Here is a 144,179-nt window from a genome sequence, read left to right as displayed (position 1 = left end):
ACACGACCCAGGTTTCAACTTACAAAGTTATCATCAGGTAAAGTACAGAGGACACAGCTTCATTTAGTATACAGAGAAGGGGAGGGGAGAGGTGTTTGTGAAGTGGGAGGAAGGGAAAAAGAAGGGAAACTGGTGTGTGTGTGTATGAGGGGAGGGGGAGAATGTGGTTGGGTATGGCGTCAGGGTGGGAGAAGGCGAATGGGTAGGGGGTCAGGAAGGAGAGGGAGACCTGGCAGAAAATAGGACATGTCTCAGACTGCTCAAGTGCGAGTGGGGAATGAAGAGTCTGGATGGGCAGTGCTAGGAAGAGGTGTCAGGCGGGGTTGCCCATTGTCATCATTGCTGCTCAACGTATACTTGTGGAGGAAATAATTAAAGGCATGGGAAGAACTGGAGGTAGGAATGAAAGTCAGAGGGGAATTCGTAAAATCAGGTTTGCCAAAGACCAAGCTCTAAGATGTCAGTAAGCCAAGGGGTTACAAGCATTGCTGAGTGCATTGGAAATTCAGTGCAATTGATAAGGGATGAGAATAAATATTAATAAAACAAAGGTAATGCGATTTTCTAGAAAGAAAAGGGCTAAGATAAACATTAAAATAGGAGGGCAAAAACTAGAGCACGTAGAACAGTTTACGTATCTCGGAAGTTTTTTGGACCAACATGGTCAAAGTAGTAGGGATGTAAGGAGAAGAATTGCGCTAGGCAAAGAGGCTTTCACAAGGAGGTGGGAGTTGATGACAGAGAGGTTGAGTAAGGATGTTAGGAAAAGAATGGTGAAAACTTTGATATGGAGCATAGCTAAGTACAACACGGAAACGTGGTCATTGAAGCAGGAGGATAGACGTAAACTGGAGGCTTTTGAAATGTGGGTGTGGAGAATAATGGAGAGGGTGAAATGGACAGAGAAGAAAACAAACGAGGAAGTACTTGGTATGGTGGGTGAAGATAGGGGTTAGTTGGGAGAAATCCTATGGAGGCAGGAAAAGTGGACGAAGGGGGTGTTGACCGGCAGTGGGATGTTGAAGACTGTGATAGAGGGGAGGATGCCAGGCAAATGAGGAAAGGGCAGGAACAGGATAGGGATGTTGGCGGAATGAAGTGGAAGTACATAGAGATGAAGAGGGACTTGATGTAGAGTGATTTTGCTGGATTGTGTTTTGTGAGGACTCACAAAATATTTATGTGGTAGTTGTGTCCATCCAAAACCTACCTATATATATATATGCATAAAAGACCTGCCTATCTCAGTGTAAATTTCATTTCCTTGATAGTTTAAGTGGTTAGAGCAGCAGCCCAGCAAGTTGAAAGATCCAGTGTTCAAGTCCTGGTCATGGAAATATTTTTGCTCTTGTACTCTGCTTGATCTTCTGCCTTCCCCACCTCTCAGGTGTTCGTCCTTTATGCGTGTTCCTATCAATTTTCCTTATCTCAATTTTAATTTGAATTAATATCTGTTCGCCATATGGCAGGATTTTGTTTGGATGTGTATTTGGCCAATTTGGCTTGTCTCTTTCTTCTGGCTATGCATGCCATGAAATGCACTGTTCCTCTGCTTTATGATGTTGCATGATTGCTTACCTCCTGTCCTTCCCTCTGGTGTGTTGTCTATTTCTCCTTCAGTTGCTAAAACACCCCCCTGATGCCATCTCTAGGTTAGAGAATCGTGACACCTAGTGGCATAAAAGACCCGCAGATTTCAGTGTACATTACATTTCCTCAATAGCTTAAGTGGTTAAAGCATCAGCCTCGCAAGTCGAAAGATCCAGTGGTCAAGTCCCAGTCAAGGAAATATGTCTGCGCTTGTGATCTGCTCACTTCAGCCTTCTCCACCTTTCCTGTGTTATCTCTTTTCCTTATATCTACGAGAGTGCTCCCAGAAGTACATGACCCAACAAAAAAAACAAAAATTTTGGAAAAAAATGTATTTATTATTCAATATAATCTCCTTTCAGTTCCATACCCTTTTCCCAGCAATGTTCAATAAGTTCAATACCCTTTTATAATAAGAACTGTCTTGCTCTTCAAAATAGCCATTAACTGCCGACAGCACTTCTTCATGGTTGGAAAATCTTTGACCACCGAGCCATTTTTTCAAGTTTACGAATAGAAAATAATCCAAGAGGGCTAAATCTGGCAAATGAGGTAGCAATTCAAACTTCAATTCATTAATTGTGACCATTGCAATAACGGATTTGTTGTAGTGTGGGTTTCTTGGAAATCCCCACTATTGGTTAACTCTCCCAAGGAGTACACCCCAGCATACCAGACAATGTATGGTGATGTAGTGCCGGTTTCTCGGAAACCAAGACAAGACAATGTCCGCTACCAAATTCCCTTGTTGCTACAATGTAGAAACTTTGAAGTCCCTCCCCCCGAAGGCACGATGCTATATAAAGCAAGACGCTCCTGGAGCAGGACCCCATTCCTTACCCATTCCTCACCTGATACCCTGCCTCTGAGTCCGTCGGTCGAGCCTACGACCACACCAGAGATGCCCAGCCTTGCCCCGCTTGCTTGTCCCTACTCCCCGGTGCCTGAACCCCATTGCTTGATAAGGGTTAAGTAAAACTCATAAACTGAATACGACTCACTCATTCTGTGCTACGCTCCAACTAATGATGTCGCGGCACCCAACCACGTGACATTGTGAGCTGGTGCAGTCTTGATGAAACAATACTTTCTTCTTAGCCAAATGCGGCCGCTTTTGCTTGATTTCTTCGCTTAAACATTTCAATAAGTTTGCATAATACTTGCAGTTGATAGCTTTTCCTTTTTCAAGCTCGTCAATGAAAATTATCCCATGTGCATCCCAAAAAACTAATGCCATGACCTTGCCTGAAGATGAAACAGTCTTCGCCTTCTTTGGAGTCAGTCCTCCCTTTCAGATCCATTGTTTTGATTGTTCTTTGTCTTGGGTGTGAAGTAATGGACCCATATTTCATCCATGGCTAGGAAACTGCACGAAAATTCTGCTTTGTTGCTGTGAAACTTTGCTAAACATTCAATTGAAACGTCTTCACGACACTGGTTTTGCTCGAGTGTGAGCAAACACGGCATCCATCTTGCACTCGGCTTTCTCATGTCCTAATTTTCAGTTAATATGAGATTTACAGCACTTTTTGAATTGCCTACTGTGTCTGCTCATTCGCCAACTTTCAGTCGACAATCATCCAGTATCACTTTGTGGATTTTCTCCAATGTCTCTGGAGTCATCACCTCATTTGGTCGACCAAAGCGATGCTCGTCTTGACAGCTCATACGGCCTTGTTTGAACTCTGCTACCCAATATTTCACTGTTGTAAACAATTGAGCAGACTCACCCAGAGTAGAATCCAGTTCAGCTTTTATATTGGTTGGCCTGAGGCCTTTCAAATAAAATTATTGTATCACATAACAATGACCAAATTTTTCAATTTTCCCAATTCAATGAAAACGTTCATCTGGGACCATCCTCGTATTTCCATGTAAATGAATAAATATAATATATATATATTTACATACACACACACATATATATGTATATATTAAATGCATAAAACAACCCAAATATTATAGATAGTTCGTCACTAGATCTGATGCTGTCTTCTTGCTATAACTGTAAAGATATCCACCAAAATTAATGACAACACGTTGATAAATTAACAATTAAATGTTATAAAGAAAAAATGCAACAACGTGCTCATTTTAAGCGCTAATTTATGCCACTGCAGCAATTAGAAGCTGAAATTTCCATGCCTACAGCAGTTACTACATTCAGGAATGTCCACATTTCTTTGGTTGGGACTGCAATCCAGACTAAACATTTCCATCATACACTAACTATAAAAAATAAATGAATGCAGGCAAATAATAATGCTATTTTCAACATGGGTTACATAAAAAAAAGTAAAAGCACTATTGAGCAATGAATGCAGACAAAAATTTTATTTACATAATTTATTTTCTATATAATACACAATTTAAGAAATAAAAATAATAAAGATCAATCTGCAAATAATGGGTCATTTGGATGTATTACATACAAGGGTGGAATAAATGCTATGTAACAACAGTAAAATCAAATCAAGAAGAAATAAATGAATATGTAGTTACCGGTGATGAGGCTTACCATCTATGATATACACATAGCCATTCCAAAATATTGCATTTCAAAACAACTAAACATCCACAGTAAAAAACAACCGGATCCAAATGAAAAACGTTAAAGCAATAAGAACCTCCAGAGTAGTAAGAAAATATTTGACCACAACATATTACAGGTGTTACTGGACAGGACATAATCTTCATGCAAGACAAATGCAATCATCACCTTACCCTTGACACAATAATAGGTTGATGAGTGATTAAATCTGCCGCTCCTTGCTCTTAGCCAGGAGTCTGCTCAGATTCAATTAGTTTATGACCTACACTCAGCAAGAGAGCCAAGGACTGTGGAGACCATCAAGACAATTTCAATCCACTCCTGCCATATCCTATTCCAACAGTACTTGTGTGGGTCTGGCTCCCCTCTCCCACCTCTACACACTTGCTGAGATGCTGCTTATATGAGTTGGAGAAACCAGAAGCCAGGGCTGCATCTGGATTCCCAACCAGGGCTCCTGCATCGGCCATTAGTTATAGCAAATGATGTCTTCGATGTGTTTCAATGGAAACATCACTCAAGGAAGGCGCTACACCCATTGAAACCTGAGTTTGAAAAAATGAGGGTTAAACAATTAGCTAACCTCAGTTCTTAGGCACAAAAATATAGTGATCTATTAGTATTAAATAATTCAGACATAGTTAGAGTATTTAGATACTGACTGCCCTAAACTGCAAACTAACTGGTTTTAAGCCGAGAAAATATATGAACAAGGAAAATCACCAAATTGAATAATGCTTCTGTCAATTTGGTCAAATTAAATACTAGATCAGGTTTCATAAAGTTATTTGGAAGGAATAATGGGATGTTATTCTAATATTTGTTGTCTATACCATATCACTACTTAATTCATTCATGCTGAATCATTAGTCAAATTAATTACATCAATGCAAAGATCAACAAAGCGTTTTACTTCAGAATTTATACTACCTGGTCAATTGTTTACGAAAATTATAAAACGTTATGGCCCAAGAACATTGCTCTGTGGAACACCTGCTACAGTTTGCCACCTTGGAAAAGGCCTCTTCTATTTTACTTGACAGATTCATGGCAGAATAGATGTTATACAAAGAACAACAAATGAGTACAAGAGTTAGCAATGGAGAGGAGATAATGGTCTTTCCCCAAGATACTGAAAATAATTGGTTTTACATACTGTTTACAGAAGGGGAAAGCAATTAGGATGGGAGAAGGCAAGTTCAAGATATCTGGCCTCTGCTACCAGAGAGGGGGCAGGAAAGGATTAGCTGGACAGTGGTGAGGGAAGGAGGGAAACCCACTCGAACCAAGAGACCATTGGAGCAAGAATGAAAAATCAAGGGTTTAAAGCCATAGCATAAACTAAAGGGGCACCTGGGGTACAATATTCTACAGCCCAACGGATTTCTTCCACCACCCTACAATACCCAGCCTTCCCTCCCAGGGGCTTAGCATGCATACAAGATGATGACTTTAATAATTACCTCAATTAAATTATCAACATCATCAATGTCACCTGCAATGTCTGAAAAAACTTTGAAGATTTGAGCATAATTTTCTAAATTTTTCAGGGCTGGTTCTGAAATGTACAGAAAGAACATTAAACATAGCACTGGATCTTATTTCTAAAATTAAAAAAAACAGCAGGATAAGCGCAAAAATTTAAATTTAAGGATGTATATAAGAAAGAAATTACACAATAGGCTCTGTTATTCTTCCAGTAACTAGTAACAGTTACCAATAGATCAAAATTACTTTCAATAAACATTTTAACTTGGGCCTGGTTCATGATTTCAATGCAAAAAAATTTGGTCACTCTTGTTTTGATACATAAAATTACTATTATGAGGTGTTTGCAATAATGAGTTTTTCCAAAATAGTTTAATTTGATTCTATTCATAGCTTGATGTGTCATGTATAAGGGCAACAAATTCCATTGACTTGACTCCAGTAAGGCATCAGCAGCAGCCATTGCAATTTGAAACATGTTCAGTTCACCTACACCTGCTTCTGATCATGAATAATATTTTCCATGAAGGGGTATCCTCCAATTGAGGAACAGGAAATAGCCACATGTGGTTGGGTCCGGAATACAGGGAGAATGAGAAATACACTTCACATTGAATTTTTGCTAATAATCACTAGCATGCCTTGCATGCAATTTTTTAGTTGCCATAACGCAGTTGTCACCCTATGATATATTTATTATTTCTGATTATGCTCAATGTTTTTCTACAATCTCTCACAATAGCAGCAGTAATATTACCATTCACTGAAGTAAAATTTCAGAGACTCAGGTCCACCTTACATGTCGCCCCCAGTCAAATATTTTAGACCATCTTCTAGCTATTCTAGAGGTAAGATCAGATTATCCATGAACTACCTATAGCATTACTTGGTCAACCATTTCTTCAGGAAGAGGAAAATTTCAATGTAGCATCGCATGTTAGTGGTGACGTCCACAGTAAAATCCACACTGAGGGATCCAATGGGAAGCCATCTCAATTACTTAACTAATGGACGTATGATGGAAACAAATATGAATCTCTGTAACAATGAGACCCAACTCCTCAGGTAGTGCATCATGTCCAGCGGCAAGAGAGGAAAGGCTTCCTCAAGTGTCCTCACACAAAATCCTTGTAAAGTGGAACTCAAGGCAACAGAGATTAAGGATTAAAAGAAGACCAAACCATTTAGAATAAGGACTTGGAATGACCATAACCATGTTGAGGACAGAGAAATTAGAAAATACCAAATGTGTGATGGAAAGAGGAAACATGGCAATTTATGATTGTATGAGTTGGGATGGGATAGTATGGAATATGGGAGTGATAATTTTAGACAATATACAGGGGAGGAGAAGAAAGCCAGCAAGGAAAGGCCTTAATAATGAATAAATGCTACAAAAAGCATAGTAAACATAAGAGTAAGTGAGTGATGGCACATTATTAGTAGAAGTAAAACCTATTTCAGCAAACTTAGTCATTATTCAGGTCAACATGCCAACAAGTAACCATAGGAAAAAGAAATACATAGGGTTCATGATCAATTGATGGAAATAACTGAATATGCTCCAAAGAGAAACATTTAATAATAATGGGGGATTGATATGATGGTGGTTAGCAAAGGGAGAGATGGCAGTGAAGTAGGGAACTACGGTATTGGAATAACATATGACCGTGGAGAGAAAGTAATTGAGTTATCCAGGAGAGAGAGGGTTTAATCATGATGAACACCTAGCTTAAGCACCACTTGGTTTACAAAGGAGATGATTAGAGAAACAGATGAGAGAAGGTAATGAAAGAATGAAACAACATACGGCAGAAAAAGTACAAGAAATAAATAATAAATGGAGGTAGAAAACTAATAGGGGAAAAAGAAGTTGCACATGGAAGGATAGAGCGTAGGTGCATGGTAAGTTTACAAAGGAAGGGAGAAAGATTTAACGGAAGTATATCGGAAATTGGAGCCAAGCATTAAAGATATGGCAAGGGGAGACATCCGCAACCTGCATATGGTACAGACTGCTCGAGTACGAGGGGCAGGTGGAGAGCCCGGATGGGCAGTCTTATGAATAGGAGTTAGACAGGGATGTCCATTGTCACCTGTGCTTTTCAACATATGTGTGCCTGTGTGTAACTGTCAGCCAATATATTGCAATCATTGCTGAGCATAATTGAAAATCAGTGTGACAAGTATGGTATGAGAATTAATGCACAATGCAAAACAAAGTGTCTACGAACATGATGGTCACAGTAATTGGAATATAAGAATAATAATCACCTTAGGCGAAGAAACTTTCACAAGGGGGAGGTAATTGATGACTGTGATTTTGAGTAAGTATCTTAAGAAACAGTATTGAAAATTAGTTCATGCAGTGTGGTTTTGTACGGTGATGAAACTTGGTCATTGTAGGAAGATGATTGGGGTGGCTTTTGATTAGGTAAGAATGGAAAACTTAATATGAATCGAAAGGAAATCAAACATACTAGGTCAGGAGGGGGAGGAGAGAGTATTGTTGGGAGAAATCTGAAGACAGGAGAAGAGATCCACACTGATCATTTTGACGGGCGATGAGATGTTGAAGAGTGTTGATACTGGACATAATGTGAGCAAGGTAGGGGTAGGAAAAGGTTAAGAATGTCGCACAAAAGGAAGGAAGAAGGCATGTATGCAGAATTGAAGAACAGTTTATTGCAGGCCAGCCAGGCAAGGCAGGGAAATGTAGGAGTGCAGTCTGTTGCAACCCATAATCTTTTCTAAATGGTGGTCTACGATACATATGTTGTCAGTTGCCTCCATCATTTCCGTAGGTGAACTGAACATGTTTCAACTTTCTGCGACCGACACTCATATAATGCTGAAGTCAAATCAATGAAACTTTTACCACATATGCATTACACAATAGGCTAATAAAAAATTGAATTTTTGCACAATAAGTTACGAGTTCCTCTTGTTCTGATCACGTCATTGTGCAGCCCTTGCATAAGGTTAACCCATTTAGATACAGATGATTATAAGACATTTGGATGACTGACAATTAAGCTACATTGAGGGAATCAAAAGTAAAAGTATTATATGTTGGAGTACTTCAAGGTTTTGGGGAGAGATATTTCAGAAACTAGAGGCTTCGCTTACAAAGGTGCTTGAATTCCAAATGCAGAAATAATAATTGGCAATATTAATTTTGAATGCATTACGTGGGGTTAATTTGAAAAGTATGATTATTCTCTGAAAAATCTTAAATAGAAATACGAAAGTTACATTTTTTGAAATGTAAATCTTACAGGACAAATAACGAAAACACATTAAAATGAATGTAACACAAATTTAACATAGAGAGAGCACCATATTTACCTTTAATCTTCAAAATTCCTAAGGCCACTTTGAATAGAATAATAGATCCATCAAGAAATAACAAATCCCAAATTCGTAGAAGAACTTTCATGTGAACAACTGATGCAAAAAAAGTTAAAAACCAATTTAAGGTAATTAGGGATAAATCCAAGTCATGTTTGCTAAGGGCTGCATCAACATCTGGAAGGTAATTGGCTATAAAAGACCGCAGGACATGCTGATCAGCTTGAATACCTGAAAATGATAATAAAATATCTCACTAAAATAAAATAATATGAAAGATCTATGGAAGTGTTGCAAGAGAAACATTATCATAAATAAATAAAATCCATATTAAACACCAATCAAGGTTGAGTGGTGATAAGATGCTGGCAGTAAGTTTTCAATGATGGCACACATCATCCAAAATGTGTCCTCCTCCCCCATTACTAAGAGGAGTACTGCAGCCATCATACCAGTGCCTTGGCAATACCTGCAAGAGTGGCAAACAGTTGATAAAAGATTGCTTTAATGATTTTAAACATTCATAACTGCAAAAAGTATTACTTACCCTACATGTGGATAAACCAATGCCAGGGACCTTAAAACACGTCTCAAGCGAGGGATACCCTTACTGTCACGATGACTAAAACATGCATTGCCAGGTAGAGTGCGCAATAGGTCTTTTTCAATTTGCTTTGAAGTCATCAAGGCATCATTACTAGATGCTTTGACTACTTCTTTGTAGTTCATTCCACATGACAATTTCTTTTTCAGGGCACCTTAATGGCATTAAATTTTCAATATTATTTTACTCAAGCCCTGTAATATAACCAATTGTCCTAATTCATCATTTGCAAAACGCTCACCAGATAACCTCATCCACATTGGCGGTCGTAGAGTATGTGGAATGCCCGCACGAACCATCGCCTTCAGCTTTTCAGTCCTGGGTAAAGTCACTTCCACTTTGTCCCATGTGAGATCACAGACCTCCTGGTTTTGATTAAATTCTAAATATGCTACCCATTGCAACCTAAAAGAAAACGACCTACTAAATACTCATTCTTAATAATGGTATTCATACATGACAGATGATGGAACAGCAGCCGGATGGTGGTACAAATGATATTAATAATTTCATGAAAAATAACGAAGTACCTGTGTTGAGGATCTTCTACAAATGGTATCCCCAGGAGTTTGTTCGAGTTTTGTTCGGGTCCATCCTCTTCTTCAACACGAAAGCCAAATTCATCGAACCTAGCGCGATCAAACACAGCCTTAATCATAAAGGTGAAATTCTTATTCACACATTTCAACGGTTGTACAAATATGCTAAATAAATGAAGTTGACCATAACATTTCACCTGTAATCTGGCTGAGAATTTGGATCCCCAGGCTGCCCCAGCTTAGTTAATGTCTCCTGAGGTCGCATTAACGGTGTAAGTGCGGAAAACGGACCGCCTGGTGTAGGAGATAATCCGTCGGCAAGAACGCCTACTCCCTCGTGAACATCTTCTATGAACGAGTCTCCTACATATTCATGAATTCCACGGTCTGTTTTTTCCTACATGCAACAACAACGAATGGAGAATTTCAATAACCCGACCATTGTCAATATGAAATACCTCAACGCTTTTTACTTGTATCGAGACACTAAATTCACAAAGAACTTGCATAAAAACCATCTTCGCCAGCGTAACCCTCAAGAGCCTCGAATCCCAAGTGGGATGTAAAAATACCCATCTCTTTATCCTAGAATGATGATCTAAAATACCACTTTCTTTCTCCTGATTTAAAAGAAAATACACTGAAGATATTCCGAAACAAGAAAAACTTATAAGACATTCAAATCACTTATCACTTCAGCCAAATTTACTTGACTGAACTTAGCCCACCCCGACTAGCCAACGACTATCTACCGGCCGTTCGGTCTCTGGATTTTTCAGTCATACCAACGTACATATTTTTTTACGAAGTAACTAAGTAAATCCTCTTAACCAATCCAGTAATCTCGCTTAATTGGACAAATAATACACAGTAATACTCCCTGTAATCACTAAAAATTGTAATACCGGGATTAATTATGTACTATATGATTCACGGCCCTAGAAAGATAACCAAACTGAAGCTAGTAGCCCAAGCGGCAAGGCTTAGGATCAAAGCGAAAATTATGAGTTCATGAGTAAATTATGTTCATTTTCGACAATATCTGCTAAACTAAAACATTACTTATCCTGAAAAACACTCAGCACTCCCTCCTCTATCACGACGCATACAGACACCCCATACTCATAACCTAGTTTAGGATCCAGGGCCCACTATAGTTACCAGAGTTATCCTTCCACACCAAAAATCACAAAGTACTACACAATATCTCGTAAACAAGAACAGTTTTCTTAATTTGGCTTGTACATTAATCACGACTTACTCTATCTGCTAGCTTTCACTTACTCCATGCTCATGCCCTAGTTTAGGATCAAGGACATATTATCGTCACCAGAGTAGTCCTTTAATTAAACAAAATGAGAAAATACTCAAAAATATCTCCTAAACTGGAACATTTTTTCCTGCAATTTGGCATAAATATTAACCACCACATACTCGGCCTGCAGGCTTGCGCTTACCTCATGCTCATGCCCTAATTTAGGATCATGGGCCCGCCAAATGTGACTACGATACGACACTGAACTTGGCCCATGGTTATAGTTCCTTTTCACGTTCGTTCTTCTATGCACCCGATATTATATCGAATACGACCCCTTTTTATCTTTGTAATTGTCGCATAGTAGACCATTTTTTCATAAAAAATACCCCCCGACAGCAATCTATTTCTAAATTCATTACTTACAGTTAGTTTGTTTTTCATATTTGCACCATTTCCTGCCCACGGTTTCCTCTTTTTCACAGTTTCTGATGCTCCTTCTCTGCTGTCCGTTTTCTTTTTCTGATGGCTTGAGCTGCGAAGATGGGATCTGATGAAAGGTTTTTGGAAAGTATGTATGGATAACTGTTTTTGTATTATTAGTAGTGTTCATTAATACATCACGGTTTTAGTATATCTGCAAGTTATTCCACATCATCCGAAGAGGTTACCTGCTAGATGCGTTTCTCTTTGTGCTTGGAGAAGAAACGAGCGAAAAACAGATCCCCGGGAGGACTTATGAGAAACCGCTCGCTCTTTCCCTTAATTAGAAATGGAGCATCTCCTGCTCTGATTCAAGAGATCAACTCCTGTGTAATGTTTTGTAATTGTAGGTTCATACCTATGTCGTTCAATTGAATTCTGTCTACCCTTCTTATTTTTGGGTGCCCTATCCACCTGAAGAAAAAAAATTGAGTTTTTAACCTCTCATTGAAATATTACAGAAGAATGTTTAAGAATGACGATTACCTCTGGAAACAGTGTTTTTAGCGTTCCATTGGCTTTGACGAATAAGCTGGCTGCGTCAATCACCCGGATCCCCCCTGATAATGAAAGTAGTGCAAGATATATTTTTCATCTGTGTGAAAAAGAAATAAAAAAAGCCATAAACACAGTAATTAACCCGAGGGTCGGTTTGGTAGTTGATGGTGGAGTTTACCCAGTACTAAACCCGAGGGCGTGTGTAATTCACACATCAGGGTAAGGGGGTCAGTGCCTTTCCCTGTGCCTGTTATGGTTTCCCAGGAAGATCTGGCACCCGAAAATCACATTGTTTGGGTTGAGCTACAGGTGCTCAGCGACCTTCTCGGGAATCGAACCCGGGCCCTTCGGTCAGTAGTAAAACTCTTTACCCCCTGGACTACCGCGACTCACGAAAAAGAAAAATGTAAGGAGAACTGTGAAACTTCCTTTTCCGCCAATTAAAAATTGCTCTGCTAAATGCCTTCAGAAGCGCCCGATATTTGGAACAATGCCAAAACTTTGGTGCTGGTGTCACGGTTGACGATGTTATTCTGCATTCCCTGTTCCACAAAATTCTCACTAAGGAGCAGTAGCTACCCCTAAATGGGTGAAACTTAATTCCCTGTAATGAAATCAGTCAGCAAAGGTGGGCGTATTAATTCATGTTATCGTCCTTCAAGTTTCAATGGCTGAACATTGTACCTTATTGAAGCCATTGCAACCAATCAATACAATGACTTCTTCGCTTATCGCGTTAACAATTTGGGTCCTCCTCTTCAACTCCTCGGTTGTCTGTCCTGAGGCACATATTCCGATACGGGCAGGATTAACTGTAAAACCACGAGGTAAATTATATTAGAAATATTCAAAACTACGGTATGAAAGAATAATCCTGATAAAATCCAGCGCCATCTTGTAACTTATACCCAATCTTTGAGGTGACCCTTACAAAGAAGGAGTCACCCAACATCTCCGCCCCGAACACTTTTGGTCTCATTCTGAAACGAAGGGAACAACATAGGAGGTACCTTAAATTTAGAAAGTTAAAAATTTGATGACGCAAAACAATGTAATTCGTATAACCGGGACACATTTTTACGAATGGATAAAGTACGTGAGAAGATAAAATGTGCAGGTCACAGTCACTTACCACGGAAATCATTATTGCAACTGAAGGAAAATGTTAACATCTTTGAAAATTGACGAATGCGCCCAGAAAAAAAGCGTAACGTGATTCTTTATTCGTGGAGAGGATTCATGGGTGGGCAATCCCCATTGGCTGGAACAACGGACGAAAACGAATTGGGAGGCGAAGGGTGTTGGGTGACCATCGGATAAGGGTAAATCCTGGTTAAACCCGAGTAGGAGAGGTCCCACTGCGTCAAAAATCATGTGAAAGAGGAAATGCTACCAAGGATATCAACAATAGGCATCGCTCTGGAGGCGAACCCCTTCGCAGCGCGAAGCATCCCTTCAAGGTTCAAGGTTGGTGCGTACTCGGGGACGAATTCTTCCTTCGCGTATCGGTTTTCCAGGAGGTGATTCCAGTGCCATTCTTCAATTAATTGGAATAGACAAAGCTTTTACAGCAGTGGTCATGCCAACATTGTTCCTTTGATACATTAATGACACCAATCCTCCGATTTCCTGAAAACTTCGTTTTCATCTGAACAAAAGTGTACGCATGCAAAGAATTCCCCCCTAGCCGCCACGAGGACGTACGGCGGCGGGCGTAACGTCATCAGCCGCACAAGAACATTCCCGATGGTGACACCTGAACACAAAGATTTGTTTTATCGTGCACTGGAACAAGTTCATCACGCGAAAGAAGGGACTTACATGGATAAATATTCAATAACAGGATAAGTATAATAAAATCATGCGGGAGAAGAGTAATGAAGATGGGTCCATTAAATACAAAAATATTCAGGAAGTCAGCGAAATATATGCACAGCCAACGGTAGTTTTCTACGCGCCTGCGATCATTACTATTTTTATCTTCATTGGTCCAAGGAAAAAACGACACTCTAAATCCATCCTATCTACAATCGTTTTCCCTGATTTGATGTGAGTTTTATGATCTACCATAGTAAATCGGGGCCTGTAATTCAACCAACGGTGAAGTAGTGGCTCCCATCCTAATTATTCTAATAGTGTGTCGACATTGCTACCTTGTTCTTTGCGAGTTTTCACTAACCTAGCTGCACTATGTTACACTGAAGCTTGTTCAAAAATTAAGGTGAAAAAGCAAAGCTACCTAATCCTGTCATTATAATTCCCAAGTACCCTTTATATGAATCCTAACTTTTAATTTGCCATTCTGAAAATCTAACGATTGTCTTTTACCCAGGACATATCCTTAGTTTTGGTTACACTCAAGTTTTTACCGTTTCTTAGGTTGTTATTCTGGTTTTCTGTTTAGTGAGTTTTCGGGTGAAATTCTTTCGCCCCAAGAATTTATCAAAACATTTATTCAAATGCTATTCTGGCTGCCATGTGTCGCACCACTTTTAAATTGAATACCGTTCGTTAGCTAATGATTCCCTATCTTCATTACTGGATATTTCCCTACACGTATATTACTGCATCGTCAGCAAATGTGGGTCTCAAGTTTACTGTAAACTTCGTTCGTAAAAATCGCAGCAACGTGAGGTATTATTGTCAGGCATTAAAACGTCTAGGACAAAAAGAGCTAGTTGTGTCTCACCTCTTCGTAATCCTTGATGAATTTTAATCAATTTAAAAAAAACGTTTTACAAATGTAACTCCTCTACGCTGCACGCGATCTATTTTGGCAATCAATCCAATTTCGTCAGGATTCCATGTACTAGCAGCATATTCTAAACGAGGCCTAAACAGCGAAAGATAACATTTCTCTTTAACCTTTTCATCACATTTACTCAGTACTCTTCTGATAAATTCTAATTTTTCGCTAGCTTGTCCACAAATTTCGCGTATGTGCTTCACCCAGGAGAGGTCGTGAGTGAGGGTAACGCCTAAGCATTTAATTCAGCCTACGCATTCCAAGTCGGTGTTTCCAATGCAGTAGGCATTCGGTGGGAATTGCAATTTTTCCAATAAAATATCATTAAGCATATTTTGAGGTTTAATTCTAATTGCGAAGGGTCGCAATAGCAATGTATAGCATTAAGGTCATCTGAAAATGCTGCTGTGTCCTAAACCACTGCATAAATCTAAACGGTAAACCACTGCATCGTCGGCAAATAAACTATTTACCAAGTAACCAAGTCAATGTCGTTAACGTTGAGAAGGAATAAAAGAGGTCCCATAACATTTCCCCGGAGGATGAGCTGAAGTGAATTCGACTACATCAGAGGCAACAGCATCTATGACTACACTTTGTACGCCGAGAATCAGGAAAGGTAATGTTAATGATTACTTCCATTCAATGTGTATATTTCAGAAAATACATTTTTTATTTATTCATATATACCCTGCAAGCCACCGCCAAGGTGCGTGGAAGGGGGTGAAAAGACACCAGGCTAATTTTGACACGGATATTTTAACCCCTACCTCCTTCGGACGACGTTTTTGGGATCCCTTTCCTTCGTGGGAAATTTACACCTTAGATCTATCTGTTCTACGTTTAATCTCTCTAATTTAATTTACATGATCTCCTCTACCGTAGTACGATGGCAGTACTAAAACATTTGCGACATATTCCTTGAACAGACGTCCTTTCAATTCCTGCGAGAGATTTAATCTGTAATGTAACCCTCACTTCGTGAGTGATTCCGAGCCTAGCAGCTGTAATAATTTTGATGCGCTACTCGGTTTGTCATAACAATGTCTTAGAAATCTAACTCCTATCCACGCTGCACGCGATCCAAGTCGACAATCAATCCAACCTGAGGATCCCATACTTGCAGCATTTTTTAAATGAGACCTAACCAGCGAAAGATCACATTTCTCTTTCACCTTTTCATCGCATTAACCGAGGACTCTTCTATTAAATTCATATTTTTTGCTAGTTTTCCGCATATATATCCTTCTGATGATGTTTTGGTTCACAGAGATATCCGTAACCCTGAGGATAAAGCAGCTTAACGCCCACGGAAGCGTTTGCATTCGTAGAAAATCCATTTAAAGTAAGCTAGCAGCTTACAAACATCTAACAAAAATAACCATTACATGGGTATAATACTTATCGTATTTTTAATGTCATTTTTCCCACGGACGATAAACGATCAGAATAACGTGGGTAGTCACCCCCTGTCCCACACCCCAGCGGTACCTTGCAGGGTATAATGTAACCTATAATAATTATAAATAAGTAATAGCATTGTCAATAAAAATACGCAGTTAGGTTTCCCAACGTCTGCTCTTCTATCTAAAATGATATTATATCTCACTTTGCCTCTAGTTTCCGAAAGGAATTCTTGCGCTATGAAGCCGTGGCATTATCCTCTAAACGTAAACAACTATGTGCCAGCACAAAAACCCTGGCAAATGACAAAGACATATCTAACTTAAGCCAGAAAGGGTTATAAGGTAATCCCTGAGGGAGGAGCCTGCAAAATGTGATAGCCATAACGAAAACTCTGCCAGGAATATTGTGAAATAGAGCTACTAAATATCATGACAATAACCTGTTGCGCGTTAATATTCAATTAGTAGTAATTTGCAATGGAAAATGGCTATCCTCAGGTTACTTATTTTTATTTGTCTTCATTAACGGTGGCATATTTTATTGGGAAAGTACGTTTTTCCCCATAACGTGGAAATGCATCGGTGTAGAAAACTAAGAATCAACACATTTTATGAACGGAAATTCACTTAATATGATGCGTTCCTTTTGGAACTCTGGCACCCTTGCTAACGTCTTGGGAAATCGATTCGAATTTACTACCCAAGCTTTTGATGAGCGTTAACTATGCTTGAGAAAATACATCGCTTTCACCCTTGCAGGAGAGAAAAAGGTCGAGTGAGGAGGGAACGGTTAGCCGCAGAATAACGGGCCTTAGAGGATTAAAACAAATTGCTTCTGGAAAGTGAGTGGTATGGGTATTCATGGAAAATGGGATTCACAGATTTTTCAGGGTGAGACTTGAATCACATGAAGGGCCCTGTGCGGGCATACTTCATTGCTATTTCGCATGCCGACGAGGAACATCGCTGTTTCTACTAACTCATGCTTCGTCCAAGAGAGAGTGCGCCATCATCTGCTGTATAACTCGTTGGTAAGTTGATTCTATCCCTTTATTTGTGTTTCATAAAGAAATTCATTATTGGTGCAATCGAATAGTTCTGCTTTTATGCAAGGGGAGTCACCGATTGTGATCCTCATAATCACTTTTTCTTGTTCACTTTTTCTTTTCCCTTTCCTATGCATGTTTTTTCGCATTAATCTTGTACCTTGATCCTAATAAGTTCACTTTTCATGGTGGAAATGACGTCTCCGAAGAAGTGTAACCTTAGTCCAAGTGCTGTAAGAGATTTTTTTCTTTCGCGGGGGTTGTATTTCATCACTTTGGGGACTGCTGGTTACATGGAAAGTACAATTTTTGGAGATGCCACCTCCGAATTCCTTGGGGGTAACGACGAGACGAGAAGGCGTACGGTGTCCTACTTTTGGCGAAGGAACAAACAAGTGAGGACTTTATTCAAACAAGGGAGTCCATTGCGCAGTAGCCAGATAGTTAGACGTCCATACTCTCAAGTAGTTGGCTGTAGACAAAAAATCAAGCGATATAAAAGAATGAAAGGGCTTGCCATAAGAAGTGGGTGGAGCATGGAAAAGTTCATCAAACGAGGTTCCACTATGGATAATAATAAGGAAGTGCTTGCAATTCCCTAAGATTCACGTATGCAAATGGAAGACGAAAGTTCAGTTACAGCCCAGAAAATCATGAGAATAGCGAGAAATTGGATCCCGGGAGGGGTATGTGAAGGGCAGTTTCATTCCTCGCGTCAGGAGTGTGAGGAAATATTTGTTCGAGGAAAATTTGTTTAAGGGAAATGGACTAATATGCTAAGTAGAAAGTTCTTTGCGATTAATTCGCGTTGTGTTCTTCTTGTCCGAGACTATCGCGTCCGAGGAGGCAATGGTAGTATTGTGATTAGAGCGTTTTGTAAGCATAATGAGGGCAAGGTCTTTAATATAATGGTAGACGATCCAACTATAAGTGATAGCGGTGAAGTGTCCTTTAAAGTTTTCAGCAAGGGCCAAGAGAAACATGGCACCGAAAAATGTTGCCTTCCTCTTCGCGGATCAGATAGAGAGGCTGCGAAAGTAATTCTGAAGAAAGAAAAGTCATCTGTTTTCCGAAGTAGAGCGCTTTTATCTTCAGAAGAGGGTTCTTTGGAAAGTGGGAATTTGCAAGGCTTGCATTCTCTTAATGTTCCACAACGCGCGCGGATGGAGAGCAAAGCCGAAAAGGATTTCAGCAATAATCCCGTATATGATTTAATTCAAATGTTTATGGCAGAAAAAAAAGATGAGGAGAGGAAAATCCAATTCTTAGGACTCCCTTTAACAGTATATTGTTTCTCAAAGAAGCAAGTTCGTCTCATGGCTTCCATGTCGAAAGAACGCCGACTATATCTCCACTTAGATGCAACGGGGTCTGTCGTGAAACGCCTTCCCGGTTTTCAAAAACGCGGTCCTTATTATGCAGGAGTTGTTAATATAGGAAATGTAATTGTTCCCATTTTGGAGCTAATTAGCGATAGCCACAATGTCAACGCGATTGCCAACTTTCTATTTCAGTTCCGTCATTTTGCTAGCTCCGTCACAAAAGTAAATTCGCCTCTATTTAATGGCATCGTGTGTGATTTCAGTTTTGCCATTATTAATGCTGTCATTTTGGTTTGGTCACGTTGCACCCTCTCCCAGTATTTGTATGATTGTTATGATATGTTGATCGGTAAGACGAATGCCAAAATTGAAGTTCCCGCATTCATCTGCTGCGCTCATTTCATGCATTTGGTGGCGCAACATCTTGCTAAGGCTTATCCCAAAAACAAATCAGGAAATTCTTGGCAGCTGTAATTGGCTTTATGGTTACGTCAAGTTCCATGAGGGTCTTGGAAAATATTTATAAAAATTTCTCCCTTATATTGAAATGCGAGAGGCGTGGCGAAGCGGTGGATGCAGCTGTGTGTGAAATCCAAGAGATGGTTACGCAGACTCCTTCAGTGACTCCGTCAACCGTTATCAGGAAAGATTTTTCCATTCCTCGGGTCCGTAAAAGCAGCCTTTATAAGAGTAGTCCTTTTTATCTCTTTTTCACCGTAATTGCGGAAAATGCAAACGTTGAGTACTGTGGGGATACAAATCCCTTTTTCAGTCCTAAATTTTTATCTACTTTTCTGAAGCATTTCCTACCGTTTGTACCTCTTTGGTCGAACTTTTGAAGGGCAGAGATGTTTAAAATTCATTTGGACCACGAAATAGTAACGCAAGTGTGGAAAGGTGGTTTGGAATCGTGAAAAACACGATTCTGGATTATAATTTACATTTGCCATGCGGTCGATTTTTGAGGGAACCCCATGCCTTCTCTCGAGGAAAGGAAATTTTTTTACTAATCCCCCCCCCGCACAAAGTAAACGCCGCAAGGCCACTAAATTTGAAAGTCTCGATAATTTAAAGGTGGAGGAGCCTCGGGGAAAATTGAAACGGAGAACAGGAAAATTAAGGGTAACTTCTCTTACTGGGGAAGGCATCACTGATTTCAAAGTGGAGACCGTGAAGCAGCCCGAAATCTTTGTAGATCAACCAATGAAGGAGGCAAGTGATTCCAGTTATTGGGCTAAGAAGGGTACACAGGGTAGCCATAAAACACCAGCCTCTTACTTTTCACGATTATGGCATAGTTTCTGATAATAGTTACTTCGATAACTGTTCGGATTTAGGAAGGCCATACGTTTTAGGATACGTTGGAAAAGATACTCGCGTGTACTTGGTAGACTTCCCTTCGCTGTTCCCAAATCAATGGCTTTGTAATTTCATTAATCTTCGCCACCGTAGTTTTTGAAAAAAACAGATGGGGCATTATTTATATCCCTTGCGAAAATTCCAGTTATGCCCTACAAGGGAACTTCACGTCCGAGGGCTTAGTCGCACAGCTTAATTTCAAAGATAAAATTATATTAATGCCGTTCAATGAAGATCAAAATCATTGGTGCCTATTCGTCGTAAACTTCCGGGAGTTTTTATTCAGTTATTTCGATCCATTGGGCAGCACGGATATGGATTATGCCAGGCATTACAATTTATTCACGACTTTCTCCAAGAAGCGGAATACGTTACGTAAGGAAAACATACGTCCAAGTAAACTGGGAACAATAAGGGTGCCATTCGGCAAACAGAGATATAGCTATAGCTGTGGGGTGCATGCGTGTTTTTTCATAAATCAGATAGCGAAAAATATGGGAACTGAACAAAAGTTTGATGCCGACGAGTGCCGAAACAAAATTAAAACAAATATATTAGAGTCCCTCCGTAAAGTTAACGAAATATGCCCTTTGTGCGATCGGGGTAAAATCCGTGGCAGTACAACGTCGGTCGCGTGCAATGTGTGTTCCCAATGGTATCATCTTTCTTGCGTAGATAAAACTGCCACCGCTTCCGATTACGAAAATATGGCTTGGTAGTGTATACTGTGCACTAAATGGATAACATTAGATATTCAATGACAAGATATGGCAGACAGCTGATTAATTGGCCTTGTGGCTATCCCTTGGTTGTACATCGTTTTAGCTTTGAACGCACATTATAAGTTGACAGGCGATTATATTTTGTTGAATTTCCTCCAATACAAAGGTAAACCTACAGTATATACGAGGGTCATCCGGAAAGTAGTACCCGTTCGTGCCGCATGAAGTGCTGACGACGCGAGTAGCCGCTGGACGAGGTCAGATAGCTTCAGTGGCTTGTCTGCCTTCTCTGAGCCAAGTTGCGTGACGCTAGCATTGCCTGTGTTGTTTCTGTGATTGTTTACAATGTTTAAAAAAATTGAGAACGCCGCCAGTTGTGAAGTGAGGGCAGTGATTAAATTCCTCAATGCAAGAAACGTTCGCCCATGTGATATTCATCGCCAATTAAAGGAGGTGTATGGAGACAATGTAATGGACGAGTCGTCTGTTCGGCGGTGGTGTCGCAACTTCAACATGGGGAGGGGGAACACACACGACGATGAGCGTTCGGGGAGACCGTCTGTCATTACAGACCAACTGGTGAGCTCAGTTGACGAATTCGTGAGGAACGATCGGCGCGTCACAATTGATGACATCTGTGAGCATTTTCCCAATGTTTCTCGAACAATTGTTCATGAAATTGTTAAACACCATCTGCATTATGCAAAAATTTGTGCAAGATGGGTCCCTCGCGTATCTCAATGAGCTGGCGGCGAAGGACTATGCAGCAGGAATACAGAAACTTGTCACACGTTATGACAAATGCCTTAATTTGCTTGGAGATTATGTTGAGAAGTAGTTTAAAGTATCCTCTTTCAAATAAAATTTTTTATGTTTGTTAATATTTACTTTTGTCTTTTTATTTCACGAACGGGTACTACTTTCCGGATGACCCTCGTACGTTAACCTACTATCACAGGCACTGAAGTGCTTTCCGTCTATCTGAAGAAGCGGGGGACGGAAAGCCACAGAAAAGATAGCGTAGGAACCAATAAAAATAGGAAAAGAGAGGTGGCAATGATTTTATAGGCACTGAAGTGCATTCCGTCTATCTGAAGAAGCGGGGGACGGAAAGCCACAGAAAAGATAGCGTAGGAACCAATAAAAATAGGAAAAAGGAGGCGGCAATGATGATAATGAAAAGGAACACTGAGTGCATTTACGTGAAGGTCTAAAGTAAAGCTGGCTCTCTTGTATCTGTCACGGCATTGTCCTTTTTATGCTGTTATTTGTTGTAATAATGATATTAAATTCATTTTGAAAAATGTTGCATCCATATTAAATGTATTCTATATAACAAATACTTGATAAGTAAACATAATTTCGTGATTGATATTGTCACAAATTAATTCGTTAAAAGAGTAAAGGTGGTGAACAAATAAACAGGGATATACTCTATCCTTGAAACTCTGGATACAGTCCACTTTCAACTGAGTAGGCAGATGGTTTTACTGTCGTATGTTCACGAACTGTAGCATACCCCTATCCTCTTACTTACCTGCTGAACACTCGCCCCTCTCTTACAGTCTTCAACAATCCGTCGCCCATCAAAAGCTTTGCTTTTACATTTGCTGCCTGCTTTGGATTTATACCAACCCTTCATCCTTCTTCACCCCTACATTTTGAAAGCCTCCAATATGCCAATCCTCCATTACTTTGATGACCACATATAAGATTCATACAAGACGACACTCCATATCAAAGGTTTCACCGATCATTTCACATTAACATTGCTCAATGTCCCTGTCATTAAATTTCCCCTCTGTATGCAAGTTACTTTGCCAGATGCAATTTTAAATTAAAGTAGTGTAATCTCATTGTGTATTTCAACACTCAAAATTTTTGATTCTCATAAAAATATCATTGACGTCAGTTGTTGGGTAACTAATCAGTTTTTCATTTTAACTTAAATATGTATTACCTGATCATTTAATGAAGAACTCAAGGTATTTTTCTACTGTTCTTTATTTTGGTACTACTAGACTACAACGCTTAGACATCATCATCAGGTAAACATTTGCCGTCAAAAAGCATTGAAACTGGTAGCACCAAAAGAGAGAACAGTGGAAAGATACATTATATTATTCATTTAATGAACATGAACTTCCACAAAGTTGAGCCAGAAATAATTGAATACATATGTATTACCTGCTGTTTTCATTGTTTGCAAAATGCAATCCATATTTTGCAACAGAAAATGCAAATTAGGATCAAATAATATTCATAATACTTCTTGGCCTGTACACTGACCACTGCACCCTCCCCCTGCATTGTGTAATTACGTGTGCCATTATCCTTCAGGGTGAGGGGCCAGATGTATTTGCCAACAGCATACTGCAATAGTTATTAATAACTAAATAAATTTTTGCACATTATTCACTTACCACTGCCAAAAATAATTCCTATTATTACATCTTTTGAGTTGAAATAAATATTTGCAGATGGCAGACCAAAATTTTAGTTTTTCAAAACAATGATATTCAATTATATTTTTGTAGGCAGTTTAATTATTTGTGTTGAAGTTTTTGTGTATAACTGCAATTAAAAATTATTGGATATAATTAAGTTCTTCTCCACCGCAATATCATAATACTTGTCCCTAGTTCTGAGAACACAAAGCATGCAGACGTCTTTGGTTATATACCATTAAGTACTAACCTGCACTCTACAAAGACACTTCCATCTCCACTGTGGGAAGCATTGTAGATGTAGTAAGACGTGAGATGACCCTTTACATTATGAATTCATAAAGACCTTAATTTGAATTGTATCTTTACTTTCGGACGTGAGCATTATACTAATTACTATGCTGTTATTTCATTATCCAAAAATCCACCTACTCAATGCACAGGAAGAGCATTAAAATGATTTTGTCACTTCAATGAGGAGTCGTTGAGCATCCTGGGGTCAAATGAATTAAAGTTCTCTGGTTACAATCGATGGAATGAATTTATATTTCATCCATGAGTTGGATTCAGTGGTGAGCAAAATTAAGATCATTCTTGATCCAATCATGGCTTCTGTAAAACTGCTCCTTCAAATGTGCTTTCTAATCATGATTCCCAGTTTTCATCCTCTCTCCATGCAAGTTAATACACTCTTCAAAATGGTGGTGGCCTATTAATGCCATTTTATCATTTGAAATTTGACGTAACAAATGCAATTGTTTCAAACACATTTTATTAATTTGTAACTTCAATTTTCTGTGCCATTGATTAATATACAATAAGGAATCACATGCTCTAGTGAACTTTAAACTATTCTGAAAAAATCTCAAAAATAACTAAAGGACAATAGACATGAAACATATTTAATTAGCAATGAGAGGATTACTTGGGTGCACAGAATATCTTCATATGTTGATTTATTTTTTGGATGACTTGGATTTCAGACTTACTTCATTTTCCAAGTCTCAGGATATTTTTTCAGCCTATTACCACTCAGGAATCATTGCAAAACTTTTAATTTCCACTCCTTTCCCATCACCACTCTGAACCCACTTTTCAGTGCATAATTACCAAATTAACTCCAGTAAAATATATAATAAGAAAAAATAGAGCGCTAGTTACAATTCAGCTAGAAAATATTTTTAGACTATGGACTTTCTTAGGAGAAAAATATGGTTGTATACCATAGGAGAGTGCTTTCAATCGAGTCACAGCAGAATAGATGAGACTTGATGAAATGGTCACAGCTGACAGGTTGACTATGGTAGAGGTAAATGGTGGAGAAAATGCAAAATATCTACAAAAGTTTTTCATGCAATTATTTAAGAAGAGAATTGACCACAGAAATATTTTAATTTGGAGAACTACATTCTGCATCCATAAAATGCTAAATCTAAGGAGCTTGAGAATATTCCTGGCAGATATTTAATTAACATATGAGTGTATGCACTGGAGTGGTGAAAGTTTTGAAGAAATTATGTGCTCACTCTTAAGTAGAAGAAACACGAGCAAAATTTTGACTGAACAGTGCTGGCAGTAGAATGAGACAAAGAATCAAATATATAGTTTCATTCACCGACAAGATACAGTAAAAACTTGGGTAAATCAGTATTGATTGATCCATAACTTGAAGGTAGTATTCCATCCTACATGGAGATTTCACTGCAAAAGTATAATGCTTACTTGACAAGGCTAATAAAATCATCACACACAATGGTCATTGGGTGAAAATGCATTGCAGGATCAGGAATTATCCAGGCACACAACACCATCAGTCTAGGAAACAACTGCAGTGCCTCACTTTTATATGTGCCACGCTGGGGCAGGAAATGCACTTGTGGGTGCTTCAAACTTAAGATTTCCCATTCAATATTATGGCATGAATAAGCATCAGATTCAGAAACTCCCAAGCGGCATTCATTCTATTTGTTTTCCTTGAGTGCTCTGTACACAGTGAAATGTTCAGCAAGAAACAACTGATTTTATGAGCATGACTGTTTTGAAAACAAAGACAATATAGACAGTAACATAATTAACCTGCCAAAAATCGAGACAAACAACATTTTGGAACAAATTTTCCTGCATTTAGAAGCGGTACTGTGATTCTTGCCCCTGATTTTTGGGTCAAATTTCATTGAAACAAAACATTTATTTTATACAACATTTACTATAAACCTGCTGAGAAGCCATAAATGGCCAGAATGAATTTTCATTAGTTTAATGTAAAAACTAACTCGTATTCTAGGCATTCACTGACATTGAAAAATAATAAGGTTCAATTAATTTACATACCATATAATATATACATCTCTACATATAGGCAACTACTCATTTAATTACTATGAAGCATGAATTTGTTCTGTACATTGGAAGCGGCACAATATGTAATCTAACAAAAGGGATTTGGGAAAAGAAATTTCTTTAAATTTCACCCATTCTTCTATTTTTTTAAATTATCTCAACTTCTGAAATGTGTTGGCTAGTTGTATGACAGTTAAAAGGTAATAATTACAGCTCTAAAAAATACTGATGAGTCGTCCGCAAACTTTGTGACATAGGCTTTGGCTGTTATGATCCTCGGTCATAAGAGTTGATCAGCAATGGCATCAGGCCTGGATAGGATTTTCCTTCATGCAAATACCATTTTTGTGATAAAAATACAGTAATCCAGTTATATTTATCTGCTCTGCCTAAGATTAAGAAATTCATTCTGATTTCTGATGCAAAATGTTGCTATAGTTTTACTATGAATTTGGCATTATTCCTCTTCTACTTCTGATGGAATTGCTAATAATTTATGGTAAACCATTGAATACTTTCACTCATGCCAAATAACTTCATAATTACAGGAGTTATTTAAACACTAAATATTGTTGTCACCATCCTCATTTCATATTTTGTCAAACCTCTATGATTGTATGATTCACAGGAAACCTCAAAATAACTTAAAGTAGGGCAAATAAGCCATTAAAAACCACAGCAAGGCCATTATTCATGCTCAATCAGCAATAAATACTCAATTTCAAATAACTTTGTGAAGAAGAAAAATTCGTGTCAATCAGTAATTTTTATGAATTTTTTCGTTGATTTTCACCATCAGTTCATTTGTGACAAGGCCTTACTGACCTATGCATTCCTTGTCATGGACATTGGTGAGGTCATTTTTGAACTAAATGCACCACTGCCTCACTCCGCCTTGACTCATTATTCCATCTCCATACACTTCACAAAGTTGACAAAAGAATTTCAATTGGCTAGTGGTTTTGTGACGGTAAAAACCTAATCACAGATATCGCACTTCACAACTCGTGGGATATTATATTGCAGCCCACCTTATAACAGTTTGAAGTGAGCAACGTAGGAGAACCATAGACTGCACATTGCCACAGCAGGATGCTTGCTGAGTGTAACAACGTTTAGACACCAAGATGGTGGGTCTAGTCCTATCAACTGCCATGCTAGGCCAAAACATAAGTTACTTCCTGGTCAGCCCTTGTATATCTCTCTATCTATGCCAGTTCCCAGACAAGGAGATAACTACAGTGATAATTTTGACAATTAATGCAAAGGATCCATTATTTCAACCCTTCCACCAACAGCCACACCAAACCAGTTAAGGACCCTAGTGTTAGCTTGCATCTGGCTTTCTAAATCCTTCGACCCCCCTTGAACTAAATTAATCCATTAGGTTGAACCTAACTCTCCTGTTCTCTCAACAACTAATCACCCATTACATTTGCTCCTCCTTTTAAACCTCCAAACCCCTCCCCTGTATCCCCATTCTACTTATCTTTCCATTAGTTATATATATATATATATATATATATATATATATATATATATATATATATATATTTCTATACATATACTCACACACTCATAGATATATACATATATAATACATATACATGTACATATATGCATACATTTTTTTATATACAGGTATATATTCATATATATATATACATATATAAATCCATGTATATTATATATATGTATATATATATATATATATATATATATATATATATATATATGTATATATGTATATATACATGTATATATATATATACATATATATATACACATGGATTTAGACAAAATGTAAAGAGGAGAGCAGAGCAGTCACTGCTGCTTTCAATGTCTAAGGTAAGGTTTAATGAATTTTCCAGAAAAATGGTTTACAGACTTAAGTAGATGAATAAAAAACAGACTAATAGGCAAGATATTTATTGATCATGGGTTGGATGGAAGGATGAACATGCAAGAAGGGCAACAAGTAAATGTACAGAGGGTTGGAAAAAATAGCTGAGACCCTCTTTACAATACATGCAACTCTGCCCCAATTCATTCCAACATTGGATCAAACTTGATTCTTCAAAAAATTATCTTTGAAGTATATACTTTGTTTCTCACTTCCATTATAACACAGGACATGTAAACTCCCTTGGCAGTAACTCCATATGATTGATTTGAAGATTATAATATAGGAATAAAAATATCAGTTGAAAATCACATGCACTCTAAACCATTGGTTCGTTGCTACTACTAACAGGGAGGGCATGGGATGAGCAATCCATTCCCTGATGAAAGTACATTTAACCGAAAAGTCTCTCCTACATCTTCCCCTATACATGACCTTACACTACATTACATTAAAATTTATTTTCCAAATTCTTTCTCGACCAAATTTCTCATATTTTCAATAGCAGATTGATAAAAATGATACCATTTGAAAATAATGGCAGTTTTCAAAAGTTGTAATGGTTAGGAGCTCTATCATGCCTATGTATGCATCAAAAGATATATTTGTGATAAAAATTTTCATAAAACAAAGTGATGGGATGTTAAATCACTTGGTTGATGTCTGTATGTTGACACTTGATTGAATGTGTTAAAACATCGTACAATGACTTTGATCCCAATGATGGATTGCTCATTCCAAATCTAATCTGAACACTGAGTGGATTAATTATGACAAATTTCATTTTTTCTCCATTTTTACCACCATGCTCAGGTACCGCAAGAAACTCACATGAACCAGTACGATGAAAGTTTGAAAAAAAATCAGACAGTACAAAAATACAAGTTTTGAAATGCTTTTTTTTCTTCTTCATCTAAACTACAACAACATCTAATTCAGCTATGAATTGGTAGTAAAAATGTGCCTATTGTTTTGCATTGGTCATCAGCTAAATTACATTTCCAAAGCATTTTTTTTTTTTTAAATAATTACACTCAAAAGTAGAATGTGATGACTATTTTCTAGAACACGATGAGAAAAAAATATAGTGAACGTTTAATAATTCTTGCTTCAGTAATCCATCATCACTCACAGATAAAACCCATGCCAACATTTACCAAAAATGTTTTTTCTTCTCTCTGTGATAATAAGTGCAGTAGAAGAGGGAGTTGATACAATATATATCCTGCTGACAAATATTTTCCTGATCAAACTTCAGGCCAAGTCACAAGGTTTTCAGGATAATCAAAACAAAATATATATTTAGGCTGCACGCTAAAACAAACAAAATGAATATGCATTTGACTGACCCGTACTAAAAGTTTTCACATGCAGATTTTCTCACACAGACCTATGAAAGAACATACAACTGCCACCTAAAGCTATGAAATTTGCTCCTTGTATGATTCTTCTTTAATGGAAAAGGGAAGCAAACACTCCATATTTCAGCAGCTAATGTTTAAATCACCACAGCATAAAACAAATGGACACATCCTACCATTGAGCATTTAGTATTACCATGCACAGGGTTTCAGAAGCAATATAGGAATATAGTCCACAATATACAAAAATAACAATATCAGTGTGCTAATAAATTGGAGACAGAAAGTAAAGCTCTAAATTTTAGCCTTTGCAGGGTTCAGTTTAGCTGAAATATACAGATAAGAAGTCAAGAAGCCATTTGAGTAAGGAATTTTAATGCAATCTTCACCATAAGTATGCTGACTAATGGCCACTACAAACTTTCAGAAATCCAATTTTTGCCTGACTGAAAGAAAATTCAAAATCATGATAATGCATTAAAATTCCATACTAAGATCATCAATATTATCATCTTCACTGAATCCTCATTTACATGGCTGACAAATAAAAGTTCAGCTGGAATAAAAAATCTGCCAGATGACTAGTTAAATAAGCTGTCTTTGTTAAATTCCTTGGTACAATCACCATGGGACAGGAGAATATTACACAAATATAATAATTGAGATACAGAGTGCATGAGAATTCATAATACAGCTCAATCAGCTAGCACCTTGTCAAACCTTTCCATCTACTGGACGGGCTTGGCTTGGGTTTTTTATTATTCTTTAAATGTTGGGATCACTTTCCCCCGAACGCTTCAATTAGTGTCACAAAAGGAGCACTTGGGAAGAGGAATGGGGGAGCTAAGAAGAGGTAATTCTTTTTTCCTTAAATGACTTGACAAAGAGTAATACGATGAAATGAATGCAGTCTCGGAAACACCCTAAACATCCTCCCATCCATCTGATCCTCTCTCCGAGTGATCAGGGCCGTTACCTAACTAAATATCTGACTATCCTATTCAACAACACCTCAAAGTGTACATGGTTTAGCTACTGTTTTGTAATTATCTCAATTTTTTTAATGAACACATTTCTTATGGCTTCCTGAAAAAAAATCCTCTTCTCCCTGACTGTCCATCATATCTTTCTTCTTCATTTCAGCTCCTTCTCTCTCCCTATCTCATTCTTGCTTCAAAAATGACGACCATGCTTGAACCATTCAACTCCTATCATCCAAAGGCTATTTTGTCTCTGATTCTGGCACCTTTCCTATCTCCCAAAGTGAACAAAGTGGACCCCATATAGAAAAATTCAGTGATGAACATCGCACCAATCTGGGGGTGTTGGCATAAAGGCTTCAAGAAGGTGCGAGAGGCAGTGCCATATTGGCAGTGACATCTTACTTGGCTCCAGGAACTTTGGAAAGGACCTGAGGAGATAGAAAAGGGAGAAACATTAGCGTGAGCCATGAATCATTAATGACAGGCAAACTGAAATTGAAAAAAATCAGGAGATTCAGAACGATATCAAAGCTAAGCAAAGTGGAATATAAAAGTTTTATTAAAGAGTGCAAACTGAAATAATATTAACATTAGAGGTGGTGACACAATGAAATTTCGAAGATAATGCAGGAGAAAATTTTGGAATCCAACTCTACATCACTGCATTTCATGAAAGTCTGAGAAGCAATCTGAGAATGTTGAAGTCTAGACCAAGAGTGGAGGAAATTAAACAGGTAGTAATCACATTTTCTTGAACGTTATGTGGGTTTAAAAATGCAAGCCTACTTCTCCACTGCACTATACAACAAAAGTTAATATGCAGAGATAATTAAACGTACAAAATCAATCATTGTGCTCTTAAAAAAATCAAAGGCCATTTTTTGTTCTCTTTCGAAAGCTTGACATTTTATACATCACAGCCACACAGAAAATAGAAATCATCAGATACCAAAATGCTTGTACATGCTTATTTCATAATTTAAATGGCCAAGTGCATGGCCTTGAATCAACACCATGCCTGCAGGCACACTGCCACCACCACTCTGAATGTCAACAGACTACTACCACACTACTCCTGCACACACCTACATTGACTCTTGAGGAAGATTACTACTAACCGGAACCCATGCAGAATGATGCCCTTTAAGTACTGTATTTGGGGAGAACAAAATTAACTGAAACCATCGAAATATTCCTGAAATTAAATTACCATATTTGGTAATCTCCCCACATTTTATATTCAAGATGATTCAAAGGTGCATAAATTGAATGGGTAAGGACTGTAATGGGTCAATGAAACCCTTGAACTTCAAATGTACAAACCCATGAATAGAATGGTATATCATTAATTTTTATACTACAGGAACCTATCAGACATATTTCCACCAAAATTTTGAGTTTGAACATTTTTGCCAATTCTATTACGATTTCTCCCATGGAATTATATCTGTAGTCTGGCACCTGTCCTAAGAAGAATAATAAGAAGGGGAAAAGTTATGCAAAAAATATGCTTGGCCTCATCTGGTAAGATTTCTCCTCATACCTTTGACAGGTCCACCCCAGTGAGTGCTTGCACAGCTGGAGGAATTTGGCCAACCAGACGAGTGACTTCAGATGTCGTGCGATCATCCCCACCCAACAGAACTATCTCCTCTGTTTTTGCGAGTGGGGCCGAAACCTCTGCTGCAATCTGCAAATGACATTTAAAAATAAGTCAAAAAAACATCAGCACAAAATTGGAAGCAATTCTGAATAATGACGTTGCTTTTCTGCTGCGTTCACTTCCCCTTCCCCTTCACACTGACCTTTGGTAAGGCTTCAAGCACCAGAGCCATGATGGCAGCTTCCCCATACTGCTTGTACACTTCAGCTTTCATTCGCATGCGCTCTGCATCTGCTTTACCAACCGATTCAATTGCATAAGCTTCCGCTGATCCTATCATTTTAATCTTCTCACCTTCTGCTTTGGCTACCTCGACTGTCTGCGTTCTGAAATGTAATGAGTGATGTTTTGGTTGGTTTACATTCGCAAGTTCATACGATAAGGTCTCTCTGGAAACACAAAAGAACACTCTTGCTGCTGATCTAAGACAGTTTCATACATAATACGCAAAATTTTCTTAGTGTTAGTCAACTGACTAATCCATTTCGAGTACTCCTATTGCCTATAGTTACCATTGAAATATTAAAAGGCAAGTAAATATCCACATTAGGCTGATAAAGATTACTGGGGAGAATTATAGAATTCTTACACGGTTAACTGAAATTCATGATATTATTCAAAATTCAAAAACACATTTGATATTTCAATTAGAAACAAGTACTTAGATCGCAACAACACAACTCCTGAGAAAACAAAGAGCAGCAAAGCACCTAAGCTTCTAAAAAAAATCACCTTTAAAATTATACCTAACAATTCAAAAAGATGAACACCGTAAGGAAAAAATATTTTAACTAAATAGTTCATGTGACTGTTTTTTGCTTGGATGAACTAAAAAAATACATGGCCCCACATATTTACCAATTCCTTTACAAATAAACCTAACCTAACATCGATTAAGTTGACATACTTAATTGTTTCCAATGACTTCTTCTCATAAAATTTGGCTTCTCTGCCAGAAAATTAATTTATACTCATAGTTCAAGCAAAAATATCTGCAATTCATTCAATCAGGACCCATAAAAATGTTAAAACAAACCTTAATTTACCACTAATCCTTAGGCCAGCAATATTGATTACTGAGCAGTATAATAATTATAAAAATAATAATATTTATTGATCTTTGAATGTTGTCACCTATAAACCATAATAAGTCTCATTAAATTGATCAGAACCCAAAGTAATAACGATAAAAACATAACACAAATATATGTTCAAACATAAGTATAAATAGTGAGACCTAAAATGCCTGAGCATTGATAGTGAATAATACAAAGTTAATGCTCACCTCTTTCCTTCAGCAATAGTTTGAACGCGGTAGCTCTCAGCTTCAGCAGGAAGTCGAACTGTACTGTTCAATTCTCTTTCTTTCCTTTGCACTTCTTGTGCCTCAACTTCTATCATCTTCCTTCTCTCCACAACCTCAATTTGTATTTCTTCATTTCGGATCTTTTGACGGATCTTAGCTGCCTGGAGTTCATATGCAAGCTGTGCTTCAGCTTTCTATAATTACAAGACATATCAATTGAATACATTTAGTCCAATTCAATGAATGTAGTAAAAAATGATGAAATATGATCTTTTCATGCAAAGCAAGCTACAGAGTTTCCTTATCCCTTTCGATTCCCCTTCTCACATGATTAAATATTAGATTATGGACTGAAATTATTGCCATCTTAATGTTGAAAATGTACTTCCATAATAGCAACAAGTGCATTCCAAATATCTCTGTGATATTACAGTGGAAATTATGACCAGCAAAAGTAGAGGATATTGTGTTCACCATGATATAAACATACAATTTATGGATGCACAAAATTCAGAATATCCATGAAATGGAAGAGTAAATTATGAAACTAAAGTTGAGAACATTAATGCATATTAACATAACCATAAGAATGTACAATTAATTAATTATACTGATAACCGAAGATAGTGGGGAGGATAGCAGCTTTAACTTACAGCTGTGTTGGTCTCCTTATCAAAATTAGCCTTTTGGAGTTTGTACATTCTTGCATTGTCTTCAATTTTGGTGTCCGTGTTGTACTTAATGTCCATGGCTGATTTCTCACATTCTGCTTCCTAAAAATTAATGAAATGAAAAAACATTACCCTTTGGCCTTCGGCAGTAAGAAAAAGGTACAATTTGAAAAATGCAAAAATATAGAAATGTTTACTTAGTTGCTACACCTCAATAAAATCTTCAAAGTAACTCCAGTTCAATTAGCAGGAATGAACTATAATTAAAACTAGTTAACTAAATACCACTCATATTAAAGATTTTGCTATATGAAATACAAGAAAATGATTCATTCATTAGACGTAACGTCATTTAAAGAAAAAATTACCCCTCCTTCCATAGTATCACACTAAAATTCATAATTTTTGCCAGTGAAATTTTGACTGAACTTAAAAAATGCATCTGTATTCTCCATTGCCCACCTTTGAGTAACCCATTGATTGCATGAGGCTTTCTGGGTTACATCGACGCCATCCAATAGAGGGATTTGATTTTGTCCATGACGCAAGTGCTGGACTAAACATTCAGCATTGAATCAAGCCAAAATACCATGTTTTTCTTCACAGTAATGAATAATTACCCGTATCCCGGCATCCCGGTTCGCTTGTGCCACGCCGATGTCTGCATCTCGCTTGACGGCGGCCGTCTGTGCCTTGCCGAGGGATGCCAAGTACTGCACGTCGTCGTACACGTCTTTGATGGTGAACGAGAGGATCTCAATTCCCATGCGACCCACATCAGGAGCCGCTACCTCGCGCACCAATGCTGCGAATTGATCTCGGTCTTTGTACACTTCTTCGACTGTAAGCGTACCTGAAATTGGAGAGAGGAGAGAAGGGATGAGTCGAGGGAAGGGTACCGATAGGGGGGGGGGGGGAGCAACGGTAGCGTCCCGACACTCGCGGGGACGGCCCCGAGTCCGACCATCGCCCGTCAAACAACGGCGCGTGGGCATTTATTCAATTACGTACATGGGTGCGACAGTATGACATCACACACGTTGTGTCATAATAAAAAATAAAGGTCCAAATCACCTTTTTTCGATTAATAAGCACTTCCGTGAATTTGCTGACCAGAGGGTCCCGGGTTCGATTCCCGAGCAAGCCTCTGGGCACCTACAGCTCCGCCCAAACTAAGTGATTTTTCGGGTCTTCCTGAGAAACCATAACCGGCACAGGGAAAGGAACTGGCCCCCCTTATTACCCTTATGTGTGAATTTCACACGCCGTAAAGGGCTTAGTACTGGGTGAACTCTACCATCACCTTCTTAACCGACCTTCGGGTTGATTACCGTGTTTATGGTTTTTTTTACTAGCATGAATAAAAAGCAAAAAATTCTGCCCACAGATTTGGAAAAATTAAAATTTAAAATAAATGTGAAGAAAACCAAAGCTATGATATCTCCTGTAAACATGACAGAAACCCTTGAGAATTTAATGGTAGGGGAATCAATGATAAGTCAAGTAGAAGCGTTCTGCTACCTTGGGAGCCTCATTACAATGTATAGCATAGGTACGTCTGCAGTGAAAAGAAGCCATATGAAAATAAAAAAAATCCTTTAGGAAACAAACATATGAAATTGGAAATTAGAAATTCTTTTGCAAAAACGTTTATTTGGAGCACATTATTATGTGAATGCGAACTTGGACATTGGGAAAGAGGGAAAAGGCTCGGTTGGAGGCAATTGAAATGTGGATTTGAAGAAGGATAACAAGAACAAGGTGGACGGACAAGAAAAGTAACATAAAAGTATCGAGAGAAATTAAAGAGGCTAGTAATCTAATAAAAGAGATGGAGAAAAGGAAAATTAAATTCGTTGGGCATGTTCTGCGTGATAACGACTTCCTGGCAAATATAATGGATTCCCTTCCATTATTTTTTCCAGTACTAGGAAAAAAGTAACTATGGCAAAGAGTTACATTTGACAAAGGGCATAAAAAAGTACTATGAGAGTCACAACGTATAAGGATTTGAAATGAATAGTAATGGAGAAGGACGTGTGGCTGCGATGACAAACCTCCTCCGCCTTAAGAAGTTGAGGACGATGATTGCACGTGCCGCGCGGTAAAAGAACAAGCTGCGAAAAGAACTTGCGAAACTTGAGCAAACGCGAATCCTTCTTCGAAAAGGGGTTTCATAAAAGTCAACAGAAATTCATCCGTTGGCTTTTGGCGCATATAATTGAAATCGATGCCTTGATCAAATTCCTTGAGCATTAAATGGGGTACGAACTAAATCCATGGATATGGGATGGCACTCCTAGAGGAGGAATCTCCATGTAAATTCATGGGAGGAGAAAAAATGGAAATCCAATTCCATTAACACACTTGGATGTAAGTCTCATACTCCCACGTGGAATGCAAGTAACTGTCTTCCATGTTTTCAGATGCTAAAGCAATGAATAAAATTTTTCGTCGAAACAAGGTATGTGGTAACCATCGTTGCGCTGCGTAGAATTTCCCTACGTTCCTTGGTTCGACTGAGCATTCGAACACTTTGGGACAGTTGGAAGAAACGCTACTTAACCAGCGAACATTTTTATTAAATTTCATCAGTTGCACTTTCACTCTGAGCTGTGCCAGTTCCACACGACCTAATAGAACCCGTTTCCAAACGTCTTGTGTCTTGGCTCATGTCGTCATTAGAGTAGACACACCGACACATTCACCACCCTCCTTTCAGTCGAGCGAAAAATGAATTAAATCGGCGGAACAGGCATCGGCTTTCGGAGCTTCTTTCGCGTCTCAATTCGCCTAGGGACATTTTTGAGGGTCCCTCCGCCATATTTTTGCGGAAGCTTTTCATTTCGAAAGCTTATTTCTGAAACCATTCTTTTGATTTCGAATCACATTTCTGTGAACCTCTCACTTCCATGTGATCCAATCGTATGGCAAATTAAGGATACGTGATAAAATTAAAAAAATAAGTTTCTTCATTAATAACGATCAATTGACAATATTGTTTATGTTTTTTCCACTTGTTAAGAATTAGAAGCCATAAATGTTAGCTGGAGACATAGGAACAGCCTTTAAAGAATACAATTACATACTGGCATCGAATATGTACCTCTTCTAATTAGGCGCAGGAGACTTTCACGTTGCATCAAAAGAAAAGGTTTGAATTCACTCCTTTTCAATTAATAGAACATGTCGTTCATCGTTGTAAGTGAAGTTCCTGACGCTTGGATAAGGCTTTCATAATAAGTTAGGTCAACCGTAATGGGTCAGCCCTTCGTAAACCAGATGGTGCCAATCAGGCAATCACCGTGTCACTGTGCACGCCTTTCGCGGAAGAAAACAAATATCTGTTAATTGTACAGGCCCATTAAAATAAGAATGCCCATAAAATAACATGAAAAGATTTCGTGTCATTAGCGTTTCCATTCCTTTAAGAGAGCAAGAGTTGCCAAGGTTACGCTTTAATAACGGTGGTGTCAAGTAAAAAATTGAAATGATTTGCCAGCCAATGAAAGGGCCGCTAACACTCAAGGACACTAACACTTTACTATTGAATATACTTTTAGAGCGAGCATGCATGGAACTAACTACATAAGAGTTACTTCCCCCGGAAATATTTCTCAGAATTCCCTTTACATTTTTTAAATGAATGCGCGTGAATCACGGGAGCGAAGGCAAGTAGGCCAGGGTCGACTTCTTTCCTGCACGGGGAGCAAGCCAAGACTGATAATACCGACAGAAATTTCACATTCATGATTATCCGACAGCTGGGTTCATAGACATTCGGAAGTGAGGATGACTCTTGAAGACAGAAGAGCGACAACGGCTCGAGATGAAGTCCACCTAGCATTAGCGACCGATTTAGAAGAATTACGCGCAGATGATCTAATTTATTCGTATGAATAGCTCATCTGGTGCGTGCAATGTTTTTGTAATGAGGAGGAATTGACGAAGAAATGATAAATGCAAACGATGGAGATGTTTGAAACCTATTTATCTTCAGAGCTCAAGTGTTGTAGGGATACGATTCTCAAGAGTACGTCAGCCCGGAAGAAAATTCAATCCCTTGCACGCGCACGAAAATTAAAACCAGAATCTACCGACATGTTTGTCTGAAATGCAAGCGCCCGCCGCACAACAGAGAAATAAACGCGACTAGTAACCGAGTGCACCTAAGAAAGCAGAGGCAGTGCCCTTTGCTATTCACAGAAAACGTATCAATTAGGAGCCTTTGGAATGCATTGTACTGGGTGATCGATGTAAAGCATACCGGTTAAACCAAACCCTCTAGAGCAATCAATCCATTACATCCCATTATACATATCCATGTTATATGTCGTTGGTTAGGCCTAATTTATAATATGCTGCAAGTATATATGGGATCCTCACGAAGTTGGATTAATTGACAAATTGGATCGCGTGCAGTGTAGAGGAGGTAGATTTTTAATACGTTGTTATGATAAACTCAGTAGCGTAACCAAAATAAAAGAGGAGTTAGGCTGGGAATCACTCTTGGCGGGAAGGTTAAATTACAGATTGAAGCTCTTGCATGAATTGGAAGGATGTCTCTTTAGCAGTGATGTTGAAAATGTATTATTACCTCCATCGTGTTATGGTAGGCAAGATCATGTGGATAAAATTAGAGAGATTAGGTTTCGAACAGATAGATTTAAGATTTAATTTTTTCCACGAACGATAGGGGATCATAATAACATTGTTCGACCGCGGTAGGGCCATGTTCGGGTAAAATTATTCTCGTGTGTGCTCACCCTCTGCCACACACCCTGGCGGTGGCTTGCAGGGTAAATATAAATAAAATAAGACACTCTTGCACTCTAGAGGGCGTTGGTGAAACGAAGCAGTAGTTCACTCGAAGGGTTTTTTCTCAAATAAATAGCCTGAATTGGTCTCTTTTCATTTGTGCACTGCCTTCTCTACACTTTGAATTTCGAGAAGAGTATGGTATTTAAAAATGCCCAAGAATTTTTCTACTGCCCAGTTTAATATCGAATATTCCTTTCTTAAAGTATCGAAAACATAATTGATGAAAGAGTTGCAGCGGTCTCCATTGCCAACCATTGACTGCATTCGAAACAAAAATCCTTAAGGAGTTAATTTTATATCGCACATATTAGTTTTATTTCTGCGACGCCACTAAGTGAATCTTTTGCAAGAAAATATTTCCGTTTCGCCTTTCTTCTGACCGGTCAACTGAAAAGTGACCAGCTCGGTGGAAGCGACGGACACAAGACGATGGAAGACATTTGGAACAATTTTAAGTGAATACTCATCATCATCATAGGTGGTCGGTCTTACGATTGGAGGTTTTTACATTCATGGATGAACTGAGGCCACCTATCGTAAAAATGCTGTCACTTCGAAAGCCACGATCATGATGGAAGTTTTCACTTTTAGCAACAAAAATATTCACAGGCTGATAAGAACCCACGGATTCCGGCTTTGCTTTCCATTAAGCTGATCCGGCCGATGACGTCAATGGGCAATTACACATTTATGATTTGATGACTTCTACATACAGTTGCACCATTCAACTAAACAAATGATCTTCCTCATATTTTTCCGGCATTTTAGTGAGACATTGGAGAAATTTGAAACCTTTACAGAAAACATTTTAGATCTCAGTTAAGAGAAATTTCGTTCAGTCTCGTATGATTGTTAAAGCGGAGAATAATTTGGAAGATATGAATTAAGTCTGTTCTTTTTTTAAATCATGTAAAAGCACCTCGTACTACCACACATAGACATCTAATTTATTCCTGCAGAGCAGTGGGTGACGACGATGAACGTTCGCGGAAACGTCTGTCGGCTGTCGCCGCGTGTCTCGCCTGCGTTGTGCGAGGGTGAGTAGGGCCGGAGACTAATTGCGCGGGGGAGGGGGGGCATTCTACGCACTTCACGAGGAGATAGATCATCACGTACGAAGGGGAGGGATTAATGAGAAATCACCTGAAAAGAGCCCGAGTGAGGGAAAAGAGAGAGAGCCCCAAGCACGCTCGGTAAATTAATTTAGTGTCATTCCCACACTCTTGACTCATATTTCCGCTGCGGTTGACACGGAGGTGAAAAAAGCCACAACTTCTGTAGGCCGCCTCTAAATAAAGGCGAAGATTGATGGCACCGCATATATCGCACTGCGGTCAAGCATTTGCAAACAAGGAGGTGATAAGGGCACGGACGCACTATTACGGGGTGCCGTTTCCAGGCAACACCGGGCATTATCGCCGCCAAGTGAACCGGTGACCTCAATCTGTACCGCCGCATTAGAGGCTTTTTTTGATGGTGACGACTGTCAGCATTCTATTATGCATCAACCAGCTATTTCATTTCCTTTGGTAAAATATTATGCCCGTCGTAAATAACAGTTTATTCTTGGATGACAGAGCATCTTCAAGTAAGAATGCTCACATGAAATATAGTATTTGAGATCCGAAGTCTCACACATTATGTGCATAAAAATATATTGTGGGAGTGTAAAATAATTTGTCTAGAACTCAGTGCGATTTTATACTCGTAATTTAAAGAGAAAAGACTCGAAGTTAATAATTATTTATGTAAACGGATGTTATCACATATTTTTGAACTCGAAAACAATAATCAACAACTTGCTGGAATGCGAGAAGTAACTACTTCAATTCAACTATCTTGGGAAGCCAAATAAGTTTGAAATTTTTTAAAATAAAACTTTGAAGTCATGATCGGGAGACTTGCAAATGATTCCGGCTTGTCAACCTTCTGTTCAGGCTTTCAACGTGAATGCCAATAATCTTTTGCATCGCGAAGAATCACATCTGTTTCGACGTATTATCTTTTTTAATTGTTATACGAATATTAAACGCGATTTTTCTCTTATTTTACACGCACTTCCTGACAATTTACATCATTAAAATCCCATTATTGAAAATATGTATTAGACAGAGAATGGTCGCGTTCGAAAGACGCGTACATGAGGTTCCTTTCGCATTATTATAAAACAGATTTCGAGAAGGCATTCCACTACGCAGCGGAATTAATAGCTAACGATGAGACTCGTAGAAATTCGCAAATTGTGCTTCGCAAGTCTACGCAGGAATTTACGTTAATATTACTCACTTGGACAGAAAAAAACTCCTCCATCCGCAAAAGGATAAATGGCAATGATAACTCATCCAGAGTAGGAAAAGCATCAAAGGTCACGCAAGGCAATTTGTGAAGGCATAGTAGGTCATCCTCGACCGCATGAGGTCTCTTGATCAAAAAACCCGGCGAACTTCGACATTTCCAGCATTCGAAACGTCCATTCTCCACGAAACTCGAGGGATGCAATATTATTTTTAATTAGCAACCAATGCACCAGAACTATCAAGTGAAACGAATGGTACATCTTATCAAACTCATCCACCCGACATTAATGTATGCCGCGCCTCAACATGGGAGCTTCCGAAACTGCGCCACAAGATTAATGTTATCATGCATAATCAGCCATTTTTCGAGTAATGTCAAATAGAAAAGAAAGATTGAAATATAATGGAGGCAGCGTTTCAAATTAAGTTCTTTCGACCGTTTGGCTTTACAGCGAGGGCGTTTCAATGGTGAGGTCAGACCATGAGTTCTATGCACGGCGGACATTAAAGCCCTTTGCTAATTCACTTCGGACCACACGATGCAGATTGGAATGCTAGCGAAAACGTTGCCCAACGAGGACGCAACCCGAATGCCACGAATTCAATGCCTGGATCGAAACCCATATTTGTACGGAAAACAAAAGGCAGGAGAGGAATAATGGTCATTTACAATGGCATCATACTATTACTGTGAGGCTAAATGCAGCATAAGTCAGCTACTTCCAACTATGAATTCAGCCTTTGGACTCCAAGTCAAATTAGCGAAGATGATTTAAAATTATCGCAAAACAACAAGCCAAGGGAAGGTGTGGTGGATTATTGGGTCGAGCGCTTGGCTAATGAACGAAGGGTATTTGGTTCAAAACTAGGACGATGCCACAGGACAAGAGCATTACAAATCTAAGTGGCTATTAGAACTTCGTTAGAATCCAAATGGTGGTACAGGAAAGAGTACCCATTGCCCCTCCGTCAATATCCTGCAGTCGTGGATTTCAGACGACTTAAAGCTTTCTGAGTTAAGAGTAGTCAGGCTGAACCCCCAAATCTTACTAAACTAACCTTCGGGTTGAATACGTAATGTTAGATGCGGCAATCGGCGTATTGCGCTTAGTTGACGGAACATGAATATCGATTAACAAAGAAGAAGTCTCTGACGGTGGACACGGAAAAATATGAGAACAAATTCAACATGAAAAATCCAACAGCAAAAAAATTAAAGGGTTGTGGAAGGGGGCAAGGCTGATGCGAGACAAGGGCAGCAAAAGTTGGATAAAGTGGAAAAATTGGTTACCTTGGACGCAAGACTGCCAGTGATGGGTGAAGCAAGAGAGATATCGAGATCACATTGCCGAGAGAAAGAAGGAATTTCAAGCAAAGAAAATGCCGCCGACAGCAGAGGGAGAGAGAGCTTCGAAGAACGGAAACAGTTCGTTTATTAAAACAAATGAAGAACATTGCAGTACCTGGGAACGGAGACGAATGACAGGCAATCATAATTATTTGGAAGTCTACCGTATAAGGCAGGCTTTCGATGGACACAGATTAAACACACCTACATAATTCCTTATGCTTCGACTAACAAGAGGCAACCTGACACCCCACACTACATTAAACCATCTGCAATTACTCATGCATTCTTCCTCCATACTTTCCTCCCCCTTCCTAACTTTCTCCCTTATGTCACAATATTCAACAGCAGAGGACGTAATTATAAGAAGCCACAATCGAATAAAGAGGGGAGTGGAAAATATGTAGAACGGAGAGGACAAAGCGACAGAGCAGTTTTCTAATCGGTCCATTCCCACTGAAGAGCGGCATATGGAAATACTGGTGGCATCCGGAATACGCCATTTGACTCAAATAAACATATACCACAATCAATTTCCAAGAGTTGATTGTGTGTTTATTTTGTTTTAACCATATTTTGTGGTTGTAATTTGGGCGATAACGGTGCCCACTCAGGATTTTCCCATGAATTAGTTGTCAAATTCTCTCCTCCATCTCGTGAGCGCCACTAATGGCCCACTAAGCGACATCATAAACGAGGGGCACCAGGATTGATGGCTCGCCAATTTACGGGCGATGAAAATAATCTAGTCGGGCGATAACAGCTTCTGCAGTAGGGGAAGGGGACATAGTCGCACCAATGGGTCTTTATCCATTTTCTTAGGAGTTCAGAGCTTTAATATCTGACGTAAATTCTGGAATCTCGTGGTTTTGGGGTGAGTTGATTTCGCCGCATTTTTGACGATGGTCGCGTGAGGGTCGAAGTGAGGGCCTCACTCGAATGATTTGTGATCAGGAAAGAGGAAGGCGTCGACATGCTTAATTTAGATAATCAAATGCAAAGAGATATCTTTACAATCAGGTTTGATATGAATTATTTAACTGTCAGGTATTCTTCCGTTTACACATTGGCATTCCACGGTCAACAACCACTGAGTTTCTAACATTTTCGACGTTGATAAGTAAATTACGATGAGAAGATGTGATGACGTGGGAATTTAAAGCATGATTTATGGATGGCGTAGCTAGCAATATTTCCAGTTTTCCAAGGTGTTTCACGCCCACAAACAAGTCTATGCTCGGGTAAATATTGGTTTTAGTGTTTTTATGGGAGGCGACCTCAGGTCATTTGCGCCATAGGGAATGGACAGGAAAGGATGAAGGGTGGGTGCAGAGAAAACCGGCGTCGGCGTTAGCCTGCTCTTAACGAAAGGCGCCAAGGAATCCGCAGTGTTACGTCCCATCCGACGGACGGCGTACTCACTCAAAGTGCCCTCCACAAAGCACCTCAAGTAGGGATCGGAACACCCTTTGAAAAATATTCAACACCGCCAGGATTCGAACCCGGGCCCTCTGGGTGGGAAGCGAGTACGTTAGCGACCGCGCCATCCCGATCCCCGTAAATATTGGTCATGTGGTGATTATTATTCACTGCAGGTAAATGACAAGGCACGGTTGGTGGTATCGTTGCGATACGTGCATTGCGCACGTAACAAAATTGTCTACCGAATGCCGGAATGCTGAGTTAGTGAAGACTATTGATAAATAACTAAACTCTCCACTCAAGAAATTCATCTGTTATCACAAGTTTCTCTGCATTGACAGTGTATTGACTGTATGGAGAACGAGAGGCCTTGCTGCCAATACATAAATCGTGCAGACTGAAATTTGGACTCTGAAGGAATAGTGACGAATCGTTTCAATGGAATGCAAGAACATAACAAAAACACCAGCATTGAAGATGGGACGATAATTTCAGTCTCAAATTTACCATTCTTATCGACCAGCAGCAAGCATGAAAATCTCACACGCGCACGAGAAAATCATTTATTAACAATTAGTCCGCCGAGGAAAAAAAATCAAAAGTTTCCACCAAAAATTAGCAACAAAAATCACATTATGCTCTGATATCGCAGGCCAATAATGAACATAAAATAAAAATATATAGAGAGCGAAATGCTTTGTCCTTCATTTTTACGTTGAGCATTAAAAACTGCCTCAATTCAATCTCTAAGCAGGGTTTACTTAGGGAAAGTCGAGTAGGGAAAGAGATGGAAAAAGGGGGGAGAGATCTCTCGAACGCATCACAAATAAGCAGGCGAGGAACTTGCCCAAGTCAAATGTGTCAAATGCCGATAATTTCAGAACATCCGCTGAATTCCCCGTGTTTTACAGGTTTTCCAGGCGGACGCCCTGACTAAGGCATCTGCTGAAAGTAAGTATCAACTTCCATTCGTGGAAAAACTGCTCGCTTAAACGAAGCCGATTAACTCCGCGCCGACGCGACGGGGCGACGAAACCGCGAAGGCCTGCAGTGACTCTGTTCTTGGGAAAACCGCGGAGAGCGGCGTGGTAACCATCCACTTGTTCGGCCATCCCGCCCACAGCTGCTTAATTGCGGGTAAGGACCTCGCGGAAAGGGAAGGTGGGGGACCTTCGGCAGCGGGCCGTGCTATTGCCCTTGGAGGGCGGAGGGAGGGTGCGTGAGCAACCGGTGGGGGGGGGGGCGAAGGTCGGGAGGGGCGGACTCGGAGGGGTAAAGGGACGAGAGTGTGGGACCAAGGCGGTCTGTCGACAACCCTCGCGGGTCTATTTAATTTTAACTAGGAAAAATAGGAAACAAGTTCCCGGAAGGAAATACCATGTCCACCGCCACTCCAGAACGGAAGTGATTTCAACACCACGCCCGCCGATCTCCAGGAAATTCCGGCTCCAAAGTGTTGAACGCGGGGGAAGATGAGCCGGAGTCCGATTTCCATTAAAAGATAGAAAGAGACGACATTTGGGAGGGATACACGGTGCATGTACACTCGCCTACTCCGTGGAAAGGTCGCCCTAAACCTTTACACTTTCAGGGATTAAAAATTTCCATATTTTAATCGTGGTTTGTAAATCAGCATTTGTTATTTTATCAACGCTGAAGTGTCGAATGCGAAGTGAGAAACCGGGTCTACTTGAGGTCACCAATTTATTTCCAGCGCTCGCCGACCACCCTGCCGCTATGTCGGGGCGGGATTGACACCGACTACCACCCCCCTAAGTACCCCAATGCCTAGATGGGCACGAATGTAGCTTAGACGCAAAACTCGATAGTGAATTGCAGGAAAATTTCTCAGAGGATCAAAAACATAGTTTTTATTACAACTACCGCAGCAAAAAATGTGAAGGCCTTCATTCCTCTTGTGATTGTCCAGGTTGGGTTTGCACGTGATGAGGGCGTTCCGCTAAAAAAAAACAATGCCATAGCGTGGAGAGATAAGGGTGTTCAATAAAACTGGCCTATTTCGTTTTCATACCTGAGCAATGCACTACATGATATGTTGCGAACTCAGAGGATAATTAAACGTGTTCGGATGATAAACGAATATGAAATGATATTTTGTTTGAGATAGGGAACAATGACTTTTATGAGGGTCAAAATCTTGGTAGGGGGGAGAGAATATTTTCTCTAAGCCAAACACGCTTCTCGACATAATTAAAATCAGTGGAATCCCCGTCGTCATCCGTTTCTTGTGGCCACTGTCGCATCTGAAGATACCAACATTTCCAAATCCAACGTTTCAATTCACGACTCCTAGGCTTTCAGTGGGTTCATTTTTAAAGGAACGATGCTGAAGACATCTAGCATTCTGAGAAATTCTGAAATTCCACTTGACCCAGAGGAAAGAAATGAGCATCACCAATGTTGGCAGCACGGGCCAGGATGTGTGGGAATCAGGGTGAAAAATGAACTGGGAAGAAGGCGAAACTGCAGCGAGAACGTGCCGGAGAAAAATAAAAGGCGCTGCGAAATCCTATCCTAATTTTAAAAATGTTCGGCGGCATGCAATGAAGCTTTTAAATTGAGGATTAATAAATTCTGCATTTCGGAGACTACCACTGTATGTACGAAAATCAGAGCGTACAACCGCAGGAGAAGGTTTTAACTAACTACATGCAAAATCAAAGTTAACTGCCACTGGAATAAGAAACCAAAAATGTAAAACCTGGGGGAAACAACTCAAATGCGCCGCGAAGGGAAAAAGATTAATCATCATTACTGATGAATTTTGATAACTAGACGCGTTTTCTATGATAAACAATTATCTCTTCAACCATTATAACTTGCTACTAAGAGCAAATTACCTGGTTTATTATCAAAGAAGGTTATTTGTTCACCACAGATTACACTATTACAAACCAAGCACACATAAATTTCAATATAAATGGGAAGGCTCAGAAGTACCCGGCCTGACCTAGAGATGGCGGTAGTTGTTTAAAACATATCACTGTATTAGAAAGTACGCAATCTATAAAGCATTTGTTTCAAGTTTGAAGACGCTACGTTGCTTAGTACTTGTTTGGCAGCCATCAATAGTGAAGGTTTTTTGTGAAAATAGAGAAAATTGGTCATCGTTATGTGATACAATGCTTTTATTTGAAAGGCCTCAGCCCAACCGATATAAAAGATGAACTGATTTTACTCTGGGTGAGTCTGCTCCTTTGTTTACAACAGTAAAATATTGGGTAGCAGAGTTTAAACAAGACCATACGAGCTGTCAATACGAGCATCGAATTGGGCGACAAAATGAGGCGACGACTCCTGAAACTGTGAATAAAATCCACAAAAGAATACTGGATGATCGTCGACTGAAAGTACGCGAGCTGGCAGACATAGTAGGCATTTCAAAAAGTGCGGTACATCGCATATTAACTGAAAATTTGGACATGAGAAAGCTGTACGTCATGGCGTCAGTTTTTTGGGATGCGAGTGGAGTAATTTTCATTGACTATTTTGAAAAAGGAAAAACTATCAACGGCGAGTATTATGCAAGCTTATTGCAACGTTTGAGCGAAGATATCAAGCAAAAGCGGCCGCATTTGGCTAAGAAGAAAGTGTTTCATCAAGACAATGCACCAGCTCATAAATCCGTCATTGAAATGGTCAAAATTCATGAATTTAAGTTTGAATTTCTACCTCATGCACTTTATTCGCCAGATTTAGCCCCCTCGGATTATTTTCTGTTCGCAAACTTGAAAAAATGGTCCGGTGGTCACAGATTTTCCACCCGTGAAGAAGTGATGTTGGCAGTTAATGGTACATATGTAAAAAATGGTAATAAAAAGAGTAATAAATGGCAATAAAAAGGGTATATAACGTTTCGAAAATCGCTGGGAAAAGTGAATAGAGCTGGAAGGAGATTATGTTGAAAAATTAATACATTTTTTTCCAAAATTTTTGTCATTTCTTTGTTGGGTCGGGTACACTTGGGATCACCCTTGTACCTATGTCTACAGGTGAACCTAATGACCTAAATTCCCCGACCGAAAAAATATATTTACATATATTTCACATGTTTCAAATGCGATGAACAAGTTCTCCAGGGAGAAGGGCGAGGACTGGGGTAGGCTCCAAATGCAAAGAGTTATTGGCTTAGCGCGACACAATCAGGTCGCGGGGGATTTGCGAAAGAGCAAACACACACGTGATGACGTAACAACAAATAAAATTAAGGACTAAAAAGGCTTCGAGAAATTGAAGCCGGATCGCGATTCCGAGGGAGGAACTGCCGAGACAAATGAGGGGCGTCCCATGCCAAGCGAAATACTAATCCGCCCAATGCTTATTGACGCGGCGGCGATGGCGGGTGGGAAAATAATCCTTCAGACAGTGAGACATGCGTTAGTGGCCTGTTGACGTCAAATGAGAGGAACTGAATGCATTTCCTACGGGGAGGGAGCGTTGAGACTGTTGGAGCGAGGTACTAATTCCCTCGTCGTACGATTCCACCTACATTAAGAAAATTTCCTGCATCAAAACTGCGACAATCATATGCGCCCTTTCCCATTGCATTAAGTCTTCATCCTAATATAAAACATGAGGTTTTACAAGGCATTGTCTCTTTTGAGTCATAAGACCTGAGGTAATTTTCATCACAATGCAACAATTTTCAAAGAGCAATGCGCATTAGCGGATGACTCCGTTAAAAGTCACCGTCTCGGCATTTCAAGAAGTTTCTTAGAATAATTTTCATTTACCACCGCCCTTATATTTTCAGTAGGATGATTGCTTAGCGATGGAAAGTCTTATTTTCCGAAATATCAATTCATACTTCCCCCTAGCAGAAGTCTCTCTTCCAATCTGGATTATTTTTCTCCCTAGATACATACACCCCTAGTCTATTCGCATCAGGCGTTCTCCAGAAGGTAAGAATTATCTCTAAAAATAAAAAAATCATTCTGGCTAAACACTTTCGGAAAACAGCGAACTGGCAGAAGAATATCGAAGCGACACGCGGCAAGCAATCTATTTCGCCAAAAAGAGTGCATTTTACATGTCCGATTCGCGAACATTCCAATCCAGAAATTTGCAAAATTAATACAGCACAGAAAATAAAAGGGAAAGTGATTCCAGCTGAATGAATGAATGGGTGTGAAATCAATAAGGTTTCACACCCATGGTACTAATTAGTAGTGTCACGGGTGTGAAAGATTGAATAGATTTAACATTTGACATTTAAAACAAGTGAAGCAATTTGGACGTAATTTTACAAAGCACCACGTTTGGTCCCGCTAAGCTCTAACATGACGAAGCACTGAAATGAGAAACAAAAAGTATTTAACCGTAATTGGAATTGATCCTCGCCCGCCAGAAATTTGCTCCGACCTCCTCTCGTGCGTCAGAGCGAACGTTTCATTGCACCAGAGTGATATACCGCGCGCGGGCTGAAGCCTGTGGGTTGGGGAATGCGCGGAGGAATTGGAGGCCAAGGTTGAGAGGGCTCGCAGCGTTGGGCAATGCGCTCCGTCCCGACTCAGGGCATCAATTCCACGCGTCTCTTGCGAAACGGGGAGACGTGCATCGTTTACATAATGTTCGATGCGGATTCCTTTCTGCGACAAACGGATTGACTCCAGTGGTGCGACCGACGGAGAGGTCATTACCAAACGTTTCCCAAGCTCATCCGCACACATCGTTACTGCGCTCACCGACGTCGCAAAAGATAAGCAAGTCGCCTTAGCGTGCAAACGCTCTCGAACTTTAAGCTTAAAAATAAAATCAACCAAAGAATCTACTTCCAAAAATACCGATGATCTGGAAATTTTTCAGAAGGGCTAAATGAAACAACGAATACATTAAAAATGTTCCAAAGGGAGCAACAATATTACTCATGAATCATAGGAAACGACCAGAACTTTGGGCGGGAAGCTACTATAATACTGTTTGAATTACATTTATTAGATTTGATTTCCGAACATATAAACTGATAGAAAAAAATATGAGAAATAAATTGAGCTCGCACATAATTTTATACTGTGCCAGTTGGATGTGGTTAACTCGGAGGGTATGTCAGTAATTAGAAAAAATGTTTACAATTGGCTTGAAACTACTGGGAATTCTTTAATGCAACTTTTCACTAAAAATATCTAATAGAGTATAGGGAATATGAGTAAACCTTTACGGCAGGCTGCGACACTGTCGAGAATGTAAGGCCGATTAAATCCTAGAGTCTATACCGTATTTAGGAGTATTTAATCTATTAAATGATTTCCACTAAGAGAAGAGCCCGGGAGAACTAGCAGGAGAGAGGATGAAAATAAGGGACAAGGAATGAATTGATCGCATTGATTGCGTTTAGCTGGATTCGATGAATCAGAATATCGCCATGCACACCAGAGAGCAAGAGAACTGCGGGATGGGGGAAAAGAGCTATCCAAATCGAAGGGGGAAAATCACCGATGGAAGAACGATTCAACCTCGACGGTTGGGGGGAGAAGGAAAGGACGCTTTCCGTCGAACCAGGGAAAGAGTTTCGGAGAAGGGACTGGGGCCATGAAGTTGACGGGGGGGGAAAAATTGGAGTGGTCAATGTCACGCCGCTCCCGGCGGAATTTCTGTTTCCCTTCGATTTCGCAACTGATAACAAACGCTGCCCACACCGACCTCCGTCCTGGCCAGTCGCCGCTAAATGAGGCGCTAATCTAAGGCGACACAGTTCCTCGTTTTTATTCCGGCGACTCCTCACGCAATATGCACCGTGCAAATAGCAGTTCGCAGCATTATTAAATCACGCGTATGATACACATCCTAGATATGACATTCAATGAAATGACCTCGGTAATCCGTAAGTTATGCAAATCTGTCTGGCAGTTTGAAATCTGCCATTACCTCTATTGTTACTCTGCACGAAAATCCAATATTTGATTTGGTTTTCGTTCGGGATGAACATTTACAGCTCTCGGTATAGCTCCTAGTAACGATATAAATAATTATGCAGCATTCCAGTAGCCGTTATATTCGCAAAAATATTTTTTTGAGATGAAAAAGAAAAGTATCGCCTAACGAGACTTAGGAATTTGTTCATTTCAGGAATTGATTTAGTTTCGACGGTTATTGCTATATTCCTCTTGAGTGTGAAAACGACCAATAATGCTTCGATTGATTGATTCCAATAACCATTCTAGCGTTAGTCAATCGGTCGAGTCGTAATACATTGAAATTTATGACAAGGGAGATAAAGTGTGGCACACGCTTGCGATTACCGAGCAACTTTCGCTTAGTTGACCAAATTAGTGCAAATGTGTTACAGTATGCTACGGTTGAACGGCTGTATATGAAATAAAAAATATAGGAATATAACCTTTTTTCCCCCATGTTAATCACTTCTATTTATACTGAAAAATGTCATATAATGACGTCATGTAGTCACCAAATACAAGTACAGTAAGTAGCCCAAAGTTTGGTTCGGATGAAATCGATGTTCGCCAAAACATACATGACAGTTGGATGCAATTACAATTTGATAAATGTATTCTCATTCTAGTTTAGCCACTATTCATGGAATTCTTGGCTGAGATCCATGAATTGCGGTCTTTGGCATATTGCATTGAAAAATGTATTTATTGGACCGAACTCTAATGCGAGGGTGTAGGTTGTATCCGGTAAATTTGTTTTCTGGCGGTGCAACGGACGCACCAAGGCCACCACACGTGCGGATTACCGTGTTTACCGTGGCACCGACGATGCCACGGTAGAGTTCGGTTGTTTTCGTTGCCAGGACGTCGTGAAACTGACATGGAACATCTACGGCACCTCAGTGAAAAAACATGAAAACATCAGTTCCAGCTTTAATATTTTTTATTTAGTCTTTCAGCTTTTACGACAACAATTATTTTCCATTACCATTAAACATTTTTTTATTTAAAAAAGGATGGAACGATATTTTGATAGCAGTTTTGACTCCCTAGAGGTAACAATTCATCATGACACAGTTTCTAGGGACAAAAATGAATTAATAACACGTGCAAACTTTCTGGGAGAAAAATAGAGAAGGAATGAGTTCAATAAGACAAAAATTCGAAGTCGCTGAATTCAGAACTGACGCTCAAAACCAAATGAAAATCCATTAATGCCAGTCTCCATTATGAATATTGAGCAAAATTGAACTTTAGCTTTAAAAATTAACTAAAATTTTCTATTTATTCACAACAAAACTGCCACGAATCTGGTAATGGTTATGGGAGACTTGAGAACGGAAAGTGGCTCTCTCTCCAGTCAAATCAGACATAATAATAAGCTACGAATGCGAAACAAGCAACAACTTTGCATGAATTTCATCGAGAGAGAAGGAGATTTCCATTAGATTTGGAAACAGGAGAGAGCAAACAAGTAAACATTCTGTGTGCAACCGGAGCTGCATTCTGTTAGCGACTCCCCACTAGTTGGTTGAGGGACAAAAGCGAGCTAGAACGTAGATATCGTTCAGATGTGAGAATGGGAAATGAGGGAATGGGAAGGAGACGAGTTGCTAAACAAGTTTGGAGAGAGGCCATGGAAAATACGTAGTGCCGCGTCCTCTCGGGGGTGGCGCCCTAACAAACGGAGTCCGCGGCTGCAGGTTAGCTGGAGAAGACCTCGCTGCTCCCGAATACTCCTGAGGACGGGCGGAGAAGGTCACCCGCGCCGCTAAGATTCGGCATTCCCAATGGAAAAGGTTGAAATAAGAGAGTGAAAGAGAGCAACGCAAGGGACCGAAAGGATGATTTATTTTGACGGATATCCATTTAGACCCCTCCGAAATAAACCGTACGTAAAAAAATTCAAGCTGACTGACATGAAGGGTTTGGACACTCTTTCATCTCTTAGTGTGTCAATGAAACGAAACCTTGTCGTTTTTGGACGAAAAATTGCATTTATATGTTGCGACACCGGCATGAAGATGAGGATATCTCGTTGCTCGCATGCACATCGAACAATTCGGGACGGAGTTTGGGGTGCAAGCAGGGGGCATTACGAGTCACGGGATATGTGATAAATATACAAGTAGGAGTAATACCGTTTTTACTCGCAATCATTCCTCCCTCCATACGCTTTGAGTTTTCTATTGTATCCTCGGAATTTTCATCCCTTGATTCACCAAGGACTCGCAAAGCGAAATGCGGAAGACATATTCAATCATTCATTCTTCTCCCCCAGTGGACCAAACTGAGTTCCCCTCCTGCATTCAATTGTTTTTCTATAAAATATATTGCGAGCACCAGCGCACTTTCTCGGTTTCCGGGGTGAGTTTTTGGTTGGTTTCCATCCAAACAGCGATCCGAAGGAGAAGAACTACGTATTCCGCGAGCGTGCGATGATGGGTTTGCGTGCTCAGGCTCACAGCTCGGCTCCCGCGCGCCCAGAAGGGAGAGAGAGAGAGAAAGAGGGACGATTCCTCCACGGAGGAGAAATTCAATCGGCTGAAAACATTTTCCATACGGTGGTGCATTAAAAAAATTTAAAAAATGTCGAAAATTCGAATACACATTTAAGAATTTCTGATGTGACTCGATATATGTACACTCTTTCGAAAGACAAGTTCTTCTTATTTTCATTGACGAAAGTTCGGCACTCCGGCTGTGAGCTCATCTGGCCTAAATTAGTTCGTTATTGAGAAGATTATCGAGAGCCAAATCAAACTAATCCTAGAAATCGTGAACAAGGATGGCAATGCATAGGTATTTGATATTTTATAATAACGTGCGTTCCCGATGTAAAAAAGAACCCACATGGGGGACGAGGGGCACTCAACGGAGTCCGACAAGAGATGACAACATTCTCGGGTGTGAGCAAACCAAAGGTAATTACTCACGGTATATTTACAGTATATTAATCCAAGGTTAACCTCTTTTACAGTACGGAAGGTAAGTTATTCGCCATTCGTATATATCTAGAATAGGCACTTGGGTATCGATAAATTATGCCTATGAGAGAGATTAAAAAACCGTGCTTTGCTAAAAATTGCATAATTTTAGAAGAATTCCATCAATAAACAAATATTTCATTTATTTTCACCACTAAGTTCTCCATCATTTAAAATTATGAAGGACATGATGACAGGGAAATAAAAAGGAAAAGCTACTGAAGACGTTATTGTGTTCCCGAACATTAGTTAGAAGAAAGATGATTAGCTTACGATGGAGACATTACAGAGGAAGTCACGTTGATGATTAGCAAAACTAAGCTATGTAGAAAGGCCGACAGAGGAATAAACGCAAGATATGATAAGAAGCAATAAATATGTAGAGAGATGAGGCTTCTGGAATCATAATTACCAACTACTGAGAAGTAGTCGGATGCTTAATGTCGTACGAGGAGTCTGAACGAAAATTAATTTGTGAGGAGATGCTCTGTAAGTCGAAGGTAGGGTATTATTTTCGGGTTTTTATACAAAATCTATCTATCTCGTATATTAAGAAGCCTAACCATAGTGATATATTAACAAAGATGTGCGAAATAGGGAGAAGGCAATGATGCTCATTTGGATAAGGACAAGATTCGTACAGTCGTCCTTGTACATTGATCCAACTTAATCTCATCCATTCATACGGAAAGGTTGGTTCAACAACTAGCGAGAATCCCTTTTATCTTTCGATTTATTATTACAATTTGTCGGGAATAAACAAGTGAGGTGATTGAAGGTACCTGGAAATCGCGAGACCTCATGACCGAATGAAAGAATACGATACGTAGATGCTGCGACGACAAAAAGTTTAAGGCAAGATTACATATGCCATACGTCGAAGGAATGCACTAAAAACACAACATTTATTTGATGTAAAAGTACTCCAAGAATGCTTTTTTCCAGAACAATTTCTGATCGTGGGACTTGGGGTTTTCAATGTGGCCCGCAGAAAAATTAATTTATCTCCGGTCCCACGGAGTTTTAAAGAAATAGTTAGCAGCGAAATACATCATGAGAGACCCGAGTAAATATGCCCCGCCTGTCAATCTATGCGCAGGAATATATGCGCATGCGCTACTGGTGCCAGGAAATTCACTCATCTCCGCATTTCGGTGATAACAGTGAAACGACGACGGAGGTCTCATCGAAGACTCGTTCAGCTCCTGGAAAATCCTTACGGAGCTCTAACTAGTTCAAACTAATTGGTAGAGTCGTGATTAAGACGTGCGACACCTAGACAAACCCGAAAAGGACTTCATTAAGGATGAATGTCCTTTCCCGACGAGTGTTGACCCTCGAACAAGCCTGCCATTGCGAGGCGCCGACGAAATGAAAAGGCGCATCCAAAAACACACTCCAGCACACATCCAAAGACGGCTTTCGCGGGCTCCGGCATGGAATACGTGATAACAGATAATTATTTAAGTAGGACCGTTTTAGACCAAGGATAAATTTACAGCGCCAAGTGGATACACTACTTCTTGCATCCGAAACCGTGATAACCATTCAGGAAATCCAAGGTGAGGTGGCGCACAGTTTAGGCGCCTCAGATTGGAGACCCCAAGGGGGGAGGGGCGTGAACAATGGAAGGGTTATCGGGCGAACACTTGTCCTCAAATTTCATTTGGAGCGCGGTTTGGGAGTGGTCGGGGGAGGGAATGGGAGGGGAGGAGGTTCAGGAAGCTAGGGTGAGGTGGGGAGCTAGTGGAAGAGATCGCGGGGCGCCCTTGACCCAGTAAACGAAGAAAAGGTGCGTGTGAGCGCGCGTGTGTGGTCTGAAAGTCGCCGTTGGGCCGCATCCTTCCGTAGCTCATGTTTCGCCCGCAATTCATAGGGAGGGTGGATTCAAAGAGAGGTTGCGGGATTTCCATTAATGTGTGTATGAATATGTGTGGACATATATGTATGTGTGGAAAAAAAAATATATATATATATATATGCGTATATGTGTGTGTATGTAATACATACATACATATACACACACACACACACACACACACACACACACACACACACACACATATATATATATATATATATATATATATATATATATATATATATATATATATATATATATATATATATATATATCGAATATTGGGACGGCACAATAAAACACAAATAAAATAGTAACACTTAAAAGGACACTCACATTTTAGATCGTTTGAGCCTTCTCTGAGGCCTTCTCCCGGTTAGTCTGATATTCTATTGTCTATTATGATGTCTAAAAGCTAAATGTTATATTGCTCTCGTGAGTGCTTCTACATCATCGATATATCATATGTATACACATAAAAAAATATACACACACACACAAACACACATACATAACGCAAAACCAACACATTTACGTATTCCGTGAGGAGGAGAACGGCGATCGGATCTGACCTCGGAGGGCATTTCATTTCACGGACGACTGACGAACGTGGAACAGGGTGGTCCCCCACCCAATCCCCCAGAGGAGGACGCATCGCCGTGCAACTTAAGCTGATGTGTGACCGCGGCCGGCTGTCATTTCGACATCTTCCTCCGCCACCATGAGGATTATTGCTATCATTATTAACGATCAACCGAGGAGGAGGAGACCGCTACCCAACCCCCTCCCCCACCACGGAAGGGAGCCATCACCTTGCCCGATCGGGTTGTGTACGGGGCGGAAGCGAAGATCGGCGCAGTTGCCCACGTGACTGATTACTTCCGACCGGAAACCAGAGGGCGACTTGAGGCCAGGACTGGGGCTCGTTTTTAGCTCGAGGGTGATCATTATACGTTATGTTTATTATTCTTTTGCTCCGAGTTGATTACTGCGCATTCGAGAATTTCTACTGGACCAAAAGATTTCCTAAGAACACATGAGAAAGGCTTGGGTATCATGAGTCTCCCATGAAACGATGGGGATGGGACAAACATATTTATTTATTAAATATATTGACTGAAAGGCTATAATTTTGTACGAAACTAAGATATTAGGTTTGTGTAAATCCTCCGCTGAGTTTCATGATAATATTAAGCCTGAATATTGTCATCAAAGTATAGTAGTAGTATCTTTAGGGGAGGCGACCAACAGCTGAGGTCATTTGCGCCATTAGAGATGGACAGGAAAGGATGACGGGTGGAGAGAAACCCGGCGTCGGCATTAGCCTACTCTTTACGAAAGGCGCCAAGGGATCCGCAGTTTAACGTCCTATCCGACGGACGGCGTACTCACTCAAAGTGCCCTCCACAAAGCACCTCAAGTAGGGATCGAGATACCACTGAAAAATATTCAACACCACCGGGATTTGAACCCGAGCCCTCTGGGTGGGATCATCAAAGTAGTTCCATGATGGTAGTTACTGCTTCAGCCCTTACAGATACAGTTGCTACAGCTCTTAACCTTCAAATGAACACAAAAATATATGCATGGCGTAGTATCTTTTTTTCTGATTAATGTTAGTAATTAGTTGCAATCAACTGATGTCAAGTATGAGCTAATGTCCCCGCCGTGGATTAGATAACCGCACGAAAAGTGAAGAGTCAGGCGTGATATTGTGGAATCGAGACATAATGAAAACTTCGTTGCAATTTTCCACAGTTAAATAACTGTGGAAAATTGCAACGAAGTTTTCATTAGATAACCGCAGTTTTAATCACATTCGCAAAGTGGTTCGTTGCAGTTTCATGATGATATCTGTGTCACTAAAGGAAAAAAATCGAAAAATATATTGATTCGTCACCCTATCACATGTGCATACTTACGATATCCTGATGGAATAGAATTCAATACACTCCTGAAAACCGAAATAAAATTGGTAGAAAATAGGCTTTTACCATATATTTAACCAGAAGGTTGTTTCGATAGGGCCCAGGACAGGGTAATAATATCTTCAATAAGTACCGAAATCAATGAAAAAGGCAATTGTCAGACTGCATAAACGTATCAATTCCCTTCTGACAAGAAATCCAATTTCTTGAGAGTGTTGAGCGATCAAAAGAAAAGCTTTCCCTATGAAATAATCCACTTGCTTATAAAATCATTGTCATTTTGCGCAATGAATCTCAGCGACAAGAAATCACTAAATCGATCAGGGAGGAGTGGGCGAGATGGAAACGAGGGAGAGGTTTGCGAAACGAAGCAGTGGCACGGACGTCGTTCACTTTTTAACTTTCTCTTACGACGAAGAAAACACTTTCCGAGATCTCGTAACTTACCGAAACAAAAACACATAAAACATATACGCGTCATCTCTTAAGCATCATGTATAGGACTTCGAAGCACGAGAGTCTATTAGACGCCTAAGACAGAGGCTTTTTGCCATAATCCTTCGTCTTCTTAGTTGTTTACGTATCACTTATGGGTCTAATAGACTTAGGTGTGTGTGTGCTTGTGTGTTTATGTGGGGGGGGGGATAGCGATCGCGGGAGCAGGGGGGAGGGGAGAAGGTGGTTAAGGTCGGAGAGTGAGGGACACTACGGCGCCCTTCCGCGTCTCTCGAGAAGGGCAAACAGACATAGAGCGCCGCTAGAGCAGCTAGAGCGGCGACTCTAGCACATAGGAAGGTTGTGGGACGGAGGATGGATGCATTCGCGATCGCCTTGAGAGGAGTTGTCACTTCCGGAGAGGAAAACGCGGCCGAATCCCTTCGATAATTTCACGTTCCCATGGGATGGAAAATAAAACTTCGCAAATCCACGCATTCAACGTTTCCAATTCCTCTCGAAATCAAAACGCAGGACTTGGGAAAAACCTGAAGTTCGACCAAAACGAAACCGAGAAAATTTTTTTTTGGTAATAGGCAGGTCTTTTTCAAATTTTCCAGGAAATACCAATTAATTTATCCATTCTTACTGCCTCTCCTCCGGTCCATGAACGCCAGTTGGCGAGGGGTGTCACATACGTACGACGGGAATGCTATAATCATCGACACTGTTTGCATTCTGAAATAATGGAAAGCGTGTCACAAAATTCAAACTTCGGAGCAAGAGAAATTTTCAAAGAGTTAAATCGGAAACAATAGAATTCAGCAACATGCTGTTGAAAAACAAATCGCATCCGGGTGAGTGTCCTAAAACAATGACAATACTCATTATATTTAAAATAAACGGGCGAGATAAAATGTGAATACTTCGAGATGATCTGAAGAGGGGGGGGAATGCATCGCGTAGAATTTCCGTCTCTATTACCAGAGATATTATTGGCTGCCGCAAGGATAATCTCGAAGCACGGGCTGAGTTGCCATGAGAGCGAGTCTAGGAGGGAGGAGTACCACTTGCAGCAACACAGTTCTGTTGCTAAGGGCTGCAGGTGTGTTGGCATTGCGAGCCGAAGGTCTTGAAGCTGGCGCACTCCACGAGTCGACCCGAAAAGAAATCCCCGCGAGAAGAGTGCGCGCGAATGAGTCACCGAAGGCCTTTCCTTAAGAAGGATTGCCTTAATCGAAGTTCCCTCGAGCATATTAAATTTTGAGATTTCTATGAGACGGAGCCAGATGGTGTTATGAGGTCTCCAGAACAGGGCAACCTTCTTTCTTCCTTCCGACTGCCTTCCGCGCTAACAATATAAGAAAACTATGTTAGTTTGTAACAAAAGTCATACTATGGTGTAAGGCGAACGTTATTGAATGAAGGACGGAAGCAAATTCGTGTATTTGAGAATTCAATTAATTAAAATTGTCATTTAAACATGAATTCGCTCAATAAAGAAGTAGCCTCGCATTGGCCAAATATTTTCGAGGATTTTTAAGAATTTCAGACGTTAAAAAATCTAAATATGGGACAAAAAGTCCTTTCAGATCTTCCGAGTACCATCGGCTACCGAGCAGTTGCTATTCCTTTTCCCACCTTAGAATATATCCCAACCCCTTATTTTTATACCCTTTCTCAAAAAAATGGCGGCAACGAGGAGGCAGTAGTGTGTTAATTATTTTGCAGTCGACGTGTTCACGAATTTCCGTGATCGATGATAGGGCCGGTCTGCTTCTTAAATGCGAGGAATATGAAGGAGAGACCCCAATGACTATCATCTAATTCGATGAGGGGTTCCCATCATTCCGGAACCAACGAACGGTAGCGGATGCCCCCCCCCCGCACAGTGCCTCCTGCTGCGCCCGCCACCGGTCTCTCGAAGTACTTACTACGTATTAAGAAACGCGCCCGTGGGCACGGATTCCTTTCGTTTCGACGCCTATCGCGTGTCGACCCGCTTTTGGGGCAGAGATAGCCGACAAATACGTCCACCTACGAGAGCGAATCGGGTCACGGTTTTCGGGTGATGCAATCACGGGGATTGACGGTGAATGAAACAAAAGTGTGGGTCGGCGGCATCCATTCACCGCCGGCGGTGGCGGTGTGGCACCATAATTGTTTGGTCAATTGATGATGGGAAGCGTTTGCGAAAATTTGCGAAATGAGGGTAGGAGACAAGGGAGGAATAATTTACGAGGAGGATCATTTCAACGCCGATGCAAACGGAGTGTGAGGATTTCGAGAGACGAGAGGACCCTCATTAAGGAATCGGATCAAATCAAATGAGGATCGGTAATTTTTGTTCGAACTTCATGAGATAAAAAGAGAGTTTCCTGGGATTCGATTTAAAGTCACTGGCTGGAATGGCAAGGAGGATCAGCTCAATCCAAATCCAGCCGGCCCAAAATTCGCGTGTTCGAATCCACCCCGGGGATGGACATTATTTATTTAATGACTTAATTGGGTTGAGATTGAGACTTTATAATCCCCTCTTCCACGTAACCATTACGTATTACATTAAAGACATTTATTAACACCCAAGCCCTAGATGAAGGAAAAGCTACCTAGGCGGGAATCGAACCCACGACCCCTTTTAGTAGGCAAGAGAGGACGTTACCCTGCCGCCACCAAGGCCGGCATTACGCCCCTGAGATTAGGTTTTCCTTGTGCATTTCTAAGGATCGTTGCTCTTTAAACTCAACCCTAATATGAACTGTAATGTGTCAGCAAAAAAATTAATCTAAACTTAAAACATTAGGTACGGTCAAATCTTTTAAAGAAGGGTAACATGCATATTCCTGGTTCTCCCTCAATTGATTACAATAACGATTTCCCAAGCATAAATTGCTCACGCCCTGAAAACAAAATTCCGGAAGGATCGAGAGTCAAAACTCGTTCCGTCCAGAATTAAATGAATGATGAAATCTCAAAATCACGTCTTCAGGCAGAAAAAATACAGAAATATAAGGTCCTCGAGTGAACCTATTTGGGGACGAGGCAAAACTTGAGCCCGACTCAAGTCGGCACACTGAGAAAACCACGACAGAAACAGGGGAGCCTGTTGAAGTTACGACGAGAGCAAGACTTGGGTGACGCTGTTCCCTACCACCGAATCACTATCATTTAAAGAATATACGGTGGAAAAATGTTCACGCTCAATTTCATTAATGAGAGGTGCCCATCAAACTTCCTTGCCGTAACCACACAGGACGGATATCAGCGATCGCGATTGGTTGGACTATCCCGGGGACGTGCTCGAAGTGGGATGGACTTCAAAAGAAGAGGAGTCGACCGGAGACCACCACTTCCCTCCACTTTTCACGGCGACCCACATGGGACATTGGGAAACGACGGAGTTTCCTCGAGCGGGGGAGAGAAGGACGGGGGGCGGGGGTTGCCCTCTACGGTTTGGGAACTCCCGATGCCCGCAAATGAAGGCCGAGGGACAAAACGGAAAGCTGGCGCGAGCGAGAACCGTTGAAATTTTGGAACAACATCCTGGTTGAGGAGAGCTGTGAAATGGAAGCATTTGAAAGATGTTCCCCCGAGAAAACAACACGATCTGCGAGGATTCCCACGACATTCGCTCCTTCATTCCGCGTTGACAAGAATAATATTGTCATTTCCAGTGCGGACGATACCGGCCTAAGGCAGTATGAATAACTTTTGACATTATTATCCGAGCGCATCGCACATGGTAACAATTTAACACGACCCAAACATAATTTTCAACCCTTTCTTACTCAAGTTTCTAAAGATTTGATCAAGTTTCCTTGGTTCATGCCCAAATATCCGAATAAGGGATAGTGCGAGCAGAAAGAATCACACGCTTTAGTTGACACGACGTAAAATTACGGTGTCCAGGAATTGGCGACAGTCTCCACTTCAAAATCCCTCTCTGATCAACCCTCTATCAAGTCTCGACTGTCGATTCCCACGCAATGGAAATAGTGGAGTTTCAACCCAATCATACCCAGAAAATGTTTCATTTCCTTCGCTATATAAGTCGTAGTGGGAGACTTCTGCGATCAACTTAACCACGGACAAGTCATCATTAACGTTTCGAGACCAGAGTCCTAGGCAATTATTTTTTCACATTCGCATCCGAAGATCGGCGCCGTTATGAGCATAAGGGTGGGGTAACTGTATTAAAGTAACGCACCTTCAACATTAACCGCTCGAATTATAATTTTCAGTCACGATTGTTCTCCAACTTGAGTCCATTAGGGTAATGATTTTGGGTAAATTGAGACGCAGCATTAATTGCAGGTCATCTACTGACACGAACGGATTCCGACACGAATTCAAACTATTTATTTCGATTTTCCAAACGATGGAAATAATCCCGTTAAAAGAATTATTCACATTTCGGTAATTCTATTTCTGCATGCAGCAACACACCCGAAGGAGATCTTATCCTCAGAAGCTCAGACAAATATCTACATTCCATAATCTTAGTCTTCAATTTCCTGGATAACTCTATTGCCTCTGTGTTTTTTCACTGATTCTCATTCCATGCCTATCGGACTCATTCTGTTCATATGAGCTCAGCAATGATTGGATTCCCTTGCCTATCGGGATAGATTAAAGTTCGATGCCCGATATTATGATTTCATCATTTTAACTTCACGCAATCAATTTATTTATTTATTCAAGAGTCCTCAAGTTTATTTATTCCAGCACAGTAGGTATTATTTTTAGAGGCAGGATGCACGTCATGGGGTGCATTTTTAAAGCCTAATAACCCTGGAAGGTTAAGTTTAAAAATTTCGGATTTTTAGCCAAGTCCCTGATTCGAAGTTACAGGGTTAATAGTCGATATAAGCTCAACGTAGAATGCTTTCTGAACTTTAAAGGATGCCTACTACAATTGCTAGAAATCATATAATTTACTGAGCACGCGCAGTTAAAATGAAGAGCGTTGAAATCTAGCATTACTACGTTATGTGAAGATTTAGAATGGATTACTAGCTCGCAAGGAGCAAAACACAGCCTTCATAGAGCATACGCAACGACCATTGTTGTCCAACATTGACCGAGTGATAACACCAGCACGAGAAAATGTTATCACCAGAGCATTTTGCGCGCAAGATCAAAGGCTAAAGAGTTCAGATATGGCTCAGTTACTGATATATATTATCTAAGGGCTGACCCACCATCAGATAAACGATGTTTCATCAGGCCTTCCTTGTTTGGAACTCGTATTCTTTTTAAAAATATTCGAATCACAACAAAAGATCATAATTCAAAACAAAGATCATTTAAAAATCTTTAGATGCAGGTCTAATTTATGCGCTGAAACGAAGGAGCAAATTTCATTCTTCAATTCATTTTTAAATCGTACCGTAATTAAAAAAAGACAATCATGTTCAATGGGGACGGAAAGCCTAATGCGCATGCCAGACAACGGACCCGCCCATGCATTAATTTTTTCAGCTATTAAGAGGCGGCTCACTATGGAACCTGCTTTAGATATTCCCGACTCCAAGTCCTGCATTTTTTACACCCCTCACCCTAATTTCGCTTCACACATTATCACCCCCAAGTTATTACGGGTAAATCAATGCAGCTCTTCATACGCGTCGGCGTTTGCAAAATAACTAATCTTAATGGTATACCATATGGAGATACACAAACATGGATACTAAATATGGATACTTTACTCACCCATACGTGTACTCATATCTGGGTGTGCGTGTGTGTGTGTATATATATATGCACACACACACACATACATATAGATTCATTCACATGGATATAAGGAAAAGGGATAGGTAAGGACAAACCTGCGTTTGTCCTTTGTATGTGCTCCTATCCCTTTTCCTTATATCTATAGCCATGTGAATGAATATGCGTTCACCATTTGGCGGGTTTTCGTGCTTGAATGTAGGCATGTATATATATATATATATATATATATATATATATATATATATATATATATATATATATATATAAACACACACACCTGTCTACCCCTTTGTGCGCGGCATAATTCATACGTGAAATTGTCTAACGCAAACTACAGATCAAGATACACCGCGGAATATGACACATCGTCAAAGGGCTCCTTCATTGACGAAGCAAAAGCACACCGGGTGCCGCGGGGGCACCCCCACCCCCTCCCATAGAGATAATGAGGCAATGACGCCTAGGCCCGAGCGTTGATCTCCCCGACGACGACCATCACACTCAGTGAGGACGGAAAAGGAAATCAGAGGCGCCGAATGACTCTGAGGAATTTCCCAGCCTCGAATCTGCTTCGACCGATTTCAAAATGCACAAGGAGACGCTCGAAAAGCAGAGTATACTGAGAATCGATCGATTCTTATAAAAATATACCATCAAAGGGAATCTTTAACGATGCGCTGACGTCAAACCCTCATTTCCAATTGCATCACACTTCGTCGGGTACCGTTACACCTTCGACGGGACAGTTCGGGTCATCCACTCCGTCAACACACACAAAGCACACCCGGGGAATGAAAAGAAATGAACACCAATAGCGATTAATTTTGGAACGCTAAGCAATGACGATTATTATTCAACGAGCTTGCTGAGCTGAATGCTGGCAGGACGGGGTCGACGAATTATAGCGCGTCTATTCCATCGATCGCTTGAGAATTAAGTATTCATTGCAATCGCAACCAAAGGGACAAAGAGAAGACCGAAGAAAATGAAATACGGAGAGATAACTGAAGACTGCCTGCTTTTGTACAACAACGTGCACTGGAAATAAAATTGGCGAAACCAGGGAGAGGAATTAGGGCCCTTTCAAATGTTGATTTGTATTATCCACAGATGAGCTTTAACTGACTTCCCCAGAAAGAAAAAATCTGGAGATGAAGATTATTTTTCAAAAAATAAATCACCCGAATGCGTGATTGCCTAGTAAATTAGAGGTTAGGCTTACTGGCCAAACAAGTTAGGGTTTCAATCTGGGTGATGTACTTTGCCACCCTCAACTAGAGCAAAATTCTGGGTTTTTTGGTGCCAAAAAAAGCTAGAACTCCTCTGGTGAGGAGGGTAAGGGTTAAGCGACCCGCCATAATAACGTCAACGCGTGGGCTGCAAGCACCGTAGGGTTTATCCGTAGTGGGAGGAGAGCTACAAGTATATCATCGCTAATCAAGGCGACCTTCGGGCTGAAGACTTCCTTATGGTTTTTAAATTGCTCGTTAGCTAGGTGTAATTGAAGAAGTTACCGTAAGCGAGGATCAACAAAATATCAACAACTAAAACAAAAATATCTATTCATCTATAAGCTTAATAGAACAATATGAAGTTTTATGAAAATTCAAGATTAAAAAACAAAGGATTTATTTTATTTTTTCGTAGCAGACTACCGGATTAGGGTTGAGTTTTTGATTACCCTTGGCTTTACACAATACTAGACTCCTAAGCACACACGACACAAAATACCCTTACAAAATTCCCCGTATTACATTAACTCATTCTTTAACTCTGTACACACTCTACCGACTTCTGCCGATTTTTGCGACGGTTGAAGTATTCATGTTCGATAAAATAGAAGATCAAGCAGAAAAATTAATATTTTTGAAGTTTACGTGAGCACATAGACATATTATTTCGGACAAAAAACTTTAAAATAACAAAGGATAACACGAGTGATTTACGAAGAGTGCGACCCAAAAAATAATTGGAAACCATTCGTCCAAAATGATATCTCAGATGCGAAGCAATCGAACGGCATCTCAGTGAGGAGAAAACTATTAATTTCAAAGAAAGGAATCTGATGACTCATCTGCACTGCTCTTATTGCGACGATCGCAAAAACCTTAGATGCATTGAGAAATACGAGGACAGGAGGCGGCACACAAGAGTTGAGCCGAAGGTCAATGCGATTCACTCTGGAAACGGAAGTGGCTATGATATTATAGCCATCACGGGAAAGCCGGAAACTACGAGGAATTCGGGAACAAAACGATTCATGTCCTCTGCTCGATCCCTTGTTGTTGTGCATGGCAACGGCGTAAGGCTAACCTTCTAAACTGCAGCGCCACGCGCGAGGCAATACGATATGGATGGTTGCGAAACATCTAGCATTCCTTTTTCTGTCGGTCAATGCGGAACGGTCTTAAAAATCCCGCCACGCAACTTTTTTTCACATCGTATTATTAACGTCACCGACTTTCCTACCCAACAGGGAAACCAGAAGCGTCAGATACTTTTGTTGAAAAAAACTGGAAAGACTGACGGCCGGAGAAAGAAAAAAGTAACCCTAAGATAAGAAATGTGTCCAGTAAAACGAGAACAGCGCTTAACCAGCAAAAAAAAATTCTCATATTTTCATGCATTGGACCTGCTATTACATTTTTACGAAATTTAAAAGAGAAGGAGAACATTGCCAGGTGAAGGGATAACATCCATTCCCAAAATATCTCGACAAAGATAGAACAAGAACGGAATTCGAATTATTAGCACAAATAATCAGAGGAGAAAATCAAACAGGTAACATTAAAAAAAATCCCACAGTTATTCATGAAAATATCTAATTTCCTTAATTTCTCTATTTAAAGGCAAATAGGGAGAGTTCATTACCACTTAGTGCGCTACAGAATTGGCGGATGCTATATTGCCAGGTAAAGAGTGAAGTCTAACTAAAACAAGCCGCTTTCGGAAGGCGGAAGTAAAAAAAGAGAGAGAAGCAAATCGGTTCCTAAGAGACCAGCACGAGCCACCCACCGGAATGAATCCAGGCGCATCTTTGTCGCGGACGCAATCCAGTGGGTGCCAGGCCGCGCGAGGAAAATTTAATCGACGCATTTCATCCAAGTGGCTGAGTACATACGTAGCTCCGCAATCGAAGAAGCGCTAACACTTCTAAGGGTCGCGCCATAGTAACAGGAGGGCGGATGAATGAAGGAAAGGAGAATTGAAGCTTCTAATACATGCGAAGTGAGACCACTGCTCTAACGGAGGAGGAACAGAGGGGGGTGGTGGCACTTTCGCACAGATGGTGGGGCTTTCGGGGGGGGGGTTGTTGTTCTCTGGGGGATGCAACCTGTGCACAAGTGTATGCGACCGAAAAAATATTGATGAAGTAAGAAAACCCAATGGTCAGCGAGAGCAGTCCGGCCACTAAAATTCAAGCGTGTGGACAGAGTGGAATGGGGAGGAGGAGAGGAGATGGATCACGGAGCTTCGACTATCCAGGGCCGGGATTAATTGTTAATTACTTCTCGCACAAAATGCACTCCATTTAATTACAATTACGACAGCCTGATTGTTATAGCGGGGACGTGGTAGTCCATAGGCAGAGCGTTGGACTAATGACCGCAGGGGCCGTGCTCAATTCTTGGTTACACCTCTCTGGCCACCAGCACCCGAGCTGCGTGATTTTTCGGGTGCCGGAACATTCTGGGAAACAATAGGCGATATGATAAGGGATTTGCCCCCTTTAGTTTTAGTTTAGACTTCTACCAACACGTAGCAAACCGACCTCCGGGTGGATTACTGCGTTAATGGTTTTTTTTCTAATCTGTTATGGCTTATTATCATACACGCAGATTGACAGAAAAAAAAGTACAAAGGCTTTCAGAAAGATACCTGCTAGCTTGGGGTTCGAACGCCTTTTAAGTATTTAAGCTCGTTGGGGAGAACAAGGGGAGAACAAATATGAATGCCACCGGGATTTGAGACGATTAAACGAATCGTCTGATTGCTATTGCCCGACAAAATATTCTCCGGAGGCGCCCTTCTTAAAAATCAGCCTATTTGGAGGAAATGAACGGTTCCGGCCACACTTTCAACGCGATCGCTTTCCTCCAATCACTCCACGCGCACGGAAGTATACGACTAACCGGGACTGACCCAAGGAGAGGGAAACTTCGGGAGAGTTCCGAAAAGAGCCAACGCGGCAAGAGTGGCTCCAAGAGGAAGCTGGGGAGAGGAGATGAGATTCAAGGAAGAAAAGGCAGAAGATAGCAAGCTCGGGACGCAACCTCACCTGTCGAGAACGGCCACTGTGAAGGCGACGGTTAGTGTCAACTGGAATGCTCCGATAGCTATCATCTCACGGGCTTGGAAATCTCCAGGACTGAGACGAACGGATTCCTTCCGGGGAGAAGTGCTCTCCTTCTTCCGGGCGACGGGGCGGATACACGGAGGTTGGTCGGGTGTGCGAGAGGGGGGAAAGACTGATCCAGTCGCGATGTCCTCCTCAAACCACTCTCTCTCTCTCCCTTCCTTCAATCCAGCGTTCCCGAGTCAGAAGGAACCGGCGAAGGAGTCGTCGTCTGCTCACACCGTTCCGCTGCACTCAACTGCGCGGGTTTCTCCGTGGGGTTGGCGTCGCGGGGGAATAGAGCAGCGGCGCTCCGATCGAGGCGAAGGAAGTCGAGGGAAGGCCGGTGAGTAGTGCAGTAGGGGCGACCTCGGGGGATTCTCTCTCTCTCTTCCAAGTGGAGTGGGGAGGGCGAGACGGGGCAGGTCCCACCACGCTGCTGCTGCTGAACTGATCCCGGCAGGTAGTCTCTCACTCGTTATGTGGTGGATCGCGTCGGAGAGGTGAGGAGGTTTTAGAGGGAATGTAAGGGGGGCGAAGATGGAGGCTGCGCGTTATAGTGAGGCTCTACCGAAGGGGCAGAGGCGGGGGGGGGGGTGCGAGAGAGGGGTAAGAGGCGAGGGAGAACGGGTCGTGTGGAGGGGTGGGGAGGCACTCCATGACGTATCGCGCGAGGGAGGCGTGTCGGGTGGGGGGGAGGAGGAGGAAGAAATGGTCGGGGCGGGGAAACTCCCTTGGCCGCTGCCACTGACGTCACCGGCGTCAGATGTAGCGCCGGGGGTGCGGGAGGTGCGTGTGTGGGTGGGTGGGTGGGGGTAGGGGCTAGGGAGAGAGGGATGGGAAGGGGAATCCAGACCGGCAGACGACTTTCGGGGGAGTGGATTGCGTCAGAGAAAATGGCAGCGGGGTGAGGGAGGGGGGTGAAGAAATACCACGTGCGAGGAACTACAAACAACCACCGCACCACGAATGGGAGACGTACGACCCGAGGAGGAGAGGCGGAGGGGGGAGGCGATAAGATTCATTCCTCGCCACCAGGCATACGGACACGGTCGCGAGGAAAAAATTCTACGAGCAGAGAGACCTTTGTTTCCACACTTATTGAATATTTTTCATTCGAAATCATTGACGTCATTGCGTCGCGCTTCCGCGCCGATGTTACGTCGGGGCCTTCGATGTCACCGTGTTACCATGGCAACCTTCCTCCGGTCCTCAACCCTGTGATCTAAGAGCTCCCGAGCGACTCTGTTGCGGTACCAACTCGTTGCTTCAGTTAGGCCCTATTGCATCATGTCGGGTTAGACAGGCGACCTATGTCCGACTACGGTATAGCCGGTAGCCACCTACGATATCTATAGCATCCACCTATTAAATGTGACCCTTGGTTAGTTCAATAGAGGTTACGTAATGCTGGATGGGATAACGCGCCATATTTGTTTTCATATTGCGGTTTACTTTCAAGTTCTGGATGCGGAAGTATAAATTATATGTATATTTATGTCGTACTGTGAGTATTATATGAAGAGGATGATTAACAGAGGTTTGTATCTGGTAAGACAACATTTAACTTGTTTATTCATTTATAACCTTCAGGTCCGGTGCGTTCAATAGTAAAAATCATCCAAATAGTTACATCAAAGTCAACGAAAACAAACTTGAATTAATTCATACGGAGCAAATGCAGAGATATAATTTCAAGGAAATATGCAAAAAATTAAAACGCTAATAATACAGAAACCTATGAAATGAATCGTTTTTTTCATTTAAGGTGGGTAAAAACCATAATTCCACCGCCAACTATTTTCCCAAATGTCCCTCCGTTACTTTCAAATGCCTCGCCAACTTATCGGATCTCCTCAAATCAACCAATTCACTCCTTTGATCCTCGCCACGTCCCAAAGCCACTCCCATACCCTGCAATAAACCTAAATGTAAAACGTCATATTTTCAAAACTCGAACCCTATCTCTCTCCTACCCGCTTTTTAACTCTCTCCCACCAATTCCCTACTCCTCATGTATTTCCAGCAAAGTAGTTTACCTTCTAAAGTGCCAACTATGACCTGCCTTTGGGCGGAGCATCACACCCCTCAATATTAGAGTCAATAACCACCGGGCCTCATGCAAGAATTCTTCCCTGACTGGTATGCTCCCAATCCCCAAACACGCCTACGAACACAACAGTCCCTTTGATAAATACTAGTGTCTTCATTTTAGCACCCCTCCCATCCTATGGCCCTCAACTCAAACTCAAAACTATTGAGTAGGCGCTTATCTGGCTCCTTGATTCCTGCAATGAACCAGGTCTCAATATTAGACATACATTACCCCAATCTACACACATTTTAATCCCCCCTCCGCTCCCTAAACCTTCCTTTATTATTCCCACACTTCTAAAAATTCCCCTTCCAACTGTTCACCTCGCAAACATTTCCCCACCTTCCCCATCCTGTCAGCGTTTCCAGCCCCATCTGTTATGACCTTCTACTCAGTTCCTTCCTTCTATCCCTAGAGAAAGGTGGCTTGACCACCGGAAATTCGAAAATGTGTGTTTCTTTTCTTTTTTGTGGGTTTCTGTGCTTTTGTTTTTGTTAGCTAGTGCTAACTGGATATGCTTATTATTCATATTCGTGAGGCTTTCACAGAAGTTATATATAATATATATATATATATATATATATATATATATATATATATAAGGGAAAGGGATATGAATACATATATATATATATATATATATATATATATATATATATATATATATATATATATATGTTTATATCGGTAACATTTTTTTCTTCGCGAGTGTATGAAGTGCTCGATTCAGATCGTCAGTTAAGTGATCGCAGATCGCTTTGGCATTGATAAGATGACAATGCACACCTTAATCACGGAAAATTTGGCGAGGCGAAAGATCTGCGCTAAACTCGTTCCAAAAGAACATGATAGACGACCAAAAGCGGAGCCGAATGTCTCCTTGCGAAGACCTGCAACGGTATCGCGACGATTCCCCAACCCCCTTACAGCCGCGACTTGGCACCAGGAGACTTTTTCCTATTCCCTAAAGTGTCATAGCGCCATGAAATCCTGTACAACGAAAAATTGAAAAAATGATGCAGACATTATATTTTTAAAAGGAACATTGTTTTGATTTGAAGATATTGCTTGCTAAATACGTCTAAAATGTTACCAAATTTGAAGGAGGAACACTTGCATTAACTACTCGTTCCTAGATACTTCTTATTGAATGTTTACTTTCCAAGAATAATGGTTTTCCAAGATTCAATACGATTGGCCTCCGGTATCGCACTATCGACTAGTGTATCCCTGGGCTGCTATTCACTGGTCAAACGAATGACTAAGGTATAACCAAAAGAAGCGCAACTGATTTTTTCGTGTACCCATAACCAGACGTGTTACAGTCTGCCGTTACCCGAGCTCAGACTGAAAACCTTTACTCAGAGAGGCTACCTATAACCGTAGACATTTCGCACCAGCGGGAATACTGGTGGAAGGCAGGATTTGAGGAAGCAGCAGAGATGAAGCAGGTGTGGCCTCTACTCCACTCTTTAAGGTCTACGGGTCGACCGGCCAGTCCGATGAGCGAAGACTTAACTTGTTCACTGATTTTTATTGCCTTAAGTTCCCTTAGCAGGCTTGGTGGGGAGGAGGGTTCAGGAGGGATCTTCCTTTCGGTCAAATGTCTCACCGACAGAGCCTAATCGTCGAGTCGTTCGAAGGAGACGAAAGAATAGCAAGCCGCAAAGTCGACTTAATCGAAAATCTCGATAGGAAAGATCAATTTGCACGACCACGAGGCTGTCGGCTTTAAGTTCCTGACCTAGCTCAAGGTAACCCTTAAATTCCACGGTTGGGTCACTGCTATCTGAGAAATATCACCCGAAAATATACGCATTACGGAGTTCAAACAAATCCAACAAAAGGAAAAGAAAGTCAGGGAAAAATCTAGACATTTACATCCTATGATTATATTTTTTCCATTTGAAAAAATCATAATGAATTCTGTCCCACCTTTAATTGACCACATAAAATAGCAGTAATAGCTAAGAAGAAAGTTCCAGTCCAATAATTTGGACCATATTAATGTTCTTTACATGAATCACCACAAAAAATATACAAATTGTTATCAGAAATATAAGGAAATTATTATTATTATTATTAGGTAATCTACCGGTTAAGGTAGGTTTTTGGATGGACACAACTACCAAACAAACATTTTATTACTCCTAACAAAAAACAACATCCATCATCCTACTCTATATCAGGTCCCTTTTCATCTCCGAGTACTTTCTTCCTCCCTTCATCCCGTCCAACATCCCTATCCTTTTCCTTCCCTTTCCTCGTTTGCCTAACATTCTCCCCTCTGTTACAGTCTTCAACATCCCATTACCGATCAATACCCCCTTCATCCACTTTTCCTGCCTCCATAGGATTTCTCCCAACAAACCCCTCTCTTCGCTCCCAATACCTAGTACTTTGTTTTCTTCTCTGTCCATTTCACCTTCTCCATTCTTCTCCACACCCACATTTCAAAAGCCTCCAGTCTACGTCTATCCTCCTGCTTCAATGACTACGTTTCCGCACCGTACATAGCTACGCTCCATATCAAAGTTTTTACGAGTCATAACGAAATATCTGGATAAAAGCAATTAACAAAGCACTACTGCAGCGAGAAAAATTTAAACTTATTCTGCATCTCAAGGTACGTTGCGAGCCGGGTAATTATTAGCCAACACACTAATTGCAAAATGAAATGTAACTTAAATGTTGGCAACTAATGGAGAGGCTCAATAATTCAAGGAATGGACCAAATTACTACAACAGCTACATTCACTACAGTATTCAAGTTCAACGTAATTCCCTGCGCTTGCGAAGAGTGCTGCGAGTAAGCGTGACAATATTATTAGATAAAACATACGCAAGCTATGCACTATGCTACTTCCCGTGAAAAATGGTTTTCTTAGTCCCGCAGTTAGAGGCTTTTATGACACCTTATAGTTCGTGAGAAGAATGACATTGTAAACCTGTCGGTTCTAGATCTGCTTTCTCTAATCTTATTTTCGTGTTATCTATCTATCAGGGTACGATAGGTAAAATTATAACAAAAGATACCTGCTTCCATCTTATATAAGCGATTTAAATCAGTAATTTAATTTTCGCTCCGCAAGTGAATCCCAGCCTAGATCATCTAATAATCTAGATACACTAGTGAGTTTATTATGGCGTTTCGCAATTAGTAGGACATTTTACATGAGGTCTAACTGGTGGAAAATATTATCACTCCCTTAGTTTCACGTCACATTTCCCTAATTACTCTCATAAGCCGTCTTACTTCTATGTATGCCAGCCAGTTTTCTAATGGATCCTAACTTTTCCTAGCTAGTCGACATATTCCCCGTTTATGTTTCTCCCAGGAGATGTCGTGAGTGACTCACTAACGCGAGGCAACATCCTTTGAGTACTCCCTCATTATGCGAATTTTCCCACTCCTTGTCTGATGGACTCACGTATTCTTTACATGTTTGCAACCGACAATATGTCAACGGTAAAGAGTGACGGCAAAATATTTCAACTATTTCAAGTTACTTGATTGACCAACCAATTTTCTAGTTACAGTGCCGTGTTTCCCATTCCTCTTAACAGCACCTAGGTAGCCACAAATATCCAAGGACGAAATTCCACGGGCATTTCCAGGTTTGCCAAACCAAAATGAGCCTTTTCTTCGGGTCGTTTTTTCGGCAATCCACGATGGATATAAGTCCAAGGAATAAAACAATGTTGTCTCTTATAAAGGATTGTATAGGTTCTACTGAGAACCCATTTCTTTACAAAAAAAAGAAGCGCGATGCTAATTTTAAATATACTTTATGCATGGAGGAAATATTGAGCGATAGCGGGATGCTGATGGGGTCGCGATTGACGGGAGTAAGCCGGGAAGATGACTTGATTATTATCAGAACATTAATAGGTTTTATCGAGTAATACAAAAAATAATTTTTTTGCCCAAGTATCGCAGAAGTATTCACGATTTAGCCACGCTTTATGCGCATAATTATTTCCCTCTCCGTATTTTTCAAAAATATAATCATAGGATGTATTCCAAATCCTATGCGTCAAGAAACTATTTCCTTTAGGGGCCACTGTTTCCAAGAAATCGGGTTATTTCAAATAAGAGGGATCTTTTTACGAAGGACAAGAATATACGCTTCAGACTGCAAGACGGTGGGCAGAAGTAAGGAAGAAATGAAAACGAAAATAATAATGCAGGGCATAAGGGGAGGGGTTCTCGGGATGCATGGATGATAACAGGTGTCGGGGACCGCCCGAAAACTTAGATTGGTAGAAGCCTATACGTTTGTACACTTTTAATGATTGAATATTAAGAAACACCAAAAAAATGATGTGAGTGAACTTGAGGTAAGCTTGTGAGCATTCCCGGGAGGTTGTTCCAACACAGACCGGGAGGTAAACAACAGCACACTCCCACGATGGCAACTCAAGCACATACACTCATTGGCGATCGGTCAATAATAACGAAAAACATTGCCGCCGTTATCGTACAAAACACTCAGGACCATTTTGGACTGTTTCTGGACATTTCCGGGCTCTCCAGACTTTCAAACCCTGAGCATTACGAGATTTTCCAAGCAAGTCACCACCACGGTTGCTACTGGCCAAGAAATGTTATAATCGGAGCAAAAACGCGTAAAAACAATATTAAAAAAAACGCTATCGGGATGACTTATTACGAGTACAAACGGCAAACAAAGTTCAGCACACAAGGAACTCACTGGAGGAAAACTTTCCAAAAGAGTAAAACAATTTTATTCCAGTCTCATTTAAGTGAGTGGTGATGCACTGTAAGGAACGGACGCGCATAAGAAAGGAATGAATAACGGCGAAATATCTTCAGGCGCAGAATTTGAAAATATTCGTTAGTTGGCTTGAGATTCACATAGGACCCCTGGGATTTGAGTGACCGAGTTCACCAGGGTCTTTCAAAGCGGAGACCGCCCAAAAACCCCCTGCCCAAACGGGATTTAAAGCAAAAGGGATGCTCGTTTGGCCGACTAGCAATTCAGTATTGAGTGAAGTCGATAGCAATGGGATGAAGTTGTCCGCGCGACGAGTCTCCACGCCTAAGGACCCGCTCAAGGATCCGGGTTCGATTCGCTGATGAGACCGGAATCCTCCCGCATTGTCCCGACTTCCATTTGGGGGCATCGGAATGTGGACAGACGCCTTGCTTTAATGAGTCACACGACAACACAGTTTTCCCATCAACCTTCCCCTCGCCTCCCTAATCCATGACCACCGGAACTGATGGATCGAGGTGACATTAGTAGGCACACGCCTCCCCCCGCCTCTCCTGCTTCGGATGCCTCGCGATTAACCAGTGCCCAATGGCAGCCGAGCGGAGCGGCCCAAGGGCGTGGGAGATAAGGAAAACAGGACAGCGACGAAAACGACTATTTTGTTGCCTAAAAAAGAGGAAATGCGAATGCAGAGGACACGCTCCTCGTCCAGTGGAACCCCAGCGTTAAAAAAACACTGAACATCGGTGCAAGTCACATTATTTATGGAGTAACAGCGTTTCAAAACCTTATCACCGCGGGAAATTATGAATGCGAATCCCTAGAAGGTTTGAAAATATGTTAAGGGTAGACAACGGAAAGAGGAGATATAAATACCCATTTAATATGGTCTACGCACGTAAACATTCGGAAAAAAAGAAATAGGACACAGGGTGACACAATTTAGTAAAATTACTTCATGCTGGTAAGTACGTAGTAAATGTTTCATTCTAACAAATAGATGCAGAATCTTCAAATTCGAACGGTAAGTCGGGCATTAAAAAATCTCAAGAGCCACTAGGTTTCGTTTATGTTTACGAAGGCAATAACATGTTCCGCTTTCCCGAGGACATTATATGTCTTCTTAATTCGCTTCCCAGAAGAAAAAGGACAACTCACACATCGAGGAAAAACGATCGAAGTTCGCCGGCTAGCCCGACAAATGAATCATCAGAACGAGGCCAAATATTTTCATCTCATCGATTACAGCTCAAAAAAAAGAGATTTATAATCGAATGAAGGGCTCACGCAAATCGTTTAAAACCGCTAAAAATAGCGGGGGCGTGGTGAAGCATAATTCTGAGCCGTATTTTGAGGGGGGGGGGGTAACAACGATCAAACCCGAGGTGGGCATCAGAAATTACATTGAACAGAAGCTCATTTGTCGGAATTATAGCCAAACTTGATTATTGTGGCTTTCAGCGACTTCAACGATGGGAGTATTTTTTTTATTCTAGCTTTGTTTGACCTCAAAATTAATTTCAGAGTGAGTTAAAATGGAATCGCACTCTCAAAACTTAAAATAGACACGTTATGCACGCGCGTGTTTCGGAAGTCGACTGATTCAGCGCGAAATTTGGAACAAAACACGAAGTAGGTGATCCCAGGTCGGTGACAATCCGTCATCTCGACAACTTTTCCTCGAGGGTGATTCGATGAGCTCGGAGAGACTGGCCGCAAGTGACTGCGCAATGCTCATCACCCTCACTTCCGAGTGGTGCACGTATTTTGATGCTCCGAGGTTGCTCTCGGTGAGAAGCTATAGGAGGATCGAAATACTAAATGAACGATTACATCGCCTCAAAAAATCATCGCATCGGGAGTCCTGCTCGGGAGAGATTAATGCGTAGTCACCGCACTCGAACAATATCGATCTAAACCTGTTTCCAAGCGTCACGTGGCATTAAAATGCATGTTTTCTCAGACTCCATCCATATGAATTATGAATTGAGATAATGAAATATCCGGATTTGGTATAGACTTTTGTCTGTCGCTCGAATCGACTCTCTCTCATTGATGACAAACCACGTCTTAGTTAATGTAAACAATACTTGAGTGGTGTCTCGTAATTCGCACCCGGTAGGCCTCACAATTTGCGGTCAGCATCACTAAGGGACGAGTGACTCCCACAAACAAAACGCTGCTGAGGATCTGCTGCCTTCCCGGCGGAAGAAGATCGTGGAAATCTTCGCTCATACGATACACAGCGATCAAGTCATCAACTCAACCCAATCAATAATAAATCAAATCTTAAAAAATAGAATGAAATGTGAGCATCAATGAAAGCCAACCAAATTATTTTCCTGAACCTTAAATTCTATTTTCATTCACAGCTCAATGTCAATTACACGCATTAAATTAACTCTGCGAAAGAAATGACGTGAGAGTAATTTTGGTTCCGCCTCCGGTCAAATAAGTTTGGGCTTTCAAGTTCTCTCCGATTATTTCTGAAAGAGATATGAAGCATGTACAGCCTTGGGGGAAATGAAACTGAAACCATATTAGGCGTTCAAGAAATAATTTGTGAGGAATCACCACAACAGATGGAGTACGGGGGCACGTGATCCAAAAGTGTACGACGAGGAGAAGGCCTCGTTAGAAGTCAGGAACCTTGGCTTTATTAAGACGTTTCCATATGGCACCTTCGCGCCTGCAACCCTATTGGCGGGGTTTTTCGTGAGAACACTGTCTCTTTTCTATCACACTGACGCTCCAATTATACAGGGTCCGTACAATAAGTATCGCGATTGGTTCGCTGTAGCCTCAACGGAGCGGTGGATGGGGGTCCGACAGGTCGGCTCGGTAGAGGGGTCCCCCACCACTCAGGCGCACTTTAGTTCAGTTGCCTCCGGGCATGCGCTGAGACAGGAGGTGGATTTTTGTGACGTGTGATTGTTTGTGGTGTCGTCGCGCCAGCATGGAGCGCACCGTCAAACAACACTACGCTGTGAAGTTTTGCGATAAACTCGAGAAATCCGCGTCGGAGACCCTGGAACTCATTAAAAAGCCTTATGGGGATGATGCCTTTAAGACGCACAAGAGTTTTTGAGCGGCACAAAATGTTTAAGGAAGGCCCGGAGCTCGTCGAAGATGAGCATCGCGTCGGACGCCCGACGACCACTCGAACCGATGCTCAGGTGGCCAAAGTGAAAAAAGTTTTGGACTGTGACAGGCGTTTAATCATCGCCCTAATCAGTGAGGAGACCGGCCTATCAGTCGGAACCGTCCACACCATTATAACAGAGGATCTTGCGATGAGGAAAGTGGATCGATACAGGAGGAATGTATTTTGAAGATTATTAAGTAATTGTAATGATAACTGAAATACATTTTGATTTTTGGATCCAGTCCCGATACTTATTGTACGGACCCTGTATTAGAAGCCTACAAAAAACAGGAAATAAACGTCTTGCCTAAAAACGGTTTCTTGTCCTAGAGCCTTCTTTTCGGCAAATGTCACCAATTTATGAGTTCATTAATGAGGTTTTAGACGTGGTTTGAACAAAAATTTCGTAACAGTGAGAAAAGAAAAATTCCTTACAGAAGTCGAGAGCTTACGTCGAATGAGCCAATGCATTCGTCGTTTTCGAAAATAATTGGCATCCGGCGGCAGTGCCCAATTAAGGAGGGAGTTTACTCAAATTAGGCAGCTATTTCGTTTTTTCGAAGACACGAATTTCCTTCGGATGCTGTGGGTGCTTAAATGGGAAAAAATCATTGAATGAAGGATTAGCGCGCCTTTCCTCTTGACAGGGCTCCGCGTCCTTTACCCGAATAGGGATTCGGGAGACGTCGAGTGGCATGCGATGGGGAAGCAGGGCCGAGGGAAGTTCGTTCGTGAGATTCCATTTGCCAATAATGGCGGACTTAGTACGACGTGGAAAGAATGCTAAAAGTCTTCGCCGTCCGCCGCCAAAGTGTGCGCCCGGTGCGTTTCCCCCCGGTCGACTCCACAACCCTCGCCGGGGGAAAAACCTGCTCATGCCGCCCCCGTGAGTACCGGCTGCAACATTTCCAAGATAACTCCATTTGAGGCAGTCTGAAACCTGGAAATATTTATGAAAAAAAAGCAAGCTGCAGGACAACGCGCCCCGTCCTAAATTAAACTTGAAAAGGAAAATGGATTCGTCGCGATATTTTTAAGCTTGAAGGAAAGGTTGAAAATTTTGTATGAAATCCACTTGCAAAATTGACATTTTTTAACACTGTGCTTCAGGTTGAGAAATTCTATTGAAAAACTGTTTCTTATTAAACTTTCCAAAAAGTACAGTTTCCATTCCATTATTTCCTCTAACTGTAGTTTAATTAACTGACTTTCGCTACGGCAAAAATATCCTTTTGCGGTTGATCACATTAGAAACGAAAAAAGGATGGCGGGAAGTATACGTATAGGGTATCTGAATCACATCCCAGTAATTCTCCTTTTTCCTCAGGCGGTATAAGAGGTCTGTTCAAAAAGTATCGCGACTTTTGTGTTTTCTTCAAAAAATATTTATTTATTCTTGAATATCTATTTTGTCTCCTTCAAAGTGATTCCCATTAGATATTATACACTTGTGCCAACGTTTTTTAAATTCCTCGTATGCCCCGTGTTTATGAAAGCTAACGTTAACCTTGAGTGGCTGATTAAAAGCTTGATTATTACCCGTAAATGAACATTGAGATTAAAACAATAATAATATATAAACGAAGCCATAATATATTACAGCGATTACGTACCCGGTAAGTGATAATTAGACCATTTTGCAAGCTCAAGCGCTTGCAAATAAGTAAATGTGATAGACGGTAAATTGGTTGAATTTTAGTTTCAAAATAAGCTCTATCGTTAGAAACTGAACGAGCATTGAAAATTTTATTTTACGTAAGTATATGTGAAAAATACTAAATTATCCAAGGAAAATGTTACCAAGAGAGACATTCATAAAAGTACATCAAGGACTCAGGAATATGTTAGACTTCCAAGGGAGCTAACGATAGGGGTGTAATCGGTGGACAAACAATAACCCTGGATGATGATTATTTTTCGGATTCAGTAAAACACAAAAAAAAGTGTCAATATGGCGATAATGCAAACCGGAACTTTCTAATGAACCCGCGAAAAAATCCAGATGCAGATAAAGAGCTCGAAAAAAATCTAACGAAATACATCCGCAGGCACATGCTGTTTATTTCATACGGTTCGGTTCGAAATTGGCGAGACAAGTGCCGTTTGAAAGGGGCGGTTTTCGCAATACATTCATTCATTTCATGGTGCCGGGGTGATTGGCAAGGCTGAAGCCGCGATGAGCACGCAATGGTGGTCTGGCGAAAAAGAGCGATTACAAAAGACTTTTCCTCGAACACGCCCCGAAAATTCGCTAATGATTTCGCACGCATTTCCATCCATCACGCGCGGCCGATGAAAAATGACAGCTACCTAATCGGAGCACGTCGAGCCGTTCATGAGGGTGTGACACGGGGGGCGACCACGAATTCATGACGAGATATCCTCAAGGCCGCCGACAGGTAAGGCTTTCCCGTCCCAACTTACCCGCCGCCATCAACGACCCGATCTCGGGAGAACCGAAGGAGGAGTTCCCGGCTGCGGCCTCTCGCTGGCCCACGGCCACGACCAAGAGGGGAGGGAGGGGGGGGGAAAGGTTCTCTCGGGCTGGAGGCGAGGCTGTGACGTAAGGTCAAAGGAGCCGGCCCAGGTGGGGAAAGCGAGGCCCGAGGAGACATCGGTCAACTCTCCGCCCTTTCGAATCCAGGAGAGGGATTCCCAAAGAATAGCACGCCTTTGTTTGCGATTTCGGAAAGCAAAAACTTCGACTGCGACATCCGACTCCATGCTTATATCGCCCCCTCTCTTCGTCAGCCAACCGTCGTGCGTGGCATCTAAAATTTCCGGCCTGCAATTCCGGCACTAGGACTGAGGACATCAGGAACCGGAAAGCTGCCGGCCGGGTTAATCAGAGGATTAAGGAACCCCGTCCCTCTCCCCAAGATATGCCACCGCGCCCACCTTCATTCGGATTCATAGACAGGTTTCAGAGATGTGTACTACTTCAGGACTCGGAGGTGGTGGAGGGATTGTACAGCTGGGGAACTGATTAAAAGAGTAAGGGAAAATAAACATAGCCCAGGGTCTCCGGAGGGGTGTACTTCAAAGAGCCAAAACAAAAAATTTGGAAGCCTCGTTTTAATCACTTGTTCATTTCCGGCGTACTTTCCGTGACTTGAGACATTTTAATGAATTTTTCCGCTATTAAGAGATTCCGTTACACTCACGAACAAACGCGATTGAGAGTACACGAGTACAACAGTCTATAGCCACTCTTCAAAAGCTCTAGGGTGTTTGAAATAATTAATACCCTCATTGCAAAATTATTATCGAGGCCAAAGGTTGGCCTAATATGAGAATGCTATGCGTATTTAATATTTCGCCGTGTGATATCACGCGGAATGGCGGATGCTATTCGCCAATTTAGTACCTATGTAAACTTTCGACTTTCCATGTCCAAGACCCTTCATGCGCATTTCTTCGACTAAAATATTACGAAGATTTATAAAAAAATATTTCGGATCATATTCACGGGGGAATAGGGGTTTCAACGCCGCAATTAAATTTTTCATAGAATGTCAACAGTGCATTTCCAATGTATTTTAATCCACACAGTAGTATTATCGTAGAGGTATATTACAGTTTAGACATGAGTAAACGCCGGGTGTCCAAAATACATTTATTTTCTTTAACTCTTTAATGAATTTAATGAAATTATTACACTGCAGAATAAATGAAGAATTATTACTGCAGTCATCGATTGCTTGAGATCGGAAAACGATAAAAACGAATAGCAAGTGGAGATTCAGGGTGTGCAGTGCTGGAGAGAGAGAGAGACCTGTCCACTATCACCCGTGCTTTTCGATATTATGCATACTATTGTATTATGCGGAGGAACACGTAAGAGAGACATGGGAAGGGCTGGAGGAGGAGTAAATGGAGAACTCATGAAATCAGATTTACAGATGATCAAACTTTAAGTTATCCAGCTAGTCAGCCTAAGGAGTGAAGTAATTACTCAGCGCATTGTAAAATCACTGGGATATAAATGGGATGAGAATGAATGAAAATAAAACGAATTTATTTAGGTTATACTGAAAAAAGATGACTAAGATAAAAATTAAAGTTACGGGAAATACACCATTACGTACATGGACATAGAATAGTCCACATATTTAAGAAGAGTTTGAAAAGAAGGTGGAAAATTCTTTCAGGATATTTAAAGACTGTGAGGCAAAGAATCTTTGAAAGTAATAAGTGCAGTGAGTTGATGACAAGGACCTCGAGTGAGAGTGTAAAGAATAATGAGTGAAAACTTGAAATCCAAGCGTAGTTTTGTATGGTTCGGAAACTTGTCCGATGAGGCAAGAAAACACTCGGAGATTAAAGGCTGCTGAGATGTGGGTGTGATGAAGAATGGAAAAGGTGGAATCTACTGAAAGGAAAACAAACGAAGATGTGCTAGGCATGGTAGGGGAAGAGAGATAGCTCTTGGGAGAATTTCGAAGACGGTAGGACAGGAAGTAGGCAGGGTATACTGAGAGGCTGAAGGCAAAAATAGTGGGGAGGATGCTGGGAAAGCGAGGTTGGAGGACGAAAAGTGAGAGGCATTTTGGATGAAATCTAGGCAGGTAGAGAGTATACAAAACGGGTTTTGCAATTTGTAGAATGGGGTTAAGGGATGTTTAGTGTTGAACCAGTAAGGGCTCAGAAGTACAGCCAGTGTGTGTAGTCAATCGAAAATCTACTCTCACCAAGCAGACTAATTGCAATCGAATGCCTAACGGATTCGCAGTAAAAATGTTTATCGTAACAGCACCAATATACATTTTACTACTAAGATAAAGTAATGTATTAAAAATACTGTTTTGACACTGTGATTTTTATCCAATTCGTTCTACTTTATGCTGCGTAGAATTCAGAAAATAGCTTAATCCGTGAGTTCCCAATATCCTACCCTAATTTCCCACCAATCCTGTATGTAAGGTGTGAAACCTAATGTATAGGAATTACCTCTTCCCATACGTAAGGTTTCAATTCTATAGTTTATAATGAATATTTAAGGAAAATCTATACCAATATTTCGGTCAATCAGTAGATGGTCACCTAGTTGACCAAATATCAGCATAGATTTTTTAAAATATTCAATATTGGCTTAAGGATGGACACCTTACATATTCACAGCCAATAGTTCACACCACCTTCGTTTCACCAATTGCCATACGCATTGTAAATGTAAAAAAGTACAAAAACCGATAATATAGTATTTTAATTAAATTATTGAGATATACTTAATATTATTATGGCTCGTAAAATAAAGAATAAATTATTTTATCAAGACGTAGATGAAAAGAAAAACGTTTTTTTTCGATATTTCATGTGACATTGTCTTAGAGCCTCATTCATGATTCTAACGCTTTTCGCTGTCCCCCCCCCTCCCCCAATTCCGCTATCCAGTTGCAACGGCTGTCGTTCCGGGGAAGACCCGCCGCCTTCTCCGTCTCCGCCCGCCTCCCCCATCGAGAGCCACCCCCACGCATCTCCCATTTCGACGGCCGCTGCTGCTTCGGGGAAAGTGAAGTCTTGACGAGGAGAATGGGAGTCGACTGCTGGCAAAGCTTCATATCTCTGCGCCAATGGGGATCACGGACCTCATCCTCCTGCGCCGCCCAACAGAAACGAGATTCCCCGTGCCGCAAGGATCCGTCCGCGTCTTTCCCTCGACTTCCCTTTCGTGACTCAGGAGAAAACGAGACTCTTCTCCGAGAACGACCTCGCGAGGTGAAAGAGTGAGTGGCTGCTAACGTTTTCAGACCCACCGGACTGACTCGGACGTTTTCGCGCAGTGTTGCGTATGCAAACTGGTCAGGATCCCACGGGAAAGGAAAAGCGAATGGGAAAGATGGGTGGACTAGGATTGGCTCGCCTCATAAGTACGTATGTACGTAAACCTAGAATACCGAGAATAATCCAGGAAAATAAATTATTTTCTAGAGTCACCACAATGACGCTTGCGAAACACAGATGTTTGTGCATTCAATGAATAGGCAATATTTTAACTATACTAAAAAAAATGGAACAGACAACTCGCCCCACAATGAAGGAAACATGAAATGGAGACGCCGTCAAAAATCTGATGCTTAAAAATTTTTCAGGAAAACTTTGGAAAAATTAGTGGAAGTACAACGTATTACTAAATTAAGCCGCATGAGTGGAAGAGAAAGCCTTAAGGACCATACAGGTGAAAAAAATTTGACAAAGATTCCATTGGAGTTTTTATTGGACTAAGTGTTGAAGGGGAAACGTGATTCATCTGCGAACGGTGAAAGAGTCCAAGAAACTATTATGTATTTTCTTCCAACTATAGATTCACTTTCTGGGAACTTTCTTTCGCATGCTGCTTGTTTAAACTTGTTCTGTATAAGAAAGATCCAATTTACCACAGATTTAGGTTTTCTCGTAGCCATTAAGTATCCAGCGAAATCTAATAATAAAGCAGATCACAGCCAAATAATATTCTAAATGGCGAAGGCTGGCTAATATCAATACCCGTATTCGCAACAGCTTAAACTGAAGTTTTCAAGAAATCTTAAGTTCTTGTAGAGCCGATTAAACTCCTTTGCTGGGGTCGGAACAATCACTGTTCCGGAGTTTTTTTTTAAGAAATACCTTTAGATTTCAAACTTGAAGTATAGGCTGCCCATTATGAATATAAATACTGAATACTTCCAGCAAGAAATATCTTTTTTCACGCTCTTAGACTTCACAGCGGCGACAATGTAAGGAAAAAAAGGTTATAATTTCTTGTGTATATTTTTAGAGACTACCAGCGCTCCTTGCGAACATCAATTTTTTGGTGTGCTGGAAAACCATTGAAACGGAGTTTCAGTTACCACAAGCACGCTATGGTCAAGGTAACTACATCACTGCTTCAGTCATCATCAGGTAAATGGAAACCCCAATCCAAATGGAAGGTACAACCAATAACGATACACGAAACCCAAAAATTAAAAAAATAATTGAAGGGCCTTGATACTGTTTCATAAAATACAGTAAATCATAGTATGTTACAGAGCATTAATGCAATATCACTGAAACACGTGATGGTATTTTAATTATTTTAGAGAAGATAAAGTAAATACAATTTCAAGTAATTGAAGTACTTAAACGTAAGGCTAAATTGAATACTTAATTATTCAAGCTTAACATGGGTATTCTAGCAAACATTTCAGCTTAGCTAACATATCGAAGGTTAGGGCGGACAACACGTCAGCATTGTCCACTGAATTCGAAAGGTAGCCAAGACAATGTTGGAGCGCATTGGTCACAATTGAGGACTAAGACCAGAAGGATCCCAGGAAAAAACGGTAATGTCGAGTAAGAGAAAAATAAAAGGAGAACGACAGAACAATGACCTTTATCGCATTGCGCCCAATCGAGTGCAAACATGAGAGTGTGGTGAGACAGGAAAAGTGACCGAAGTGGCAAGGGAGTGGAGAGAGAGCCTTCGACCCGGGGAGGAAAACTTAAGCTCGGCTGAGAGATATTGGGAAACGCCAAACTGAAAAGGAAATGAGGAAAGAAACCATATTACCGGGTACCAAATCGCGCGATACTCATTGGCGAGAAAACCCAACTCTTCCTCCGACAGTTAATTTACGGTGGTTGACTGAGTGAATAGACAATATTCTATAAGAACATATCCCAGGAAAATATTGACGAATGTTTTATACAACACTGTGTACGCGGTGGCTCGTATGCGATGTCGTATCTTCCTGGGAAACCGTAACCGGCTCAGGGCAAGGAACTAGACCCCCAAACCCTGATGTGTGAATTTCACACGCCATCCGGCTTAGTACTGACTGGGTGGACTCTACCATCATCAACCAAACCGACCTTAGGGTCGATTATCATGTTATATATATATAATGAGGTACTGTGATATATGTACATATATATATATATATATATATATATATATATATATATATATATATATATACACATTATATATAAATATATAGAATGTATATATATATATATATATATATATATATATATATACTACCTTGATCAAAAATTTCCCGGAATTTATTCAGAAAATTAAAAATACAAGTTTATTCATCTAAATCTATATTGTCCCCTTCAAAGTAATCCCCATCGACTGCAACACACTTATGCCAGCGCTTGATCCAATCCTCGAAACATTTTTTATATTCGGTTTTCGGTATGTCCATCAGTGCTTCCTGCGATTTTTCCATTACTTCCTCTCGGCTGCTAAAACGCGTTCCCCGTAATGGTTTTTTAACTCGATTGAACAGAAAGAAGTCACAGGGAGCCAAATCAGGTGAATTCGGTGGCTGTTGGATGGTATTTGTTGCATTTTTCGTCAAAAAATTACGAATAATGATAGCACTGTGCGACGGTGCGTTATCATGGTGCAAAATCCACGAGTTTTCTGCCCACATTTCTGGTCTCTTTCGGCGAATTGCTTCACGCAAACGTCTCATAACGCCCAAATAATACTCTTTGTTTACTGTCTGGCCTTCTGGCAAAAATGCATGATGCACTACACCGTTGTAATCCATGAAAACCGTCAGCATTGCCTTCTTTTTTGACTGAAAACGACGTGGTTTTTTTGGTCTCGGCTCATTTGGTGAACGCCATTCACTTGCCTGATGTCTGGATTGCGTGTCGTACTCATAAACCCACGTCTCGTCTCCAGTAATGATCCTTTTGATGAATGTGGGATCGGATTCAGCCTCGCAAATCATGTCTTTTGCGACGTCAACACGGTCTCTTTTTTGCATGAAATTGAGGTCTTCTGGCACCAACTTTGCTGCTACACGACGGAAACCCAAATCATTAACCACAATGTCTTGGGCGGATCCATAGGCAATGTTCAAGTCCTCCGCTATTTCTCTGATGGTTAATTTGCGGTTATTGACCAACATTTCTTTTACTTTATCAATATTTTCACCGACTTTCGATGTCGATGGTCTGCCACTGTGTTCATCATCTTCGATTGACTCACGACCACTTCTGAACCGCTCGTGCCACTGGTAAACGACCGTTTTTTTTAGAGAATCGTTGCCGAAACACTTTTCCAACATTTCCAACGTCCGTGCGCCACTAAATCCGTTTTTTACGCAAAATTTAATATAAGTTCGTTGTTGCAAATTTAAATCCATTTCTGAAATTGTAAAAAATCGCCAACACACACAGAGATAGATGTACTCTTGGCTACGTAACTTTTGCAAATGTCAAGTTATGACACTAAGATTTAAAGGGAATATCAACAACAGATGTACCAATTTAACAAAAAAAACAGAACTCAAATCGGAACGATGGGAGCGCCACACGGTGGTTATTCCGGGAACTTTTTGATCAAGGTAGTATATATATATATATATATACACACACACATATATGTACACCGGGTTAGCCTAAGTACACCTCAACAAAACGAACTAAACTCTATGGTAACAACATCCAAAAGAGTGATCCACTCTATATTATTCCATTTTGACACAGAAAAAAATTGTACCATTTAGAACTCATTAAAACGTTCCACTAAGAAGTATCTGCTTTGAAATTGTGCCAACATAGTTAAAAAGTAATAAAAATGAAAAAAACATTATAAAGACAGGTAATTCACTAAAACAAAGCAGATTGTAAAAATGCTCGTAAATGTATTTCTAGCGGAAACTGGTGGCATGTGTGACCCCGGCGTGTCTGCTCCGGAGAGGCGGGAGGAGGCGGCAGCCGCCTCGTTTCCAGGAGCCCCCATCCTGAGCACCACGAACTGATCTCTCTCGAGTCAGTGAACTCGAGGGCGGTCGGGGAAGGATCCAAGGTCGCCGGCGCTGCCCCTCGGTTCGGTCCCCGCGGGGCCCAAGCGGCGGTTCCAAGAAACCTGTCTTCCGCTTCTGTCCCCGCTCGAATTCATGAGAGAGGGTTAGGGAGGCATGGCTGAAGGATAACATTCAGCTACATGAGAATGAGCCGACGACTGATTTTTCAAATTCGCCACCAGCTGAAAGCAAAACTAATAGACTGATACCATGTACTTTTGGTCCAGATTGGCTAGGTATAAAAAATCAGACGTCTCACGACTGGAGTACTTGGCCTCAATGGCGCGAAATCTTCGCGGAGTTTGGAAGATGTCTACCTTCCCTGCTTCCCTTAACCCCCGGTTGGTTGTGAAAGAAAACACTGTCGACATAAAGATTCTTGACATAAAGCAGGGTGCTATAACGATCTATTTTTCCACTGGTTGATGAAAAGATAATGAAAAATGAAGTTTTCTTTGCTGCCATATAACTATTTTCCCCATTAGAATAATTTAAGACGAAAGAAATACTCCACATGATCGGCGAAATAGACCATGAGCAAAAATATTGAGCATTAACCATCCATAGCCATAAATACAATTTTAAAGAATACATGTGGCAAAAGGAAAATATTCTTACAGCCAATGACTCCGGGAAAGTAATATTTTCATCATTTAGGCCATGAATTAGTATCCTATATGAATGACTGCATGTATATTGGGTTAAGCGTCGGACTAGTACTAGTCGGGACTATTGGCCCGAGGCTGATGCCTAGGCACAATCCCGTCTTTAATTCATACGGCTCGATTTCCCGTACACGAGAAAAATTCGCGGAAAACCGAATTCAGAGGCGAACGGGAAGGAATACTAGTCGCCCCCACCTTGAATGGGTACACTTCGAATACTTGAAGGCTTACGGTTACGCGTGAGCTCTACCTCCTTCCATCTTCTCGTGACGATATGCATAAGCATTCATACTCGTAATAGCTCGCAGGACGTCGAGCCTGGAAGAACCGTTCGCCTAATTTCACCTCCCGCTTCAGGGGCGAGGGATTCAACCTCCAGGGGAGGGCGGGCGGCGTAGACTCAGCGGCGAGTGGCGCGTCTGTCTCCCGGGCAATGCGGCAACTCCGTTATCGGGCGGCTCCGAGGGGCTCCTCGCGGGCGCGTCCATTGGCTTGACAAGTCCCCCGCCCACGTGCTCGGCGAGGAAAAAGAGTGATGAAGACTCAAAGTGACGTCAGTGGGTTGCCTTGGAGTTGAGGGAGAGACGAATCCTCATTCGCTCGCCGGGACTTACGCTACGTTATGTAACAGAGGACTACATGATAGGACTGATGGTAAAATAAGCACCGAATGCACTAGCGGAAAGTAATAATTAGTCAGCAATGAGTTTTCCGAAATATATAATATTGATATTATTACAATCAGTAATCTATCCTCCCTTCATCCCGTCCAACATTCCTATCCTATTCCTTACCCCTCTTCATTTTCCTAACATTCTCCCCTCTATCAGTCTTCAACATCCCACTGCCGGCCAATATCCCCCTCATCCACTTTTCCTGCCTCCATAGGATTTCTCCCTCTCTTCGCCCACCATACCAAGTACTTCCTCATTTGTTTTCTTCTCGGTCCATTTCACCTTCTCCATTCTTCTCCAAACCCACATTTCATAAGCCTCCAATCTACGTCCATCCTCCTACTATAGCGACCATGTTTCCGTACCGTTCATAACCACGCTCCATATCACAGTTTTGAAGAGCATTTTATTAACATCCTTACTCAGCGTCCCTGTCATCGACTCCCGCCTCCTTGTGCAAGCTTCCTTGCCTAATTGAAATTAAATAAAAAAATACTCCGCCTTTCCACATAAACCACTTTTATTACTACCTAGGTTTTGTTATGAAAGTGGCTTATGTGGAAAGGCGAAGTATTTTAAACTTGATTTCAATATTAAGAATTTCCACCAAGTGACGCCAGAAACTGTTTCATTTTTCCTTGTCTAAGACAATTATTTAACCGTTGAGTTTTAATCGGTGCGTGAAAGAGTGCTATGCTTACGCGTCACTTGACACAGTTTTTGCTATAGGGCCCATGGAAGGGGAAGCCGTACTGATGGTGTTCCAACACTTCTTATGCTACAATGTGGCGTTCGAAGTTTGTAATTACTAAAAAGGTTTCACGTTTCTCGATAAAAGCTTCTCCGATGATATTCCCTATGAAATCCAGCAACAGATCCCGAAGGGTGTCCGCACACAACAGGTTGTGAAATCATTATCCATTGCATATTCAATGCGTTCAAGGTGATGCGCATTCTTTACAACTGTTTAGAAGTTGTGCAAAATCAAAACGCAAACATAAGGCGAGGACTGATTCCTCGAAAAGAACTTAATCAAGATTTCAGAGTATGTAAAAATGCCATTTATTTGGTTGGATAAAAAGGAGAAAAAAGATTACATCGCAGGATGAATACTGAATTTACATTCTAGGATGAGTGGACTCCTTTCCATTTTGTTTTGGATTGATTGCTTATGGAACGGAGACGGAGTACGCGGTGGAGTTGCCCGGATTTCAACCGGTGGCGAAATGAGGTACCGGCGGAGAAGGAGAGCGAGCTGCTACGAAAAGATTCTGCAGAAAACAGCCGTCCGTTCCACGGGATCTCAAAGAGGTAAACCGGTTTCACGCCGGGGATTCAAATTTGCATTAGACGCAGGGAAGGCGGCGTTTGAGAACGGAAACTTCCACTCCCGAGGAAAGAACGATAGGCACAAAAATCGACGAAATTCGACTGAAATTTTCCCCGAGTCTGCACCTTAAAATGTTCAAGATGGTCACTATGGGAAATTACAAGCTAAGGAGAGACATGGCTTACAATAATGCTTTCATATCTGTTCAATACGCTAAAGGCGGCGTAGAGCGAATTTTGATAAAACGACTTCCTTTGAAACGTAATGAAGGATTGGAAATTTCGGCAACATGATGCTAAGGATATGTACCAAATATCGTTCCTTCAAGTATCTCTTCGATTCGATTACGAAGTGACTGCTCTCATCGAGGAATATTGATCCAGGTGTCGTTCAGATAACATCCTATTTGCGTCCAAAATGAAGGAGGAAAACGGAGGACTGAAAACTAATGGAACACTGATTATTCAAGAATATGGAAAAGGTTTTACCGATGGCTGTCTTGCGCTCTCGAACTCGATTATAACCACTAACATTAAGTCTGAAAATCCATCCATTTCCATGAAAGTTGTTTCGTTTTGTTCACAAGATTTCATGCTAAAATATTTTTCATTATTATTATTAGGGTACATGGTTTGCCTGTGCTGAGGTGAGGGTTGAATGGGGTGGAGATGAGGCCTGGTCTTCGAACTACTAATCCCGCTTCGGTCTCGGCGTCCACGTACTCGTATCTCAAGCCAGAATTGAAGTTGACTGCAGACTGGATGGAGCAGACGCTCTCAAATGACCCGCAGACTGAGACTAATAGAAGGAATTGAGACATCCGACACTCCGGGATAGCCCCTCTTCGATTCCGTACACTTCCATCCTCCCTTCATCCCATCCTAAATCTCTATCCTATTCCTACCCCCTCATCGTATGCCTAACGTTCTTCCTTCTATCACAGTATTCACCATCGCACTGCCAATCAAAACGTTCGGCATCCATCTTCCCTGCCTCCTAATGATTTCTCCCAACCATCCTCCCTCCTCTCCCCACCATACCCAGCACTTCCTCACTTGTTTTCTTTCCGTCTACTTCACCTTCTCAATGCCCACATTCCTTAAGCCTCCAACCAAAGATTTCATCGTATTAAAAGTTTTATTTTTGTATCTTCTTCCTAACTTACTACAACTCATTACATCGGAAATCAACAGATAAACTAATTAGGGCACAGTAATTCTAAAGTAATGAGGTATACAACAAAAGGTGACTTCACCAAAATCTTAGGCATTTTTTAAAAAAGGAAAATGTTATTTAAAAATATGATAAATACACCCTCATTACGTGCTTTGGCTAAGGGCACTAAAGTACATCTGCAAATAAAATCCTTCCCAAATGTGATATTTCCATCAGAACATCGTTTATAAATGCTAAGCAATGCTCATTAATACAGGCAAATTACAAATATGCAATTTTATATTATTAAGTAATTCTTGCCATAATTGTGCGTTCTCACTCCAAATTTTAAGATTTCGAATTGGACTCTCACGGTAATCACGACGCGAATTCACTATCGCGCACGATGCAAACACATCATTAACTTTCACTAGCATTCATTTCGGAATTAATGAGGGACTAAAAATGCTCAGCTTTCTAAAAACCACCAATTTCACTGCAATTGAGTAAGTAAAATGAAATAGGACCACTTTCTGTATTGGCACGGAAAAAGGCTAGGCCGACAATTGTTTCAACAACGGCAAATGATACTTTTTAACGACCGAAATATTTTGTGTGCACTGTTTTTCCACTGCCCGCATACGAACGGTGGGATCTAATTCCCAACAGTTCTCTCCTTCCGCCGCCTTGAAAGCCTAAATAACATTCAGTAGCGTTTAAACGCTTGAAACGATTGATTTGAGAGCAATTGTTTAACAGAATGACGCGAGAATTAAAAAAGAACTATCTTTCAGAGATGCATAGAGTTACTGAGGATTCATCTGCCATTGACATCCTCGCACATTGGCGGACGAGATGCATATAAAACAGTACGCGGGCGGCCATCGAAAGCGAAAAGTCTCTCGCTCTTTCCCCTCACCCTCTGACCACGGCGAGGAATCGAGTCAAGGTGCCACGACCTCCGCGTGCGATCTCGTAATGCAAACCCGGTGAAAGCATCCAGCGCCCTACTTTCTCGGAATATCGGCCTGAATAAGAAGAACGCCAGCTTATAAGATATCGGCACGAACACTTTGTTCCCAATACATAGTTGGGGATAGGGAAACAAACCTGACGATTCCTTGGAATAGACAAATTTCCTACGAAGTAATTATGAAACATTCAGGACAAAAGTTATCGTTCGATTCGGGGCAGGGGGGTGAAAAAAGGGTAGGGGGTAGAGGGGGAGGGAGGGGGTTGGAAGACTACACAATACGGGTATCGAGCTGTAAGAACATCAGGATCGAACAAATTAAAACTTCATCAATCGTTTAATTATACGAAATCAAAGCAATGAACACAAGTTATATGCATTAAATTAGGTTGTACTACAACTTATTCAATCACTCCATAGCCCTTCGGAGCTTTAGTTGTAATTTTCATGTCCTCGTTAATGACAATAATTACTGCATGACGCTGAAGGCATTTTATCGTTGGTTTAAAACGGAAATAGGAAATGCAATTTTCAGAGGTTGATAACACTCGACATTTAATTTCTTCGTAAATCGAAAAAAATACGCAGAAGAAATAAAATCGACTTGCTTGCGGGGTGAATGGTGCAGCGACATCATTAATCTAGGTTTCCATTCCCCATCGTGACGGCTTCCAGTCTTTCTTATATGGATTTATGGTGGGCGCAGTAACGTGATTGAACTTTCCGGAGGACGAGATTTCAAATAGACAACGAAAACGATTCGGCCGCTTGATTAAAGACACATACTAGTTTTCCTACTCTTACCGTTCCTTTTAACACTATTTTGACAACCTAGCAATACATTTGATAAATTTAAAAAAATATGGTCCCTCATTTTTAAGAGAGTCCATCAGTGGTAATTAGGATTTCCCCGGAGCTATAACAAATGAACAGTGGAAAGCTAAGTGCAACGGATGGGGTCAATAGTTGCGGGAACAAACGGTGCGAAAGAGGAGCCTGATAAATGACCCCGCGTAAAAACTCGTATTTTCCCAGATCAACCGATACTCAGTATTGTTATTGTCGGAAATATAACATTTAAGGTAGGTTTTCGATAGATACAAGCGACCAAACGGTACAATGACAATTTCCTTGTCTCTCCCAACAAAACACAACCCAACATCATACTCTACAATAAAGTCCCTCTTCATCTCTGAATACTTCCTTACTCCCTTCATCCCGTCCAACATCTTTATCCTGTTTCTTCCCTTTCCTCGTTTGCCTAACATTCTCCCCTCTATTACAGTCTTCAACATCCCACTGCCGAGCAATACGCCCTTCATTCATTTTTCCTGCTTCCGAATGATTTCTCCCAGCAAATTCCCTCTCCTCGCCCACCATATCAATTACTTCCTTATTTGTTTTCTTCTCTGTCCATTTCACCTTCTCCATTCTTCTCCACACCCACATTTCAAAAGCCTCCAGTCTACGTCCATCCTCCTGCTTGAATGACCATGTTTCCGCGCCGTACATAGCTACGCTGCATGTCAGAGTCTTGACGAGCATTTTCTCAACATCCTTACTCAACGTTCCTGTCATCAACTCCCTCCTCCTTGTGAAAGCTCCATACTCACTGCAAGTGAAGAATAATTCAATGTCGCCATTATTAACATCAATCTCCGCTCCGCTCTTTCCTCACTCACTTGTTCTCATCCTCTGAATGTTTTGAAGATGCCGCTCTGGAAACACGCCATCTTGTTTATCTGGAATGCTATTGCTATGCCACGGATACAAATGGGACAAAACTATGACTAAATCAATAAAATTTTAATGGAGAAACAGCTCTAATGCCAGAAAGGAAAAAAGGCAAACTGTGCGCTTGGGGAAACCATGGTTTGGAAGCAAATGTAAAGATGTCCTAAAATTATACGAAATCGTTTGCGATTGATTTAATCTTGAATTCCTGCCCCCCCCCCCCTTTCAAGGAAACTCAATGAAATGGCGTTATCTCCCCGTAATTTAGCGACAGTCCCATGGGAATGGATCTGGAGAAATTCGCCACGACCGGGGGAATCGAATCGAATCTCTCAAAGAGGGAAAGCCGGCGCCCACGAATCCCTTAGCAAGACGGCGGAGGGTGGAGCGTCCTCCCTCCGCGGAGCTTCCTCTGCTCAGGATTGCAACGAATAGAACGTCGAGTTGTGACGGATAAACTCGAAGTTTGCTTTAAATCCATACCTTATTAACTAGATTTTACAATTCGTAGAAAACAATTTTACGGGCACTGGAGATTGTAACCCGTAAATGAGTTTTGGGTCCATCGTAGAGTTTCTTCCTTGTTCATTTCATCGGGGGCGCAAGAATCCTGCTTGTCATCCATCATTACTTCTCTCATCATTTCCAAAACGTTGCCAAGCCCCAGATTATTACAGTTAAAAAATGCGAAATGAAAGACTAGCATTTCTTGATTAATTAGGGAAAAGTTCTCGCCTAGGCTAGCGAGTGCCGGAGGATTATTGGGGATGGAAGAGGGGGATGGCAGCGAGGAAGTAATGAACGCGAGCGACCCCGTTAGAAACACTTCGTAGTTCAGAAAAGTGAACCTCGTCTGATGGACACTCGGCGCAAGGTAAAAATTAGTGTTTCAAATTTCTATAATGCGTGCAACATTAAAGAAAGAATCAGTCATTAAAGACTGGTCTCATAAGGAGGAACCACGGAAAAATTATATTTTTACCTAATTTAAGTATATTTGATTAGCAAAGAGGAATACGAGTATGCTGTTCACTTGGTGTTTATATACGCAAATCTTTCTTGAACGTTCTCCGGGAATGTAGTCGAAAATCGAGAGGGTCGATATCCGGCTCGATGATCGATTATAGCCAGTAGAATCTTAATAAGTGTGGACACTTCAAAGTTTAACAAGGATATTATCGAAATAACACCACCACTATTATTTACGGTTCTTTTAATTAAAAAAAATTCCTCGAACGGTAAAATGTGTAGAATTCAGTTTTTTCTGAATAAAATTTTGTTTGATGAATGTTTTTTTGATAGCGGAACGCGCTAAGGTTTTCAGCTGAACTTGGAAAATTATTGGAAGGACCATACACCGTTTTCCTTCTCGGTTTGATTACCACAGAGTGATCCTCTGGACCTAGAAGAGTAGACCACCATAGCGGCACCACGGTGTGGCAACCAAAGCTACTTTCTCCTCACTTTTTCAACAATACCCTACAGATATTAAATGACACATCGTATATGAAAAATGATATTCAGAAAATGTCCAGGTTTGCGCTTTACAGCAAATTCCACCAGACATTTCCATTATTTTGCCCAGTTATTTCCCAAAAATGAGGCATTGGGGACTAAAAACAACTCACTACCAACTGAAATTTGCGATATCGTATTCGACATCGCGGAAATGTAAGCATGAACATATAATTTGGGCATCAAAAAGTAAAAATCTCTTGGAAAAAAATACTCTCCAACTCAAACTTAGAGAAAATATTGTTTACTCCCAGGAGAAGTGAGTCGTGGGAAGTGGCAATATTCTATTCCATTGCGTGGCATTCACCGGATTAACCTAATGGGTTCTCGACCAAAGTTTTACGATCTTCCTTCCCCACATTTGTCTTTTTTCCGCAATGCTATCTCTGGGAACTGCTAGAATAATATGATTTGGGGCACTTCGATCAAAAACAGAAGGAAAGTAATAACAGAGGCGAAAACGTGTACAATTTTCCACTTAATAACAATTATTAAGATTATTAAATGGAAAATTGTAAAAGTTTTTGTCCCTGATATTATGGAACAGCTCCACCACATCACACCAAAATCTGTTATTTATATTAGAAGGAAACTAATTTGCATATAATTTGATTTTAAACTTTCGCGGCACTCTATACAGATAACGCTGTAACGTTTACATTTTTGATATCGACAATGCACACATGTTGATAGGCATGCGTGACTTAGTGGCATGGCGCAATTAAATACCAATCTAACACCAGAAATCACAACTTAAGGCCATTAAGTTTCCTGGAATCCATTGCTTTCTTGAGTAATAATACGTTCTGTTTTACACCGCAAGGTAATAGTTTCATAACTACGTAGGGTGAGCACATGAAGAAAAAGTGTAATACTCTTTGCAATGCTCGTGATTTTACTCTCTGCGCTACCGATCACTTTGGAAGTATGAGCAGTCGTTCCATTTGGAAGGGAAACGTTACTGTTCTTGGCAACCGTGCCTATATCCCTTGTTGTACACGTCGTAAATCAAAGGAAGATACAGAGTTTTCGTAAACACCAAAACAAATTAATCAGAATATTGCCTTAAAATTGCTTAACACAGCATTAAATTTGCCGAACACGTAAAGAACCCAAGATATTGATACAAAGTACACGACATAATGGCAAAAATACATTCTGCGCGGTGAAAAATATCGGAATATATAATAATTTTAAAAATATATATAAACAAATTAATCAGACAGTAGATAGGCTAAATGTAATATCAAAATGCGAAGGAATTGGATATACAAATTTTCGGAAGTTTAAAAAAATAATAATGGCCATTGAGGTAAATAAACTAAAGGATTGCGTTGGAAAAAGAAAAACGTAATGAATGGCAATTAATGAAAGATAACTTGACTAAAAACATAAAAAATCACCAAAACATTTGACATTGAGCCAAGGGCTTCGTGAATTCAGGAGGATTGCTGAGATGCAGATGTAGATAAAATAAGACAACATAACAAAATCAGTTGGACCGAGAGTTGGGATGGCAAGCGAAGTGTCAGGCATCGTGTGGGAGAGGGGAAGTTGTTGAGGTAAATTCAAATAAGGCGGCAAGAGAGGACGGAGGAGATTTTGAGAGGCAATAGAGAGTCGGAGGGAGTAATATGTAATAATAGTAGTGGAGAGAGAATTTTGGGCTAGTTTGGCTGAGGGAGGAAGGGAATGGGCATTTTGGGCCGTCGAAGAATAGAGTAGTAAACATGAGGAACTAAAAAAGGACCGTATTAGAGGAAGAAGAGAGTATTAGTTTTCGTAGACCTTCAGAAAGACTGTCTGTAATCGACGGTTTGCCCAGCGTACAGCCTTCTTCAATGCCTCAAACGGAATAAATCCTCGAGCAGCACCCACGTTTGCTCAAATGTAAATTAATATACTCTACCCGATCGAATTTTATCGGTCGCCGAACGGGAGACGAAGAATGAAGGGAGACAAGATGAGTTCGTCTTTCATCCCGGACGCGACAGGGAAGAGACGAATGCATCTCGATTAAATTCCAGTCGTGCATTGGGCTCTGGGGTGTTCATTCCCGGGGGGCGCCATGTGGGCGAGGACGGCATCCAGTCACCGGATGCTGCCGCCGATGCAACACATGAGGCGGATCTGACGTCATTCCCCACCCTTCCACTTCCAGCCCCTCCCGTACCCTTTCATCCCCAGAGAGACGGGGGAGCACTCCGAAGCCTTCTCACGAAGAGTTCCGAAGTTGCCATTACCGTTAAAAGCTGGGTGGGGAAGCTTCAGCAGGCATTTCAGTTTGGAAGAGAAAAAGCAAACATTACACTTGACGAGAACCAAAGGAGGAGGAGGCCGGGGCTTAGAGGTCTGGCGGTGTGGATTAAATGAATATTGCCAAAAAAATACATAAAAGTGAGCACTCGCAACTGCGAAATTTTGCGAGAAGCCCTTTGAAAAAAAACCCCAATTGCTCTCCTCAGAGATGCTGGCAAATCCACGGGAAAGAGCCATCCTCCCGTCATCCACACTCGTATTCGCCATCAAATAAGCCTGATAATTACGCAGGAAGCCGGATTATTCTCGCCTCCTCGTCGGGACGAATTAACGCCATGTTCTTTTAAGTTAAGTGACAGTTTGACTAAGGGGCTTGACGCGGAGTGCACATTAAGTCGACGCCGTAACCCGTTTCGCGGAAGTCCTTCTTCGAGAGTGAAATAATTTCCTCATTAAATTCTGTCTCCACCATTTTCAACGCGGAAATTCATTTTTTTTAAGTGAGCTTAAAGATCTAAACTCAATTTAAAAGATAATTTCAACCTTATACGTTCACAGTTTTCCAAGAAATCTCAAGAAAATTGAGGAAATCCCATTTAGAACTTGAGGAAAAATGACAATTTTCAACTCTGCCATTGATGATGGTCAACTATAGTTCGTGACCATTTGACCGATTTAATTAAGTGCCTTTCTAGCGACTTAATTATTATTGGTCATTTAAGATAAATATAAAAACACTCACGACATTTTACAAAGAACATTTTTTTTAATTCTCTGATGTGCTTTGTAGATTGCACCAAATCGCACGCCATTATTCATCAGGCACTCCTCATACCCTATTGTAATCAAATTGAGTTCCAGTGACATTTTCAAGTCCTATCATATAAGGATGACGCCCCTCTGGAGTGTACAAGGAATTGTACATATTTCCCAAAAATAGCAGGTCAAGGACAGGAGACCCGCACACCAGTAACTACGTTTGCCACGAGTTCCTAGACGCACCAACTCCTTCCCCTCAATAGTTTATTCTGGGCATCCCAGCAGAGTGCATCGTGACCCAAATATTCGACCCTCCGCGCTGTGCCCTGGAACCTGGAATACCGCGGACGTAACAAGTACTTACAGAACACGTGATGCGAGGGCATGAGCAAAAAACACGACGGTGGAATTTAAATGATTTCTGTGAGATAAGTTAAAAAGACCTTTGCAGACTGACTTCTGTTTAATCTGATCGTGAGACTGACCCCATTCGATGACTTCCAAGGACAACAAGATTTTTCTACTTTATGGCCAGACGAGTTTCATTACTCACCGACCAGAATCCATTTGTGGCCAAAAAGTATAGAGAAGACGGCGTTGGTCCCGTGCGTACTCCTACAGCGAATCGGATAGAAGCAAGCACAATCGCGAATCTCTTAACAATGCTTTTGATGTGCCTCGCGACCGACTTGCCGCTATTGACGTCTTCAGTATTAAAGGCATGGGACGGTGAGAGGTGATTGAGAAATTGGCTATCGGAGGGATTTGCTAAAATGGACGCGGACTCAAGAAAAGGACACGTGACTACCGTTCTTCTCACTTCCAAAGGGTGGTGCGGACCACCACACAAGAATCATTTGGTGTTTATTGACCGTTAAGTGAAGTTCTAAATTTGTTTAAAAATTAGATGACAAAAGGCTAATGCTATCTGGATTCTCACAATATTGAATCATTATTCTCTTCCCAATATTTACGCATCTGTTTGGAGATGAAGTTAATTAACCGCACTGTATGTTATTTGATCCGCATGCCATGTAGACTGATTTCGACAACTCCATTGAAAACTTTTACTCGCCTGCACAATGCATAGATGTATAAAATTATGTACGCCCAACAACACCAGATAACCTAATGCAGTTCGTCCATTTTTACCAAGACGTTTGCCTTCTTCAGATTTTAGTTTGGTTGAAGGAAAAGCGTCGCTTGGTTAAATACCATAAAAATAATTATTTGAGTCGAACGTCTAATTTTTGCAAGGGATCCGATTCAAATAAACAGGACAGACATTGGTTTGACGACTCATTAGATCCTTATCCTAGCGTTCCAATGGATGAATCCTTTCGTTATCATGATTATATCAACGGCACTTTTCAAAAGTGGTCATGGAAAATATGAAAATAAATGCAACATTTTGATCAGCCAAATGTGATCGGTCAGTGATCCGAGTCCCCGACTGTTGATCGGTAGATCCTGAGTTCAAAACCAGGCGGCTCTTTGAGATGCCCTCGGCTCCGACCAAGCCGCTTGCGGTTCGTGGGGCCTCCCCGTAGAAAACCGTAGGTGTTACACGAGGAAGAGATCTGGTGTGCCCCCATTCCGATGCGTAGATTTCACTCACCCTAAGGCTTTGTGCAAAGCGATTATTACCCTCATCTAACATTCTAACCAAAATTAGGCTTAATTACCGTGATTTTCACGCGTTCAGTTAAATTGCAAGGCCGAAAATTCCTTCTGAGAATTGGGAGATTTTTATTTCGGAGAAGGACATTATTTTATGAGCAAAAATATTCACAAGTTGCAAGAAAAGAATTAGTTTAATATTAGTATTTAGACATGAAGGTCAATTTTCTATGCAGTGCCTTTCCTTATTTTCTACATGTGAGGTAGGCCTTGGGAATGAGGCACTTGGGCCAAAATCATACAAGGATTTGGCCCGAGTATGTCGCAAGGGGTATAATTAGCTCTGGGTCAGAGTCAAGCCAAGGACACATTGCTCATGGCGGGAGAGATTTATTCATTTTATAAATCTGTTGCAGATTTCAGCTTCATAATTGCACCTTACCACGCCAACGGCATGACAGGGCATTGCGATACGAAGATAGGAACGGTGAAGATAAGGTGGGAAGATACGACACGTAGCCGTAAAAATAAGAATACGGCAAGGATTTCAATTGGACACAATTACGACGTAGTCCTCATTACATTTTATAACCCTAGCCAGACACTCGATGGATCATTTACCGCTCAAACTTACTTTTAAGTCATCCAGATATTTCTGTTGTGAATATTGGAATTTCACACGATGATTGAAAAATTATGAGCACATGCACATATTAACTAATTGGGGAGAATGGATTGGCTCCATTTAACTAAAAGTATTGAGCTAAATAAGTTCTCTAAGCATTCAAAAAAGACAACTAAATTCCTATATAATTCAATAAAAGGTACAAACGTAAGATTAATTCTGAAAGACCAGGCAACTTAAGGTATTTCTTAGGGGTTACAATTTTTGTACATCATTCTGTAGAAATCAGCAAATAACTAATCAATTACGCCCAAAAACACGCGTTCTATTCATCAAACTTCCTCACTGGAAGTACGCAGTTCACCAAGCTGGTGAAATGCACTCAATCATCAGCGGAGAGAGAGGGAGAACAGTGATGGCGGAAATTTCCAAGAGCATTTCCACTACTAAGCTCTTTTTATTAAAATCTTAAATTTAAAAGCGAAAGGAATACATGCAGATGAATGATGTTATCCCTAAAATTCTGAAACTTCATTTACACGTTATGGCAAGATTTATTTTGAATGATCACCAGGGATGTTCTAATGAAAGTGGCTTTTCGCTTCCCGGTGTGCCTTGGAGCGAAAAGGGCCGAGAAACTTTTCTCATTTGACCAAAAACGCACAATAGAGGGGGAATTTTGTTGTTTCGAAAGACAAACACGTCTCATTCAGGCTAATTCAAAATGAGTGACAAACGCTCATCATCCCAAGACCATTGAATATTCTGAAGTAAATACCCGTAACATGTACCACATGGATCAAATCTAATGGTTACATCGATTTACCATTGCCATTTTTGACAACTTTTTGATGAGAGCAATTTATTTCTTCCACGAATTCACATTTCACATTTTTTTAATCTCTTAAATAGAGCGAAAAAGAGCTATTCCAATCGCATATATAATTTGGAATTCTTCATTCTAAATTAAATGAAATTTTATCGACAAGAAAAAAATTAACTATACGCAATTATTTGGTTCGCCAATAGTCGCAACACCTGGAGGAGGGATGTACTTTGGGAAAACTCAAAAAATTAACATTCGCAAAAACACTCAATGGTGGCTGTTTTTCTTACGTTCCCCGGCTTCAATATTTTTGGTGTTCTTGGCATTAGTAGGCAGCAGTAAGGAGGAGAAATATTAGACTATGTATATCGATATTTGATGAAGCCGTCAATGAAAATCAAGTATCACTCATAAAGCACTAGTTTTGACAAAGAAAGACTTTATAAAATTCAGTTCATATACACAGACTTCTCTTCTGCGGGATTCAGACGAGAGTGAAAGCAGTGGCGCGGCTATTAGAATCGACAGCAATGTGAAGCATAGCAGGAATGTTATAAGAGAAATGACCAGACCGAGCGACTAATGAAAATAAGTTCCTTCATGGCTGAGGGGAGATGCCGATCACCGTAAGGAAGAACGAAGGGGGCCAAGTGAAGACAGTTACGGTAGGATCCATGAAAGGGAAGGTCAAGGGAGCAAGGGCAAGAGGAAATCACGAGGAGCGAGTGAAACGACGGAGGAAATAACTACAAAGGAACGAAAACATTGGCGCGAAAAGGGTCGACTTGGAATGAGTAGCGATGATGAGGAGTCAATGTCCGATCGGATGACACTCTCTCTTGCCAAATTCACTTAGATTAGATTAGAGATAATGATTTAGTTCCGGTGCGATGCATTGCACCGCAGCCTCCTTGATTCAAGACGGGAGGCGGAAAGTTTCGCGGAGGGAGTGACCGCGTCGAGAGTCGGTCCCTGCACGGGGCTCTCAATGCGCAGCTTCGAGTAAGGGGCTTCGCACTGTGGCGACGCCACGTGACCCCATGACCTCTGGGAAGGGTGAGGACTCACTTCCACAGGGGGGGAGGAGGATTCTAGAATAGGGGGCGTGGGGGAACATCGCCCCGGCGCCTCTTTTCACGTGAACACCGGAAAATAGGAGCCGGCGTCACGCGAAGGGCGACCAGGGAGTGTGATTAAGGTCGAAGGTAACCAGAGAAACGAGCCCGGTGTTAAAGGACGCGCCCTGTGCCTTGTGCGAACCCGACATGCCCAGCGGAGCACCACTTCTATTCCACCACCCCCTTCCCCATGCCAATTGTTGGTTTAAAGCCTCCCCCACCCTCCCGCCATCTCGTGCGCTTTCTCATTAACGTGATGCCTTCGGATTGTACGTATATCCAGTGCAATTTTAACCACTCGAGCGACCTGAAATCACATTAGAGGAAACCAAGTAAATACTTGCATTGGATTTAAACGCCAATTTGGATCCGATTTGAGAAATTACCAAATAGAAAACACGAAATTTTTTATCTGATTCTCGGATTTACATGCGTAAAAATTACACATTGAAGAATATCCTGATATGTTTTATTGACTTTGGTTAATCTATGAAAGGATAAAAAAAAGAAAGCTTTAGAGCTCACATATAAGACCATGACAGTCATTCAAAGCCTTTTCGGAAAAAAAACATACAAAAGAATACATACATTTCAACAATTTCTCAACGATGTGCACCCAGCCAATCGATTTTTCATTTTTATGCGCGATTGCAGTTGAACAAACTGCAGTTTACATAAATGTCCGCACCTGTTCTTTCCTATAAACGTGATCGTGACCTTTGAACGTTGCTGAATCAATCCTGCGGCGTTTAGTACATAAAAATGCCTCAGGTAAACTGTGACTGATTCACAGACTTACGTCGAGCCAACGATTATAATCAGTTTGCCAAACCGAGAGAATTCACAAAGGAATCTTCAAAATTACTTCAAGTTATCAACGTAATTTTTATCCAGGATCACCCAAGAATGCCATCGATGCAGTTGACGTAATTGATAACTACGGTGCCCAAGAAACTCCGTCGTCTTTGAGAGCTCCTCAAGTCGGGGAGACTGACGTTGAATATTTCAGCAAGGCAAGGGGGATCGCTTTCTTTCGCCACTGAGTGGAATGTTCATTATTTATGACACGAGAAGTCGCACGATCAGAGTCCAAGTCCGGAGTAAACTACCCTCCTTTCATTGCTAATCTTTTCCCCCTCCTCAAAAGGAAGGGGTTTAGGTTTACTAAGCTTAAGACACAGGGCTTTAGTTTTTCCGAAGAACGAGATTATTTCCTACAAAAATATCGATACATTTTGTCTCAAAATATGTCCGCAAGGGTCCCACAAATACTTGATATAAACAAATGTGCTCAAAAAGAGCAATCATTCACGGAATCGGGTAATATCCAAAGGTGATACATAGGAAACATTGTCCTTCGGAAACTGAAACAATAAAAAGGCACATTCATTACCACTCTGAAACGCATTGCTATTTCAGCGAACATTTAGTTCAAACTTAATACGGCACCAGTCTGAACACAGGACGTCAAAACAACGCTTTCCAATTTCCCATGGATACACACACCTCATTTCGCTCCCTGTGCAATTTACGGAATAATATTACGATTCGAAGGGTACTACCGTTCTTCAAGTGTTCGAGCAACTATCCTATCTCGAGGGAGTTCGGAACGATTCTGAATGCAAGTCACCGTGCAAGAGAAGCACGGGTGGAAATTGTCGTCATCCCGCAAAACTGCGCTACGTATACAACTCAAGGGGTATTTTGAGTCAATGGCCTAGATGACAATGTAGTAGACAATATCAAGGACAATCTAAGCAGGTTTTGTCAATAAACAATCCAGAATATCAGCCACCTAATTTCATGCAAAACTGCTGTTCTTCCCGCAGTGATTATTTTGTGGATTACTCATTTCATAGAGGTACTCTGTCTGTTAAAGGAAGGTTTTTGACATTCCCCGAGGACTTTTTACTCCCAAGAATCACGAAAAACTTCCTTATTATTCTTGTCCTACATTATTTTCTCCATCATCTCTTTGTGACTTCTGCCAGCCTCCAAGCTGCCTAAATGCCTTGGCACAAATGCAAATGCTCTCTTCCTTCCTCAACCCTGATGACCCAACATATGCGAATCAGAGATTCGGTAACAATTGACAAATTTTCACCGCCAGATTGCGAGAGAAAATGAAATATCGAAACAAATGTTATGCGAAAGATATGAATAGCAGATATTCCGCGAGGTTAATACGTGAAATTAAACCAAGCTTCTACAGCAGTCCTCAGGCTATTGAATTCCTCCATTTCTTTGAAAATATTTAGATTTAATCGACAATTTAATTCAACCATTAAAATAATCGTAATCACAGCATGGCGATATTATTAAATTTAAACGGCGATATTAAAAAAAAACACAGCTGATTAACTTAGGGACTCTTCAGAATCAGCTGTTACAGATGAACACGAAAGGTAAAGAAAGGATGACGGAGTGCCATTAACTGTATAAGTAAATTATAATGAGGTATTAATTTTTGTTCCATTACGCCGACTGAAATATATCTCTCGAGCGGCAGATTACGACACAATCACGTCTAACGAGGTTTCTCAGAAACTTATACACCCATCCTGATATCATTTTACATCAGCTCGCAAAAATTACCTTCTGAATAAAATCACCATTTCCAAAGTCCCATTTATTAATAGCGCAGACCGGATCGAGGAAGAATTCTTCCGTGATTTCCCGAAAGTTACAAGGAAAAGGAAGACGAGAGTTCGTGAAATGAGAAAGATACAAAATTATCGGACAATAATTTTTACTAATACAATATATTAGCAAAATAATTCAATACAAAGAGATGGACAGTGTGAGTACATGGAAAATGAATGAGCATTTCTTGATTTTATGGGAAATCACAGAGGAATGATATTTTATAGGTAAGAGTCATGTACATGAATGTATAGGGTATTCGCAATGTGAGGTCAAGAGAACGATTTCCTTTGTCCACACCATGCGTGGCCAAGTGGATAACAATAAATTCGCAACCGAGACGGCTTCATGACTGAAACATTTAACAACAAAAACATTCCGAATAAGGATCAAAGGAAGCATGGTTTCCCGATTTGGGCAGGTCATCGGAGGAATCACTAAGTGATGCAATGAGAAGGTGCGCGTCGCATCTCGTCCGCGACCGTGGCTGAAGTGAAAATCCATTGACACACGCATTTCAAGTGTCCCCCGCCCGCCGACTTGCCCCTCTCCCCTTCTCCCCCCGGCGCGGCGGGAGGGAATCGAGCGGGGCCGTCGATAATTTATTCCGGGCACGATACGCAATTTATTCCTTCCGACTTAAAAATGACTCTTCCGCGGGCTGGTGGCCAGGCGGCTGAAAATAATATACGCGATCGATTACTCCTTCGCCCTTGGACTGATGTTGTTTCCCTATCGAACGCACAAGGACCTCCCGCACACAAACACACACACAGTCCGTATCCACAACAAGGATGGAGGAACATACGGGAGAGGAGGAAATGGTGGGGAGCAGTTGTAATATCTGAAAAAGCCACGCCTTTTATGTCATCCCCTCTATGACTTCTCGTAGGATTTATTTCTCGTACTAAGATTGACTCCTTGTTCGTGGGTTTCCGACATGAAAGGAGAGTGGTAAGGGAAGTATGAGGATCAGATAAGATGCCATCTGATACGCTTTATTTTCGTGAAATGGATTTAGAATTATTTGAAAAGGAAACTGCTTGGAAACGAAAAAATTGACCAGGACACGAACAGAGAATTGAAATTTTCTTCAAATGTTTTCTTTATGACGTAGAAAAGCCACCCAGTGAAAATACTTTTAAGGAAAAATTAAAAAAAATAAAAAATCCAGCACGCAAGGGCTGAATATAGATTTTTATAAGGGCTCAATATGGAAAAAATAGATTTTTAGCTAGCCTATTTTTCTCTGATTAAATATGCCAAATCCCTACCGGACGACCCTGCATTAATCCCCAGTCTATCTCTGTCCACACTGATTCCCCCTAATGAACCCTTACTTATGCCGTCCGATACATAAAAGTATTCCAATGAGGCACCTATCCCTCCGCCTGGTTATATTTTTTGCTTTCTGTTGAATCAGTTAATTAAAATACAATGCAAGATTTAGAAATCAGAACTTATCTGCAAGTTTTAGAAATCAGAACGTTTTGGACTTGTGAAGGTGGAATCTCTTTGATGTAGCCACAACGGATTAGATTTTGCGGTGGCCTAGCGCAGAAGTGGTTGCGGTTCATTTTCATTCCCTCTTTTTGCGTATAGCCAACAGCTTCTACCATAGAGGCTGAATTTAACACTTGTTTAGAACAGGGTTTTCCGTATATATGGGTTTACCCCACCTTTATTAGCGTGTATATGGGGTCTACACCACGACGCACATTTTACAGGGATTTTGAGAGGATGTTTTTTCCCTTTTTCTAACCCTTCAAACACTCTTCCTCTCCCTTATCCCTTTCATTTTCAACTTGGTGCTGACACCCCCTGCCACACGCCTTGTTGCGTGATTGCGGGGTGACGATGTAGATTTAGATGAATGTTATCCCCTTCATTGTTCAGGTATGTCAAAAACATTCAGAAAGGTAAAAATAAAGCACTTGTAAATACCGGTATAAATTTAAACTTCTTTCGGTCTTATTTTAATAATGAAGGCGTAGATCTCGACTAATAGATGACGAAACTCTAAATTAAGCGGTCCTAACCGAATGGTGTGTTCTTATTCGGGGGATTGGGATGACTGCTAAGACATGAGAACTCCGTTGCATTGTGCGTTAAAGTCTAAGAATTCCTGATTTTTTCCGACAAACTGCAAATACCATTATAGAGTTGAATCATCAGTGACTTTTCTAATAATCCCCCTCGGGACGCACGCAGTTTTCCCCAGGTCGATTCAGACTGCCGAGAATGCTTCTGTGGGTAATTATTTCCGCCCACAGGAAAAACCGGCTGGGCCGTTGCAGAGGCTTACTGGTTTCGATGCCACACGCCGTTCCGTCTTCTTTGAAATTTCGCCTCGACAAACGCACAGTTTATACACATCCAAAACACCATCACCCTCTCTCTCTCTGTCTCAGTAACGTTCTCGCGAGCCAAACCATATCTCACGGTTCGATTCTCCCCTATGCCGATTTTCCTCCACCTAGGGCACGGGTGTTTGTAATTGTCTTCAATGTTGTACTTACGTGGAAGAAGGGACTGACTATACAGTCTCAATCTCGCCCCAATAAAAAAACTTTAAATGAATAAATGCCTCAATCAAATGACGATGAACTACGATGGGGTTAAACGACGAAAGCGGAGACAACTAGTTGGCACGCTCTTCTATACGATGCCATTTTTAGTCTCGAAAACGCTTCTCAATCCAGGGCCGGCCACTCAAACCCAGTGAACTCTACGGTACAGTCTTAAGTCTCCATTTCTCGAGCAGCCACTTATGCATTGTAATTATAAAGAGTGCCCGCGTATTTTAAGCACAATCTCATACTTCTATCTGTTGCAAAATCTTAGAGCACATAATTGTCAGTTCAATAATGAGACACCTTGACAATATTAACTTTTTAAGTGACAATCAACACGGATTCAGGAAAACCCGCTCCTGCGAAACCCAATTAGGACTATTTACACATGATTTACTTTTATCGGGTGAGAGAGGTAGGCAAGTGGATGCCATCTTCTTAGATTTTCAAAAGGCATTTGATAAGGTCCCACATGGTAAACTCATTCATAAATTAAAGGTCGCGGGTATAAACAAGGGCGCCATAAGTTGGGTTAAAGATTTTCTTTCAGAGCGGGAACAGAGGGTAGTCCTTGATGGCGCTAGTTCCGACAGCGTTCGAGTCACGTCGGGGGTACCTCAGGGAAGTGTGATCGGGCCGTTGCTTTTCTTGATTTTTGTTAACGATTTGAACCGCGAAGTGAAAAGTAAAATTAGGATGTTCGCGGATGACACGGTGATCTATCGGGAGATATCTGGGGATGAGGATCGTTTTATTCTAGAGCAGGATTTAGATTGCATTACTAAATGGTGATCTAACTGGGGATTGACTCTAAATTATAATAAATGTTCAGTGGTAAATTTCTTTAAAAGATCAACGGGATTTGCTTACAAATTAGCTGGAGATGACCTAGCATTAGTTGATACGGTAAAATACCTAGGTGTCACATTCACAAAAGACTTAACTTGGGGGACTCACATACGTAAAGTCTGCGGTCAAGCATATAAAAAATTGGGATTCATTAGACGCATTGTCGGCAAAAGTGACTCGAAGGTCAAGGAACGCTGTTACCACGCTCTTGTAAGGCCTCATTTAGAATACGCATGCAGCGTGTGGGATCCGAGTGAAAAAGGTCTCATTCGGGAAATTGAGAAGGTTCAACGCCGGGCAGCCCGTTTTGTAAAAAATTCCTACGATAAAACGCAAAGCGTCACCGAAATGCTCATGGATTTGGGGTGGGAATCATTGGCTGAGAGACGATTCAATGCAAGATTGAAATTATTAAATAAATTTAGATCCGCATGTTTCAGCACCGTGGTCTCGCAAATTATTCGTACTCCTACATACATTAGTCGCTTGGATCATGCATATAAAATTCGGGAAATAGATGCCAGAACTAGCCGACTCAAGGACTCCTTCTTCCCACGGACAATACGGGATAGCAACTGCAGGGTTATAGATAGCAAAAATTCCACTTGCCACCCTCAGCGTCTAAAAAATAATTAGTTGTATTTAAATGCATGCTCTTCCACTAACCTTATGTGTTTTGCTATAATAACCCATTCTTTCCGAATGACCTCATTCGTGTTCTGTTCATCTGTTTTTAAGTTTCCCTTTCAATCCCTCGTCCCTCTCCGCGGGGGCAAATTCCTGCTACCTGCAACGTTGGGTCGCATTCCCTGCCTTTTAGAGACTCTTTGGGGGTAGAGTGTTTCGTGGTGCATTTTCATGTGGTGTTTCAATTTCTTGCTTGTTGTGTCCTGGCTTCCGTGTTGTAGGATGGCTTTCGTGCTGCATCATGGGGTGCAGTTTTTTAGTTGTTTTGCGGTATATGTGTTTGCATGAGTATTGGATGAAGGGATTTTTGCATGAGTGTGTGCGCTGCTGTGGGTGTAATTTTCCGTGTTGTTTTTTTGCATGTGGTATTTTTCCTTTTTACGGTTGGTAACCTAACACCCCTTGCGGCGGCTTGCGGGGTATTATGTAGATGTAGATGTAGATGTAGATACTTCAATAGCAGCTCCCAGTGCCGAGGATAATACTTGGCGACCTAATTAGTTGAAAGCACCTCGTGTTACATTTCGGTTTCGCGGCGCACGGGTGTGGAAATCACCCAGAAGTTGCCGGTGAAAGTTGGGTAGGTCAAATTCACGCTGTTTGTCGTCAACGCAAGCCAATTGTCGTCAACTCAAGCCAAAAGAAAACATTGGGTAAAGAAACCCAGAAAGAGAAGGGGAAAACACAACCTGCATTGAATCCTGCTCGTAAATTAGTAAATGCTCAGCAAGGGGACGAGAAGGGTCAAGACATATTTTCCACCCTAAATTAATAAACGATTAAGTGTTCCGCTAAGTGGAAACTAATTATCTTGCTAAGTGGAAACTGCCTTTCAAAAAAAGTCTCTTGTAATACGTGTACACGTTTCATTCATTCTACTATGAAGCAAACATCATTCGTGAGCGTTATTCCCTCGTAAATATTACACAAATAGTCAATTCGCCATTCTTAATGAACGCCTTCGTTCTTCTTTCCGGAATGACCACAAGCCATTTTGATAAACACACGATCGCGCGACTCTAGAGAGGAATTAAGGCCGAAGGATTTCAGTCGCCTCCGAATTGGGGACGATGCATCACCGGTCGGCTCGCAACCTTGGCGCGCGACAAGGTCGGGGCCGGGCTCGCGGGCCGCGGAGGGGGGGCGTGGCGGAGGGGAAGGGGGCGAAGGAAGCAACCGCGCCGTCACATCGTGGCACGCAATTCGGAGGACCCCCTCCCCCTGTAGAATTTAAGCCTGGCAGAGGGGGCGGGGACGGTGGTGGGTGGGAGGGAGGACGCTCTTCCCGGGGCCGAAAAGGGCCAAGGTCGGCCCCGGTGCACTTTGGAAGGGGTGGGCATGGGAGGCGTGCCCTCCTCCTTCCGCGTGGGCCAATCGATCGCGCCAAGGCGTGGGTGTGAACTCCGGGGGGTGGGGTGGAGGGTGATCCGGGGCGAAAGGAAAGGTAGGAGGAAATAGATGGACGGCCGCCTTTGGGGGGTGCTTTTCCATCTTTGTCTCTCACCTCACCCCATGTGACGTGCCAGGGGCTTCATGCGCGGGGGTGTGACAGGGTAGGAGAGACAAAGAAGACCCCTGGAGGTGGGAGGGTCGATCCGCGAGTAGGCGTATTCGTATGCCCACCGTTTTTTTCCCTTTAACCTTTAAAGGGCATCCGGATGTGAGGGGTCAACGGGGGATTTTACATGTACAGTGTGGTCGCCCTTAAATCAAGTAGGATGAATTTTGACAATTTCTCACCCCGAACTTAAATTGAGAGAAGAATTATATCACTAATTAATATATGTACTAATAGCTGATTATATAATCGGTATTCCATCGGTCAGAGGTCACACCCATCTTGTATTTAAGGGATTCCCTAAATTTAATTTGTCGCTGCCCTCCATTCAGACCCGTCACCGAGGGGTTGTAAGCATTGCTGAGCGCATTCGAATATCAGTGCGATGGATAAGGGATGAAAAAAGCAATGTGAACAAAACAAATGTGTGCGATTTCCGAGAAAGAGGAAAGCTAAGTTAAATATTGAGCGCAGTGGGAACATTTTACCAATCTCGTCAGTGTTTTGGACCGAAATGGTCAAAGATCGTAGCAGAGAGATAGATATTCGTCTTTATTTTGGGGCGAGATTGAGACCATGGAGCCTCTTCTACCATCTCGAAACCCCTCAAGTAGGGTCATTGGAAGAAGGATTGCGTTCGGTAACGAAGCTTTCCCAGGCAGGGAATTGATGACAGGGATGTTAAGTAAGGATGTTAATGAGATTTTGAAGATTTTGATACATAGGGGAGATTTGTGCGCGTGTTTCTTTAAAAGAAAGTTATTTTTGCAGTTCGACACTTTGCCAGCATTTTATTTAGACCTGCCTTTCTTTCCCTTCAATCTTACCTTCCATTATTCTTTACCTTAACATCATGACCAATACTGAATATTAATTATTACATCATTTACTCTCCTCTTTTCTTATCTGCATAATAAACAAAATCGCGGAAATCTTTTGCCTTGAATTTATATTATAGAACACTCAAATCTCACATCTTTCCCGCTTAAAATTCAGATTCCTCTTTAAACTCTGTACAATTCTATTTTTTCATGCAGGTATCTTGTATTTTTTTCACATTGATACCTTGTTTTATTCGATCAATTCAATCTTTAAAAGGTCACACTGCAGATTTACCTTACCTTTCTCATTAAGTATCCTATTATCAAAATTAAAACGATAGCGTTCGCCACCTTAAGAACCGCCACTCAATGATTCACGTTAAGTGAAAAGGATTGCTATGGGCAACCATCGATAATTACCACAAAACAAGATAGCCACGCCCGATGCCAGCGATCTATCGGGCCAGCAGATGATTACGTAACCTCTCCGACAAAACGGATAAATTCTTAATTTAACAGCGATAAGAATTTTTATCTTATACTCTTTTTTATACTCTGAGGATGCAGAAATAAAGAGCAACATTTACGTGCGCTAGTTTGAGTACTGGTCTCCCACGCCGTAGGCAAGTACTCAATTACCGTATAGTGCTGCATTCATTTAAACACTCTGGTTCACCAATTGCGTAGAAGTATCATCATCCCTGTTAAGGGACTTCCGGACAGCCACGCCCCAGGTGCAATTTCTGACGAGCCGCCAACTCTACATTCTCTTCATCCTTGGTTAATTAATATCCATCATCGATGACAAAAAAGATATTTGACAATATGCGCCGCGCACTCTTTATTCCAATGTTAAATAAACTCCAATACGTACTGCGGCCCAGGAACCTTGGAAGATCCACTGAAAATCAAGGTCAAACGCACTGTTCTACAGCATATATTCTTTAAGATCATTTTTCATTGAACATTCACCCCTAACAGCATTACACATAAGAATTAGATATAATACTTAATTAGCTTTCAAGATAACCGCGTTCTCAATTTTAATAATGCGTAACCAGTCCACAACAGATTGAAAGTTCCTATCATTATGACATCGAACGATTAGTTTTAAGCAGAGGTTGCGATCATTCACTATAACTTTGCGCGTTTTAGCGTCAACTAATTATTGATTGAAGAATGGCCACCCATTAAGCACTACAATGCCTCTGACCAATAGTAAAAAAAATTCACAACAGGATTGGATGCATTAGATGCCACGGGTTCAAAGGGCATTCTGTTCATCAATTGTTACTGCGCATCGAGGTCAAGGCAGCCGGTGTCAAAGGGAAGCGAGGTTGTGCGAGTTTGGAAACACATCACAGGGCTGGTCCATTCTCGAAACTTTCCCTGTATGCCTCGGATTTTTCGTTGATATGAGAAAAATAATGCTATTATTTTATGACTTTTTGAGATAATAAAAATTATTTGTTTCCAAGATTAGTTTGAAAGAAATTAAACTATTTCCACCCTTAAATTATCCTATTCCCGGATATTCAAACCGATAGCGAAAATAATCGCCCTAGGTTTAATACAGCGAAAACAAGAAACCCACGACGAAATCCAAGTTGGGGATGTTTTGATTATAAGCCATAATTTATAACAGGGTACGGAACATTTAAAATCGACGGGCCCTGTGAGGTTGGTGCAGGACATGAACGGCATCGGTATTTATCTTGGAATGTTCCTCAATTCTGCTCCAAACATAATGCTTCTCACACACTGACAACCTCAAAAAAATAAACTCCATAAATAAAAATATAATTTGGCACAGGCAATACTTTAAGAGCAATCGTAAGGTTAGAAAAAATCGACACGGTAGCCATATTTTAGAATGTCAAAACTTTGGAATGCAGTAAGTTAGCGGAATGAACCACCAACCAATTGAGAGGGATCAAATAGAACGCACATCGATAAATATTTATTTTTAGTAATTATTGATTTTGAAATGTAGTTCTTAATCAGTAATTTGACTCATTTCATAGCAATTGAATCGATCTCTTACCACACGCTTAATTATGCAGGAATTTTCACAGCTCATGGAATAACATTGGGATCATAATTAAATATTTCACCATTATTCTAGCTGCATCACTTGCCCGATTGAATATGCTACATAAAGGCTCCCCTGCCTACCTATTTTATCTACTTTTTGTCGATAATCAATCTATTTATATCGCTATTATCTCCCAGAAATTGCAAGGCATACTGATTGTCATCCCAAAACAATGACCAAGCAATGCTTGATATCTCACAGTCATCGTGGTTGAGTCAATCCTCAATATCACATCACTGCTATGCCCAACATTTTTCCTTATTCGCTCTTTAAATACTGAACTCTTGGATTATTATTAGACAATTTATACTAAAATTAGCTACCTTTTATTCAAAGACTGCGGAGAAGATATTCTAGCAAGATAAGCGAAAGGCCAATTCATCCGAAAGCGCATTTAACACGAGCAATATGATTTCAGGGCTATAAATCAATACCTATATCTATTTTTAAATATAATACATTTTTATCGTACTAGGCGGTATCGAATGACTTGCTATTTCAGACGCAAAAGCAACTCTACTATATCATGACTACTGTCTGTTTTATATTTGGAGCTTGAGGTCCCAGCAAGACAAGGGACCTTTGTTTTTATGCCGTTCAGCCTTCTGAGCAGCAAAAAGAGTAAAGAGCAGAAAGCGCCCCTCTTTCCCAACAATTTATTTTCCCGGAGATCATTTTCCTGAGGAGCTTATGACTCTGGGAACACGCGCAGCACACGAATGAAAAATGCCTGCAAAATGCCTTGCAAATCTTCCTGAGGAAGAGGGAACGAGAACGCAGGAGACAGCCGGGTTTGCATCATATCATACAATAAGCACGTACTTGTAGAACACCAAAGGGCACAGCCAGCATTCACTACTCTGCCTCGCGATGAATGAAATTAATTTATTACTCCAACGGCATCGGTCTTTTGAACAAGGAAATAAAATTCCCAGAATTTAAGGAGCACAAAGCCAGAACAGCACGTAAGAGTCGTGCACAGTAAGAGTGGTGCTCAATATTAGAGCTCTTGTGGCACGATAAAAATACTTTATGTAGTTCATTGTAATTGAATTTTGAAAGGGTTCCCGATTAGCTTGGCCGCTAACCATCTAGCCTGAGGTAAACTTCAGGACAGCAAAGCGAAACCCTTACTGCTTACGCAATAAATGAAGATAATGCAGAAATTCCACCGTTTATTTCGGCCTTGGAGCGTTTGAAGTGCGATAGTGATGCATGAGCACTGAGCTTCGCACTTTAGATTGAAAATAGTTGGTACCTCTAGAAGAAACTGCCAGATAGAGCACCGTCCAAGCATACGGCAATCACCATGAAAATTCAGCGTTACTCAGAAAATATACGTCTAGAATATCGAAAGGAAGAATCTGTGAAAAGCATTTAAAAAGACACGTTTTTTAAAAAGTTTCACGGTTAGCCTTTAGTATACTCTTTAAACCGAGTTTGATGGATTTAGTGGAAGCACGTTCAAAGAAAAAAATTATAAACCATGTGAAAACAAACGAGACAGTAAAATGAAGATTTTTTGCATTAAGGCTCGCTTAAGTAATGTAATTTGAACGGCAAACTCATAAAAGTAGACGGATTCGTATTTCCACTCTACTTAATGACTCTTTACAAGTCCGAATGTAGCTAATTCTCAGATAAAAATTAACAAAACAATGGTTTTGAACTTGAAAAAAAAACACAAATCCAGATGACTGACGTTTATTTGACGTACCTTATGCCGCGAATGTTTTACGATTGATAATTAGATTAAGTCACAAGGAATTCAAATCTCATCACAGGGTAATAAAATATTTACAACAATTACAAATCTTTCTACAATTACAACAATGAAGTAACACGAAAACTAATTCCTTCCAGAAGCACTGATCGTATGCCATTAATTAATTAATGGATTCCAATTTAATTTTATTTAAAAAGTTTATTTTAAACTCTGCGATCAAAGCACGCCTTTTTTGCGAGGAGCACAAAAGTAAACAAACAAATCGCAGCATCGCTGTAAAAACGGAGCGTTAATGAGTCGAGCACTCGATGAGTGATTCAATCGCCATGCCATTGCGCAATCCTCATTAAACACGCGAGTAATTAGTACGTTACTGAGGAGGACAGAAGAGGAATTTTACAATGCACATGTATAAATATTTTAAATATATAAAAACTTCAAAACACTTCACAATTTAGAACTAGATTCACGACATAATTTTAGCCATAGATTTTAACCAGATTAAAATAACAAATAAAACTTGAGCAAGTGAAACAGTTTACCTATCTCGGAGTGTTCTGACCCAAATTGGTCAAAGTGGTAGGGGGGACATAAGGAGAAGAATTGATTTAGGCAAAGGTTCGTCAAAACTTTGACATGGAACGTGGTTATGTACGGCGCGGAAACATGGTCATTGAATCAGAATAACAGAAGTAGGTTCGAGACTTTTGAAATGTGGGTGCGGAGAATGATGGAGGAGGTGAAGTTGACCGAAAGGAAGACAAACGAGAAGGTGCTGGGTGTGGTGAGCGAGGAGAGAGAGGGGATTGCCGGGACAAATCACAAGGAGACAAAAAATGGATGTAAAGTATATGCAAATGGGATGTTGATGACTACCATAGAGGAGAGAACGAGTAAGGCAAACGAGGAAGGGGCAGAAATAGGATGTTGGACGGAATGAAGAGAGGAAGGAAGTATGAGGAATTGAAGAGGGTCCTGCCGTGATGTTGGATTTTGCGTTGTGTTTTTTTAGGAGACGTAAGGGAATTTTCACTGCACCATTTGGTAGCTTGCGTTTCGTACATCTAAAACCTACTTAAATCAGTAGATTAACAATATTAGTGATAGCCTTAAGATTTTTAAACAGTTATTATAAGAATAAGCCTTCGAAGTATAAAGAACAAAATCATTTTGCACTATTCATTAGTACGAAAAGGCCTAAGAAACCGTGGGTGAAGAAATTGCCTCCTACGTGAATTGAATTAAATAGTGATAGCACAAAGAAAGAAAAGAAAAAAAGCACTGTAACTTCAATAACTCCGCTAATCGATCTTCACTTAAAATAGCACCAGATATCATGTTGGTGGTGAAAAAACTCGTTTCGAGTCCTTAATCTTTGTGATTATATCATAATCTAGCGAAAGCCGTCACTGCATTGTTTCCCTTCAAACAAAGACCTATATTTGTGAATTTTCCTTAAATATACAGTTTCCTCCATCAACCAAAAAAACTAAGGAACAATCGTGATTCGATGAAAGAGAATTATCACTCCACGGAAGGAGACTTTCTAAGAAAAGTGCTGATTTTCCGAAAACAGAAAACAATTTTTAGAACAATCTTTCAGAGAAGTAGCAAATTGAAGTGGGAAATAACCAGCGATACGCTTGATAAAAGAGCGATTTCAAATGATCAATGCGAAAGCTACACATAATCAAAGTTGTGTTAGAAATTGAATCACAGAAATAACCTGGAATTGGCCATCTGGAAAGTGGAGAAAGCGATTTATAGTACGAATTTATAGTTTTCTCGTACTTAAACGTCATCAAAGTTTTTGTCATTCCCTATTTACAACAAAATTTGATTTCCGGACGTGCCCCAATTTTCCTCTCAGAATTCCCAACTTTGAACGACCTCGCTCTTCGAGGAAGACCACTTGAAGTGAAGTTTGATGCGGAGAGGACGTCAAATTCGTCGCCACCTTCAAAAGCTTCCATGCCGTCCAAACTTCCCTATTGACAGAGAAACACTCAAGACTTGTCGAATGACACGGATTCCAAAACAGTTATCACTGAGAAATTTTCGCAAAATCGTCCGCTGGGCGAGGACTACGCTGACAACATCCCAAGCTAAACACTAAAGCCAAACATCTGGATTTACACAAATGGGGGTGTAAAATCTTGACACGGGACAACAACAAACAATGCTGTGTTGCTGTAGGGGGTCACTTTATTAAAGTGCAAAAATACGTGATATTTTTATTCACTGCTGGGGCCATTGCACAATCGGACTGTATGGAGTAGCCACATACCAGGATAAATAGTAAAGCTTTTGAGGATATTTCCAATGACCGCCGCACTCGTTTGCACATCTGATAAATGAAATTCAAACAAAATACAGGTATTTACTTAAAAATCAACACCACAAATGAAACTCAGTTAGCCAAAATGATAATATTATAGCTAATTGGTGTATGTTTAAATAGCCTTCAAAATAAATTAAAAATTGACTCCATGCTTAATTATATATCTATTCGAAAGAACATCCCAAATAAAGTTGAACGGTCAAGGTATATCTTGACGCTATATCACAGCAATCAGACGGGGGTAAAAAATTCTTTAAATATTTTTCCTTTTGAGACCAGTCTTTCTGAAGAGTAGATAACACCGTATTCCAATGGAGCACTTGAACATTGAGACATAAACCGGCGCTTTTTGGCACTAGAGTGATTTTTTGATGAAATGAAAACTTTTGGGGGAATTTTATTTCGAGCATTAAAACATTTTAAAAAAGTTGTTGATTTTCCTTGATACCTTTTCTTTGAAGCATATAATTCGCAATTTATTTTTAAATGAAGTTATTCCGCAAAACAGGAGACGCGCCCTGAATTTTAAATATTCGCGCGGAAAAAGTCACAGCACATGCGTATAACTCCAGATTTCAATTACGAATCAGATAAGTAGCGATAGTACTTTAGAGTATAAGACAGCTGTTTTAGTGCGGGTGATTAATGCGCTACGGTGGGGAAATAACAACATTTATTACCCGTTTGGAATTCAAGGCGCACGCATTTCCCAAGTAAGCCAATTATTACTACTGCAAACAAGTTTTAGTAATTCTCAACTTCGAGTGAGGAGTATACTATATTATGTTTCGCCAACTCTTTTAAACAGAACGATTTCACTGTGGAAGAAGAAACTTTGATTCATAGCTCTTGTCTGGAGAAAATATACACATAATAATATGACATACTCCGACTTTTCTGGGACAACAATAAAGTTAATATTGGCTCACGCGGGGAACATCCCAGAAGGCACGGATTTTTGAAGCGAATCACGAGTAAGCATTCTTTACAGGGAAAATCATTGCTCAACGCATTTGGAGATTAAATAATCTCAACCCTCGTACACGTCCGCGCTTTTTTAATGACGACGTGTCACGCCTGGTATCCCTTCAAAGGAACACTTCACATTTACGAAAAATCACATAATAAACGAGGGTGTCCCGAAAAACTCGATAACACGCTCCCATATTTCGAATCGAACAGCATATGGCATAGGGATCAGTGCACGTAACTGCCTTTCCCAACCATTCACATCAGCTTGTAGTTTACACTCCTGCAACCCAATGTCGGAAATTAGATCAGCAATGTCGTTGCTTGGGATGGAGGCTCTACACCCAGTCCACATGCACGCTTGTGCCAACAACTTCTTTTTACGCCCATATTATAAAACAAAGCGTGCCAATATATTCCCAACAATTTTGCAAAAATTCCGATATTTCCATTGTGATAATTCGTGTTTGCATTAACAAGATGAGTCTTTTTTAACCAAGGAATATTTATAAAACAAACTAAATAGTGACATGAACGTCGGGAGTCCACCGATCAAACCACACAACTGCTGAACTAAAGAAAACAAGTGTTCATGAACGCGTTTACAACCTTTGATGAATATATTGGAGCATAATATCAAGTGTTCACCACCGACCGGTTAAGGGCGACCGATAGTGAAACTCTCAGCCTGCTTCAAAATTCTCATTGACGACAGGAAATAAACGAGAGCCGAAATGATACTCGATGGATAGGCGTTTCCATGGCCGCGGAAGCCACGAACGGTCTGCTAACGGGCCGATGCCAGTGAGCGGTCCATGACATAACCCCCCTGCATCCTGCAAGTCACGGCACGGGAGCGTTGACGGACAGTATATCCTCAAGGATGCGACGACGATGGGCAGAGGAGGCAAACGGTAGAGGTGAATACGTAAATAGAAGCATTAATATTACAGAAAATTGAGTGACAAATTCATATTCTTAAAATAAAATAGTCATGAGAGATATCGACGTGAATTTGATAATAAATAGACCAGAGTCATTTAGGCCAATACAAAAGTATTTCTCATCATGAAATCTCTGAGTCAACTCTAGTAGTTATTTTAAAATAATATCAGATTCTCATACCCACTTTTTCATGACGTATTTTGTTACGGAGTGCAACAAAAATACTGGAGGAAAAATTATTGTACGCCCTCGATACATGAGAGTCTTGCATGCATTATCGTAGGGTGCAAGGGTTCAAGTGAGATATAAATGTCAATCCTTGTGGTAGGAGCCATCCTCCAAGGGCATGTGACGGGGGTTGTTAGATCACCAGCCACTAGGGGAGTGTGTGATATTTTGATATTAGGCAACCTTTCACTTTGGGGGAGCTGCAATCATCGCGGGTCACATCCTCTCGCGTTGTACTCAGGAGTCGATAAGGATTTCTACCGTCAGTCTTTGCGGTTGTCAAATAAAAACCGATATCTGAAATGATAAATCACTCATCAGGCTAATTAAATTTTTAATACTTGATTCTCTCGTTTAATTAAGCTTACTAAATCCGCCTAGCAGGATCTAAATAGCCCGATGCCGAAATTTTATTTCCTTTGGTATTTTCAGGGCGCAATTCATTTTCAATTATGTACTTCATAAATAATATGACAGTATTAGTTTTTAAAATATCAACGACATAAACTAGAAGCCCTACAATGTAAATCGGTGTAGATTCAGCGAGCAGTTTATCAGCAATCGAGACAAAGTTATCGCCGCGGAGAATTTACTTGCAATAATTTCAATTCTTAGTTGCGATTGCATTACATTTTTTCATTATTAAAATCATTTATGACTCCATGATTATCGCATGCTACTAATACAATTATATCACAATCCTACATACACATGTAATTAAATACAGCGGGGCAAGCGGTTTAAAATGCTACAAAATCACAATTTTCTGGAAATTGCTAACGCTATATCCGGGAAATTTGTGTACATATAACCGTGTGTTTTAGATGGGAGCATCTGCTTGATACTACTCGTATCGCAAGTGTGTGCTGGATACCTAAGCATGTTATACTCATAATTTTATACAACAGTCTTCTAGGAAATCTTATGCGAGAAAAATAAATATGGGAAATATTATGAAATGGCGAATGACTTTACAACCTCCGCATCTCAACTCTTCACCTGTTTTGGTCCAAGATTTGTTATATCTATGTACACATTGTCACAAATGAACATTAATAAAAAGTCATATCGTAACGGAAATTTGAAGTTGAAGAGATTCTCAAGAGTAATAAAACTAGGCGCCTTGGGAACCAGAGGGAGAGTCTGTTAAAATATATGAAGGTGATTGAGGCGAAAGAAGTAAGCATTAGAGGACAAGGCAGCGTGGAGGACGTTAGTAAATGGGAGGTTTAACTTTCTTCAATGTACGCGACATGAGGTTTCCCTTTGGTTGCGCCTATTCAGGAGGCGCGTGCCCCGGAACCGCGTCGTCGAGCCGGGGGGGATGCCGCGCCGTGCCGAGCGCCGTCGCTTCCGCCAACATCCTCCCTCGTCGGCGGGGGCGGTCGAGGTTGGAGGGGGGTGGCACCACCTCCGTCCATATCCTCGACGCGCAAGTCCAAGGCCATCTCAATCCGCACTTCAGCCTTTAAACGATCTCGTGGTTGCCCTCCCCGATCACGCGGTCAACTTCCTCCCTCCTGGCGGACATGCAGGCGAGTGTCGATTTCCCTTACGGCGGCGAGGAGTGAGTCATCGACAACAGTCGGGAGAGCGACGCGACAAGTGAACCCGAACCAAAACTCGTATCTAAATGGAAACACAAAAAACTCCCGTGATAATGAAACCGATCCCGTGAATGAACGAAATGTCGTCACCGATTCCGATAAAAATTTTAATTCATTGCACCACATTTGTGTGATCGCAAGGACTGTTCTGCTGGAGAATATATAAGGAACTTGTGGATTCAAATGCTTTTTCCAGAATATTGAGAACATTCAGGAGTTCCAGCAGAGGGGTTCGTCAAGGTGGCAGATCTTACGAAGGATGAGGAATCAATTTCGGTTACCTACCAGCAGGGATACATGGTACCGCGTGCTGTCAAAATTTTAATGCCATCGCAAAAACATGATTCATTCAATCGTGGATTAATTATATTTAAGAAGATATTATTTTTTTAAATTTCTATGGCTGATTTAGAATCACCTTTGACTCGCTGATTTCCAATCAGCCTTTGAGACCTTGCGAGGAAAGGTAAACCCCCGGGAACTTGGCCGAACTCAATCACTGTTTATGGACAACCTATTACTGCTTAATTCTGACTGAAATGCAATCAGACGACAGAAAAAAATGAAGGCGCACACTTCGCGGTGTACTTCGTCCTTCAATGCCTGCGAAACTGTTAGTAATCAATAACGCAGATGTTGAATAAAAAAATTTTAATGCACAATCATTAAGGACTATCGGATGCCACACTTGAGAACGAGCAGTTACGTACTTGTAGGGAATCTGTGATTAGAAATAAAACGTTTGATTAAAACGAATGCTGATTAAGAAATGGAACGCTATTACGAAATGAGATTAGCTGACCCACCGAACTTATACGAGGTGATGTCTGCGGCACTTCTAACAGCCTAAAAGCGCAAATTGTGCTGTACTTATTTTTTGCGCAGACATACTCGGGAATTTGACTGACGCAGATTTCATCACCTTGATATGACAATCAATCCATGGTTTGATTTTACTTGGAATGAGCGCTGAAACCTGGTCATCATAACATCTCTCCAAGCCCAAATCATCCGATTACTCGGTGAGTCATTAGTTAAAAATATTTTAAATACCGTAGCGAAATATAAGTTAACAAAATATAGGTCCCAATGGTGAAATCAGCTCTCAAAAAACCGAACAGGGCAATGATGTAAATGGCTCCCCTTGAACTTACATTCGAACCATATCTCTAAGAAAACAGCATATATTAACATTTTTTTATATCAGATAGAAAATTTACGTCCCATTTTACCTGATAACTAGAGCTGAACCAGATAGTAAAAATCTACATCAATATTGTGCACGAACTTTATTATAACAAATATGAATTTAAACAATTCTCTTTCTGTGACTCACTCCACAAATTTGCTCATATATCGCCAATATATGCAAGCGTTAACAGATGTTCTTTGATTATGTACGCTTTAGAGTGACCCACGAAAGAGAGGAACAGAATTTCAGTCCAAAGCATGAAAACATACCAATACGTAACCGTCCACGACAGTTCGATACTTTTATAAATAACAAATCAGAAGGAAGCTCCCCGTTAGGGACCGGGGCAGTTGGGTCCGATTTCGCAAAAGGGGGTGGTGGTATATTTTCCTCCCCCCCCCTCAGGTGTGGATGAGTGAATGTAACCTTGATCGCAATCACTTTGGCAGGGTTCAACGACTCCTCCCCCTCCTCCTCAGCGCTGTCCCCTTCCCTCATGCAGTTCCTGAGTCCCCCCCCTTCCTCCTGCTCTACCCCTGGGTGGTGCAATTAGGGTTATCTCCCGAGATATGCACTCACAGACCGTCGTTTTCTCAACGTCAAGCCAGCCCAAGTGCATCGCAAAGCATTTCACGCCTCGCTTCTGGGCTATTATATTTGAGGAGGAGAAGTCCGCTCGCTGTCAGAGAATGAATGAGTGTGAGGTAAGAGGGAATGCTTGGAGGAGTGTTTATAACATCACCCGTGAGGAGTTGGAAACCAAGATGAGTAGATAATGGCTAATTTCGCGATTCCTCCGAGGATAACAGTAATAATACATTTAAGGCTGCCTTCGTCAATCGTTCGAAACGCTAATGATACGACACCAATCCATAAAGATATCGAAATAATTTCCCGATGACGGCCAATGGAGAGGGTAAATGAATAAAATTAAGGTGAAATGAGTTCATTTCGATGGTGAATACAGGTAGAAAATTAATCAGAATTAATTATTGCAAGAGTAATAATAAACACATACGAGTATATGAGGATCGTCAGACGGAAGGAGCATTCAGAAGAATTATATGATAAAGGCATTAGGTTATCAAGATCGGTCATAGAAAGATTATATGATGTCAGTAAGGAAGCTTACTTCCACGCATACTTGATGGCAAGACGGAGAGGGAGTTAAGAAAACTGAAATAAAATAAGGCCGTGGGAGTAGAAAACATTTCGACGGAATTATATTAGGGTTAAAGAAAATGGGGGGAAGAGATTTTTTTGACTAATTCGTAGAACTTATGAGGGAGGAATACGTCCGGAAGATTTCGTCAGATCAGTGCTAGATCCTAATCCACAAAAGGGAATAGACGACATTAAACCATATAAGAGGTTTGATTTGGCAGGCAGCTAAAGCAATACTTAGGATCATCAATAAGAGAATATAGGGGATGGCAAATGGTGAATGACCAGTCAATGTTCAGCAATCAGAGAGGCACGCGTGATGCCATAGTATTAATACGGAAGGAAAAGACCTTCACCTTCTACCCACACTAACACCGTTCAATCTTTATTAATTTTAATAGTTTTTAAATAGAACGTTTTTTTAATAACCAGTGTATACAACCTTAATGGCGGTAAGTCATTTTTTCAACAATCATGTTCGCAGCCACATGTGATCTCCTAGACACCCACCCAGACACGATGCAGTCTATGAACCTCCCAATGAAAGCCGAGGAATGGAAAAGGGGGGAAAGGGGGGAAGAGAGGGGGTAGGGGTTTTTCGTAAGTCCGTACCACCCGAAGAGGCGGCAATACACGACGCAAACGAGCATGTGGGTGACAGAGACGCAAAGAGTTAGAGAAAAATAGGCATCGCTGCTTCCGGAAAACGTAGGCGGCGGAGTTTGGTGCGTGAGAGTTTTGACACAGATACCTTAATTGCCTATTTTTTACTTCCGTTGAAAAATTCAGCATGAATACGAAAGCATCCAAACAACTCTCCTCGCCTGCTTACACGTTCACTTTTTGCGGAATAACTTGCGATTAAGTCTAAACAATGCGTCTGGGTAGAGCATCGCCAAAGGCACGCATTTTATTATCAAACGATATAATTCTGCCAAATAAGTCGTTATAATTATAATCAGGTTTTCTTCCTTTGCTATCTTCCCAGATACCAAAAAATTCAGTCTCGTGAGAAACCGTTCTGAAGAAAATTATTTTTCGTGAAAAATTCCCCCCGGCGTTATCTGCGCTCAATTCCAGGAATTCCACAATGTTTTTGATTCCTCAGAAGTATCCTCCCCAACCCCCGTCCTCAGGAGCAATGAACCCAACGGGCAGTCCAGTCGACAAGAGCACAGAACCGTGAGAAATGCAAAGAAACGCAGTCATATCTGCGTCCAATTCTTAACCCTGCGCCGCCTTAGGTGTCCCAAAAAGTAAGTTCGAGTACTAGTATTTCCGCAAAAATTCCACTCCGTTTGGATTCTTGCAGAGCAGATAAGCGCCCTAAACAAGAAGTCCAAATAGATGCTATCCCAGAGTCGGCCAATTCTATTCAACCCGCAATGATATCCCCTTCGCGAATTAAGATAAGATTATCGATAGGACCACGTCCCTCTCACCCCACGCTCTCTCACCTTATCCCACGTATTACTTCTGAAGCAAAACCCACAGCAGCAGAGCTACAGAAGACACAGCGGAAGAGAACTGAAACAGAAAAGGGACTTGGGATGTTCGGTCGATGCTTGAGGACAGGGAAATTAGGAAATATAAAGCGAGATATTGAGAGAGGAAATGCACATACCTGTATTTTAGGTCTAGGCGAGGTGAGATGGGAGGATAGCGGGGATTATTGGAGCGATAAATTTAGAGCAATATATAGCGGACGGGACGAGAACGAGAGAAGGGTGGAAATAATATTAAACAAAAATGTATGAGCATTAAAATGGTAAGATTATCGACCAAGCTAGTTGAAGGTCCGTGGTTCGAGTCCCGGTCAAGTACTGGACAATTACAAGACAGACACAAGCATACCAAGTTCATCAGAGACAATGCGAATATTTAATCAGAAATCCCTGTCCAACAAAGTCCTCGCTTTTTCTATATTTCCGTCACTCTTTGAAGGCGAAGGGCGTCCTGAACGTTCGGCGTCTTCAACATTTTCTCTACCCTTTCGAAACATCTTGTGACATTCAAAAACACCAGATCTACCCATAGTGTTATCATCATAAGCTGACTTGAGCATGTTTTGAGTCTCTTTCCCGGTTTTGCCCAGTTTCACGCAAAATTTGATGCGTCGTGCTGTTCCAATGGCTCATGACGGAGCGTAACGGGGTCACGTTATAGAGGCTTTGTAAACGAACGATCCGCCCTCTGCAAAGACTGAGAGCCAACTGCCAAGGGCCTCCAGCCTTTCCTGAGACTTCCCTCCCTCGAACCCAGCTAGAGAAACAGCCGCTCGTTCGTCCATCTATCTGGAAATCATACTACTTTTGGGACATACCTTGTACCTACAGTTTAAAATAGATCGAAGGACTCCGTAAATTAGTTGAGGTCAGTTAAAAAACAGCATTTTCACATTCAAGAAACTGAGACAACATCAAAAACAACACAACCCTCTCAGTTTGACCAATGCATGCACTTGGTAACCGAGGAGATTTATTGCTATTATATTATTTTAAATGTGCAACTAACATTCGCCTATTTGCATTAGAACAGCGAAAAGGCATGGTATTCAAATGAAATATATGTGCGCACGAAAAGAACCGTATGAGGCATTGCCAGCATTACGTGCAGGACCAGTGGTGATCCAGGGGTTTTTCCTTTGACACAATCAAGGGAACATAAATGCTGGTTGAAATGAGCTCGCTCCCTTTCAAGATTCATTTCACAATTATAGTTTCCAAATTGTGGGGACTAATACATTGGGGGCCAATAAGTACCCGGCCTGACCAAGAGATGGCGGTAGTTGTTTAAAACATATCGCTGTCTTAGAAAGTACCCAATTTATAAACCATATGTTTCAAGTTTGAAGACGCCACGTTGTTTAGTGGACTTTGACTTTGGAGTCACTTGACTTTGGACAGTGCCTAGTGCATAGTCTTCCAAATTCAAGGCCCCATTTGATTCTCCCCGTAGATGGTCACCAGGTGACTGAAATACCGGTATTGGAGTTCTTCTTAATTATTTTTATTGGCTGTAGGATTCTCTTCTTGTGTCAATTTCTTCAACAGCCAATAGCTCCACATCCTCTATTATGAACCACTCTGATTTTAAAAGGTTACAAAAAAACTAATCATATCTTATCACGGTTTATTCACACTTCCGAGTTCGAATATATCGCATATACATCACAGCAGTGTAGACGTTGCAATTTCAGTGTTCAGTTTCATTGAAGGATATACTCGCTTTTCTCCGACCTTGACTAATCACCGGCTAGGCTTCATAATATATGTACGTATACATAGTTCATATATAGCCCTGCATGTCACTGCTTGGGAATCGTGCTATATTTTTTCAACGTTCGCACCTTAGACTAGATATCAATTCCACGAACCCAAAGCAAGCGACAACCCGGTGTCCATAAAAAATGACATGTGATACACCTCAACCCTTAAAGAAATTCACGTGCACCTCAAAGAAACCCATTCTAAACACTGGCAATCCGATAACACAAGCGAAAAAAATATTCCATATTTAAATCACTTAATTCAGCGGAAGAGATTTACAGAGCACAATACCCAGCTTTGGAGTCTTTATTTCTCAGACGACTAAATTATGTATGTGTGACATTTTTACAAATTAAGAAAAATAAGAGGTCAATCCACTATGAGACAACGACTAAAATATCAGCGGAGAAACGACCAACAAATGAACGCGAAAAGCAGAGTTATTTTAATGAAATAACTTCACAATGTGGGTGTTCTTGAGATTCTGATGAGAAAAAACCATGAAACTACATTCATCCGAAGAATTACACCATCTTTAAAACTAAACACTTAAGAATTTAAGCTGAACATAAAAAACCACGGTGACCAATTTCATCGTATACCTCACATCACGAAAGAGACTCGAGACTCTCTAAACGGGGCAAATTATCTTTCAACAAACCACCCCCTGTGAGGTAAAATTACCTCCACGTGCGATGGAGTGATTCACTGCATAGTCGGCGCCGCTAGTCGCATGAGCCACCGCTACGCAAACGAGTCAGCAGGAATGAAATTCGAAACAGCGCACTCGTCGCGTCATAAATCTACGATCGCTCCAACGACAGACGCACTCGCGCGCCCGGACATTCGTTTCCATTGACCCTTAATTTGCAGCGGGGGGAATCTGGGCACTCACAGTCACCGCTGGGTGGCGCGGTTCCCGCCAAGCGACACTTAAGCGAACTTAGACAAGTTCGACGTCAAGGAAACTTTCTCGCCCAGTCCGGCTTTAGCGAGGAAGAAAAGGAACTTATGAATGAAAGGAAAATAATTTCATTCCAATGAATGGTTACAAACTATTCGGATTCTACACTCTTCTAAGGGGGGGAAATCATTTCATGCATGACGCGCTGATCTACGTTTTCAGACCAATCAGCTAAACACTAACCAGATCGGTGCCAGGTACTACAACGAGCTGTCAAAAAGATTATCATGGAGAACACGACAATGACCGACGGCTTATGACACACAAACTGTCATTTACGGGAGAACGCTTATTTGATTTTCATGCTTATGCTGAAATTACGACGGTTAAAGTAAGAGCTAAAGAGACGTGATTATCACCAAAACAATGGGTTAACGGGTTCACCAGGCCAAATATTTTTAAACTTTGATCGGAGAGCAGTTCACTATGCGCTTCTCTGTTAATGTTCTAACTTAGTATACATGTCAACAGCGGTCATAACCTAATGTTAATGAGTTTTCAAATGACCACTTAAAAAGTAATTTTTTTTCAAAAATTAGTGGCATCATGTCAGCACTTAATAGGATTAATTAAGGCCAATGTTTTCCATTATTTGTTCTTAGATTGCAAAGCAACATAATCGCACATCTAAAATTCATTAGAATGTCACCAGATAGCTTTTGAGTAAGACGTGTGCAAACTCTCGCGGAGAAATGGTAGCGACATCAGTGAGAAAACAAAGAACCAAGAGATAAAGTGGCCTCCTCTTAGTTTACGCTCTCGCCAACAGAGAGTGTTGGAAAACCTCCGCAGGAACTGTCGATGAAAGGTGCGAGTGCCCTCATGCGATGAAAACCAGACGCAACGCAAATTGAGGCGGGTGGGGCCGGGCAATCTCACCGAAAACAAACAGATGGACTGCTATTGGTCCGTCAGAAAATGGGAGAGCATTTCCTAGTACACCGCACTCCGACCCGAACAGATGCCTTTGATGGGACAGAAAATAAGAGAGCTTTTTCTGGTTCGCCCGACTGCGACCAAAACTCAGAAGAGGCGAATGAATAATAAATGTCGACTTATCCGAGAAGAAATGAAGGCCCAAGTGTGAGTAGACACGACCAACGCGAGAGCTGAAGCCTTTGAAGGAAATATCCACTTCCATAATTGATTGCACCAAAGATTGGCAAAACACACTTAAATTACCAATTTAGATCATAGCTAGAAAAAAGGAACATTTCCTGAAGAATAAAAAGACAACACCGAATTTCAAATGATTAGGTAGCGTCATAAAATATTTAAACAAACATTTTAATCCACTTATATGGATGCAAAAAAGATGTTTGGTCCATAAGGTCATGGGTATCGAGAAATTATATCTACCCAAAATTTAACAAATATAAATGCAGAGATAAACCCTGACGTATGGGGTATGTATAAAACGCGGAGCGGCTTTTAAAGCATTCAGAATAAATGCGGAAAATGACTCGTAATAACACATAGGATACAGAAGTAAATTCAATTGAAGTTGAAAGCCTACGATGCATATGCTTTCAGACGGGCTAAGAAAAAGTGTATCATTTTTAAAGTTTAGAAATTGGGGGGACACCGTTTGACTGTCGGCTCTCGCGTCGACTAAATAAGGTAAGGAAAACTTCAGCTTAACCTTTACTTCCTAAAGGAAAAACGCCTCTCAGTCGTATGCATTTGCATCAAGTATCATTGTTGGAGCAGAAAAAGGAGGGTCGTATTGAATATAACGTTTCTATACTCTACAAAAAAAAGCTTCCTTGTTTTTCCACAAGAAGACTTTTTTTTAACATTGTCCAACAATACTAGAATATTGGAAAACTGGCAGTGAACATGGAACACCTCAGGAGCAGCCAGTGTGTTTTTTCCTTCTCAATAAATTCAGACCGAATAATGACTCCCATTCATAGGAATGGATTTATGTTTCAGTTACTGCTTTCCGAGGCGAACTTGAGTCACGGTTAATATAACGCCAGCAGTAATGCTGGAATAAGTTCTTATTTAGGGCACGCTGTTGATCGCTAATGAAGTGCATTTCAATAAAGTTGATAATCATAAAAATTATTTTCAAGAGACACCTATATTATGGCTGAAATATAACCTATCAACGCTGAATAAAAACCTGCGACTCCAGAATATCAGGCAATAACATTACCCCGCAAGTAAATTAAGCTGCTTCAGGAGTAGACTATTAATAACCAGAGTTTGAAGCCAATTTTACAATCAATTTCTACACCCTTTTATTATCCATAGAAAGTAATACAAATGGGGGTAAAATTTTTAAGTAATTACTACTAAGAAATAACAGAGATCTGGATCAAATTTATTCCGTGTATTAATTGATCCTTATGTACATAAAGCTGTAAATTAAAGCTATTAATGTTAATTTGTTTTGTTTCAGGAGGCCATATACTGAAGTAACTCCTGGAATGGAGAGGATAGAGGCTCGCCGTGCTATTAAGTTCCTTCATTTGAAAGGTTATAGTGCCCGGAAAATCCAAAGATGAAATGATGGCTGTTTATGGAAATGATAGCCCATCATGGCACAACAAAGTTGTTAGGTGCAAAAGGAATTTTCAAACTGGCCACATGTCCCTTACAGGTGGTCCAAGAAGTGGAAGACCCAGGGACGACGCTGTCACAGTGAATAAAGTGGAGGACTTAATCCTATTGAACCGAAAAAGCAATCCTCTAAATGATCATGAATGAAAACTATCTAGGTACGGTAGTGTGAGGAAAATTATTCACGAATAACGGCACACGTCAAAGGGGTCAGCACGTTGGGTTCCACGACTCGTACTGACTCCTGTTAAGAAGCTAAGACGGCGCGAACTGTCGAGGGCATGATGATGAAGAGGATTATTTTGGTCCCTTGGTAACAATCAATGAAACTTGGCTATATCAACATGATCCAGAAACCAAAGGGAGGAACAAGGAGTGGGAAGCTACTCACCTTCCCCCAAGAAGACTATGGCGCAGAAGTCTGCAGGGAAAGTCATACGGTCTGTTTTTTGGGACTGTCGTGGAGTCATCTAAACAGAATACCTGGAGAAGGGTCAACTAACACTGGGGCCTATTTCTGCACACTGCTGAACTCATTGCGTTATGATCTGAAGAGTAAGCGGCGCAGTATGAACAACAAAGGGATCCGTCTTCCTGCCGACAATGCTCACCCATCTCGAGGTGCGGTTGAGGAATCGAAGCGATGTGGCTTTGAAATTTCACCACATTCGTTCCATTGTCCCGATCTCACCCCAAATGACTTTTTCTCATTACCATATTCCAAAAAACTATTGCAGGGTCGAGAATTTGTCAACAAAAATGACATCGTTCCTGAAGTGGAACAATGGCTTTCGAAGAAATCTGAGTTGAACATTGACGGCCTTCTAAAGGTCAATAAATCTACGGAGAAATGTATGACTCTTGACGGTACCTGTGTATAGAAATCTTACGAATAACAAATAAAAATTAATTTTATATCTTGATTATTATTCAGTAATAATTTAAACTTTAAGACAACCCGTCGTACTTTAGTAACACCGAACCATCGAACCCTATTCACCAAGAAATTTCATTTTTCGTTCAAGTTTTAGAAAACATTAAAAGAAAATATTTTCTTTTACTTGGCGTGAAAGTCGCCATTAGAAATGATAATGCAAGATTCATTGTCAAGGAATGAGATTCGCGATTCGATACTTCTGCGTAAACGGGAGTTCGGTCCTCATCGCCAGGGCCTCACGCGCGGGCCGCCGGGAAGGAAAGCGGCCAGTGTACTCACCGAGGATGGCTCTCAGGTGGCCTTCGAGGGTCTGCAAAACGGTCATCTTGACTTCCTTTGTGGTCTTCCCAAGGAACTGTTCGGAGGCCGTCTGCAGCAGCTCTTCCGCCTTCATGATCTTACACTGCGCCACGCCGGTGACCGTGAGGGGCACTCCCTGCGCCGTCTCCACGTGCTCACACATCGGGTTCAGCGTCATGACCTGCGAGGGTGGGGAGATGGAAGGAGAGAGTCTTCAAAAAAGACATTTGCTACCCTGCGCCGCTATTATTCAGCTCGTTCATACATGTTATCATATGATACATGTCATTTTTCGGTTCACTATTCTCCTTAACGACTTACTTGGTCCACACGATATGGCAGTGTTTAGGCAGGCGAGATCCATTATATGCGACCGATTTCCGTGACAGATGAGCTAAACCGACCCCGGTGGCGGCGGGGTAACGTCCTCGTCTGCCATTCCAAGGGTCGCGGGTTCGATTACCGGCTGGGTTAGTTTCCCTCCATCTAGGGCTTGGGTGTTTGTAAATGTGTCCATTGTTATCGTTGTTAATAGTTCGATGTAAAGGCCAAAATGTGCTGTTTTCGGACTAATACTGAATAAATAAAGAATAAGAGCTACAGATTTCTACCCTTAACATGAAGGAATTCCACAAATTTAAGCCTGAAACTGTTATGTTGAGCTAAAGAATGTTGATGGCGGAGAGCCTGCGGGATAACCAGTCCACCAGATCACCACAAGGTAGCGAGTTCAGCGTGGTGTGTGGGGGTATTGTGCAAACTCTAAAACGTTTCGATTACTGGAAAACCTGTTGAGAGGCTACGGCTTTTGGGGATCTCGGTTAAGTACGGGAAGAGCATGTGAGCCATTTTTCAGGTCATATATGTTTAAGTTGACAAGGAACTTGAAGAATTACGTCAGAAAAAGATAAGTGGAAACTTTAATATGGAGCGTGGATCTATGCGGCATGGAGACGTGGACGTCGAAGAAAAATGATAGGTGTCGATAGGGGAATTTTAAGGTATGGGTGTAGAGAAGGATGGAAAAGGTAAAATAGACGGATAGGAAAACAAACGAAGAAGCGCTGGGCATGGTGAGAGAGGAGAGATCCAAAGGAGGCAGGAAAGATGGATGCAAACCATTTTGATTAGCGATGGCATGCTGAAGACTGATAGAGAGGAGGACGTTGGACAAACAAGGAAGGGTCGGGAAAGGATAGAGATGCCGGACAGATTGAAGGGAAACAGAAGGTATGCGGAATTGAAAAACACTTTATTCTATTGTAGGGCGTCGCTTTGTGTCGAGTCAGGAGCGGCTTATAGATACAGGCCTGTATAACTGGTGGCTATTCTACGTATATTTCAAAACTACTTAGTTTAAATGGTAGACTTCCATTAACAAAAAAATAATTGTTTCAGAAACATTAATAGGCGACTGAAGTCAAACGCAGGAATCACTGATTTGAAAACTTCAGCACACACATCATACAATTGCGGTCATTACGGTCAAAGGAGTGACGCGAATCACGAACTTGACGATGACGCATAATCTACTAAATACATTTTTTTTACGAAATAGTTTCGGATAAGAAATGATTTTTAATGAATCAATGAAATTTCAGTTGAGCCTGGAACAAATCTAAATGCCATTACAATTGCTCGTGTTTCTAAAGTCTCATCACAACGGGGGTCGGGATACAGAGCCCTCCGTGCCACACTCCCGCGTTGAGGCTTAGGATGAGAGCCACGCATCAATTCGATCTAATGCCTACGATCAATGATAAAAAAGTCTGCATTTGTAAGGTCCACCGACGACTGATTCCACACGGTTCATGTCATATACGACACAACGATACAATCTAAGAAGCTACGTCTATGTCCGGCGGTTGGATTTTGAACATGCTACCTACAAGCAGGCTGGCGAGAGGGTTACCTGCCCAATTCAACATTAACCGGATAATATGTCTTTCAAAGTATTTTATGGAAAATGTTTCCGCCGCGATGCAAAAATGAATATTTACACTTCTCCAACTGAACCTAACGGATTACCTTATCAATTCACCACTCCTCATATTTGTCCCTATGATACCCCGATTAGTACACAATCTTCCAGGACATGGATGCAAAATTTCTTAATTATTCTTACATTTCTCTCATAAAATAGATAAGAGATTCAACCATAGGCATATAAACGCTGCTTGAACCGAGATCACTTGGGCAGACACAACGTTTAGGAATGTACTTAAAATGTTTACATACATAATAGCAAAATTCGGCTACAGTCTTGATTTTGTACAACATATACAGATTCTTCTATTACAGTGTCAGTAATTTATTTTTTTACCAACATAGGTCCCGGAATGTATTACACGGTGATTGAATAGTGTTTTTGGTTTGCCAAATATTTAGAACCTTACATCAGTAAAAATTTCAATCTGAAAATAAAATTTCAAATTTCCGTTTTAAGATTAATCACATTACTTATTTTTTCTAAGTCATGGGTAAGGCTACTTACTCACTAATGGCCCCAAATTAGGAGGCATACAAATTCATTATGCTTCGTATGGCGCATGGTTCTCCGATCTATAGATTAGAGACACAGAACTTGGTTAAGTGGACCAACGAGTAAAAGAAGCCTTTGAAACATGGCGATGGATAAGAATTCTGAAGATTGAATGGACATCGAAATTGAGGAAAGAGGAAGTACGTATATTGAAGAGCAGAAGAGAAAAGCATTTAATGGAGAGAACACTACGGCAGAGTAAAACTACATATGGAGTCAAAAACGTAATAGAAGGGAAGTTTCCCAAAGGAAGACCAAGGGACAAGTAACAAATACCTGTAGGACAAGTTAAGAAGGACGTAAAAAAGAGAAGCTATCAAGAGGTGAGGGAATTGACACTGAATAGAGAAAACGAAGGGCTGCAGCAGAGAAATCTCAGGATTGAAATCCTGATGTTGAAGATGACATATTCTCTTAATATTGGAACTTACACTCCAATTAGTCAAAGACAGAAGAAATCTAAATTTCGCACAATCCTCCTGGACTCAAAAGGAATGAAACTCACCGCTGAAACATTCAATAACGACATCACAGTAAATAAGCCCTGAATACTTTACGCATTCACTGAAATACTGACATTGCTTATCAATTTATTAAATCTCTCCTTGCCTAATCCATTGTAAACTTGAACAAAATACTTGCTAACGAATGGGGAAAATAAAAAAAACAGTCCCTCAATTCCAGAAAGTGCGACGGGGATGCAAAAGGCCAGGTAGGATTAGAGCGACGAAACAGGAGATTCTTGTGTGTTCATTGTGAACTTAATTTAAGAATAGGACCCACGGGACGAATGCGAGCCCCTCGTTTGCGTGGTTTACCATCGCGTACATCCTTCCAATACACCTAATGCTTCGACCATGATCATTAAACGCGTGGTCATCTACTGAAGTTCAACACACTTGATCGAACAACCTCACCCAGAAACAGGGAGACATTCAGAATAAAAAAAGAGACACGAATACTCGAAATGTTCTCTCCGTCTCAAGTGCCATAGGGAACGCTCTCACAACGTCTCCCCGACTCGCGTGAATTGGAGACCACATTCAGGAAAAAAACGCGATCGTTGTTTACTTACGTACGCCGACCCCGCCTCCCAAATGACGTCAGGAATGCCCTGAATGCGGGCCACAAGCTCGGATGGAAATCAATAAATCGCCGTTCCATTAACATCTCATCAAATCTCAGACCAGAATACGTGAATTTTAAACAGAGCCAATGCGTAGACAAGTATGGAATATCAAGATGTACTAAAGTTCAACTCCCTCTGTGGAGGAATTCTGTTCTCTAAAACCTGAAATCCCTCAGATTTCACTCCAGGATTTTGACATTGACGTGTTTCTCGTTTATGTTAAGTTGCGTTGTGACCTAAATAGCCAGTGGCGAACGACTATGGGTCGGAATCATAAAGTTTCATCAACTGCTGAAATATTCGAGTTTTTTAATTCCATCGAACACCGATGGCACTGGCATATTTTAGTTATTAATATTAGCTGACCGCAGTCCACTGGTCAAGATGGATTTTTTATTGATCCAGGGACAATGCATCACTGCACTTCTTACCCTACTCATCTACTAAGTCCTGCTTGACATGACATTACATAACGTAGGCGCGTACACAACTTGCAAAGTTGTTTTAGTCTTATGATGTTTGAAACTCCGTATTTTTTCTATCATCAGAACATTTGGTGGCATTGTAAAATGTAAGCGCGCTAGGCGTCAATAAGGATGAGCATTGCAAGCAGTCTGTTTCAATGAAACACACAACATTACTTTGGGTTGACGATGAGGAATTGACAACAACTAGATGTAGTCAATTGCATACATGGAGCCTGTGGTTGGAATTCATGAAGTAAGTCCCCATACATCATGTTATACTATATCACGCTTGTCTTTAAAAGGATAGCAGAGAAAAACCTCATCGGTGCTGATAGATGAAGGCGTTGACTACAGCTTAGATTCACTTGGTTTGCATGAGATGAGAAATGAATGTAAACAATGAAGTAAGCATTCGTACAAAATTCGTCGTAGATAATTCTACTCAACGACTCCTTTCACGTCTCCATTTTAACGCTTTATTACGTCGCTTCCTTTTTTAATAAACAGAAGAGAGGCGGAATGATTATTTCTCTAATATTCAACAATTTTTCGAAAAGTAATTTCCTTGAAATACTGAGCATTTGACTATAATTCGCCAACTGGTTAGAAAAGACAAAAAAACCACACTCCGCGGAGTCAATTATTAGCCAGTATTGTACCCATAAATTGCCTTTTATATAAGTAAACTTAATCAGAAAAAAACATTATATCAATGCTATGCAAATATTTGAATACAACAGAAATCGAAGTAGTTTTTTGATGCAGCATAATGTTCTGCAGGTATCTCTTGGAACGTAGCATTAGCGAAAATGGATGCCTTCGGTGTGTTGTGCGTGCTCCCTCGCTGGGGTGGGGCGCCGAGAGTGGACGTGGGAGCTGCAGGCGAGGTGCTCCCCCGCCCCGTATTAATTGCTGCTGAGGGGTAAAAATAATAATAGTAATACAAAGGAATACTCAAACTTACTTCGAGGGAGAGTCGCTGCACGTCCGTGACCAACCACCAGGCCCACGCCCATCCTCCCACGATGGTTGTTTTCTTCGTCGAGCCACAGCATCCTCCTGGAGGAAAGAGAGACAAGAGGACAGGGTTTCAGTAAAGAGACAATAAAAGACTCAATTGATAATGCCACGTCGACGCTAATCCATAATTAGTAGATTGGAGGAGCTTTCAGTAGGATTCCCAACTTTTGCATTATTCTCACTCACGACCTCTCCCGAGTGAAACACATACGGGGACTATGTGGACAAGCTAACAAAAGATTATGACTTATTTGATTTATTATAAGATTAATGGGGAAATGTGACGAAAAGAATTTTTTTTAATGTCATCTTTCGCTCGTTAGGCCTCGTTTAGAATATGGTATCCTCATGAAGTTGGACTGATTGTCGGAGAGGATCGCGAGCAGCGTAGGGGAACAATATTTGTATAACACTGTTCTGAGATACTGAGAAGCGTATGAAAATTATTAGAGGAGCTATGCTGAGACACTCACGGAGCAAAGGTTGAATTACAGATTCTTCTAGTCTTGCATTAATTGGAAGGATGTCTCTTTAGGGATGATGCGCAAAATGTATTATTAGTCCCCTTGTTCTACGGTAGAAGAGATCATGTCAATAAAATTAAAGAGATTAGTGTAAAATTAAGATGTCATTTCTCCCAAGAGCAATAATGTAACAGAATCACGTTGTCCGACTGCGCTGGCGGGGAAAGGTATTTTGGGCCAAAATGAGTTTGGTGGGTAATCACCCGTTACACACCCTAGCATGGCTTGTAAGGTCCTATGTCATAATAATAACATCACCATGGTTACATCACATTCTGAACTATGAAAACAGGTCATTAGTGTCTCTACCCACGGCAGGATTCGAACCATTGACCTTGGGGTGACCAGACCGGCGCGTTAGATACCGGCTTTCCTATCGCGGCCAGCCGATGCCAATTTATATTTTGCACCGTTAGTCAAGGGCTTCGACTCATCTCACATGAAATACGATTATTGGCTCAACTATTCCGCCAATGAAAAGAGGTTTGACCCTTCCTCTTTACAGCAACATCCACGCTGGTTCCCAATTAGGGTGCCTATTAAAAGAGCAGCTTGAGTTTAGACGCCCTACGCAGTAGCACTGCCATCTATGCACCTAAGAATGGGAAATTACAGGTGACAAATGAATCTAGACACTGACGATGGGTCCTAAAATGGGGCGAAAGAGAATATGAGATAGACGAGATGGTAGCCAGTGCCCAGAGCGGTTTTTTAAAGCATCAAAGTTCACTTTATAATCATTTTGGTCTTTTTATTTTACATTTTTATTTTTACCATATGTTTCATTAATTTAGTGGTTTATACAATTGCGTGTAGGGAATACAAGTCGTACTTGTTTTCTTTCGCCAAAAAATGAAGAAGGAAATGATGTAGTGCGAGCATGAGGAATATTGAAAATAATAGGCGTTGGAGACCGTCCAAAAACATACCTCATTACAACAGGATAGCAGAGAAAAGAAGACATGCGTGCGTAAGAATCCTTGAACTGATAAAATAGTTTTTTCTTTACAGGTTATCCGTTTTGTAGTTTTTATTTATATTTACGGTAGTATTTCATTTCAATAACGGTAGTTTGGTATCTTATAATATATAATACCTAGCTTAGGCTTTAGATTATTGTTTCTTATAATTAATTGTTTTAAGATAGGCTTTACAGCGCGTAGACTTTTTTATATTCAGGCGCACTTGATTCATTCATTAGTGATTTGCAAACATTCCCCCGCCACAATTACTTCCGTCAGAGTTCCACAATTTCAGTTCTTGCTATTCTGGGGTCTCCTATCTAGAATCGATTTTGAAGTACACTCCATGTGTCCTAAATTCAGCGGCCGATATCGGTTTTTAATTCCGCGTACCCCTTGCTGTCTTACGAGTTTGGACACCCGTCAAGAAGGCGTCCGTCCTAAATGTGAGGGATTTAGACTCCCGACTGATGGGCTCGGACACAACTCACATCTTCTTGGGATTTTCCCAATAAAGAGGAATTTCTATAAAATAAAAACGTCTTGTGTGATACGAGATGTTTACGAGGAAAGAGCGGTGTCAAGTTGGCATAAGTACCAGGTGTTTATACACTTTTCTTGGATTGATAGGAGGGTAATTCAAATACTGAGGCGGAATCCATCGTTTCAGGAGTGGAATAAGCAAGGATCTATGCACGCTACGGCCAAACCATTCTCTTAAAAAAAGTATTGAACGTTGAAATTTGTTGGTTCACCAAAATTTATAATGTTGATAATAGTCCTATATCGATTTATATTCATCATAAAATGGGAAAGGGGAGCTGACGCGAATACAGTTGCAAGATTTCTACCTTAAATTCAAATCTAAGTATTCACTTGCCCTTCCTCTCTTGAAGGTATATAAAGTATATAAAGGTATATTAAAGTGAAAAATCGGTAAAATAAGCTGAAGTTAACGACGCCGACTCCAGAGAAGGCGTAAGGAGTTTCGAAGTACCTTATCTACACACTCATAAACAATGGCGGAGATGAAAGGAAAATCTCAATTGGCTCGCACGACCACACGACGGTGAGAGATGGGACCCGAGGATTCGGAGTAAGTCATTAAGTCGATGGGCCCACTCCGATGGATCGCTTTTACTGGAACCGGAAAGATGAAATTCCCAACGGAACCACATCGCAGAGGCCTTCAGCGAATGACCGAGGGTTGGTGAAGTCAAAGCCTTCACCTTGAAGCCCTCTTCCCTTGCGCATCGTCACTCAGCGAGGAGAGCGGGGAGGGGAGTGCCTTGCCAGAGGAGGGATGGGCTCGTTCCCGTTATGCAGCCGTGGCGACCCGTTAACGGCGAGGGCGGGATGCGGAAGGGATGGTGGAGGAGGTGAGATTCATAGAAAATTAGACCCCGTCGCAGTCAAAACTGGCACTCGGCCTTGGTGAGTCGCGGAAGGGTGATTCCGTTCGATTAAGGGATTCGAAGTTCTTGTGCAGAGTAACATTGATGATACGAAGTTCCGTAGCGGAAATATAGTGAAAAGCAAAGGGACCGGAAAGGTGATTCAAATATCGAAGTGCATGGAGGATATACGTGATCTGCGATTGGTTGTAAAGATCGGGGCTGATTGGAGACTTCAACGCCGGACGGTGACTTCAACAGCCGATCGAAATAAAAACGGGTGACGTACGAAGAACTTGGAATGTTGGAATATCTTGTGTTCCTGAATATTAGTGTTAGGTGAAATATGTGTGGAAGAAGTTCCTTGAGGAATCAAATGGTGTTCATCAGTCACGGTCGTTTTGGCATTTGCACTTGACATCTACCCGTGCGAGAAAAATAATTACACACACGAAGGCTGCGATCTTCAGTAGCGCATCAACCACTGCGATGGATGTCAAATACAATTGTGAGCGTTTCATCTTCATAATAGGAAAAAATTATAGACCTAAGAACATTCATAATTGAAACATTTGCTTTTTGTGCATGTGATACATCGTAACTCTACAGTACAGTAGATATTATCAATTTTTACAACAAATACTATATAGATTTTCAGATAAGGGAAGAAAAAAACTTTTTTAACTGTGTTAAATAGTGTACCCAGTGTTTCGCTAGCCAATAAACATAAGTGACCTTAGCTTCACCAGCTTAATCCTTTCTGGATTGATGCCTGGTATCTGTGGTGATTCCGAATATTTCTACAACTGGATGCTCTTCGGTAAGTCAGCAGATTGTATTTTATTGTTCGAAACGATTATTTGATTCCAATTGGAAATTTACTTCAAACTAATAACTAAATTACTCGTGGTAAATGACAACATCCAATGGGGTTCGCAGTGACATGCTACCGTAAATTTTTATTGAGAACAGAATCTAAATAGAGTTTGTGCGTTAAAAAATGAATTAATTATGTTAACCAAGTCGCGAATGAAACGATACACGACAAAATTGGATGAAAGAAAACTAGAAGTGTTACGACCTCATTTCACTCGCATCTTCGTCGAGGCTTGCAGCAAATTGAAGTCGCCCGAAGGAGATTTCTATGTCTACCACTATCGGGCCTAACAGTAGGTTTTGCCTTGATGTAATCTAATTCAATGAGATAAAGTTTATTCGGCAATAAAATGACGACGGTAGACAACCAATGATCCACGGAAGTAAAATCCTTTACCCCTTTAAAAAGAGATATTTTAAAATTAAACACAATGTTTATAACAATAAAATACCGGGTGTTTTGCTCTAAAAGTATACACACAGTTTTTTAATACGACTTCAGTACAATGATATGGGAATTCAAAATTTAAATTTAAAAATCAATACGTATTATGAGATTAAAAATAAATGAGATGGCAAAAAGAGAAGTAGCTGAATAAAACCGGAGTTGGAAGGAATGATGGAAGCGTCCCAGACGTCTGTCGAGCAAATAGTAACTGGGAGTACGTGACAACCTTTTCACATCCGATCAGTGCATAGCCTACATAGTCGACCATAAGCAAAAGACCGCTCATCACTTTTCCAACCGATTCCAGATCGTTCCGCGGAGACATAAAGGACGACCCACATGCCAAGTCGACGGAGTCACGCTTCCAAACAATTCAAAATTAGGATTTACTGGCAGATAATGATTTTCAGGATTTTTGGAGTAGGCATGAGAGAAATTTGTATGCAAGTGTAATACGTACCGAAATACCGGAATGTGTGTGAATTCTTATCACGCGTAAATTAATTTTCTAAAAAATTGGTATAAAATATTTACTTTTTATTATAAAGGTAGGACTACACAGGTGCGGATTGCGATTGAAGAGTCGGGATGGGCAGTAAGGGCCGTTAGACGGGCATGCCTGTTATCCCTTATTCTCCTCAATATATTTTCGGAGGAAACATTAAACGAGACTTGGGAAAGGTTGGACTGATGGAAGGTGGGAATCTCTTCAAACAAATTAGGATTGCGGAAGAACAAGTGTTAATTAGTCAGTCAGACAAAGGGCCATAACCATTAATTAGCGCATTGTAGAATCAGTGCGACAGGCACGTGAATGACAATTAATCGTAAGAAAACAAAGGTAATGTAATCCTTAACAAAATAGGAAGGCTAAGATAAACATTAAAGTTCGGGGTCATAAACATGCTGGAACGGATAGGTTCACCTATTGGGTAAGTGATTTGTTGAACAGTTGGGAGAGTAGCAGTGACACGAAAAGAAGATTTGAGTTCGGTGAGGAAGCGTTTACGTAGAGGTGGGAGTTGATGACAGGTACCTTAAGTTAAGATTCACGGAAAAGATTAGGGAAAATTTCTGATAGATCGTCGCTTTATATGGCTCGGGAGTTTTGCCGTTGAGGCAAGAGGATGATTATATATAGATTGATCATATTTCTCAGATATGGGTTTGGAAAAGTATTTAGAGTTACTACTATTGGATAATCGCTCTATTGTCTAACAAGAAACAACAACATAGAGAAATAAATTGGATCGAAAGGAAAACCAACGATGACGCCATATAAATGAAAGTGGAAGAGAGATGATTTTTTGGAGAAATTGGAAGGCTGAGCAAGAGGATGCAGGGTTGAACGCAAGTAGAGGGAAGAAACATATTTGCATACAGGATATAATTATGGGTGGTAGAAAGTATGCAAAGGTACGCAAAGAGTTATTTTTATATTTAGAATAGGATTAAAGAATATTTTATGCCACGTTAGCAAGGACTTAGGATAGGCGTAGAGAGGAGTGAAACCCCACACTAACCAGTTTGACTACATATAAAGCAATTAGTGAAAGCTAGAGAATAATATAATTTGAAATGTTACCACTTCCATTAATATCCATTGGTAAAATACATTGTTATCAGTCGTAATCTACCGTTTTAGGATAGATTGACCCTAACAATATACAATTTTTACTCAAAATCCCAAGCTAACTGTTTAAGGCAGATTTGGATGGACAGGATGAACACGCCAACATTTCTTGGCCTCGCTACACATGACACACCCCACACTACAATAATCTGTTCTTCAATTCCACATTCATTCCACCACCCTTCATTCTGTCCACCATCCCTATACTTGTCCTACCTCGCTTGCCTAATGTTCCTATACCATGGTCTTAAACATTGGTGTTCATCACCAATGAAAATGCTCTGTATTCTCCTTTCCCGTCTCATTTTGATTTCTCCAACAAACGTTTCTCCTCCTCCACGATAACCAGAACTTCGTCTGTTTTCCTATCTGTACATTTCATATTTTCCTACCCTCTCCATCCCATAAGCCGCCAATCTACGCCTGCCATCAAGCTTCAACGACCAACTTTCCGAGTCGTACCAGACCATACCAAAGGTGCAAAGCCTCATACCAAAGTTTCCACAAGTCTTTCCTTAACAACATGACTCAACGTCCCTACCATTAATTCCCTCCTCCTTGTGAAAGTATCCTTGTCAGATGCATTTCTCTTTCTTATATGTCTGCTACTTTGACCACCTTGTAGAACTTAAAGCATATTGTACTTACACACGGTATTTGATTCCATATACGTATACATATATTCTAGCAATACGCTAAATTCTATACAAATACTAAGTATACAACAAAATATTAATTTATGGTTGATCAGGGGGGATAACTGCACTCTTCCAAAAATGACAATTGCTCTACATTCGTTAGAAAAAGGAATTCAAATAATTATCATACCTTTTTCAATTTTGCACCATCGTAAAACAACAGGCGGTAAGAGGCCATTATTTTGCTAGTTAAAACGAAGAATCAAACAACTTATTTTATCTCTTTTCATCAGGCATCACGTGTGATTTTCAATTTTGTAAACGAACATTTTCCACGATTATAACTTAAAATATGGCAAATAGAAGCATGA

General features: G+C 40.9%; 2 protein-coding genes across 3 annotated transcripts; both read right to left on the bottom strand.

Moving 5' to 3' along the window:
• Positions 1-3,905: 3,905 nt before the first annotated feature.
• LOC139693815 (small G protein signaling modulator 3 homolog) lies at positions 3,906-10,847 on the bottom strand. The gene is made up of 9 exons (XM_071592104.1): positions 10,631-10,847; positions 10,321-10,520; positions 10,115-10,213; positions 9,826-9,989; positions 9,528-9,738; positions 9,319-9,449; positions 8,978-9,211; positions 5,605-5,699; positions 3,906-4,686 (listed from the first exon to the last, which is right to left on the bottom strand). The coding sequence occupies exons 1-9, from the start codon at positions 10,697-10,699 to the stop codon at positions 4,615-4,617; spliced, it is 1,275 nt and encodes a 424-aa protein (XP_071448205.1). The 5' UTR covers positions 10,700-10,847; the 3' UTR covers positions 3,906-4,614.
• A 16,813-nt stretch (positions 10,848-27,660) lies between these two features.
• On the bottom strand, positions 27,661-137,381 carry Flo2 (flotillin-2). 2 transcript variants are annotated; one of them, XM_071592961.1, is made up of 8 exons: positions 137,278-137,381; positions 132,155-132,356; positions 34,255-34,487; positions 33,617-33,736; positions 32,943-33,157; positions 31,800-31,983; positions 31,538-31,684; positions 27,661-30,422 (listed from the first exon to the last, which is right to left on the bottom strand). In XM_071592961.1, exons 2-8 carry the CDS (start codon positions 132,351-132,353, stop codon positions 30,393-30,395), a joined length of 1,128 nt encoding a protein of 375 aa, XP_071449062.1. In that variant the 5' UTR covers positions 132,354-132,356; positions 137,278-137,381; the 3' UTR covers positions 27,661-30,392. The 2 variants fall into 2 exon arrangements, with proteins under 2 accessions (XP_071449062.1, XP_071449063.1); XM_071592962.1 differs by lacking the exons at positions 132,155-132,356; positions 137,278-137,381 and adding an exon at positions 67,660-68,221.
• Positions 137,382-144,179: the final 6,798 nt, after the last annotated feature.

This window comes from Hetaerina americana, unplaced genomic scaffold, assembly GCF_022747635.1.
Source record: "Hetaerina americana unplaced genomic scaffold, ioHetAmer1.1.p SCAF_5, whole genome shotgun sequence".
Classification (NCBI taxonomy): Eukaryota; Metazoa; Arthropoda; class Insecta; order Odonata; family Calopterygidae; genus Hetaerina; species Hetaerina americana.
This window is presented reverse-complemented; position numbering and strand designations above follow the sequence as displayed.

Coding starts and splice junctions, on each gene's coding strand:
- LOC139693815 (XM_071592104.1), bottom strand. CDS start 10,699: ATGGGTATTTTTACATCCCACTTGGGATTCGAGGCTCTTGAGGGTTAC. Junction 10,214..10,320: donor AATTCTCAGCCAGATTACAG/GTGAAATGTTAT, acceptor TGATCGCGCTAG/GTTCGATGAATTTGGCTTTC. Junction 5,700..8,977: donor AGGAATTTTGAAGATTAAAG/GTAAATATGGTG, acceptor TGTACATTTCAG/AACCAGCCCTGAAAAATTTA.
- Flo2 (XM_071592961.1), bottom strand. CDS start 132,353: ATGACGCTGAACCCGATGTGTGAGCACGTGGAGACGGCGCAGGGAGTG. Junction 33,737..34,254: donor ACCGGGATGCCGGGATACGG/GTAATTATTCAT, acceptor ATTAATTTTTAG/GAAGCAGAATGTGAGAAATC. Junction 31,984..32,942: donor ACTATTGCTGAAGGAAAGAG/GTGAGCATTAAC, acceptor ATTACATTTCAG/AACGCAGACAGTCGAGGTAG.